The sequence below is a fragment of the Phascolarctos cinereus genome, unplaced genomic scaffold (genome assembly GCF_003287225.1).
Source record: "Phascolarctos cinereus isolate Bilbo 61053 unplaced genomic scaffold, phaCin_HiC Scaffold_726;HRSCAF=1367, whole genome shotgun sequence".
In the NCBI taxonomy this organism is placed as follows: domain Eukaryota; kingdom Metazoa; phylum Chordata; class Mammalia; order Diprotodontia; family Phascolarctidae; genus Phascolarctos; species Phascolarctos cinereus.
Window position 1 is genome coordinate 282653297 of NW_027556098.1, and position 144179 is coordinate 282797475.

The following is a 144179-nucleotide window of genomic DNA, read 5'->3' on the forward strand; positions in this document are numbered from 1 at the left end:
CAGTGCCATGCTGGTATTCTCCAGGAAACATATGTTCACCATCCTTGGATAGCAGTCCAACAAAAATGGACTTTCAGATGAGTGCTGTATAGGTCAGTGACGTGTGTGATCTTGAGGCAAGTCACAACCTCTGTGCGTCGGGACCTCACGTATACAATAAGGACGCTGGATTCTGCCTCTGCCAACTTACCACCTATGTGACCTTGTCACAAGTCACAAGAACCGCCTTGGACTGGCATCAGTTTCATCATATATACATAGATGGGCTCTTGGCTCCCTCTTACACCTCTGAACCTATGACATTATGAACCTTTTCCCATCACTGCTGATCATTAAATGGACAATGTTTCTTTCCTTCCACAGGATGGGCTCTAAGATGCTTCATATCCTTAGTTGTGAATAGCACCATGAATGAATCAGACAGGAAGGGAAATTAGAAGTGCTTCTGTGCACACAAATATCTTTGTAATCAGCAATGACAAGAAAGAAAATACAGAAGCAAGATCCGTTAGTAGGAATTTTTGTTTTTAAAAGGCAGAAAAGAAAGTTTTAAAGGCCTGATAAAGTTGTCAAGCTCCTCTACAAAACCAGGGCCTAAAATGCCATTTCACTGTTTTTTATTTGTTTCTTTTAAGGAACTGACCCAAATGGGTAATTTATATTTCACACCCACCTGGAACCCAAGCTTAATTGTATTTCATGTTTTCACTGAGGAATAGAAAATTCCTGCTTGCCACTTTTGGGCCCACCTTTGTATGGCTGTTTGTAAATGTTTAAACAGGTAAGCCTAATGGATTAGCTAAGAAATTAGCATTCTTGCCTAATGCATGCCAATCATAACTCAATTTTGCTCAAAGAATCCAGCAAAAGGCATTTTTTCTGCACTCATTAAGATACTCTCAATTGGATCTGAAAATGATTCACTTGGGAAACAATCACATAATTGGAAGGGACACCACTTTGTCTATGTGGCCTTCCTAAAACATGGCACCTTGGAATGAATACCACAACTAAGATGCAGTCTGACTGGGGCAGTGTACAACAGGACTATACATCTTGCTGGCAGATTCTATAATAATGATGCAGGAGTATAATTTTAAGGGAGTAAACAGTGGCAGGGAAGAAAAGGAGAGGTACAGAACAGAAGAAAGAAGTAAAGGTTGAAACAGACAGAACAAAGAATACATGTGGAAAAAAAGTCACAGAAGTAAAGGTTGAGACAGACAGAACAAAGAATACATGTGGAAAAAAAGTCACAGAATCTTAGAAATGTTAGAACTAGAAGGAATCTTAGATCATTTAGGCCAACCCCCTAACTTCACAAAAGAGGAAAGTAAAGCCCAAAGAAGGAAAGGGTACCAAAGCTAGTAGGTGGTCAAGCTAAAAGCTGAACCCAGGTTTCCTGACTCCCAGTTCAGCACTTGTTACAACTTTGCACTTCAAGGAAGAACAAGACAATGGTTACAGACTTCCAGAAAAACAAGATAACCATCCCATTTAAGGTTATAATCTCCTTTATTCCAAAAATAAATATTTCACCTTTGAGTTGATATATTTCAAATCACATGAAGCACAGAGACATACAGTCCCTTTGGAAGTGGTGAAGCACATGTATGAAAGTCATAGGAACTATGCTCTAGATGACAGGGAAGAATGGAAAGCTGATTCATACAGATTTATGGCACAGCAGATTTCTCCTTTCTCCAGGTGGAGCTACATATACATCGGTTTTAGAAAGAAACACCCCTTTTTTAAGTCTGAAAGGCACATGAAGTGGACCATAAGGTGTATGGCACATTCACTGATAATACATTTCCTATTACATTCCAAGAGAACTGAGAAACTTTAATCAAGCCCAAGGCCAGAGGAGATAGGGAGCTTCAGGCTCAGTAGCATTAAAGTCTCTGAATTTAGAAGTAATTTTTTTTCCTTTTTGGCTTTTCTTTTCTGCCTCCTTTTTTCTCTCCCAATCTAGTCCCCTCCAGTCCTGAGACGGCATGAGGCATGGCTCACTCAGTGGTGGCGGGGCGTGTGGCAACGTAGACAAACACCACGATCAGGACCACCACCACAGCCAGCGTAGGCAGCACGACGGTGGTGATCTGCTGCCGGGCCTCCTGCATGGCTTGCTTCCGCTCCTTCTTATCTTTCGAGGTTTCCTTCTTGGGTTTCCCTTTGAGCTGCCTCATCCTTATCAGGAAGACCCTGGGAAAGCTTTCCCAGAACTGGGTGTCAAGAATGGTGTCTTCCTCCTGCTTCAGACTTGATGCTTTCTGAGTGAAGACCTACAAGTAAGAAAAAAGGACAAGTCTTTTAAGTGAAGCTGCTGGGGAAGCATCTGGCATTCCAGAAGATGTCTATAGCTTATCCCATGTGAACTGCACCTGATGGCCATGTAGTATAGAGTATTTAATTAAACTGTATTGTTCATTCTGGCAAAAATGCTTCTCAGAGGACATTCTCTATCATCAGATAGATGGCTCCTGACCCAAACTCTTTCCATTTAAGACAGAAGAATGGATCCTGAAAGACACCAAATTTAATGATGACCCAATCATGATTTCAGAGGACTCACAGTGAAATATGCCTCCCTCCTCTCTGGAGAGAGGAGGGGATAAACCAAAAGGGTGGAAGTAGGCCCATGTTGTCAGATATGGCCAATGGGGCAATCTGTTTCACTTAACTGTAGTTCTGTGTTACAAGGAAGGAAGTCAGCACAAAACATCGGCAGTGTTTTAAAAGGAAGACTTAAGTACAGCATGGGAGAAAGAACTAGAAGGGACCACAGAAGTCCCCTAGTCCAAGCCTCCTCTCACTTACAGCTGAGGAAACATTTGGAGGAGGACTAATATGTCCAAAGTCTAAGTGGCAGAGTCTGGATCTGAGCCCACCTTTTCTAACACAAAATCCAGGGTTCCTACTACACCACATGGAGAAGGGTGGTTTGGTTAGAACACAATACATACAGGAGAGAAATGTCCAGTAAGGCTGGTAATAAAGGTTGGGGCTAAGTGGTAAAGGGTTTTAAAAGCTAACCAGGAATTTGTTTGATCTGAAAGGCCATAGGAAGCTACCAGACTTGACTGAGTATGGGAGTCATATGTCAGATGTGCACTTAGGAAAAATTAGAGTAGAGGACGGATTGGAGCGGTGAGAGACCAGTTAGGAAGCCATTACAACAATCTACATGAATGGTGAGGGCCTGAAATGAAGTGTTATCTATGTGAGGGGAGAAAAGGGTTAGATCTAAGGGATGTTTGTTATAGAGATAAAAATGGCAAGATGCGGCAACTGACTGGATATGTGGGATGAAGAGGAGTGGGGGATTGAGGATAATGCCAAGGTTATGAAACTGGGAGACTGGAAGGATGGTGGTGCCCTGGACAATGATAAGTAAGTTTGGATGAGGGGAAGATTTGAGGGAAAAGATAATGAGTTCACATGCCCAAAGGGCAACCAAACTGTACTTACCCTTTGATCCAGCAATACCACCACTTGGTCTGTATCCCAAAGAGATCATAAAAAAGGGAAAGTGACCTATTTGTATAAAAAGTATTTATAACAGCCCTTTTTCATTGTGGCAAAATATTGGAAATTGAAGGGATGCCCATTAATTGGGGAATGGCTGAACAAGTTGTGGTATATGAATGTAACGGGATACTATAGCACAATAAGAAATGATAAGCAGGCAGATTTCAGGAAAACCTGGAAAGACTTGTACAAACTGATGCAAAGAGAAATGAGTAGAACCAGTTGTGTGATGGTCCACTATGAATGACTCAGCTCTTCTCAGCAACAGAATGATCCAAGACAAGTACAAAGGACTCACAAAGGAAAATGCTGCCCATATCCAGTTAAAGAACTAAAGGACTATGAATGCAGATCGAAGCATATTTTTTTCACTTACTTTATTGTTTTTCATGTTGTTTTTCCTTTTGATCTGTTTCTTCTTTCACAGCTGTGACTAATATGGATATATGTTTTACATGATAGCACATGTATAACTTATATCAAATTGCCTACAATTTTTAGAAGAGGGGAGGAGAGAGAGGGAGAAAAATTTGGAACTCAAAATCTTTAAAAAATGAACGATAAAAATTGTCTTGACATGTAATTGGGGAAAAAAATAAAATACTACTAAAAAAAGATAATGAGTTCAATTTTGGATATTTTGAGCTTGAGATGTTACTGGGACATCCAATTTGAAACAACCAATAATCAAAGAGTAATGGGGGATTGAAGCTCTGAGGAGAGACCACGGATGGATATATAGATCCAGGAGACATCTGCATTAGAGATGATAGTTAAATTAATGGAAGCTGATAATACAGAGAGAAAAGTGAAAAAGGACTAGAGCAGAACCTTAGGGAACACCTCCAGTTAGGGGGTAAGATATGAACAATAAACAAGCAAAGGTGATTGAGCAGAAGTCAGAAAAATAGAACCAGGAGAGTTACAAAAACCCAGGGAAGAGAGAGTATCCAAAGGGAGGCAGTGGTCAACAGTGTCAAATGTACAGTGAGACTAAGAATGAGGACTAAGAAAAGACTGTTTGATCTAGTAATTAGGAGATCAATGGTAACTTTGGAGAGAACCATTTCAGTTGAGTGATAAGGGCAGAGCTGAGTTGTGAGTGGGTAAAGGAAGTAGAAGCAGTAAGTACAGACAAATTTTTCATAGAATTTGCCTGGGAAATGGAGGACAGAAATAGGATAACAGATTGAGGGATGGTAGTTCTAGTAAACATCTTTTAAGGATGGAAGAAACAGACTTGAGCATGTTTGAAGACTTGAAGGCAGTAGGAGAGGAACCAGTATAGATAAGGAGAAGCTGAAAATGGGGGGGGGGATGCAATCTACTGGAGAAGACAGGAGTAGACTTGACAAAAACAAAGGCCACCTCTTTGTCAATGACTGGGGGAAAGGAGAGAATAGCAGATGGCATCACTGGGATTTTGAGTTGAAGAGACTGGAAGAAGAGGAAGCTCAAGTTAAATGGCAAGGCTAGGGGTAGGGGTCAGAGGGGTGGTGCAGGAGACTTGAGCAGGGAAGAGAAGGTTTGGAATTAATTTTGTGGGAGATAGGAAATCAATCAGGGAGGAATAAAAGGACTTCCTTGCTATAGTGAGGGCCTGTTGAGGTTGAATAACATCAATGCATAATGTAATTCAAAAGTCAGCACGCATGACTGTGACTTTTTCCAGCTTCATTCAGCAAATGGTGAATTACAGCAGAGGAGGAAGATGACAGGAAAAATCAAGTGTTGAGGTTTGTAAGAAATAAATGACAACAAGACAAGGGGGCAAGGGATTCGGGAACAAAGGACAGTGTAGAGTGGAAATGGCTAATAAGTGGGTGACTGGGGAGTTCATGGAAGGTCTTTGTAAGTGCAAAGAAAAAGTTTAGGATAGGCAAGGCAGAGGGAGAGGCAGAATGATAGCAGGTTATGGCTAGATGGGGGAACGTCAGAGTTTCTAACTAAGGAAGTAAAGACTTGTGAATAATGGTAAGATTCAGTGGAGTAAAGGTCATGAGATTTAAAGAAACTAAGGAATTGGGAAGGTAGGGAATTTTAAGGAACATTTATGTAACTATTCAAGTCCCTTAGAATTAAGGGCAGAAGTTGTTGAGCAGAGAAGAGGGTGAACCAGTGCTTAGCACAATGCCAGGAACATAGTATGTGATTAATAAAGGAATAAATGCTCATTGGCAACTGAACTCCTTGAGAAAGGAGGGACAGTGACTTGGAGGTCAACATACTACAGCCACCACGATATGGAGTGGGTAGAAAATTCTGAATCGGTGGACAATAAAAGGAGGGAAAGCTGTGGAGTGATAGAGATAGAACATCTAGAAGGGACAATGAGGAACGAGGAGTACTCCACCTCCCTCTCCAGCTCCAGTGTGCTGGGTACAGTAAGTCCAGAGAGAACAAGTGGGGATGTAGTGTGGATAACTTCTGCAGTGGGGATAGTCAGGTGGGAGCCAGGTCTCAGTAATAACAGATTGAGAGATGGGAAGTAGATGGAAACAATAAAAGGAAAGAGATCCAAGATGAAAGGGAATTTATTGTCTATAGAACAGGAATTCCAAAGAGCACAGTGAAAGGGGTAGGCAGATTGGAATGGGACACAGTTCAGGTTAGCACTGAGGAGGAATTAGGATGAGAAATGGAAAGGGGCCAGGAATAGTTATCTCCTAAAAAACTAGTGATTGCTTATTACACGGATAGGGAGAGAAACAGGAGGAACCATAGGAGTGTCGTAGAGCATCTGGGTTCACTATAGGTGAAAATGCTCTTGTAGCTGGTAGAGGAGGTGGGAGGTGGGGTTGTGATGCAGCTGCTCCTACCACTATCCAATCCCAGACACAGATGAAGTTACTGGCCCTAACTCTTGCAATCAGTTATACATATGTCCCCTTATTTTAGAACAAAGATGTCTCCTGACTTAACTACCTGCTGGAGCTCTTTTCTAGTGACTGTCCAAGGGAACCCTGATAAGGAAAGAGAGATCAATACCATCATTCTATCTGGTCCTGCCTACTGCCTAGTTCCTGGCCCATATTTGCACCTAGCTTCTGGAATTCCAACTCCTGATTCTACTATGATAAACTCTCTGAACTCCTTGCGACACAAAGGAAGTAGCCATCTTACTGTCTGAAGCTGTGAGCTAAATGAAACTCACTGCTAATAACCACAGTAGAGAACTTCTTCAGGGACTTATTATTGAGTCTGCCACTCCTCAGAAGAAGAAAAGGAAATTCATTCCAAGAGAGTATCCCTCCAGCAAAACAGAGCGTTATGCAAGATATTATATCAGCAAAATGGTGGCCAGGATCCCCTTTTCCCATTCTTCACCAATTCTGTCCCTGAGTAGTGGAGACGATAACCACGGAGAAAGGAATGGAAAGTTCATGCTTGAATGTCACACTGAAAAAATATTGTGGCAATTACTTGCCCCTGGAATCTGTGATTGTGGTTTAAGTTCTTTGTAAAGAGACAATAATTAAACAATATTAATAATGAACATATCTATACCATTCCATACTAATATGGCTTATAATTAGTACCAGTAGTAGTATTCGTACTAGTAGTAGTAATAATAATACTACATAAGGATAACAAATGCTTTATATAGCAGTTTAGAGTTTTTAAGCATCTATGTCCAAACAGCCCTGAGGTGGGAAGTACAGCTGCTCCAGAACCAGAGCATTTCAGAGTCTTAGAGCTGTAAGGGACCTCAGAGGCCTTCTATTCCAACCTATAACTGAAGAAAAGGCCCCCAGCAAGGGAGTTTCATTCAGTCTTCACTCGAAGACCTCCAGTATTAAGGAAACCATGAATTCTTGGAGAACCCACTTGTGACTTTTGGATAGCTCTAACTGTCCAAAAGTTTTCCCTAGGGGCAACAAGGTGCAATGGATAGAGCACTGGGCCTGGAGTTACCAAGACCTGAGTTCCAATCTACTCTCAGACACTTAGTAGCTATGATTCTGTGTAAGTCAAGTAATGTAACCTATGTTACAAACTTTCAGTTTCCTTAACTTACACTGCAGGGTTGGTGTAAGGATCAAATGAAATAATATTTGTAAAGAATTTAGCATGGTGCCTGGCACAGAGTGGGTGTTCCCTTCTTCCTCCTTCCTTCTTATCCTATACTCTCTCCCTCTCTTCCTTCTTTTCCTTTCCTCCCTCCTTCCTTCCATCTTCCTTCCTTTCTCCATTCTTCCTTCCCTTCCTTCCTCCTTCTCTTCCTCTTTCTTCCTTCCCTTCCTTCTTCCTTCTTTCCAGAGATCCCAAATCTGCAACCTCTTACCCACTGCTTCTAAATCTGCCAATGAAGCTATGTAAAACAAATCCTAATACAATCTCCAATTTGTTAACATTACTTCACGTCCATTTAGGGTTTTAAACTTTACAAAGCACTTTCCTTAACAACCACAGAAAGTAGGTATGTGGAAGTATTTTAAGAGATGAAGAGACTGAGACTCAGAGAGCATTAGTGACTTTTCTACGTTAACACATCTAGTAAGTGTTGGAGTCAGAATCTAAACTCAAAAATCCAAATCCAAACTCCAAGCCCAGAGTTTTGTTTTTTTTTCACTCCCACCATACCAGATTGGAAACTGAGACACAGAGAGTTAGCCTGAGTGGATCAAATGAGATAAGACAAAGTGTGCCAAAAGTCTTAGTCCAGTTTTAAGTTATTAAAGCCTGTATATGTAAAGAGGTCTGCTAACCTTAAAGGGCTACGTCAACATTAGCTATTATTACTCCTGTTATTGCTCAAGGACTCAGACAATAGGTGGCAGGCAGGACTCCTGGTTATGTACTGACTGCAAATGATATCAGTTCAGCAAAAACCAGTAGTCTCACTCCCAAGGTCACAACTCAGGGTCCCCAACTCCCACCTAAGAATAAGAATAAGAATAAGCAAGAATGAGCTGTGGAGAAGTGTGTGTGTGTGTGTGTGTGTGTGTGTGTGTGAAAGCAGGTGTTCAAGAAACAAGCCATTTGCTGCTGGTTTTCCCACAGTGGTTAGAGGGTCATCACACTTTAAGAAACAGCTTTTGGACACATTCGCTCATACAATGCATAAGACATCTTGCAGATGCTTCCACAGACACTGCTTGGGGGTGTGGGGGAGAGGGGAGAAACAAGATTATTCAGCTGAGAGGGGGCTCTAAAACATAATAAACAATCTGGATATGATGGGGTGCTTGGGTGCTTGTACTTGGACCCCAATTTCTCCCTAGCCTCAGAAACACTATCCCTGACAGTTTCTCCCCAGCCCAAGGACACTGTGCCTAGCAGTTATTCATGCATGGGCCTCAGCACAAACCCTTATCTCTCTCCCTGGTACAGCTACACAGAGCTGGGCTGCTCAGGCCCCAGGGTCTGAGCATGTGTCTGGAAGCCTCCCAATTCCTTAGTAGTTCCTGTCTTGTAAGAAAGCTTTCCCTTGTTGCAGAGCATTCTCTCATCAAGACAGAGGGAGAGGGGTGCCTTGCCCAGCCCAAGGAGTTTTGTCCTTGGCCAGCCCAAGGACTTTTCCTCCTGCCAGACTCCAAAGAGCCATACCTCTGTCATCTCCCTCCCTGTCCAGTATACTCCCTGTACTTTCCCATCCATAGCCCCCAAAGACACCTGCACCTTTGGATTACCTCATCAGTGTCCCTGGCATTACTTTCCCATGCTCTTTTCCATATAAACCCTAGCTGCATTCTCAGTCTTTTGCAGGATTCTTTAAGAATCCTTGCCCGCTGAACAGCGTAACAATAAACTTTGCCACCTTGGCTTAAAGAATGCTTGAGTCTGTGAATTCATTCCAGATGACCCATCCTGTATTCTGGTCTTTGAGGGGTCACAACCTCTCAACCGCTTACACCACAACAGATATAGGCAGCTATTTCTGTTTTACTTCCTTAGAAGCTGCTGGAACTTTCTCATGCAACTGTATGGGATATTCAAAGGTACCAGCCATGGTGATGATTAGCTCTTGGACATTTGTCAATTCAAGTGACTGGAGCTTAAAAAAATTTTTTTAAAATAAAAACCAGCTGCTCCAGCCCACCTAGAGCTGGTCAGGTTTTCAAGGACAAACAGATTTGCTTGGAGTCTAAGTGGCAAGAGCGTATATCAGCTGGTCTGCTGAGCACCACAGAGCCTCCCATTTCAGGGAGAATGCTCTTTGGATGAGGGAATGAGCCCACTCTGTTTGCCACCCTCCACACCAAGAAGAATCCTCCCAAGCCAAGAGACCCAGCTACACAAAGGACACTGGGCCCAGGGTCAGAGGATGTGTATCAGCCTCCTGCCACTCACTAAGACACTCTCTGGCTGACTTCAGGCAAATCCTGGCCCCTATCTGTAATAAAAGGAGGAGGTTAGACTAATCCTTTTCAGCTCTGGGTTTATGATCCTACGAACCCTTTCAGCATTTCCACCCTTATCGGTCAAAGGGGTAGTCTTGGGGCCTGAGGCTCCAGGATAAAATACAAACACCTCAGGTTGGTATTTCATGCCTTCCATAATCTGGCTCCGCGTGGCCATCTCCAGGAGTCCTGATCTATATCTGGCCACTGGCCCCAGATGGCTTGTGAGGCTGGTGACTTTGCACAGCCCTCCCTCACTTCAATCCAATTCACGGCATCACCGTCCTGAGGTCATGGTCCTCTTCAAGAACGAAGGACAAACAACAACAACAATCTGGCTCCAGTCTATCTTTCCAGGTTTATTGCATATTTTTCCCTTTCATGCACTCTATGTCACAGCCAAACTGGTTGCTGGTCCCTGGATTTAGTACTCCATCTCTCACCTCCACACCTTTGTATAAGATGTTCCTCATGCCTGGAATGCACTCCCTTCCTAGCTTCCAGAATCCTTGACTTCTTTTATGATTTAGCTCAGGTAGAGCCAGGTAATGGTGATGGTGAGGGTGTGGGTGGAAGTGGCAGTGGGGGAGTGGATAGAGTACTGAACCTAGAGTTAGGAAGACCCGAGTTCAAATCCAGCCTCAGAAACTTACTAGCTATGTGACTCTGGGCAAGTCGTTTAACTGCTTTCTGCCTCAGTTTCCCCATCTGTAAAATGGGTGTAATAATAGCCTCTACCTCTCCAGGTTGTTGTATGGATAAAATACTTATAAATCACTTGGCAAACCTGAAAATGTTCTATAAATACTGTTATTATTGTTGTTATTATTACCATCATCATATCACCATCTCTTCCAGAAGCCTTTTTCTACTCCCAATGCTTAGCACTGGAACTGGCTCATAATACGTACTTAATAAATGCTTGGGGGCTTACTGACTGATCCCCTTATCTGGTAATAATCACTCCAACCCCACATATTATCATGAATGAATGTAATCAACAAAAATTAATTAGAAGTGTGCACGGATTGTGCGTGCTAACCGATGGTCATACTACCACAACAGACAAAATAACAAGACTAATACAAAGGGAAGTGTGGCTAGGGCCTGGGAAAGCCCGTTACACAACATGTTCCAGGAAGTCACGGCGAGAGAATACTTTCAGCCGGGGTGTGCGAGTGGGGAGGAAATCAAGGACAGCTTCTAGTAAGAGATGGCACCCGTGCTGAGCCTTAGAGGAAAAGGCGGCGTTCGGCAAGCAAAGACTGAGGCAGTGAGACAGGCCTGTCATCCCTGCTAATGGAGGAGTCGGGACTAGAGAAGTGTTTGAGCGTGGGAATTCTGGGCTGAAATGGGCAAGAGGCGACTGCGTAGTGATGAGGTACCCAGCAAGATGCGGAGGGAGGAGAAGACACCCACCACCAGGCCGCTTGAAGATGGGCTCAGCAGTCCATCACTGGAGGGAACGGGGTGGTCTGCAAGTGGACCCTGCATTCCAGCCTGGTCGGGATGGGGGGGGACCCCGCCTCCAAACCAAAAACAATGGTGACTAGTTCCTCTGATTTTATAGATTTATGTACGAATTCCACTATTTTTATTCCTGTTTATTTATCTGAACGTTGGTTTTTATGACAGTTACTAAGCTTAGAATAAAAATAAACAAAGAAGAGGTTTCACCATCCTTGCTCTCCCCCATTCTCTGACAATCCTGTAACATCACTTTCTACTGATTTTATTCCCCACTCATCTCTGTTTCTCTGTACTCTACCTCCCCATCAGCACCCTTCCCTTTTAAACTCCCTGAAGACAGAGACTGTCTTTTGCCTCTCTTCGTATCCCCATCCCTTAGCCCAGAGCCTGGTATAGCTGTTGAATCCTTTTTCAGTCGTGTCTGAGTCTTCTAACCCCATTTGGAATTTTCTTGCTGAAGACATTGGAATGGTTTGCCATTTCCTTCTCCAGCTCATTTTACAGATGAGGAAACCGAGACAAACAGGGTTAAATGACTTGCCCAGGGTCACACAGCTAGTAAGTGTCTAAGGCCCAGTTTGAACTCAGGAAGATGAATCTTCCTGCCACCTAGTCACTTAATAAATGTTTACTGATTGACTGAAGATCTCTTTATTGGCCAGTACCTAGTCTTAGTCCACTATTTCATTATGGGTCCCAATCATGCTTAACTTCACTTCCGATTTGACTGCTTCCTTCCTTTTCACTCCTCAACAGAAACTTTGTACGCTCAGGTACACCCCCCTCACCACAATCCCTTCCTCTGCGTGTTTTCTTCCCTCCTTAGAACAGAAGTTACTTGAGGGTAGGGGTTGTCTTGTTTGCTTATATTTGTGTCCCCGGAGCTTAGCACAGCACCTGGCAGTAGTGAGCACTTAATAAATGCTTACAGTCCCAATCTTCCCTCTGGGCTGCAGACATATTTCTAATGGCCTACGGTCCGTCTCTACCCAGATACCCCACTGAATCCTCAAGCCCAAAATGTCAAAGACCAAGCTCATTACCTGATCTCACTCTTCCTGCCTTATGGCACCCTTCACTCAACCTCCCATGTTCACAAATTTGAAACTATCTCTGACTCTTCTCTTTCCTTTTACCTCTCACATCTGATTAGTTACCAAGTCCTGCCAATTCCTCTCACATCTGTCACCACCTCTAGTCCCACTGCCACCACACAAGTACAAGCCCTCATTATAACCTGTCTGTCTTCCTGCCTCTTCTCTCTCCTCCCACCAGTCTGCCCTTTGTATCACTATCAGAAAAATCTTTCTAAGGCACAGATCAGGTCATCTCACACCTCCACCACTGCCTGTTAAAGAAAGCTCAAACTTCACTGCCTGGCATTCAGGGCTCTCCACAATCACGTCAACCTACTTTTCTGGCCTAATCTCAAATTATCCCCTTCCATGTGCTTTACACTCCTCCCCAAACAGAAAATTCCTTGCTCCCTGAATACACAGGCTAGTCTCATGCCTGCCTAGCCTGGGTTCAGGCTGTTCTCAATAGTTGGTATATATGCCTTTCTTCTCCCTCTTTGCTTGGAGATTTCCTACAGCCCAATTCAGCCCAATTCAAAGACTGTAAAGCCTTCCCAGCTGGTCCAGGCTTCTCTCATTTGGACCTCACACATCACACTTCCATAAGGGCAGGGGCTACATCTTATTTCTGAACTTCACATCTACTCCTTCCCTAACACAGCAGTCTACACAGCAGATATTTAATAAAATTAGAAAATACAAGTTTTCTTGTTAAGTATATGTTAAATGAAACAAAGGCAAAGAGATGGTAGGTGTTAAATGTCCCATCGATTTGGGGGGTAGATTTCTCATAAGAAGTCATGTGCGGGTGTGTGTAGTACTGAGAAGATACCAGATGCTTTGTATCCTGAGTGGAAACAGGATAGCCACAACCATATGGCCTACTTGTGGTCATTTGGATACGATGACTACATCTATAAATTGTCTTGCCAGATGCTGGAATGGTGTACTTGTTCACGTTCCCTACTGCCCTAAACAGAGCACATCTATTAATTAACAGGACAGTACCCTAACTTCTTATAAACTTCCCATGGTGGTAAAAGAGAGGCCTTCCATTCAATGGAATACAGACCTGACTCCAAATATAACTGACTTTTGACATATTGAGGCTCAAAAGTTCTAGTTACATGGTATATCTAATGTAAGTTACCTGTTAGCACATTTTTGTTTTCTTGGTCTAGACTTCTGATTCCATTGGTTAAAGAGAAGTCGAACTGAAGAAACTCCCTCTCCCCATACAGACTGGCAACTGCACTCTGACTCATAGTCTTTTTAAAGGGTTGCCTTTTTTTTTTTTTATTGCCTAGCGGCAATAAAAAGCTAAGTGATTTGACAAGGGTCATGCAGCCAATGTACATCATGGGAAGGCCTTGAATCCAGGTCTTGGTCCATAATCCTTGCTGGCCCCTGTGGCAAGACTTAGGCAAGGTCATTTAGCAAACTTACTAGGCCCAAGGACCAACCAGTCAAATGAAACGCAGGCAATCACCCATACAAGGAATTTGAGTTTAGGGTGATACTACCATCACCCAAAGTATAAAGTAACAGCAAAAGTATGGCAAAAGTCAAGCTCTTCCCCTGATAAAGCAATTACCCATTCTAAAAATTTTCTCCATGAGGAAGGTTGCTTGAGGCATGGTCCCTCATCAGAGATGGTAGGATAAGATACCCCAATCAGAACACATATACCGTGAAGAGTGATGTAATATGCCTCTGAAGGAGTCCACACATTTACCCTCTCTCCCAACATGAGATGTGAACTACATCCATAAGAAGATTTTAATATGGGACTGTTAACTAACATAGACTCTACTGAAAGTATAAAAGTCCTAACAATTTCATCCTGAGTCCTAATGAATTACATACACAGGATCACCACAGGTCACTATCCCCTGAGAGTAATACCTACAGTCTAGTTTTAGTATTGACCATCCTACAAAGATGGAATCCAATTTTAATCTTGTATTAGGGATAGCAATGAGTATATTTCTGATATACAACAAATGTCAAAATGCAAAAAAAACCCAATAAAACAAGCATGAACGGCTTCTCCATGGAGATTTTCCTTTGGAATAGAAGTGAATAAATTCTGGTCTCTTTCTAATTCCATGCCTACTCTTCTCCAATATACTATAACTACCACTACTGGGAAAAAAGGAGAAAAAAAACCCAAAACAACATCTAAAGGAAAACACCCTTCAACAAAGTCTTTCTGATAATTTTTTTAAGAGGATGGTTAAGAAGATGATTAAAAAGCCTTTATCTTTTTAAAATCGGGAATACAGAGAAACATATGACAAATAAAAGGCAAAAAACCCCCCTAATAAACCAAAACTCCAAATAAAACCTTGCCATCTCTTCTCTTGCTAGTATCATTATCATAACATTAACAGGAGAATGGCTGGAACAGCTCCCGCACTTGATGATACGTCCATAAGGAAGCTGTCCTAGGTAAGAGGAGACGTACATTCAACACTGCAGAGCTGTGAATGCTCTGCTCTTTGGTGCATCACATGTGGTTGCTTCATTTTATGTCCATGGTATTTAGCAATAATGGTTCCGCAATCATTTCATTCCAGCCTGCCAAAAGAGCAGGGGAGAATGGTGGAGGAAAGGGATGCCTCGCCAGGGAAATTCGGAAAGATGTGACTCCTGACGCTGTTTAACACCTGACACTGTTAAACACCTGCCAGTGACATGAATGCCTTCTGCCATAGAAGGAGAGGAATACACAAAGACTAGCAGCCACAGACACACCCCCTCTCCTACCACCTGTGGCTGCACCCATGCAGAGGTTAGTGACGCCCTGATGGGGCTGGAGGCCTCTCAGAATCTGGGCTGGAAAGGTTTTAGAGCTAGTCTAACCTCCCATCCAATCCAGGAATGCCCTTTACTTAGAATACCCTAAAAGGCAAGCCAAGATCACAAGATTTAGAGCTAAATGGCCTCTAATAGCCTACCACTACTACTGCCCTATCTGAATGTGGAGAAGCAAGGAATGAGGGAAAAGGTCTACAGAGGGCTTAATTAACCATACACAGTCCAGCTCTATGTCCTTCTTTTCTGTTGCTGCTGTTCAGTCCTTCAGTCATGTCTGACTCTCTGTGACCCCATGGCCCATACTGTCCATTGGGCTTTCCTGGCAAAGATACTGGAGTGGTTTGCCATTTCCTTCTTCAATGGATCAGGACAAACACAGGTTAAGTAACTTGCCCTGGGTCACATAGCTAGTTAGGTGTCTGGGGCTGGATTTGAACTTGGGTCTTCCTGACTCCAGGTCCAGTGCTGTATCCACTGAGCCACCTAGCTGCTTCTTATGACCTTCTTCACCAATAGGTAAAGGTCAAACTGCTTTGCATTTAACAGCATCAAACCAACATTTCTTTATTCTATGGCAGCTTAAGAGAAAATCAGCTGATCTGAAGTATTTTGGCAATGATAATAACAATCTATCTCACTGACCCCAAGGAGATGCGGAGTACAGGTAGGTGACAAGCCAAAGAAAGGGAAGAAGTAAGAAAAATAAGTATAATTTCCTGTAAAAGGGCTTTGGGTCTTAGATAATCCTTCAACTCAGCTTTTACTGGCTTCCAGCTGACTGCCATCTCTACCACCAGCAAATGAAGACCAACTGCCAATTGATCGGCAGATAAGTTTGAGAACCTTGGTCACAGAACTCCCTCCCCTACTCCCCCCCCCCCACCCAGCACCAGCCTGACCCACAAAGTTACAGTCCATCCCCTTGTGGCAATGTGGCCCTAGAAGCTTCCTTTACTGTGCCCCTGACTCTTTCCCTCTCCTCAGGCCTCCCTATTCCCTGAAATACAACAATATTGAAATCAGGCCAATTAATAATCCTACAATGGACTCTAAGTGTTCAAGTAAAAGGAACAGTCAATTGAGGTGGCAAACTTCATGGCTTTCTTATTTAAAGAAATTGTCAAAGCCAACCTAACCTTCAGCACCCACCACCCTGACAAGCCTGCAGCCGTCAATATGGAGTCAAGACCATCTACTGACAACTCACTGAAGGCTCAGATGATGGTCAGCACTTTTTAGAAATAAAGCATTTTTTAATCAAGGTACGTACATTGTTTTTTTGGACATAATACTATAGCAGAATTAATAGACTACAGCACAGTATAAACAACTTTTATAGACATCACCCTCGTGATGTCATTGGTCCCCTTCGAAAACAAAGGACCTACAACAACAAATTTTATATGTACTAGGAAACCAAAAAATTCATGTGACTCACTTTATTGTGATATTCGCTTTATTGGGGTGGTCTGGAACCAAACCCGCAATATCTCTGAGGTATGTCTACACAGAGAGCTTATCACAGAGCCAAGCAACTCTCCCAATCAGCTAGGAATTTCTGAAAGACAACGGACACAGCTTTTCACGCTCCCTTTCTATGGGTGAATATCATGGTTAAGAGGCTGTGGAGGCTGGAAACCCTGTACCCTACTCCTAGATCTGTCATTTGTTAGCTGCGTGACCTCAGAAAATCCTTTCAATGACTGGGTTTTCTAACTGTTGGAGTTAATACTCTCAGATCCACCTACCTCACAGGCCTGGATTGAGTTATCAAATGAGGCCAGAGCCATGTGGACAGAATTGAGAAAAGTTAAAAGATCTATAAAAAACTATGCTTTATTACTGCTCAGAGACAACTCTCCTCTGTCCAATCCTGCTCATGTTTTCCTCATCTGAATCTGCTATTTGGTTAAAAGAAAAAAAAAGAGCACAAATGCTTGAACTGTTGCAAAGGAGTCTGACAAAATCAAGTGTTGCATATTTATCACTCTGTTATTGACAGCTGAAGGCAAAGCCAAGGCCACTGGGCAAATTTAAAAAAAAAGTTCTCTCAAATATGCTTGTCAGCAAAATTGCTCTTTTAAGGGAAAAAGGAAAACCAACCAGTATAAAAAAAATGTCCCTGGGCCTCTGGATATAGGAACTACAGTGAAGCCAGTCTCTTCCTCAAATACCAAACAATGAGAACAAAGAAATCCTGGCATTTATATAGCGCTTTCCACATACCATCTCATTCGAACCTCACAACAAGCCTGTGAGGTAGGTATTATTGATATTATTAAACCCATTTTACAGGAAACTGAGGCTTGGAGATGTTAAATATCTTGCCCCATGGGTCACACAGCTAGGAAAGGACTTGCCCCCCCAGACTTAATGCTCCCCTTCCACACTGTTTACTATATTGGCCTGCCTCACAGAGGTGGAGGCTTCTTCTTCTTTTTGGAAAATAAAAAAATTTAAAAAAAAAAGAAAAAAAATTTTTTTGACAACACAAACTTCATTAACGACACAGAGATCGCAGGCATCGTTGTTTATGGCATTCCTAAAAAGGAAAATCCATCTCAAAGCTAAATTGCAGTAAGTTAATTACATATTCTGGTTAATGGCAGAAATACTGAGGGAGGGAATGCTTTTATGAGCTGTCAAGTGAAAATCAGAGGAAGCCCTTCTCCCAACTGGCAGAGCCCGGGGATGACATGGAAATGAGTCCAGGAGGTTTATGGTTTCTGGTTTGCAGAGAAAGGCAACTATTGCCTTTACTCATCCACCTACCCGCCTACCCAGGTTTTCTTTGGGGAGTGGTTTCCTCAAACAAGGGACCTGGAAACAACTCTACTTTATGGGCTCAGCTGTATACCAAAGTAGGGGAACTGTCCATCTACAAAAAATGATTTCAGAAGTGCTGAGAAGGTCCCCAATCTCATCCTCCCAAAATGACCCTATATCCTCTGGCATGAAGTGACTAAATTCCATCACTGCAGCTTTGTTACTCAGGTTAAGATTTTGATCCCTGTAAAATACAAATAAACCTAAGGAAAGGTTAACACTTTAAGCAGTCAGGAGTTAATTAACCCTTAGTATGAATGAGTTCCAGGTTCTTCCCTGAATACATTTTTTCAAAGAGAATGAGATTATTAAAAAAAAAAAAAAAGAGGATGAGAACATGAGGGTACTGGGCTCATAGCAACACCACAAAGAGAATGAGGAGTACCAAAGACACACAATTTCCCCTATGACTTCCTAGGATCATCAGGGTAGAGGAGGATCTAGTAACATAGCGTTCATGAAGATTCCTGTGGGCTCAGTGCCAACTGGGTCAGATCTTCTGGGTTTGACCTGATCTAGATAAGGATAGATACTAGTTTTGGCAGGAACAAGATAATAATAATAATTACTACTACTACTCATTTATCTAACAAGTTTGTAATTACCTTGTGACATAGGTAAGACAAGAATATCTTTATTTTACAGAGAAAGAAACTGAGGCTTTGCAAGGTTAAATGAGTTGCCCAAGATTCTACAGAATTTAAAGGCAGGTCTCTTGACTCCAGATTCAGTACCCTAAATGAGCCTCAGACACCAAGTTCTGTGTTTCCAAACCTTGTGGCACCTGAAGGACATCTTGGGGAAATCATGCCAAAGTTGAGTGACACAACAATTGGGACACCAGTGATTTCATGTTCACCTCATTCTTTTCCTGTTCTGTAATACAGCCCAACTCCCACAGTTCTTTGCCTTCCCCTTCCTCCCTCATTTTCAGATGACACTTGCATGCTGTGGTGTCACCTCCCTGATGTCATGGTCCTCTTTGAGAATGAAGGACAAATACCAATAACATTTTCAGATAAAGGTTGCCCCTACTATTTGACAGTGCATAAAATGCCCAACTGATGAGTCTTCCCTTCCAAAAACCTATTTAAGTCTATGGATCAAGCTGTTAACAGTTATTCAACCAGGGCAGTGATTAACTAGTGGGTGTTCTGTTAAGGATTCCAAAGGGAAACAGCCTGAGGAAATAGTCTTAACACACCTCCCACCTTAGGAGAAAAGGTATTGAGGAGAAGTCTCAAGTGAAAACGAATATGCCTCCCTATAAGATACACTCGGGGAGAAAACTGTGAAGTGTCAGAAAGCCATGCCTGGGAACACAAACGGTTGAGGCTGAACAGATCCTGGAATCCACCAAGTTTTTTTTAGTTGTGCTGCGGTCAGTGAATTACAGAAACCTGATGGAGGTCAAGCTCATGGATTACTAAGAGTTGTGATCCAGGGAACCCAAGGTACAAAGGAATCTAACCAAACCCTCTTCCACATGAAGGCATACACTCACCTGAAATAAAGTAATCTAAGCAGTCCTATTTCATTGGCTTGTCAATTACTCTAGTTAGATGCCCACCAGTGTCTCCAAATAGTTGCTTTCCAGAGGTGGGAAGGCAACAAGTCTGAAAGATCTTCTCTGGAGCTACTTTCTTTTCTTTTAAAAACTTTTTTTTTTGGTTAATATTTTCTGTTTTTACATTGCCTACATTTCCCAATAATGGCTCCCTCAGAGCCAGCCCTTATAACAAAGGATAAAAAGAAGCGAGAAAAAGTTCAACAAAATCAACCAAGCACGTTACAAAAAAACCTGAGATTATATATAGTTTTACAATGTTACACGTCCCATAGGCCCTCATCTCTACAAAGGGGAGCGGGGAGGTGCATTCTCACATCTCTTCTTCAGGGGGGCAAGCTTGGCCATTATACTTTCTAATATTCTTTGCATTAACAATGTTATATTCATTCACATGTATATACACATATACATGTATACATATATACATGTATACATATATACATATATATAAATGGATACATGTATGTATATACACATTATATATTATACATACATATGTGATTTTCCTGTTTCTGCTTACTTCACTTTTGCATCAGTTCATGTCTTCCTATGCTTCTCTGTTATTCATCATATTCACAGTTTCTTACAGAACAATAATATTTCATTACATTTATGTACCACAATCTGCTTACCTAATCCTCAAACAATGGGGATCTACTTTATTTCCAGTTCTTTACTACTACAAAGAAGTCCAACTATCAATATTCTGGTATATACAGAGACTTCATTAATGTACAAAGGGAACAGGACTAGCCTTAGAACTGGAATTGGTCATTGGAACATTCCACTGTAGTGGGGAAATCCACTCACAGGAGCAAATTATGCAATCACAGGTAACTTTCTACAAAACCAGAGTGGGGAAAAAGAATTGATTATTATAGGATCATACATAATTGCAGCTAAAAGGGCCTTACATATCCTTCAGAGATATTTCTATTAAGTTAGGGTATATGGATAAAATGTTTTTTTCTACTTTAAGGATATTTCCATACAAAGAATCTATGCTAGACATCTCTAATCTCAGTATCCTTGCCCCTGGAAAACTACAGTGACAACTCTTATTCTTTATTTGCCTTTTCTCTTTATTATAAGGATTAGTCCATTTAAAAAAATTTTTATTTGTGCTTTTTGTATATATATGAGTCATTTCCAGATCTAGCATCTCCTCCATCCCCAGTGAAATTGCCTTTGAGATAAAGAAAAAGAACTCAGCAAATATAACTTTCTGGCAGAGTATACAGCACTCTGCCCCAAGAGTGTCCCAATTTTCTGCCATAAGGAAGGAAATGCATTTCATATGTGGTCTAGGGCCAAGGCTGGTCATTCAAATTTATAAGAGTTCAATTTCATTTTATCATTTCTTTCATTTACATTTTTGTAGGAATTGTGTACATTATTCTCTTGGTTCTGCTTACTTCTGCATCTCCATACATTCACTTTTCCAATTCTGTGCCTTTCATTACACCAGTCTCTATCCCTGAAAAACTTCTGCCTATGAAATCCTGCCCAGCTTTTAAAGTTCAGCTCAAATGCTACAAAATGAAATCTTTCCCCACTTTCCTCAGTTGATTATGATCTTTTTCTCAAGGAACTCCCATGGTCCTTTCATGGTGGTTCTTTCATGCACTTAACATGTAAAATTTCTGCACTACTTTATATTATGGTTATTTATGTATATTTTCCATCCTCTTTACTAGAATCTAACATCCCTGAATGAGCTAAACTTTGCCTCCCATGTCCTACATAAAATAGCCATTTCACAGAATCAGATCATTTCAGAATTTAGGAACCTCATCAGCAATCCATCCCCTCCAACCTGCTCTTGTATTACTAATTATTGAATCAGGATCCAGATTTCCCCCCTTTTCTGCTTCCTCATCCATAAATCAACCAGTGTGGGAAATCTTTCTCAAAGACTTACCCAAACTAAAGATCTAATCGAAGACAGTAAAAGAAATTTTAGGTTTAGGCTAATGGGTAAATTCTTCTCATTGTGTTTACTCAGACAGGTCTGGGAAAATGTGGATTCTCTCTTCTGTCAGACAGGTGATATGGAAATTGATACGTGTCTTTCACCAAAACCAAGACAAGGTGATCCAAGGTACTCTCAAGACCCTCATTGTAATATTCATTTTCTCATTAATTATTAACCAATCAGAACTGACTGCCACTCTCTGGAAAATCTGCCCTTCCTAGGCAGGGCATATAAACTGTGAGCCCACAGCCATGAGGGGTCTTTGGCATTCGAGAGTGCCACTAACCTTTTTTTTTATTAATAACATGCTAGCCTAATGAATAAAATGAATAAATTACCCAGAAACTATGTCTCTCAAACTTTTTAAACACCACAAACCCATAGCTCCCCAAAAAACCTCTACCTCAATCCTGCTTTAAGAACTCCAATTAAAGGGGACCCAGCCCCTCTCCAGGCAGTCCATTCTACTTTTGAATAGTGCTAATTATTGGAAAGTCTTTCCTTGATATCAAACCTAAACTGTCTCTTGGCAACTTCAAACCACCATTCCTAGTTCTATCCTCAGGGATCAAAAACAATAAGTACAAGTCCTCTTACACAAGACCTCCCTCAACCACTTGGAAGACTGTTAGTATGTCCCCTCCCCAAATCTTCTCCATTTCAGTCTTAACTTCTCCCTAGCCCTTCAAACCATCTTCACATTGTATGAATTTAATTTCCCACATCATACTTACATATGCCCTCTTTGGACAATCTTCACTTTATCAATACCCTTTCCAAAATATGGTTCTCAGAAGAGAACACAATAATCCAGATGTGGAGCAGGGCAGAGGACTGTGCAGCTATTAGCTACTTACTCCCAGAAGTAGCCTCTCCGAAATTCAGCCCAAGACCACATTAGCTTCACTGGCTATCTAATCACACTGTTGACTCGTATGGGGGATACAGCCCACTAAAGCCCAAGGTCTGTTTTTAGATAAATTACTGCCTAACCATGCCTCCCTGATTCTGCACTTGTGAAGTTGATTTCTCTAAACTCAAGCACAAGACTTTACATTTATCTCGATTAAATTCCATCTTATTAGATTTGGCCCAGTGTTCTAGCCTGTCCATTTTTCTGCATCCTGATTGTATCCTGACTGTGTGTTAGCATTTAGTGAATCAACAACTCAATTTAACTCCAATTCTCTTGACAAATGCCTTTACTAAGACATTATCATTGGGTCCTATAAACCTGATTCTGAGTAAAAGCTTTTAGCTGAGTACATGGTGTTCATCAATTTATCAGGGTAGCACATGAAATCACAGTATACTGACTTTTTGTTTTCTCCCAAAATCATATGCTCAAAGTAAAAATGATAAATTCTCTCTGTTTCTTTGTCTCTGTCTCCTCTCAACCACCCCACCCTCCTCCCATGTTTTATAGCTATGTGACCTCTGATACTCCACATTTAGAAAATGCAAACCCTCTACAAACAGGTAAGGGTGTCAAAAGTGAGTGAGGTAGAGAGAGGAAGAGAAGAAAACCCTCCACCTCAAGGTGAATTTAAAGAACTATATGGAACAGATCTACTGGATAGCTTCACTAGTGAAAACGAAAATGAGGAACTACTTTCCTATTTGGGCATGCTTCCATGATTTTTCAAATGAAATTCCCCAGCTGACCCTCACTTAAAACCTCTTTTTCTTCAGAGGCAAATTCAACAAACATTTATTTAGCACCTACTATGCACAGAGCCCTTGGAGAGCACTATAGCTTAGTTTTTAGATAAGACATATTCCTTATCTTCAGGCAGTTTGGAATCTAGTTTCTTCATTAGCAGTCAACTCAGTTCAGTTCAATTCAATGAGGTCATGCTATGTACAAGCTTAGGAATACAAGGAAAAGTATGACTCAAGGAAGTGGTGTTAATGTGGTATAGATAATGTGCCTCTTTGTATTATTTCAAGAAGCTTTGCCTGATTCATATGACTGCTATTCCTCATCTTCTTGGTGTTTACATAATTAGTACTATGCCAACTGGCACTTTTTGATACACACTTGGCCCAAATGCAGGCCATACTACCCCACCCCCATTTTCTGGCTTTTATAAAACCTCAGTGTTGCCTTTTACTGCACTCCTAGTTCTACTCATTTTTTATCATAATTGCTCTCTTTGTGACAAATGTGAGGGGAACAGAGATGATAAAAATGAATAAAGCATCACTGAAAGAAATGTAAATAAAAAAACCCTTTCACAGTAAACATTTTCTGATATATGGTAATTTTGTATAATTATTGTTCAGGATAAACTTGTGGGAAGTTTCCTCTCCTCAAAGAGATCTCATCTTTTGTATAAGGCCTCTATCAGGACGACACAGTATACCTCATCTGGTCTTCCTCTGGTGTGCTCCCTCTGACTAGATGATAAGTGACCTGAGGGCGAAGAACCTCTATCATACTTCCTATGCTTATGTTTGTTAACCTGACCTGTACTTCTCCTTTGAGATCACCTCCCATTCACTCTCTATACCTGGTATATACATAGTTGTTTGCATCTTATCTCTGCGCCGACCCCCTCCTCCCAAGAATGGGAGCTGCTAGAAGATAAACATTTTTTTTTCTTTCTTTGTATCCCCAGCACTTAGCACAATAACTGGCACGTTATAAGTTCTTAATAAATATTCATTGACTTACTAAATGTTCTAAAGTCAGCACAGCTAAAGGATGCTTCTTAGGATGAGCCCCTAAAACATTCCTGGGACTCCCTCAGTGGGGAAACAGTAGATTAAGGAACCACTGCAACCTAATGATACCCTGGGAGATCTACTATCTACAAGTACTTTTGTGTACAGACACTCTCCAGTAAGGAAATTTTAGTTTAAATCTCCTCCAGAGGCTCCCTGTCTTAGAGTATAAACTGAGAACACTGTCTGCTAGGACACCAGGGAGTGGGAGTAAGGAAGACAAATGTTTCAAAACTGTTACTGCCTACCCTCTTCTGGAAAAACTCCAGAACCCGAATAGTATTTCTTGATAAACTGACTTCCACGGTTGCTGAGACTCATGATCTCATCTATCCAGTTCTCCTTTCATTCACAACTGCTGTTAAGTATATATAATTCCTTTTGGGTCAGCATAACTCTTATGCCCATCCTTCCATAAATCGACCCATGAGATCCTAGATCATGGATCCCAGGAGCACAGAGCAAAGATTCAGAACTAGAAGGGACCTCAGAGATCCATATAGTCCAACCCTCTCATTTTACAGGTGAGGAAACTGAGGCCCAGTGACTTGCCCAAGGAAGGCTATATGACATGTCAGAACTAGGGTTCCAAACCAAGTCTTATGACTCCAAATCCAGCACTCTTTCCATTATCCTAGATTGGTTGGTGCTCATCAAGACCAGTACTTTCTGACTGTCTTTTGGAAGAAAAAAGTATTTATGATATATAAGGCTTGCTTCTTCTGAGAACTCTACAAGATTTTGGCCTCTTTTCCTTTCTTGGTACTCAACTGCCTTTTTAAACAACAGTTTCACTATCCTCCTCTGTGCCCACCTTCTTTGGAGGATCTTGCTATAAAGTTCCTCTTAGATTGTCTTCTAGTCCTCTTTTTTTGTTGTTGTTCAGTTTTGTCCAATTCTTTGTGACCCCATTTGAGGTTTTCTTGGCAAACATGGATTGGAATGGTTTGCCATTTCCTTCTTCTGATCATTTAATAGACAAGAAACTGAGGAAAACGGGGTTTTTAAGTGACTTGCCCAAGGTCACACAACTAGAGTCTGAGGCTGGATTCGAACTCATGAAGATGAATCTTCCTAATTCCAAGCCCAGTGCACTATCCACTGTGCCACCTAGCTGCACTTTTCTATTTCCTTATGCTCTGCAATTGATGGTAGTGTCTAAGGTTCAATTATTTTCATGCTGGTGTGTTGGCTTACACTAGCCGTATGTACAACAAGAAGAACTAACCAAGTGTGCCTTCCATGTTTTTTCTTGCCCCTGGAAGCATGTTAAAACTACCTAAGATGTGTGTTTCCCTCCTCAAGAAGAACTTGTGAGCTCTCTTTCCTTTTAGCTTTAACTTTTTATATCTTCTGCTTTCATTAGTGCCAAATATGTCACTGTGGATATGGTTTCATTCCTCCATTAGTGTGCCATGCTGTAAGACAAAGATCACACATGAAGAGGGCCAACAACTAATGTTTTCAGTTTCTAAGAATTATGTGATTCTTAGCACCCTTGATTACCTTTTTCATTGATTTGTCACCAATACTACAGAAGCTGCACAAGACCGAGGGTCACTTTACATTTTCATCTGGCCACACAATATTCCTAACTTAGCATTCTAGCTGCTGGTGATAGGCTTTCAAATTTAGCCAGGCTGATCCTATCATGGTATAATCCAGGGGTGGGGAATCTGCGGCCTCAAGGCCACATGTGACCCTCTAGGTCCTCACGTGTGGCCCTTTGACTGAATCCAAACTTCACAAAACAAATCCCTTTAATAAAAGGAACTGTTCTATAAAGCTTGTAACTCAGTCAAAAGGCTGCACCTGAGGATCTAGAGGGCCCCAGGTTCCCCACCCCTGGCTGTAATCTGTCAGACAAGATCTCCCCCATACCACAATGGGGAAATCAGAAAAAAGTCTGAGATAGAGGATGAAGAAAACTTGAGAACTGAGTACCCAGTATTTCCATATCTTATTTATTAAGTTGCATCTGCCAATTCTAGGTTAACTATATATACATATAATGTTAAATGTATATATTATATATATATACTATTGATTGACATTAAATGAAATATAAATATCCAGATATAAATAAAACTAAATTGGCACTTATTTACATACTCTTGTATTGTAGGTATTTTTATACCTAACTTAGCTCCTCTATAGACCATGAACTATGTCCCTGACGACAAGGACAAAAATTTTATCCATACAAATGCCAGTGCCTTTTCTTAGGTGCAGATCTGACCATGCCATTCTCCTACTCAATGAAGTCCATGGTTCCCTATTGCCTGCAGAACAAAAGATAAATGTCTCTGTTTAGATTTTAAAGACCTTTACAACCTGGCCTCAATTTACCTACTGAATCATACTGTATATTACTCTCAATCCCATACTCTGTAATCCAGCCAAACTGGCCTTCTCTCTGTTTCTCAGGCATAGGACCCCATCTCTCGCCTCCATACACCAGTGCTGGCATCCTCCAAGCCTGGAATGACCTCCTTTTCTCACCTCAATCTCTTAAAATCTCTCTCTCTTCCTTCCAGATACAGCTTGAGGGCCACCATCTTCTACATGAAGTCCTTCCTGATCCCCCAACTGCTAATGTCTTCCTCCCCTATCTTTTATTTATATATATTTGCATTTATTCTGTATATATAAATAATGCAGTTATTGTCTCCTCATGAGAACATAAACTGCTTGAGAGGAGTTGCTATTCCATTCTTTATACCTGAATCACAAGTACCTTGCAAAATGGCTAGCATGAAGTAGACACTTAATGAAATGCTTGTGGACTAATTAGTCCTGGTCACATCTCCTGCTATCCTTAGCAGAACACCCTACCCTGCATGATAAATGCCTGTTAAAACAACAAAATAATTAAAATGGAGTACCATGAAAATATAATGGTCAGGTGTGGCCCCAAAGAAGAGATAAGGAATCACCTTCTTTGTAGATTTAGGGGGCTGTGGATGTAGAACAGGGCACATAATGTCAGACATATCTGATGTGTTAGTTCTAAACTGTTTTCTCTTTTCTCTTTTTTGTTACAAAAGATGCCTCTGAGAGGGCAAGCAGGAATGGATATATCAGGAAGTTAAAGTGATACAAAAGCAAAACATCAATAACTTTGAAAAAAATAACAATTCTTTTAATAAAATTAGGATCCAGTTGAAGAAAGAAAAAAATAACTCATGTCCATCTGAGTTCACATGTGTACAATCAAAATTACTAAATTTCAGCAGTCATTTCATCACCTTAATCATGATACAGACCTTGGAACACTTCAATCTCCAGAAAATCCAAGTTGTAAATCCCTCAAATGGCAACAAAGAGAAGCATGGTAGGCACAAGCATAACGTTTCATCCTTCCCAATTGTGGTCTTGTGCTCAAGACGTGGAATAAGGATTGTCAATGAGGAAATGTGCGCTCAGAAAATGAGGCTGACCAGTCAATTAAACAAGAACAGAGGTTCTGCGGGAGAGTTACACTGGTAACCATGAAATGCATGTAACCTCTGTGGAGGATCTATGAAAAAGAATAGATAAGAATCCCAAAGGATTAAGAAGACATGGATGAGTTATAATCTGCACAGATGGATGGAAAGGTAGATAATTCCATGATATCAGCACCAAATCAGGTAGTTCAAAAGTACCTCGGAACCAGGCAGGTTGAAAGAAAGGGGGCAGGGGAAGAGAAAAGAAGGAAGAAAATCAGAGGCATATTCAGGAAAGCTCTGCCTTTCATGATGAGATGAGTGTTTCCCCTATGATTCTGTGTGCTCAGCTATTCTGTCTTAAACTGCCCTTCACTTACGCTGCTGTTGACAAGCTGGCCCCAAAAAGATTTGTCTTGTTGATAGAAACCGGATGTACATGAACAGTTCTTACACAACTACCTTGTAGCAAAAAGGAGTGATGGCTCCACGGCATCACCCCTTCCTCTCTTACTCCTCCTCCTCAATGGCCCCGCACACTCCCCACCCCCAAGCCAGAAGACACTGCTAAGGAGTCAAACCTGTCAGAAATCACATGAAAACAAGAGGCCAGAACTGTAACACAAGGACGCCTCATGCTTTCAAAATTAGCTTACCTCTGCCCTCTGCACAAAAAACAGGCACAGCCGTTATAATTGCGATGGCGAAAAAATGGGAGGGAGGGAAAAAACCTCTGTTTAATAATTGTGGAACAGTTGAATAAATTATAGCATACCGATGTACCTCCAATGAAGAGGTCCCACTTTGGTGCCTCATCATAGCGTGGAGGTAACTGTGGGTTCTCAAAGGCTATGCCAGTAGGGCACCAGTTTGGGCCAATCCTATCAAGCCGGACAGCTCCTGATCGTGGGCCCAGTTAAGGAACATATGTCTGCTGCTAAAAATAAGCATTGCTTATTTTGAAGAGATTCATTACCAGACAGGCCAAAGGGAGATGGACATTTCTGGCCATATCACCTCTGGAAGACAGTGTCTCTTGAAGGCAGTCTAAGATACAGAGGAGTCAAGGAGGATTACAGATCCCTGAAGTACATGGGATGGAATATTATTTTAAGGATTTGTAACTTTCTAAGTATAAGAAATCTCCTCACCAATGCAGGCGACAGGATAGAGTAATAGATAGAGGAATGGGCTTAGAGTCTTGAAGACTTGAGTTCTAATCTCCCTTAGCCACCGGCTAAGGGACTAGGCAAGTCACTTAACCTACTTGGTATACTCTAACTCTAATTTCCCCATCTGTAAAATGAGGGGGGTTGGACTCAATAACCTCTAAGGTCATTTCTATACCTATGACCCTATGAACTTAGTAAATGGTCCTGAAGGAATTGTGCCCCTAAAAAATCATCACTGCAGCTAGTGTGGTGAAAAGCCTCTCCCAACTTAGCTAGAGTGGTCCTCAAACAACAAAAGCCACAAATTCAAAGGCTTTTTTTCAAGCTTGCCAATACCTGCACCTACCTGCCAAAGCTTGTGTCACAAGGTATGACCTTCAAGAACCCAGATTCACCACCATACCACAATGAAAGACTGAAGTGGAACTTCAGTGGAAGTCATAACATTTACTGTGATTTTGGGGTGGGGGTGTGGGGGGTGTCTAGACCTGTGATTTCAGTAGTGATGATAATCAGCAACTCACCTCCAACTTGTTATGGCTGCCTGGGCCACTGAAAGGTTAATTTTCTTGCCCAGTATCAGAGGTAGGTCTTAACCTAGATTTTCACGGCCCTCTCTCACGCTCTTTTACCAGGCCCACTACAGCACACTGTGTCCTTACTGTACCATAAGAATGACAAACGAAATAATGTAAAAAATATGCAAAGACATATGCAATGAAAAGCAAAGAAAACAATGCAAAGATTGTAGAATTTGGGAGTTGGAAAGGACCTTAGAGATCATCCAATCCAATCTCCTTATTTATACATGAAGACATTTAAACTTAGAGGTGAAGTGACTGCCCATAGACAGACCTTCTAACTCTAAATCCAAGGCCCTTCACAGCACACACCCTGGCATTTAAAGCTCGCCACAATCTTGCTTGAACCTGTTTTCCAGACTTCTTATATCATCTCATATTTTATGTTCTAAGGAAACCAGCCTACTTCTTGTTCCCTGAACGTGACAGTCCATCTCCCATTTCTGTACCTTTATAAAATCCATGCCTGGAATGTATCCCTTCCTCAGTTAAGCCTCTTAGAATCCTTGAAGCCTTCAAGGCTCAGCTCCAGTGTTCCTTCCTATAAAGAGCCTTTCTTGGACCTCCCCTCCCTTCCACCTCATGCTTCAGTTGTCAGCATTCTCTCCCTCCTTCAATCCCTTTACTTTTACTTATCTATGTCCATGCGGTCTCCAGGAAGCTGGTTCCCAGTAAGCTCCCTGAAGGCTGGGCCCACTTTTCATTTCTGTTTTTATATACTCAGCACTTAGCTTAATCAATTTGTAGTGAGTTCTGCAAAGGGGAAAGAGAATAAGGGCACTGCCAGTCTCTCCCCCATTTCTCATCCTATCCCCAGACATGAAATTTGTACTTGACCCCTCCTTTACCCTTTCTAAGCCCCTCTACTGAGGGGAAGGTCAAGCCAGAAGCATAACTTGGGGGTGGCCTTTAAAAGACTGGCCTTTAAAGAGCTTAGTGATCCCTTTTTAATAATAAGGAGATAGCCAAAATTCAAGGTGAGTGTGAAAGGTGTAAGAAAAGAAATATATATGAGAAGAAGGAGGGCAGATATAGAAAGAAGGAAACACACAACAAAGAGCAAGAAGGAGAGGCAGGGAGGGAGAACTGAAAGGTTATATTATGCACGGGCACTGTCCTCAAAGGGCTAACCTATCATATAGTTGGGGAAATGTGCAAAACTGGGCTGTAGGCACTAAATAGCAAATGAATGGTGAAGACAAAAAAATACTACAGAAGTTCAGTGAAGGTGGAGATCATGGCAGATAGGAAAAGAACAATTCACAGGAGGTGGAACTTGACCCACTGGGTCCTAAATTATGAGTAGGATTTACATTACAAAAACTATGAAAATATCTGCAGATAGGATTGTTAGATTTGGAAGAGGGTGGGGAGGAGGGAGAAAGGGAGGGAGGAAGGAAGGAAGGAAAGAAGAAAAAAGGAAGGAATGAAGGAATGGAAGAAAGATGAAGAGAGAAAGAGAAAGGAAAAAAGGAAGAAAGAGAGAGAAAGAGAGAAAGAAAGAGGAAGGAGAAGAGAAAGAAAGAAAGGTTTATTATGGACTTAACTATGTGCCAGGCACTATGCTGTGCTAAGGATACAAATAAAAATAAAAAAGCCGATGGTACCTGGCCTTAAAGCGCTTACATTCTTATTGGGGACGGCAACATATGGAACAGAGTGGTGGCCAGGCAAGAGCATTTTGTTCTTCAGAGTTACTAAGATGGTTAGTGGAAACATAAGGCAGTAGAATGATAGATAGACATTTCCTTCCCAAAAGCGATGGCAGTACTGATTTGATTATAGTTGAGAATGAGAGGTGGAAGGGGATGGGGACAAGGGCTTTTTTGTTTTTTTGTTTGTTTGTTTTTTTGTGAGGCAATCAGGGTTAAGTAACTTGCCCAGGATCACATAGCTAGTCTCACATGTCTGAGGCTGGACTTGAACTCAGGTCTTCCTGACTCCAGGGCTAGTGCACTATCCATTGTGCCACCTACCTGCCCCACGGCAAAGGGTTTTGAGGGCAAGGGAACTGAACAAGTCAAAATATGGTCAGAGTGAAAGAGTGTGGTCTGGCCTAAGGCCACTTGATAGAATGAGGTCTCATTGATTAGGAGTTCCAGGGCATGGTCTCTGGAGATTCACAATGGAACCAAAGGATGATAAAAACTGAAGGGGAACCTTAAAAACCATTTAATCCAATTTTCTCATTTTACAGATGAGGAAAGAGGTAAGAGAGGAGGGAAGTTCTTTGTCCAAAGCCACACTACTAATTTTGGCCAAGGTGAAACTAGAACCTAGTTCTCCTGATTTTCGATCCAGTGCTTACTGCAATAGGCCATGTTGTTTCTCGTATCTGAAAATGGATCAGTTCCTTAATGTGGAGAAAGGAACTACAACAACAAATTATGTCCATTCTTCCTATGGAGAGAAGAAACGCAGCCTACTTTTTCAGGACCAACACAAGAGTAGCCAGAACATATTATCTCATATGTAAGCTCAAAGCTGGTGGGAGCAGCATGTAGAGACGTTGAATCCACTGTTGACATCTTAGATACTTTTCAAGGAACAGAACAAAGTCTATGCAACCTAAGTGACCTTTTGGGAATCAGGTATTCTTCAGGAGTACACCAGAACTTAAGGGTAGTACGGTCAGTGGTTAGCAAGCTTGGCTAGTTTCAGATTCGTTAGCTATTAAGACAATGGGCACTCTCAGCCTGTACCCCAGGAACCTGGGTCTGCTTTAGGAATCTCTAAGATTGTCGCAGAGAGAAGGGACGTGATCAGGGCAGGCCCAGGAGATTATAATTCATGGCTTCCAGATTCAATTAAACAAATATAATGTGCATAGTTCCTGCCCTTAAGGAGTTTATAAATTAATGGGGAGAAATGAAACAATATACAAATCATAAGTGTACCAGAAAGGCCCAAACAGAGAAAAACAAGATAAAAGGATCAGATCAAAGTAGAGCCTAGAGAAAGCAGAGTTGGAGGGTGGGAGTAGGGGGACACATAAGAAAGTTTACATAGCCACTGAAAACAAGATTACTTAAGCAACACAGAGCCTGACAGGAGATGCTTCAAGATCATACACTGAATCATCAAATGCCTCGGTCCAGCCACAAACTGTAATTAATGTCCAAAAATGAAACTGTCTATTGAACATGCACTAAATGACATTAAAGACAGAATGAGTGCACATAGTAATTCCCTCCCTGTATTAATCATTACAAAGTATTTTCCCATATATATGCCATCTCCTCCGATCCTCATGACAACCCCATGAAAGCGGCAGATATTCTCATTCTACAGATAAACAAGAGGTGAATTGATTTGCCCAAGATTACACTCCTCTAATAAGAGGCACAGCTGGGGTTCAAACCCAGTCCTGATTCCCAAGCCCAGGGTGCCCTTTTCCCTACCTTGGCTACCCCCTGACTTGAGAAGACTATCATTTCCCTTAGAAACATGGCACTTTGAATTAGGTCTGGTCCATAAAGGCCCTAAGTACCTGCAGGAAGGTAATCTCTGAGCCTCCCAGAAGCTCTGAAATGCTGATGCCAGGGGATGGGGGTGGGAGAGGGAGAGATATAGGGAAAGAAGAAGGGAGCAGGGACAAGTGGCAAGAGGAAACTGAGGCTCTCTCAACCCTTCATCAAAGACTGGGAATCCTCTTAAGGGCCTTGAACCACCTCACTTCTTTCTTGGCCCTGGGTCTATGTCATTCCAGAGCTGAGCTCCTGCATCTATGTGTGTTTTTGAACCCACCTTAACTGTAATCTAAGTCCAGGTGCCCACTGTTGCACCGTGGTCCCAAGATGTTGATAGGAGCCAGAGGGAAGGCCATCACATCCCACCCTGGCAATATTTTCCCAGTTGACACTGAAGGATAGACATCCGAATGCCTGACACCAAGCAGGTGCAATACAACATTTAGGACTGTTTCTATGGTAATCTTCAGTAGCGCAGATACCGGCTTTGGGTTTAAAAAAAAAAAACTTTGCCAATGAGCTGTTGTTTGCACTACATCAAGACCGTGAAAATAAAGTGTGCAAAGGGATCTACCCAAATCAAAAAGTACCATCTGCAGGCTTATTACCTTCTGAATGCTGACATTTTCTAAGATTCCCAGTGGAAATTCCTTGCTTTTTGGACCTGCAGCCTAACCCTTTCTGTTTCTGGTAGGCTGCACTGCTTGGAAGCCAAGAGGATGGACAGAATCTTATAGAGTTGTGGGCTGTTAGGATTAATTTAATCCAACCCCCTCATCTGGCAGATAAGGAAACTGAGGCCCAGAGATTTGCCTAGAGTCAGGTAGTTAATTAAGTAGCTACAGCTGGCGAACCTAAATCTTCTGACCTCCTGTCCTACATCCATTCCTCTCTACCAGTGGTTCTCCAAGGATAAGCCATGACAAGTTTCAGCTAGGCATGTCATAAGCTGATATGGAACCTATATTTGGAATGGCATGGGCCAGTTTACCAACTCTCTCATCACGTGCCATGATTCCTTATAACTAAGAATAATACTGCTCCAGCAGCAAGGAAAAAAAAAAAGTATGAAGAATATCACATTATATCCTGTTGCTCTAGGATGGAATCAGGAAGAGTAGAAATGACCAATGAGGGGGGAGGGGGGTGTTCTAAAATTGTCTCCTCATGCCCTAAGTCAATGCCCCTCCCCCAAAGACTTAAGGGGAATTATGGCTCCTTAGCATTTTCTTATTTCCCAGCAGTGGACAAATCAAAATGTGATTCAACATCTGTTTTCTAATTAAAAGCTGTGCCTCTTTTTATTACTAAATTTTACCAAAGAATTCTGAATAGCAATAAAGCACTAGTATCTTCTGCCTTGATTGATACAACCTATTTGCAATTATTTGGGGGGTGGGGCACCCAGATTTTAGACAGAGCTAGATTAGGCTGACCAAATTCCTGTTGGTTGTCTTTTAGTTTACAGTAAAATAAGGCAGCATGACATAAATGTAAACTAATTAAATTACCTTGCATTTAAATTTAGCCCTAACAAAAATAAAGATTAAGAGAAAAGCTGGAGTGACGAAGATATTTGCTTTCTCAGGAAAGCAAATTAAGGCCAGGGTCAGCCCACTAACCCTAAAGTCACACCTGTGCTTCCTGAGAGGCATGACAAATCATCCTGAGGGACAAGGTGGATATGGGACCCCTCTGTAATTACACAGAGCCCAAACTCTGAGCATGCTTGTGGAATGAGTAATGTTGCTAGTAGCAGACCTCATAATGGCAAGCAAAGAAAGAAATGTGTACTCCTAAAAATTCAATTCAATGAAAAAAACACTTATTAAAAGTGTTTACTAGCTCTGCAGATTCTCGAGCTAGGCACTGGGATGAGAAACAAGGCATAGGTAAAAACAAGGTCCCTGGCCTCAGGACTTCAGGATGAAAGCAGGTCAATTCCCAGAACTTCTCCATTCTGGAAATGATTATGTTGTGATCCTTTTGGTAGGAAAGGGGACAAAAGCAATTAGAAACTCAAGGAAAAGTGGATTCCCTTTAAAAAAAAGTGTTTTGGAAGAGAAAAAACAGAAAGCATGAACAAAATTAACTATGGAGAGCTATATATAGTATGGTATTCAGTAAGTACTCCAAGTATGCTTGCAGTCAGAAAGACCTGGGTCCAAATTCCACCTTAAATTACTTACTGGCTAGCTATGTGACCTTTGGGAAGTCATTTTGCCTCTATCTGCCTCTGTTATATCACCTGTAAAATGAAGGAATTGAACTCATTGACCTCAATAACCTCTGAGGTTCTTTCCAGATCAAAATCTATGAACCTACATACAAATAATTTAGAAGTCATATAATCCTAGGAAAATTAGATCTTGAAGGGACACAAGAAATAATCTAAAGTGTCTTATTATTTAAGAAATGGATACTGAAGCCCAATGTGGTCAAATGACAAAGTTATAAACAGGCTTAGGATCACAGATTTTGAGTTAGAATGAATTCAGGTCATTTAACTGAAACCACTCATTTGAGAGATGAGGCAGATGAGCCTTAGACAGGTTAAGTGACTTGCCTGTAAATACTGGAAGGATTTTAATTCTGCTCTTGGGCCTCCATATCTAGCATTCTTTTCCACCACCTAAAATCTGTCCTCCCACTCCCAGGCTAGTGCCTTTTCCATTACACTAAATGAATCCCTATGTTGGAATGGTCTATGATCACATTTATCATCTATGTTTTCCTTGGGCTGACACTAAAATGAATTTTCGTTTCCTGCCAGATGATAGCTGACTTTGAGAAGAAAAAGTGGCCTAGAAGTGGGCAAGACAATTAAAAAAAAAAAGACTATTTATTTGACATAGCTATAGGAAAAGGGTACTTTTAAGGTCCCATGCTCTTTTAGTAAAACTTGTTCAGTTGTTTTTCAATCATGTCTGACCCTTCATGACCCCATTTGAGGTTTTCTTGGCAAAGATACTGGAGTAGTTTGCCATTTCCTTCTCCGGCTCATTTTACAGATGAGGAACTAAGGCAAACAGGGCTAAGTGACTTGCCCAAGGTCACTCAGCTATTAAGTGTGTAAGGCCAGATTTGAACTCAGAAAGATGAGTCTTCTAGCATTCTACCCACTGTGCCACATAACTGTTCCTTTTATGAAAACTGCAGTATCTTAAAACAAATGTCTCAGCCAGCAATGGAAGGGCTATGTCCCTGACTTGTGAGTCAATCTTCAGAGTAAGTGGGAAGTAAATAATGGTAGTGAGATAGGCAGGACGCTTGTGTGTCCGAATGAGCTAGTAAGATAGTAAGACAATAAGGCGAAAAGACAAATGGGGCATGCCAGTAATCCCGGCTACCAAGGAGGCTGAGGATGGAGGATTTTTTGAGCTCTGGAGTTCTGAATGGGGAGCCACCAGGTTGCCTAGGGCAAAACAAACCAGCACAGGCTGTAAACTGAGCAGGTCAGAGCTCTCATGCTGATAAGTAGTGAGACTGGGCCTGAGAGCAGCCACTGTATTTCCATTCTAGGCAAGACAGAGAATTAGTCTTTAAAAAGTATAAACAAACAAACAACAACAAAAAGCAGAAAGGCAAAAAGTGTCACTTAAAGCAAGGCTTCCAGGCAAAGAAGCAGGTCTCCTGACTTGAAAAGACTCTGAATTTCAGTAAAATAAGGAGAGGCATCACCACTTTAAAAAAAAAGAGGAAGATGTCCATATCTAAGAGAATGTATCCTATTTATATTCCTCCACCCCAATCACAAAGCACCTCTGATCTTCTACTGACAGTAATTCCTCAACCTGAGGTCCACAAACTCCCAAGGACATCTTTGGATAGCTTTCAGGGGTCTGAACATTTGGATAGGAGAAAAAAACAATATCTTTATTTTTCACCAACCTCTAACTAAAACTTAGCATTTCCTACAATTATTTAAAAAAACATTATTCTGAGAAGGGGTCCATAGGTTTCACCAGACCACCATCCAAAGGGATCCATGACAAAAAATTTAAGAACCCTTGCTCTAGGAGAAGGCAGAGGAAGAAAGCCACCCCAATACTCAGATTCCCCACCTTTTTATGCATCAGGGCATGAATTATATAAAGAAAACACAGCTGGATGCACAATACTTAATTTTTTGCAACTGTTTTTGCTCAAAATACAGAACACATCCAGAATAACTGTAACAAAAAAATGATTCTGCTATATCACGGAAGAACAGTGACCACTGAGAGGCACTCAGAGCTGAAAATTCTGAAGCAGGGGCATAACACCTATTTATCATCAAGTTGTGAGCTCCACACCGCTGTAGAGGGGGTCTAGTGAAGAGGGTGGGCCAAGTAATGGGTAAGGACCTGATGAGTTTTTCATTGTACAGGTAGGAAGGAAATATAAAAGAATCCAGATGGAACAAGGCCAGATTTATAAAAAAAAGTTGAAATCATGCTGACCTTAGGGGAAGGGCAAGGCGTGCAACTGGTAATGCAAGGACAAAAGTCCCATGGGGAAATCATTACTATAATCCACTTATTGTCCAATGGAAATGTGCCCTCTCTTATTAGATGGTGAGCTCCTTAAGAACAGGAGCTATTTTCTGCCTTTCTTTGTATCATAGAACAGTATCTGGAATCCAGTAGTAGAGCCTGTTGACTTGACTTTCCAGCCAGATGCATGACACCACCATAAGAATGAGCTGCCTCCCATTAGAAACTGAAAACAAAATATGGCAGTCGCTGCCCTATGTGATTGCAAAGGGCAGAACGAGGACCCAGTGGATGGAGTTATAGCAAGGCAGATTTCAGATCCCTAAGAAAACATCTTCTAACAGCTGTACAAAAATGGAAGGGCTGGCTTGGGAAGTAGGGGACTCCCATCTCACTGGAGAGAGATCTTCAAGCCCGGGCTACTGAGGATGCCATAAAACGGAATTGCTCTTCAAGTACAGCTTAAATTAAATGAGCCCCCTCCTTCTCTTGCGTCTGTATAGCACTCATACTGACAGAGTGGCTTAGGAGTCTGAAATAAATGAGTATAAAGTTCCCTGAGAGACTCCTCCTTCTTATCTATTCCCCAGAAGCCAAGAATGGGCCAACAGGAACGATAAAAGTAGTACCAGACATGAATCCCTAAAAGACCCTCATCAGCTCCCGTGGATTCAAAGATCATCTCACAGGATTAGAGCACCTCTCAGTCAGAAGAGCTCTCTATGTAAATGACTCTCAAATCTATGTAGACAGATACCACAGATAATACTCCCACAAAGATCAGAGGAAGAGCAAAAGGATGCATTAGTACAAAAACATTTATGGCAGCTCTTTGCATGGTGGCAAAGAACTGGAAATTGAGGAGGTATCTAACTGGGGAACAACTGAACAAATTATGGCATATGAATGGAATGAAATACTAAGTGATGTAAAAAATGATGAAGAGGATGGTTTCAAAGAAACCTGGAAAGATTTGTATGAATGGATGCAGAGTGAAGTGAACAGAAGCAGGAGAACAATTTATACAATAACAACACTGTAAAGACAAACAACTTTGAAAGACTTAAGATCTCAGATGCAATGACCAGCTGTGATTCTAGAATACTCATAAGGAAGCATATTATCAATCTCATGGCAGAGAGGTAATGGACTCAAAGTGCAGAATGAGATTCTCAAGACACAGTCAATGAGGGCATTTTTTTTTGTTTGACTTTTGCATATAGTCAAAGGTTTGTTTTCATTTTTTCCTCAATTTTAAGAGCAGAGGAGAAAGTGGGAAAAGGGAGGAACTAGGGATTGGTTGTCAAAAAGAAAGTAAGGAGGGAAACTGAAACATGTTTTTGAAATACACAGAAGAAAATTGAAGGAAGACTAGAAGGGATCACAGACCAAACAGGACAGCTTTGAAAGTTGCACGTTGAATTTATTATATATTTAAAAGGATAATCAATCATACATAATAAAGATTCCCAGTTTTACATACAATCATTTTTCTGTTCTATTGTGTATGTGAAAATGCAAGGGGATGCCTATTAAATTTGGCATAAAAATGCTTCACTAAAAAAAAAATCACCTATTTATATAGACCTAATCTCTCACCTGACTTTCAGTCCCATATTAATTCAATTCAATTTAACTTAATTCGTCAATTATCTATATAGTATATACTACGCAAAGGTCAAATACTGAAGCTGAATCTTAAATGCTCTGACCACATAATGAGAGGACAGGACTCACTGAAAAAGACCCTGATGTTGGGAAAGTCTGAAGGCGAAAGGAAAAGGGGATGGCAGAGGATGAGATGGATAGTGTCATGGAAACAATAAACATTAACTTGGACAGACTTTGAGAGATAGTGGAAGATAAAAGGGCCTGGTGTGCTATGCTCCATGGAGTCACAAAGAGTAGTACAGGACTGAATGACTGAACAACAACTTAGTTTTGTTTTTTTTTAGGCAATTGGGGTTAAGTGACTTGCCCAGGGTCACACAGCTAGTAAGTGTTTGGTTTGAGGCCACATTTGAACTCAGGTCCTCCTGACTTCAGGGCCAGTCCACAACAACTTAGCTTTTCCCAGAACTCTGAAAAGCATTGGGGATGCAAAGACAAAAGTTAAGACAGTCTCTGTCCTCAAGTTTATGTTCTGCTGGAGGGAAACAACATATACACAGATAAATAAATACCAAATTTATACAAAGTAATGGGGGAGGGATAAAGAAAGGTCACTGTTTTCTTTACCTATATGACATTTTAGGCACCTCCCACATGTGTCTAAAATGGAACTCTATCGTTCTCCTGCAAGCTTCCCCATTTCTTTTGATGGCACCACTGTCCTTCCAATCACCCAGGTTTGCAACTGTAAAGTCATCCTCCACTCTCCTCTCTCCCTTAAGCCCTAAATACAATCCTTTGACAAATTCACTTGATCTTACCACTCCACAACCTCTCCCTCATCCACTCCCTCTCCTCCTCTCACATAACTTCTATTCTTACATCACCTCCCACAGGGGACTATTACAGGAGTTCTTATCTCAGGGTCCATGAACTTTAATTAAAAAAAAAGATCTGTTAACTATTTGAACATATTTGGTTTCTTTGAAATGCTATTTTTTAAAAAAAAATTTATGCATTTAAAAATATACTCAGAAGGGGCAAAAAGACTTCACCAGACTGCTAAAAGGGATCCGTTCCATGACCCCCCAAAATTAATAACTAGGCTACTGGAATGATCTTTTAACTGATCTCTGCCTCCAGTTTATTTTTTTCCTAATCCATCTTCCACACAGTTGTTAAACTGATGCTCCCAAAACACAGATCTGACCATGTCACCCCTTCTTCTCTTCCCTCAACTCAAATATCCTCAAAGGTTCTCTACTGCCTTTAGGATAAAATAAAAAGTCCTTAGCCTGGTATTTAAAGCCTTCCATAATCTGGTTTTCATGCATTTTTCCAGTCTTATTTCTTATACTCCTCTTCATACACTCTCCTTTCTAGTCAAACTAACCTGTTAACCTCCCCACCCCCAATACACTATCCATCTGACATTCAACTGTGTTCCATATCTGGAATTCACTTTCTCCTTATCTCAACCTCATTCAATCCCTAGCTTCCTTCCAAAGGACAACTCAGGTGCCCCATCCTACATTAGACCTTCCCTACTCTTCCTAGGTATTAGCATTTTCTCCCTTTTGAAATTGTTTTTAGTTGTGTACATGTTTCCAGCCTTACTGCACATTACTCCCCTTTACACATTCTATATTCCAGTCAAACTGGCCTTCTTTACACACAACACTCCCCTTTCTGTCTCTGTACTTTGTACTGTCTATCTCCTATTCTGGGAAGGTTCTTTCTCAGATCTATCTCTTAAAATTTCTAGTTGCCTTCACGACTCAGCCCAAGAGCCATCTCCAACATAAATCCTTTCCTGACTCCCCCCCTCCAGGTAATAGTGCCCTCTCCCACAAAATACCTTTGTATTTATGTTTGTATATACCATACATGTATTAATTACAACTGCCCCCCCAATAGAATGAAAGTTGCTTGAGGGCAGGGGATATTTTGTGTGCCAGGTACTACCCTTTGTAACCCCAGTGTCCAGCACAGATGTTTAACAAATGTTTGATTCCATGACTATCTTTCTTTCTTTCTTTCTTTCTTTCTTTTTCTTTCTTTCTTTCTTTCTTTCTTTCTTTCTTTCTTTCTTTCTTTCTCTCTTTCTCTCTTTCTCTCTTTCTTTCTCTCTCTCTCTCTCTCTCTCTCTCTCTCTCTCTCTCTCTCTTCTTTCTTTCTTTCCTTCTCTCCTTTTTTCTTTTTTTGTTGCTTTTTTGGTGAGGCAATTGGGGTTAAGTGACTTGCCCAGGGTCATACTACTAGTGAGTGTCAAATGTCTGAGGCCCGATTTGAACTCAGGTCCTTCTCACTCCAGGCTCTGCACTCTATTTGCTGAGCCACCTAGCTGCACATAACATAGTTTAACAAGCATTTATTTAAATGAATTGTTGGGTGGTCTTCATCTAGAGATTAAGGCCACAAAGGGTCCAACAGAAGCAAAGGAAGCAGTGTGGGTAGGGTAGGGTATGATTTAAAAACTAAAGATAACTTGAAAAATGTAGGTATACACAGATGACTCCTTTAGTAACACTATCATACAGAAGACAGGGAAGGCTAAAATCTCCTTGCAAAGGAAATGTGAAACACATGCCAAAAATTAAGTATTCAGTCAGGAAGTAAGTTAAGGGCAATCAATACAAGGCCCTCCACTTTTAAAGGTTAACTATCTTATGATATTTGTTCAGTAGCTTCTGGCATTGATGTCTGGTTTCTGGACTGCTGTCAGATTTCTATTGGCTACTAGCCATTTTAGACTGGCTATAAGATTGAAGTTATGCAGGGCTCACATAGCCCTAGCTATGGAGAAAAAGGTAGAGTCAGATCCATGAAACTTAAATTCGCTTCTTGTTATCTGACAGGCAACATGGCATGGTGCTTAGAAGACTAGCCTTGGAATCTGGAAGGCCTTGGTTCAAGCGTTGCCTTTGCCACCTGCCACTATGTAGTCATAGTCAAATCACTTTCTAAGGCTAGATGAGTTATATGTTATATAATTGCTCTATCCGCTTGGTGAAAGGAGTTTTCACATCCCGGAACTCATTACTATGAGGACCAAACCAAAAAACAAAACCAAAGAAACAAGTCAACTTATTATGTGGGAGCACACAATTTAGAAGTAGATCATCAAATATAACCATGTCATTTTATAAAAGATGGAATTTTGCTGCTGAGTTATTTTTTAGTTGTGTCCAATTCTTCATGACCCCATTTGGGGTTTTCTTGGCAGAGATACTAGAGTGCTTTGCCATTTCCTTCTCCAGCTTATTTTTTTTACAGATAAGGTACCAAGGCAAACAGAGTTGAGTGACTTCCCAGTCACACAGCTAGTAAATGTCTAAGGTCAGATTTGAACTCAGGAAGATGAGTTTTCCTGACTGCTGGCCTGGTATTCTACCCACTGTGCCACCTAGCCACCCCTTATAAAAGACAGAAACCAAGACACCCAAATGTGATTTGCCCTAGGTGTGACCTACCTCCTCCTGGCCAACAAACCAGGGCTCAAGGCAGTGCACTACCTCCCACACACTCTCAGAGCAGGCTCCAGCTTCATGATGGGTGAACTGCTGGAGGATTTCTGTTGTTTGAAATCCCTGCCCTCAGTTCCCAACCAAGCTTATCAGCTCAGAGGAACCAATCCGCTCCCATTGCTTTCAGCCCAGAAGGTAGGGCTCAGCTTACAGGCCCTGACAGAGGGAAGACTGGGAATGGGGGGTGAGAGGGCAACAGCAAAAAAGGAGGTGCCAGATACTAATCTCTATCCCTTTCCCGGGCCAAGCTCCATGGCTCTTAGCAATGACTGAACTACAAAGCACCCCCACTTCCCAGCCCTCTCTTCTCCATCCCCCACAAGAAGATTTTGGCTTTAATTTGACTGAATTATCTTTTAATTTGTGGTCTCCTCAATTCTGTAGCTCTCCTCAGCTCGTTCTCTGTCTCAGCTGTTTTGTGTTCAAATCTAAAAGTAAGTCTAATACTCCTTCTGTGAAAACGCTGTGAGGTCAGCACTGTTTCTGCTATACTAAAATAGTCACTCCTCCAATTCTTTAATACCACCAATCCAAAAAAAGCACCTAGCAGTTATGCCAGCTTTTTTGTCCATCCAGAGCAGCAATAAGAGTTCTTGAGGCCTCAAAAAGTGATGATTACCTTTCCAAAACCAGTTTTCTGGCTCTGCAAAGGTGTTGGAACCTCCTCAAGGCACTTACTGGTACAGGTATGGAAGTATGGTGGGAAGTCGCAAGCCTGAGCATCCTAGGGCTCTGCCACTAACTACCATATGACCACAGCCATCTCTCTTCACCTTTCATCCTTTGTTTCCCTGTCTGTAAAATGAGGGAGTCAGACTGAGTAACCTTTAGAGTCCCTTCCCAGCTCTAATGTTCCAAGACTGAAAGTTTAAGGCCAAAGGTGATGGCATTTTCCATGGCCTATTTCAACTTTTCAATTCAATTCCACAAGCATTTACTAAATTCCTACTCTGTGTATATGCCAGGTACCACACTAGGTCCTGGGGATAGGATAAGGGACAAAAGCTGTGACTTCATAGTATGGGAAAATCAGCAGTAAAGAAACTCCCTCTACCAATACAGGTCAGCACCTTCTCTTACAAAGTTTCCTAGAGCGATGAGATGGCTAAGTGACCTGTCCAAGGTCTCACTGCCAGTACACTGGAGGCAGGATTTGAGCCCTGGCCATGAGGTCGGCTATATCCAATACAGCAAACCACTGTCTCTCTTGGTACTGGGGATAAAAGACAAAAAAAAAATTGCCCTCAAGGAGCTTCCATTCTACTAAGAATACTCTGAAACTGGCAGAAAAACAACATGAATTCAAAATCAAGGGAATCAAGACTCCCTATAAGGATTTTTCTTAATTAAATCTCATCACAATACCTGAAAAATCAGTAATCCACCATAAGCATTTTTTTTCCATTCAATCCTGTTTCTCTAAAATCTATTAGGTCTCAGATCCTGGCAGGGACAAAAGCACTGAAGAATTCTTAGTCTTTGAGGTGACAGGACAACTTGAAATGACAAACATTTTTCTGTCTATCCATCCATAAATTAGGACAGACAATGGGAGATGATTACTCATTCAGTATGCCTGTTTGGCCCAGAGATGTGTGGCTCTACGCCAGGAACCAGCAAATGCTGATTAATAAACATGTAAGTGTTTTATTTCTCTGTAGGTGATTTCACAAAATGAAACATCAAATTAAACACCAGGCTAATCTTTCTGCTAACATCTCGACTCCCCAGCCATCTGGCCGCAAGCCTTTCTGGTTTCATTTACCCACTGCCTTCAACCAGCACAGGCACACATGGACAGACATATATACGCTCCGTCCTCAAACACTCCATTTCTTCTGAAGGCAAACCAATTTTACTGCATCAACATCAAGGCTTTTGATGAAATATTAAATACACATAAATACTGCATTAGCATTTCCACTAACATGTAAGCAATTCCAAGTCCAATTAGAAACTAGGTTAGGAGGTTTTTTTGGTTTGAAAGAGCTAGCTGACCACCACAAATAGATGCTGCTAAAAACATTGTATCAAAATACCAATTTCCTCCCCAAATGGGGTGGAGGAAGGGGAAAAAACCTGCAACAGAGAAGTGTGAAAAAGCAGATTAAGTGACTTCAGTCTATGAGGAAAATAACTCAGTTGGAAGAGGACAGTAAGGCCAATTATGGGATGAATGCCCATGTGGGCTATTCCATTTTGGTACCCTCAGCTGCCATAATCAATCATCTCACAAATTCACAGAATCTCCTACTTGGAAGGGACACTGATAGGCAACTGAGGCCAAAAGTTGGTATACCATGAAGAAAGTCTAGAGGTTCTGGTCCTGGTGAACACTGAAATATACCGCACACATACACACATGTCCATGTACACTTCAGGGACCAGAGTTGTTAGTGGGATCAGTGTGGAGGGTTCAGGGAGAAGTGGAATGGGCTTGGAATTAGGGGTCTGAGTTTAATCCTCACTCTGACACTCACTGCCACATACCTTTAAACAAGTCCTTTTATCTCTCTAGGTCTCAGCTTTTTAATCTGTAATGAGGGATGAGGGACAACGGGCGCTAGAAGGTCCCTTCTAGCTGTAAGGATCTATGACTAGATAAAATTCTATCTCCCTGTAACATCCAGCCTTTCCAAGGCTACTCACATGGGCTGGCATGGTGAGCCATGGTTCAAGTCCCATCTTTGACACATACTGGCCGTGTGACCTTAGGTAAGCCAATTTACTTCTTAGCTCTCTAGGCCACTCAATAAGACTCCTAAGTTTATAACTTAGGTTACAGGTATAGAACTGAATTGGCAGACACAATTTCTTTACCCAGGAGGTTCCCTCCAGCAGTAAAATCACAATTAATACCCTTATGCTTGTGTCCTCCCTGTGTTTATTCATGCTGTTAATATCATTATTAAATTTATTTTCAAATATCTCCAGTTCCTTCATTCCATCCAATCATTCCAAACAATTCTCACATGGCATGACTTCAAAGTATCTTACCATTCTGATCAACTGCCTTCGAATATACTCCAGCCTGTTAAATATTTCTTCTGAAATGTGCTGTGCACCACTGAACACACTACTCTCAATATGCTCTGCCCATGGAAGAAGACAATAGGACTACCATTTATCCTTTTTTCTTGATGTTGTACATTCTAACCAACTAAGAGAAAGTTAGTTCTTTTGGCTGCCTCATCACACTTATGACTCAAAATGAACTTGAAGTACATTAAAAACCCATTTCAAATAGTTCCTAGTCACATTCCCTAACAGATAAGATATACACATACGTACACACATATATGCACATATATATATATTTATGTATGTATGTATGTGTGTATATGTACATATGTATGTATATGCAATTGACTTTGTGAACTCCAGGACTTCCTACTTCATTTCACCTTATTAGTTTCAGTCCTCTGTTTCATTCTGTCAAAATGTCTTTTAATCTTTATTCTGTCAACCAAGCTGTTAGCTTCCATTTCCCATATTCAAGTCTTCTGCAAATTTTACAAGCCAGTCTCTGCCAAAGACCTCTAGTTTAACTTCAGCCATCCCCTATTTGAAGATGTTCTTGGAGGGAGAACAAACTCTCAATTGACTTAATTATACTACTGTGCAGTCTTGCATCTTTCCAATTAGTCACTAAGGCATGATTAAAGACTGTCAAACATCTTGCTGGAATCCAGACAGTCTATGTCTAAAGGATTTCCCTGATCCAGCAGCCTAATAATGCTGTCCAATTTACAGGATGCCTTTCCCAGCTCTTCTTAATTCTAGGGCCTTCTCTCTGTTAATTATTTCCTACTAATCCTCTTTATAGCTTGCTTTGTATGTATTTGTTTGCATGTTGTCTCTCCTATTAGATTGTAAGCTGCTTGAGCATAGGGACTGTCTTTCACTTCTTTTTATATCACCAGTGCTTAGTATAGTTCCTGGCACATAGCAGGTGCTTAACAAATGTTTATTGATCAATTGATTCAATAAACAGGTATTAAGAACCCACTCAAAGAAAATAAGGTTAGTGTGACATGACTTGTTTTTAAGGAACCCATGCTGGCTCCCTGTAATTATCACCTCCTTTTCTAAGGTCTCACAAAACATCCCTTCAATAATCTCTTCTAGATTTCTTCCAAGAATTAACAACATCGAGCTCACCAGCCTACAGGATGAGACAACTGTCTTCTTCCCTCCTTATGAAAATCATGACATCTGCTATTGCTAATCCTTCCATTCTCTAAAATTCATTGAATCAGATCTTGACAGAGACTTAACAACAATTACATCTCAAAGTTCTTTAAGTAGTTCATTGGGATCAGGTGATGTAAATTCATTGAGGGAAGCTAGGCATTTTGTTTTGTTTTTTACTGGTTCCATGCTTTCCAATCTGCATTCCCCCCCCCTTTTTTTTTGGTTACACTCTCTCCTGTGTGGAATTCATTCCCCTTATTAGGGAGAGAAATAAAGCAAAAGAGGAGTTGAATGGAATGGTTCTGCTCTACTTCCAATAACTATTGCCATTTCCCCCCCTACCCTGAACAGTTCAATACCTTCCTTTGTCTTCCTCTGGCCACTAACAGGCTTTTCAAAAGCCCTTTGTTCTTGTTCTTAGCACCTGTTTCAAGCTCAAACTCCTTTTGGTCTTCAGCCAGGACGGTATTCTGCAAGGACTAGATGGCTCTTTGGTTACCTGTCCTCAGTAACCCACACTGAGCTCCTCTACTGTACATTATATCTTTTTAAAACTGAAGCTCATCAATGAGTTCCTTATGTAGCCATATTCATTCCTTTAGATTTTACTAACCCTCCCTCTGTACTTTTCCCTGCCTTCCTACTGAATCAGATGTGATCACAGTATTAGAATTTTATTTTCCCATCCTCTTTTAAGCCAACTTGGCTTTTAAAATTTCAGTATATTGAGATCCTGTATCTATTCTGACTCTGGATTCAGTGAAGTTCACTTTCCTAAAGTTTAGGACCACATTAAAACATTTCTCCCAGAATTTAAATTCTCAAACATTGGATCTAAATAAAAATGTTCATCACCTTGACAGACTACATGTCTGATCACCTGAAACACAAGGGCATTGTGTTTGGGGGGGAGGTAGGAGAGGGCTGGGAGGACAGGAGACACCAAGTATTTGGCAGAAGTCTCTGAAACCAAGCAACCCAGCAGCAATAAAGTCCCCTGGTCTGATGAAAAGTCAAATTATAGCGCACCAAGGATTCCATTACCACAGCAGAGGTTCTAAAATACTCATGGATCTCTGTAGAACTTAGAAGAGAAAAACACTAGGGCTTTAGATAAAAAGATTTCAAAGAAGAGTTCTGGTCAGCTAGAATCTAAGGAAAATAAATGGTGAGGAAGTAAAAGGTTTTAAACAACAGAAGAGGCTAAAAACCAAAATTAGTCTTTTGGAGAAAGACAAAATAAGCTACCAAGAAAAAGACAAACCAATGTAGTAAAGCAGAAGAATGAAATACAAATAATTCTTAAAAATCATGAAGTATTACAAAGAAATGACTTAAGGGAAAAATAATATAGAAGGAAATATTTATATAGCACCTACTTCTGGGACAAAGGAGATAAAGTGCCAGGCCTAGAGTCAACAAGACTCATCTTCCTAAGTACAAATTCAACATCAGACACTTACTAGCTGTGTGACCCTGGGCAAGTCACTTAACCCTGTCTGCCTCAGTTCCTCAAAAAGCCCCAAATGGGGCCATGAGGAATGACAACTCAATAACAACATGGACCACACACAGTGGTAGGTACTTTACATATTATCTCATTCAATCCTCACAATCACCCTGGAAGGAAGGTACTATTACTGTATTTAAAGGAAACTAAGCAAACAGAAGTTAATTAACTTACCCAGGATCCTATGAATAGTAAGTGTTTTGAAGCCACACTGAACTTGGACTCCAGGTCCAACTCTCACTACACCACCTACCTGCCACTTTCTAAAAAATTATCATTTACTCAACACCGTACCATGCATAGGGATAGAGTGTGATCCTGGAAGGGTAGAAGCAATGGAAAAAATCCTAAATTCAAGACAACACAATAGGCTTAAGAGCATATAACTATGTCAGCATATAGCTGATGTCCCTAATACACATGTGGCATTGAGAGACTAAATAGGCTTCTCTCTGACCTCAGTTATCTCTATTCTAAGCAATCTGATCCCTTTCCTTGATCTTCCTCTGGCAACTCACAGTTCTAAAAACCACTTTTTGTTAATTGTTCTCAACATTTATTACAAGCCTATGCTCCTTTTGATCTTGAACCTTTCAGATGACATTTTTACAGCAGTTGTTTCAGGATGGGGTTGGGAGTTGGAAAGGTGGGAACATGGAGACCCCTGTGATTTCATCACATCTCGGACAGGCAATCTGTCTACAGCCATAGCCGCCCAGAGCACTAAGAAGTTAAGTGCCTGGCGTTCAGCCACATAGCTAAGATGCATCAGATGCAAGATGTGAAAAGCCAGGTCCTCCTGACTCTAACCCTCAATTTGGCACAATGCTCTGCCTTTCTGTCTTGTAGGTTAAGGAAACAACCAATAATAATAAGCCTCAGACTATAGGGAAAAGTCCAAAGTCAAGTTCCTGCCTCAAAAAATTTTAGAAAACTGGCTTTGGAGTCAAGAGAACTTAAGTTCAAATCTTACTACGTGCAGGTGTGACCTTGGCCAAGTCATTTAACATTTCTGATCTCCCCATTTTAAATGACAAGGTTGATTTAGACAGCTTCTGAGGTCTCCTCCAGATCTAGATCTTTGAGTCTTTGATTCTACATGAAACAGCTGAGAAGTTGGCAAACTAGTAAATGAGGTTAGTGTGAGTCAAGAAGGAATGGTGTTTAAAGTAAGGGCTAGTAGGGGCAGCTAGGCGGCACAGTGGATGGAGCATTAGCCCTGGTGTCAGGAGGACCTGAGTTCAAATCTGGCCTCAGACACTTACCAGCTGTGTGACCCTGGGGGCAAGTCACTTAACCCCAACTGCCTCTAAAAAAATAAATAAATAAAAATGAGCCCTCGATTTTAGGAGAAAAACAGTGAGGAAAAAGGGTTAGGCCTTGATTTGCTAATGCTAGCAAGGTCTGGAAAGAACTTAAAAATCAAAACCTGAGAAAGAAAAAGAAACAAAACAATAGAAGACCTGAGTTCAAATCCTGCCTCAGTCACCTAACACTCACTAGCTGTGTGACCATGGGCAAGTCACTTAACCCCATTGCCTCATCAAAAAAAAAAACAAAACAACAACAACAACAATAGATGATTAAAGCATGTTAGTTCACTGGCTTTTAGTCTGTGGCTATGTTCCCTCCACTGGTTCCTAGTACAGGGAACAAGAATAAACACTTCAGAGTTATTTCTTCTAATACATTACTGGCTTCCTTGACATTGGAGCTAAAGCCACACCTCCTGCAAGAGTATCTTCCTAGTCCCCTCAAAGCTAGTATCTTTTTTCTCTGTTGTCTTCAATTCCCACTGAATAGCAGGGCTTATGGAATAATCTCAAAATATGACAAGCAGAACAACATTAATGGGATTAAAGCAGGAAAAAAAAACACTCAGATTCACACAGATTTTTGTTGTTCACTCATGTCCGACTCTTCATGACCCCATTTTTGGGGTTTTCTTAGCAAAGATACTAGAATGGTTTTCCATTGCCTTCTCCAGCTCACTTTGTAGATGAAGTTAAATGACTTGCCCAGGGTCTCACAGCCAGTAAGTGTCTGAAGCTGGATTTGAACTCATGAAGATGAGTCTTCCAGATGTCAAGTCCAGTGATCTATCCACTGCACCAACTAGGTGCCGTAATCTATAGTGATAAAGAAGGCTAAATTAAGGAAACTCCCAGAAGTAGATAGGCAGTTAATTAGCATGATGATAATACTTAAAATGCAATTTCCAAATGCAGACAACACCACCAAGGCAGATGAAAAACAAAAGGGAAAGGGCAGGAGTTTTCCAAGCTGATTCTGATCACTTAAGTGACTAGGCCAACAGATGGCAAGAGTTCAGTGAAAATAATTAGTCTGCAAGCAAAAACCAAACCTACAGCATATGTAACAGGTAAGAGTTTTTTGTTTGTTTGGTTTTGTTTCCTGGTTATTCAGCTCAGCAAAGTGGTCAGGAAAGCAAACCGGGGTTCTGTCACAAAGAAATGGGTGGAGGAAATCAGAGAGGGTAAGAAAAAAGAAAATTAGAAAATGAGACATATTCTTTATGCTTTGGCTAGCCTAAATTTCACAGCTAAATTCCTTTGATTCATTCTTCTTGTAATTCACATATCACAAGAAAATAGACTGCGTCCTCTGTGAGCATAAATCAGCCATGTTGAAAGGACCTATCTGTAAAACGTAAGCACCTTGAGGGCAGGTTAGAATGCCAGCACTTAACACAATGCCTGGCACACAGTCGACACTTCATAAATGCTTGCTGATTGACAGGCTCCCTCAACTCATCACCTGGGACTTCTGACAGGCCAATGTCAAACCCCTTGGTTTGATCTTTCCTTTCAGTTGTTGGGTTGAGAGGCTGGAGTAACCACACAGACAATGAACTCACTTTCATGTGACCCATTCTGTAGATGAGCTGGTCCTTCATTCTTGGTAATGGGTTCTCCATCACCGGAAATCTTCCAGCAGACTCTAAAGGATGACTCGTCAGGGACGCTTCAAAAGGGGGGGATTCTTTTTTAGATATGGCTTGGACCTAATCCTAATCCTCTAAAGTTCTTCCAATTACATAATCACTCTGCCTCCTTTGCAGATTATCCTAAATGTGGAGGTTATCTCCACTTTAATGCTCAACTCACTGCTTTTCTATATATACTTTATGGAAATCACATCTATTTTTTGTTGATGACTCCCAAATTTATATCTCTTGTTTTTCTCTTGTAAACTCTATTCTCACATTTCCAACTGCCTACTGGACATCTCTACTAGGAACATTCTACCATCACCCCAAACCCTCTCCCTGAAATAGCTCCTGCTCCTGACTTAACTATTTTTGTGACTCATACATTCATTATCACGTCATCCAAGTTGAAAGCCTCAGGCAAATTTAATTTCTCTGATAGTTATGTGTCCTGATGAGTCTTCTCCTTATCTCTCTCTTGTATCTATCCATTCCCACTACCATTACTCTAGAATTTAGATTATTATTATCACCTTATACCTGAGCTAGGTGGCACAGTGGATGGAGTAGAGTCAGGAGGACCTGAGTTCAAATATGGCCTCAAGACACTTACTAGCTGTGTGACTCTGGGCAAGTCACTTAACCCTGTTTGGCTCAGTTCCTTCATCTATAAAATGAGCTGGTGAAGGAAATGGCAAACCACTCCAGTATCTTTGCCGAGAAAACCCCCAAAAGGGTCACAGAGTCAGACAACTGAAATAACTGAATGACCACAAATCTGAGTTACTGCAAAAGCTTCCTAAGTGGCCTCCCTGTCACCAGTCTTACCAAACTTTATTCCATACACTACCAACAATCTAATCACCCACTGCTTTGATTGTAGCTCTTTGCCAATGTAAAAAACTCCCCTACATAATAAATATCATGGTGGCACTTCAGTGACTGAAAAGGCTTTAGTAACTGCCCTTGAGTATACCCTGCCTAGATAGTCCTCCTACACTGCTACTTTTTCTCACACTGACTCACTTCCTCCTGACATCACAAGTGCAGCACTGGGGGCCGGCCTACTTATCGGCACTACAGGTTACACAAAAAATAGAAAGGAAACTCGGTCCATTCCTACCAACCACCCCACACCCCAACTTGCAGATTCACTGGCAAGTAATGTGAAACAATCAAGGCACTTCAATCCAATTTAAACATTTATGAAGTACCTACCATATGTGAAGCACTGTTAGGCAATGTAGAGACAGTGATGAAAAATGACAGTCTTTCTCTTCAATTTAGAGATATTTCAGGCACAAAAATAAATATAATACCAACTAGAATTATGGATGAGATGAAATCTGAGTTAAGCCTTGAAGGGGTGGCCTTGAACAAACGAAGATTTGGAGAATGCAAAAGTATGAGGCTTGAGAGGTCAGAATGAAAAAAGAGGATGCCAAGTTCACCTGGAACCAATTTTTTTTTTTGGGGGGGGTTCAATATGAATTACAGCTGGATGGCCTTGAATGCCAAAGTCATTTGTTTTGTCGTCTAGGTAACAGCAAGTCACTATAGGTTTTTGAGTAGGGGAGTGATATATCCAGGCCTGTACATCAGGAAGATTCCTTTGACAACAAGTTAAAGAATAGAGGAGGAACAGAAAGTATTAGCAGTGAAGCCAGTTAAAAGGGTAGAGAGTTGTTGTTGTTCAGTCATTGCAGTCATGTCGAACTCTTTGTGTAACCTCACTTTTGGGGTTTTCTTGGCAAAGATCCAGAATGATTTCCCATTTCCTTCTCCAGCTCATTTGATGATGAGGGAACTGAGGCAAACAGAGTTAAGTGACTTGCCCAGGGTCCCACAGCTACTAAGTGTCTGAAGTCAGATTTGAACTCATAAAGACAAATCTTCCCAATTCCAAGACCTGTGCTCTATCCATTGCACCACCTACCTGTCCCCTGTCTAAAAAAGATGTTGATTTACTAAACAGATCACCCTTTATTGGCCACCATTCCTTTATATGTATTGTTTTACTAGAATGTAAGCTCATTGAGGACAAGACTGTCGTGGTTTCAGTACTAGTAGCCCCAAGAATGTAGCAGTAATAAGTGCTTAATAAAGGCTATTCATTTATTTACTTAACTATCTTCCCTGAGGAATGAGAAAAAGAATAAAAAGCCATTTATTTCAGTAAGAGAAATTTGGATGAGACTTGAAAGTGGACTAACTTTTCTTGTTTTTCTGAGTATTCATTCTTCCCTCCTGCCCCCACTCCTCTCTAATAGAATACAAGCTCTTTGAGAGCAGAGACTATTTTATCTTTTTCTTCATGTCGCTAGCACATAGTAAGTGCTTGATGAATTCTTGTTGAATGAATGAATGGATCCCCTGACAATTATGGTGTATAAACCAATACTGTGAGGACTCTTAGGGAGATCTCCGAATTTCCATTTCTGGAGACCTCTGAGATGGATAAACTGACCTCTTATAGATGGTTTAGGGTCAGTGTTACTTAAAGGATTTCACAAAGTCCCTGGTGAAGCTGATTCCGTTTGTCTCAGAACACCTTATTCCTGGGCCTGAGATCCAAGAGAGTAGAAAGTTGGAAGAAAATATCAGGACTAATTTGAAATCAAAGGAGAAAAGAGTATTCCAAAAGATGGAATCAAAAGCGTCAAATGCTGCCAACAGATCAAGGAGGACAAGGACCAAGAAACAACTGGCATTGCTTAGTGAAGTAATAAAGGGATGAACTGTTTAGTATAGATAATAAGTTCTAATCAACAAGTGTTAGACACTTACGATGCACTAGATACTGGTGCTAGAGAAGTTGTAAAAGGAGGATATTGAATTCAGTCAGTCAATAAGCATTTACTAAGCACCTACAATGTGCCAAGCACTGTGCTAAGTGCTAGGGAAACAAAAAAAAGAGAGATCCTGCCTTTTGGGGCTAAAATATACCTTTTGTATACAAATAATGTACTGATTAAAAAAGTATGTCCATCAGGCCACAACTGGGTAGGCTAGTACCTACATAAGACCACACTTCTTTATTGGTCTGTAAGTCATTATATTACTTGAACCCTATTAACTTCTTTGTAAACTCATTCAGAACAGAGACTTCACCATTTTCATCATTTCCCCAACACTTAGCATAGTTCATTAATAAATGTTTGTTACATTAAATCAAGGCAGGGAAGCCAAGAGGCAGAGATGAGGATAGAGTGAATTCCAGGCATGAGGGACAGCCAGGGAAAATGCCCACCATCTGGAGCTGGAACGTCTCGCGTGAGGAAGGAGGTGGGCATAAAAGGCTTTATCTGAAACCTAGGTAAATTAGAACTACAGCATTCCCCTAATGTACGAGGCTAGCATTGCTGTAAATATTACAATACCTTTAGGATAGGGCTCAATAGACCTGCTCAATTTCCTATGGTATTTTTAAAGCTCTTCAACCACAGGGAAACAGTCGAAGTGTCTGAGCAGGCAATCTCTGGGTTTTCAGCCATGCCTTACCTGATGTAATTGCTAGAGCCAGCCTTAGCTTCAAGAAGATCTAAGCAGGAGTCCAGTCTCTGATACGTGCTGGTTGTGTGGCCACAGGCAAGTCACCAAACTTTTCCCTCTCAGTGACCAGGCCAACCTTCTAAGGCTCTAACTTGCAGAACAGCTTCTCATCCATGCGGAGAGTTACCCAAACCAATGAAATCACAGGTCTGGACCAAAAAAGATTGGAAACTGTCTAATGGAAGGGGCTGTGTTCTATTCCTATCCAAGCACTACCACAGTCCACTTACACGGTAGGTAATGGATAAAAGGTCCAGGGACGGCAAAGACACAGAATGAGTTTCCCACCAGTGATCTCTTGCTCTTCTGAAGGAATTAACTCACCTAATGTTAACAACTTCTAAAGAGCTCTTGAGCTGGTATCCCAAAGAGATTTTTAAAAAGCAAAAAGTAAGGGGCAGTTAGGTGGTGCAGCATATAGAGCACTGGTCCTTGAGTTTAAATCCAGCCTCAGACACTTGCCACTTACTAGCTGTGTGACCCTGGGCAAGTCACTTAACCCCACTGTCTGGCCCCCCCAAAAAAGTACCAACTTGTACAAAAATATTTACAGGAGCTCTTTTTGTGGGGCAAAGAATTGGAAATTGAGGGAATGCCCATTAATTGAGAAATGGCTGAACAAGCTGTGGTATATGATTGCAAACGAATGCTACTGTGCTCTAAGAAATGATGAACAGGCTGACTTCCCAAAAACCTGAAAAGCCTTACATGAACAGATGCAAAGTGAAGTGAGCAGAACCAGAACACTGTACACAGTACCAGCAACACTGTTGTTGCACATCAATTATAAATGACTTAGCTATTCTCAGCCACACAACAAACCAAGACAATTCCAAAGAACTCATGAGGAAAAATGCTCATTCACATCCAGAGAAAGAACTGATGGCATCTGAATACAGATCAAAGCATATTCATTTCACTTCATTTTTTCATGGTTTTTTCCCCCCTTTTGGTATGTTTCTTCTTTCACAACATGAATAATATGGAAATACGTTTTACATGATTGTACATATATAACCTATATCAAATTGCTCACCATCTTAGGGAGAGGAGAAATTGAGGAACTGAGGGAGAAAATTTGGAACTCAAAAAAATTTTTTTTAATGAATTTTAAAATTTGTCTTTACATGTACTTGGAAGAAATAAAATACTATTAAAACAAACACAAAGAGCTCATGAGCTAGAAATTCACTGCATACTTGGGCAAATTCAAGGATACTCCTGTTTCTCACTTAACTGTATTTGTATCCTGTGCAACTGCAACATTCTCCTAAACACTCAACACCATCTATCCTTTAAAGCCCAATATTTCTGGGCTGTAAAAGAGTCTAAATCAAATCTCCTGTGGACTCAAATACCACATTTTCCATGAAACTTCCAGACTTCCCAGTCAGGACGACCTTTCCCCCTCAGAATTCCTAGAGCACTCTGTTTACCCTTCTGTAGTGTACTTATGAGGTATTGTTTATATTATAATTACAAGCATCCTTCATTTTGTTCCCTATTAAACTTGAGCTCCATGCAGGCAGATTATTTTACCCAAGGATCTCTCTTCCCTGGAGCTTAGCACAGTGTTCTGGGCACATAAGGCTCTGAGTAAATGTGAGGTGACTTGAAATGATGCAATTTCCTTTACGGGACCCATCAGTCACCACTAAAGTTTCTAAAAATTTTCCACTAAAGAAGTGGAAAGGAAATTCAAAGGTTAAAAGTGAGCGATGGCAATACTGTGATATTTTTTTAAGTGACTGACTCAACAACACAAATCCAACACAAACAATCAATTCAACTTTCCAGTTATCAGTGAGACACAAACATGACTCAGTGACAAAGGCAACCTTCACATCAGGTAATAAAAAAATACAAAAACCACGTGGGTTGGCAGGGTTTGTCAGGCCAGCGTTTAATTAGGTGGAAAATGGGCTGCAGACAACTCAATTAATTCCATTCTCTGGAAGAAACCAAAAGCCAAGATAAGGTTGACCGAAGACAGACGCAAAGCATAACGGGGACACAACAAAGGGACTCTACAGTCTCAGAGGTGACGTGGGCCACTCCACACCTGCCTCCCACTGCGTGACTCTTCCTGGAGGCCCGCACAAAACAAGAGCTGCCAAGGCCATACCAAACCGGAAAGGTCAGAGTGTGAAGGAAGCTTATTACTGATCAAGAGCTAATTTTTATTCAAAAGAAAGTCTCACCGGTTGGTCCTCTCCAGCCCACCAAGAAGACAGTGGTCCTCACCCTTAGGATGGCTATGACAGCATTCAAGGTGGGAGCGCTATTAAAACTTCACCTGCATAAACTGGGTTCAATCAAATCTTGAATTCAACTCATTCCAGCCCGCCAGCCTTGTTGGTGTTTTTGTTGCCCAGTCGTTTTTCAGTCACGTCTGACTCTTTGTGACCCCATTTGGAGTTTTCTTGCCAAAAATACTGAGGTAGTTTGCCATTTCCTTCTCCAGCTCATGGATGAGGAAACTGAGGCAAACAGGGCTAAGTGACTTGCCCAAGGTCACACAGCTAGTAAGTGTCTGAGGCTAGATTTGAACTCTTGAAAATGAGTATTCCTAACTCCAGGATCAGCACTCTAGACACTTCACCACCCAGCTGCCCCCATGTCTGTATTACTGTCAGAACACACTACTCTGTACCACTAAGGAGAACTATTTAAATAAGATTTAGTGGGCAGGAGAGAAAGTATCGTATAGTGCTTGGGGACTGGACTTAAAATACCTACCTGTGTTCAAATCCCTCCTATGACATTTATTAACTGTATTATGACCCTGTGAAGTCACAATTCCTCGGAGCTTGAAATAACTCTTTAACAGACTATAAATTACGAATGGGTTGCAGATCAGTTGGAGGGAGTCCTCACATGAACAAAATCATAGATCCCTGACATACAAAGGCAGAGGACAATTTAGGAACAGTAGGAAATAGAAGGCAAAAAGAAAAAGAAAAACAGACGGCCAATGGGATCATATATGTCCCTTTCCAGAAAGTGTGATATGATCTGAGCTGCCTAAAACCTATTGCTCAGGCCCCTGGAAAGGAAATAAGATATTCCACCACCAGATTACCCCCTAGACAGGGGGTTCTTAGCCACTTTTTGTGTCAGAGAACCCTCTGGCAATCTGGTGAAGCCTATAGACCCCTTCTCAGAATAATATTCTTAAATGCATTAAAATTAAAGACAGAATTACAAAGGAGACCAATTATACTGAAACACATTTATCAAAATATTTTTTAAAAACCAATTTATGGACCTCAAGTTAAGAATCCCTGCCCTAGAATAATATCACACCAGGACACAGCTGGAAGGGCCCCTCAATTATGATAACAATGACAATGACAATTAGCAATTATACATCTATGTGCCAGGTACTATGCTATGTGCTTTATAAAAATGATCTCATTTAGTCCTCACAAGAACCTTAGTAGGTAGGTACTATTATTATTCCTATTTTACAGATAAGGAAACTAAGGCAGGCAAAAATCTTGCCCAAGGTCATAGAGCTAGTGTCAGAGGTGCCATTTAAACTCAAATCTTCCTGACTCCAGGCCCAGTGCTCTATCCACCACACCTCCTAGCTGCCTTAGAGATCAATCTAAACTCATTTTACAGATACAAAAACGGAGGTCTAGGAAAGTTGACTTGTCCAAAGTTATCTAACTAGTTGGGAGGCAGAGCAAGAACAGAATCCCAGGCCTATTAGCGTTTTTACTCACTACACTGTACTGACTACATAGGGGTGGAAGTGGGATGAAAGAATGAAATCTATGAAAAATAATCATCTTAGAAAGATATTACTTTCAATATACCTGTCACCTTAGGCATGGTACAGGATTCAAAGGACCTGGTTCTAATCCCACTTTAACTATTTATGACCAGGGTATCCCTGAGCAAGTAATCTGTCTGGGCCTTAGTTTCTTTTCTTTTCCTGTTTTTTTTTGGGGGGGTAGAGATTGGGGGGAGTAGTATCAAGAGCATTGGATTTGCATTTTTTTTTTAATTTATGGAATAAGACAAGCATTTCCATAACATAGTATAATTTTAAAAATGACTGCACATGAAACTGCAAATCTATTACGTACAACTTGCCTTAGTTTCTTCATCTGTAAAATGAGGGACTGGGATTAGATGGCTCCTCCCCACTCTGAGGATAGGATCGCATGGTCCTTTTTCTCCCAAGTCTTATTGAACAGAAGAGAAAACATCTCAGTATATACAGAACAGAGGATCTGAACTTTTCAAAAGGAAAACAAGACTCTGGCCCAGGTAGACAGAAGAACAGACACCTGCTTGAAGAATCAAAGGCCAAGTAAAACCAGGCACCTTGGGAACACTATCCACTCTCTTGGACCTTTAACATTTCAAATGTTTATTTTCATGTAGTTAGTTCTGAGCATGGAGTCATATGGGGGACTTTGGCCAATGACTTTAGCATGCAGTATTTATCAGCTCTACTGATGGCAGGGCTATCTTTTCTTTTCTTTTTGTTAGGCTCTAACAAAATCATCCCATAATGAGACCAGATGGCATATTCTCTGTTTTAATAGTTGATGCTGTTATTTCAGTTTCAGGAGAGAAATGTCACCTTTTGATTCTAGAAAGCCCTTTGTTTTCTTCTGAGACACCATTTTGTTTTCTGCAGATCCCATTACTGATAGCACTGTTTCTGATCCTTCTCAATGAAAGCTATATTTCCCAACCCAATCCCCAACCCCACCCCACCCCCCCATATAAACACCAGAAACTTCCATCCTCTTCTCATTCCCCATGAATGAAACAGAGCCTTACCTACCATCCTACCCACCCACATCCACTCTTTACCCCCCCAACCCCCCAAAAATGTTGCCATCAAGTTACAGCCCAGTGTCCTCAGGTAAGGATAAGGAATGGACTGGTGATTTCACTGATATAAGAAATTCTTAGATGAGGAATTCCCCCTACTGTTGTAGGTCAATGCCTTTTCTGTAATTTAATAGTTTTAGAGAGTTGACTAGTCACATAGACCGTTAAGTGACAGGGGCAAGACTTGAATTGGGTCCAAGTCTTCCTGGCTCTGAGGCCAATACTCTATCCACCATCTTACTCTCTGTTCTCAGTTGACAAATATTTATTTATTGGGTAAAGAGCACTGTGCTATTACAGCCTAGTAGGACAATGCAGTAAGAACATAGGTAACTATAGTGCACAGTCTTACATGAATGCATTAGAAAGGATACGCTAGAAAGTACTATAGAGATCAAATGCAGATTGTGACCAATCAGAGGACAAGGGCAACTAGGTGGTGTTTCAGATACAGCAATGGATTTGGAGTTAGGAAAAGCTAAGTCTGAATCTTGTCTAAATTAGCTTAAAACTACACCAAAACTTTTGGGACACTCTGTATATGTAAAAAACGTTTTGCAAACCCCATAGGGCTATATAAATGCCAGCTGGGATAATTACTAAGCAGAGGGCAGAAATCAGAGATGGCCTTATGGAGAAGGCAGCATCTAAACTGGTCTTTAAGAGATGGGTCAGAACTACAAAGGTAAGGAGAAGAGGGAAGGACAGGTCATACGTGGAGAATAGCTTGAGCAAAGGAGGTGGGAAGATGCAGCATATCTTTAGGGAGACACAGAATAGTTCACACAGCTATTAAGTGGAAGAAGTGGATAACTCAGTTCCCTGCCCCTACCAAAAATCAAGTGCTTTTTCCAATACCAGACTGTCTTTTTATCATTTTTCCTAACTGACATTGCCCTAAAAGTTCCTGTTTTCTTCTGGCTCCATCAACTGGGGGCTTCACAAACTCTGAGAAGTTCAGAAAGTGGTGATTTTCTCAAAATCAAAGTTTGTAAAGTTTCAAAATATCACCTTTTACCTGTAGTTCCCTCTAAAAACACAGCATGATATAAGTGAAAGCTCATTGGCTTCTAGAGTAAGGAGACCTGGGTTCACTTCTCACATTTAGTAACTGTGTGACCTTGGACAAGTCCCCTAATCACTCTGAGCCTATTTCCTCCTCTGTCAAATAAGAGGGTTGGCTTAGATGGCTTTTAAGGTCCCTTCTAATGGGCAGTTTATTCATCTATACAAACTACAAAGAAAGTCATAAGGGTATTTTTAATTCAATGGTCAAAAATGCAGAAAATGTCGAGTTCTAGACTTTAGAGGTCTCTGAGTTCAGCACTAACTTAGCCTAGAAACACGAAGTGGATATGAATTGCAGATAAAGTCTAAAGCTTTATGAGTCTTTTGTGATCTAAAACACACCTACTTCCTTTCATAATTCCCCTAAATTTTGGAGAAAACGTGTTAATGATTAACTGGAGGATGGGGGAGGAGAGGAAGAGAAAATATGAGTTACACTTAGGCGGTGATCCTGTTTTGTTTTTTTTTTGTTTTGGCTTTGGCCAGGGAAAAAAAGCAATTCCTCCCCTCTTGCTGCTCTGGCTGGATTCCCTTTTGGAACACAATGATTGAAAGTTTAATAAGAACAGTTGAAAAACAGTGAACAGCGGTTTCACAGTCTTCCTTTTACTTTCAGAAAACAGATTTTAATTAAACACCTCTGGTTGCTCTTACCAAGCCTTCAGAGGTTCTGGATTGCTGTAGCTGAGGGCAACAGCAACAGGAAGGGGACCTGGAGGCGCTGGGAGAGAGAAAGACAGGGGTTATAAAAAGAAAAAAAGCACCCTGTGTTTCTCCTCAAAAATGGGGGGGAGCAGATTCTTCACATAAATATGGCAACTTACCAGGTGCAAATTTTTCAGACTTCATTTAAATATCTTTATCTGGGGAAAGAGCTTAAGTACATGACCAGAGGTGCACTTGAGTGAAAAATAACAAAGAGTTTCAAAAGCCTAATTCAGAGGCAGGGAACCTGAAGCCTCGAGGCCATATGTGGCCCTCTAAGTCCTCAAGCTCGGCCCTTTGACTGAATCCAAAATGTAGGGCCAGAGAGGTCGGCAGTCAGGAAACTGGAGCAAACGCACTGAACTACTGCAAATTCTGGGTCCCATTAGACCATGCCAAGCGAGAAGCCAATGCGATGCTCAGAAGTTCCTTGAACAGTCTAATAATCCAAGCTCCCCTATATACCAATAACTTAATACTTGAACACTGAGGTATATGCAAGCCTCAGAGCTCTAGAGTGACTTTGATTTGTAGGGCTCATCAACTCTTTAGAAAGATTTTCATTTACATAGTTAAAATATGAGATGACTGTGTAAAAGAAAGAAAAAAAGCAGATTCATCCAAAATTAAAACTGGAGCAGTCACGAAGGGCCAGTGATTTTCAGAATACGACACAGAACAGGTTAGGAGAAAAAAAAAAGATGCAGTACTTTTCCTGAGGGTTTTTAAAAAGCCTCTACACTGCTCCTAGAAAACAGAACTCAAGTGCTTCATTACCCTCAGACTCTTAAGACTTCATAAATACCCACATGACCAACCTGGGAGCACTTGCTGCCTGCTTCCCTAGTAAACCAGTCCAACAGGATTTGATCTGGAAATTAAAGATTCGTGTAGCTGTGGCCATATTCCCTTCAAAATAGATATCAATGACCTAGTTAGTCTGGGAACACAGTTCCCTCATACCAACAGAAAGGCAAACTCACCTGCCTAGCCAACAGTCCCCCTCTCAAACATGCAACCCATGTGTGGCACTGCATATCAAAAGAAAACAAGACCCAAATGTTCATTTTCCAAATAAGAACTGACAGTAATCCCTCAAGATTTCCTTTAAGCATAAACTATTCTTGAAAATAAACAGGTATACAGATAACTTGAAATGGTAATTCAAATGGTTCTCAAGGAGGTACCTACCATCTACCACCAAACTGTGCCAACCTACCAAAAGAGGCATTTATTACTTAGTCACTAGTTGTGAATCACAGCCAAAGAACAAGAGAGTTGAAAAGGACCTCGGAGATCATCTGGTCTGTCCATTTACCTCAGTGAAAATCGATTCTCTAGAACCCTAGAGGTCATCCAACCTTCGCCTGACGACCTCCAGTGATGGGGCACTAAAAATGTCAGGGTCCAGTTCATCTGTGAAATGAGGCACATGGAAAAGAGGTTCATTACCTACTTATCTATCCCCAGCCTCCCAACCCAACAACTAAATCAGAGTCAAACCAAGGGGTAGCTTGCCAGAGGTTCTAGCTAATGAGTACAGGAAAAGTGAAGGAGGTATTTTAACCATCCCACAGCTAGTTTGTGTTCACAGCATGTACAATCTGTTTTACCAGTGACATGGATCCTGGTGAATATAAAAAATGGGGAATTTGTTCAGGAACTCCAGGCTAAATGGAATGTGCCAGCCAAGGCTCGGCACATGACATCCTACTGACAAGTACCAAACATAACTAGCAATGTTGGTCACATTGGAAGCATCAGGAAAACGGTCCTCAAATCAAATATTTAATTCATGATGTGAAAATAATACTAGTGATTGATACAAAATCAGTTGTGTCAGAGAGAAGACCCCAGAAAACCAGGAGAGGAATGCTTCAAAGGTTAGTGCTGGATGAGGCAGGCTGGGGAAGACCTCCCCTTGGGTGCTGCCACTGGGGCTGGGGGAAAAGGGTAGACAACTTGTTGGTATACAGCAACAGCAATACTGTTTTTAAGAACAACTTTGAGCAACTGAGTCATTTTGACTATTATAAATATCCAAATTAACTACAAAGGACATATGAAGGAAGATGCTATCTGCATCCAGAGAAAACGGATAGATATATAGAATGATTTTACATACATATACATTTATATTTGTGTCTAATGGTAGTCATGGGGGAGAAAAAAGGAAATAAAAATAAATTTAGATAACCTTATTATATATTTAAAAGGAATAGCAAGTTGTATATAACAGATTTGCAGTTTCATGTACAATCATCTTTTTTTTTACTGTTATAGAAATGCTTCTTTTATTTCATAAATTAAAAATTAAATAAAATTTTTTTAAAGTTCCACCATTAGTATGTAGACATTGCAATACATGTCACGTAATGTTTGACAAAACAAGCCTACTTCATGTCTATTCCAGTCTTTCCCAAAAGTCCAAAGTCTCCTCTGTGCCAACACAAAAGAGTCCAAGGTAGACATGATGGATGGGGCTCATCTTTGTGTACTTTCAGAATGGGAAAGTGTTTATGTGGGGGGAGATAGGAACAATATAACTGGCTTCTATTTTCTTTGTTTTTTGGTGTTTTGTTTTGTTTTTTTTCCACTGAAGAGAAAAAAAAGAGTTGGATAATTTGATGGGAATAGGAATGTGGGAGGAACATTACAGAACTGAGAGAAATTATTATTTTCTATTGTATTAATAACCAATTATTAAACCAGGATTTTTTTAATCCTTTATTTCCTCATTTAGGGCCTAGCCCCTGTAGGTTAGCCAGTCAATGTAGTTCATAGCTGATAGATGAGATGGCCTAATCCTCTAGACTCCAGTTCCTCAATCTGGGGCAGGATCCCACCCAACTAGGAGACCTTACTTTTGTTTACAGGGTAAACAGAATCTAATCCACGTAAATTCCTGCCACAAAGCAATAAGCCCATGCCCTTGCACCCCTCCACTAGAGTTTAGGGTGACCCAGCTCACAAAGGAGAAAACCAGTCTGTTCTAGGTGGAGACAGATTTCTCTGTCCAAACTGCCAGATGACTTTGAGTCTCATGAGCAAGCCACCTCAGGAGGAGGAGCTGAAGACTTTTTAGCCCACCTCCTCATTTAAATGTCCACCAATCAGGGTTGATTTCTCCTGTCAAGGGCCTTCCCTTTCAAAACAATATTTAAGGCATTCAGTGCCTCCATTAGGTGTCTTTGGTTACCAAGAGAAACCACTGACCATTAATTTATTATTACCTAGACTAATGAGTAAACTGATTATTAATTATCCAGAAATTCTGTCTGTAGGGCTTTTCATTCATCACAGAACTCACCACACAATTTGGGTGCTTCTTGATTGGTTGAAAGTGAGCTTGAGTGCCCATATAGGTAAATTCTAAACCAGCATGGGAGGGTTCTTGAATGGTGGAAACCATTCTTTTATGAATCCATAAGGGAGCCATACATTTCCAATCCAGAAAGGTTCATTAAAGAAAATCCCCAAAAAAAGGTCAAGCTCTGAAAAATTTTAGAGAGTATATTAGAAAGCTATGACGCCACCCTGGCAAAAAGGACTAGCTGGTTTTCTTTTATATAAACTACAAATTATCTTTCCATAATATATGTGTGTGTGTATGTGTGTACATATATATATTAAGAATTTGTATATTCTCTTTTCCTTTATAATAAATCCTAGAAATGTAGTGTGACAGTGTGGGATAACAATGATATCACCAATGACACCACATTTTGAAAAATTTTGTACTGAAAAACAAGTCTTCCCTTCACATGAATGATTTTATCTTTATGAAGCTTTATTAAAATTATAACACATTTTATCAACAATATCAGTGTATGCTATGTAAATTTATTGTATGTTTAAAATTTTTGGTTATAAAAATTGTAATAAATTCTTAATTTTAATACTTGCAAGATCTTGGGCTAGTCACTTGAATGTTTGTGGTCTCACTCTCCACATCTATAAAAGGAGTGGGCTGGATTAAATGATCTGTAAGATTCAAGAGCCTTTATGATGATGTGTCAGCAAGGAGTAGATGGAAAGAGGAACCAGTTATAGTGGCAGTGAAAAAAGAGAAGTATAATGAGTAATCATGTATGGTAAATTACAATGCTCAGGGACCAGATATTTCAAGACACTCAATGGCTTGAATTAGGATTCACTGGTCAGGGAAGGTTTAAAAAACAGTGAAAAGTGAAAATCCAAGGGCCAAAGATAATGGTTCCCAAAACTGGCTCAAAGAGAAGCCAGTGGCCCCAGAAAGCCAAGAGAGGTGGTATAATGGACAGAACCCTGGAACTCGAGTCAGGAAGGCCTGAGTTTGAATCTTGCCTCAGACACTTAATAGCTCTCTGCCCCTGGGCAAGTCAATGAACTTCTCTGTCTCACTTTCTTCATCCTAGAAAATGGATAATAGCACCAACCTCCTAAGGTTGTTGTAGTGAGATTGAAATGAGCTATTACATGTAAGTGCTTTGCAGAATGTAAAGTGCTACCTATTATTATTATTCTCATTCTCAGTAATACATTTGAAAATCCAAATCAGAAAACCCAAAGATGTATGTATTTGGCTTGCACTATATGGCAATCTTTCACAAAAATATTAATGGAGAAGCACTGTAACTGACTAACAAAGGGGACTTACCTGAGCCTAAAGAAAAAACCCTAAACAAGGGTGAACTTTTAAAATATTTGGAGAATTGTATTTCAACATAATTGCTATGCATTTAAAAACATTAACCTTTGAAAAAGGATCTACTATGGAAGACCCAGAAAACAAAGTTCTTGCCTCCAGAGTCCCTGGCATTGTCCAAAGGAAACAGTATCATTTTATCAGTGGAAATGGCGTTAAGAAGAGGCTGCACCCTGAGGACCATGAAACTTTTCCACTGGATTTGAAAGCTGAGTCCTTCCATATATGTGGTTCTCCCTCCATTATAAGGTAAGCTCCTTAAAGGCAGAGACTATTTTACTTTTCTAGATTTACTTCCCCATGCTTTGTACAATAGCTCAGCATACAGGAAACACTTAATAAATGCTTTATTCATTCATTCAGAGGGGGTCCATCACACACAAAAGAATAAGAATCCTTGCTCCAGGACTCAGGACTGTCTAGTAACCTCTTTATAGCAATTTAAAATTAGATGACTTTAAACTTTCTCAAAACCTTATCCTAGCTGGCTATCCATCTGAAAACAATCCTGTATACAGTACAGGATGAGCTGAAGAGATATAAACTTAATACTCACTGGCCTGAAAACCCAGGAGATTCCAGGCAGACCAGAGTTCTTCTCTGACCCACTAACCTGCAACACAAAAATACCACACACTGCTTAAAAAGTTACCCTCTTTCAGGACTTCAAGAAATGGAGACTTGGTTCAAAGCAAGCATGAAAGGTTACATGAAATTTAAGAAGGAAAGAACTACATGATCTTCACCAACTGGACACCTGCCACTAGCCGGGCCCCAAACAAAGATTTTAAAACCTTGACATGAAAATTATCACCACAGCCACCTTCTTTCTCAGGTTACTAGAGTTTACTAAGAAAAATGTTAATCCTGGGAGGAAATTGAGCAGTAGGAAAGTGTTCTGGGTAAGGAACAGGACTGGAAAAGAATTGGCCCCCACAAGGACAAGACCCATCTCTTAGCAATAGGAGAATTTGATGCTAGAGATGTGGGTTCCTGTAGGTTTAGGAAATTTAGGTCACAGAATCAGAGATCTCCAGCTGGAAGCCAGAGGTCCCCCTTACTTTACAGATAATGAAGCTAAGACCCAGGGAGGTTAGGTGATATACCTGAGGCCACAAAGATAGCAAATCTGAGGATCCATGTGAACCCAGGTCCTCTGACTGTACCAGTTACAGATCCAGACCTGCTCTGTCCTTCAGTTTCTCTGTCTATAAATTGAAGAAAAGACTAACTGGGGGATGTGCCAGGGTTCAGATCACGTCAGCAAAGCTTTTGAACTCCTCTGAAGCTATGAATTGCCATTCTATTATTTAAAAGGCAGCTCTTTCTTAAAGCACTATATGGTGACAGAAAGCTCTCCACAAATAACTCAGAAAATGGATTAGGTATCTAGCAAAACATATTTGTAACACACGCTCATTTTTCATCCAAGAATATTCTCCACAACTCCCCAGGTGTGCTGTCCTAAGGGAGGAAGATATAAGTGAGTGTGCCTCTAGAAGCAGAACCGTTTCAATTCCATAGAACAGCAAAGAAAAAAATGGCAGCTTCCAACAAAGGGACATTCTATTTTCATATTCACTTATTCATAACTCTCTTCTAAATCTGTGCTCCCTAGAGAAGTCACTGTCTGGAGCACACAAAATCCCACAATGTCAGAACTGATAGGATACTTCTGTGAGTCTATGAAATGCAGTCACTGGCCCTCAAAGATACAATTAATCCCCCTTGCCTCCCCCTCTAAAAAAGACTGTACTAACAGTAGCATCACCTTGTAACCTCCGATAAGCCTGCACCGCTGCTGTATAATCCTCTGACCACAAACTCTTACTCCCTATCTCATATCCCACAGCGGTTATTGTTGTTTCGTTTCAGTCATGTCTGATGCTCCATGACCCTATTTAGGGTTTTCTTGGCAAAGATACCGGAATAGTTTGCCATTTCCTTCTGCAGCTCATTTTTTAAATGAGAAACTGAGGTAAACAGGGTCAAGTGATTTGCCCAGGGTCACACAGCTAGTGTCTGAGGCCAGACTTGAACTCAGAAAGATCAGTCTTCCTGACTCCAGGCACAACACTCTATCCACTGTGCCACCTCAACACACTGACTATTACAAACCTTTTATACTCTTTATTCATCCAACTACATTCCCTACTCCTCATCAATTATGACTGTGTCTCCTACTCTACTGGGAAGAATAAAGACTACAGAAGAGGTTTTCCCTCAATTCCCTTATTCAAAATTTTCCAGTACCACCACCTCTTTGTTATTTTAAAGAAAATATATCTGTAATTCTTACCTGATCCCCAATACCTTAAAGTATGGCTCCTGCCTGCCTTTCTAGACTTACTTCATAAACCTCCCTAAATGCAGTCCCTACAAACACCCTACAAACTGTCCCCTTAATTCATCAATCTCTCTACCACCTCCAGGTCTTTGCACTGCAAAGTACTTTACATATAATTCCTCATCTGATTCTCACAGCAACTTTGGGAGTCTGGGACTATCATCCCCATTTTCCAATCTGAAGAAAGTGAGACAATTTCAATGATTTGCCCAGGATCAGATAGTTCTTAAGTGTCTGAGACAGGATTCAAATTCAGGCCTTTCTGACTCCCTGAGTCCCAAGGTCCTGTCCACTACACCACTAGTCTTGGCTTTCTGGGGCCACTGACTTCTCTTTGAGCCAGTTTTTAGGATCATTATCTTTGGCCCTTAGATTTTCACTTTTCACTACTAAGCTTTCCCTAACCACTAAATCCTATTCCCCCTCTCCCCCCCCCATGCCTGGCATACTCTCCTTCTTCTGCTGGGACTACTGACCTCTCTGGCTTCCTTTAAGTCCCAACTAAAATCCACCTTCTACAGGAAGGCTTCCCTAACCTCTCTTAATTATTTCCTATTTATCTTGTCAATAGCTTACTTTGTACATATCTATTTGCATTTTGTCTCTCCCATTAGATTATAAACTTCGGTCAGCGGCTGTTTTTTGCCTCTTTCTGTATCCCCAGCACTTAGCACAGGTGCTTCATAAATGTTTACTGAATAAATGAATGAAAAGTCTTATCCAGTCTACCTCCACCATCTGTCACAACTATCCTCTTTTCTATTTCCACTGCCATGAAACAAGGTCAGGGCCTCTTCACTACCACCTATCAGGCCTATTGCTATAGCCTCATAATAGATCTTTCTACCTATACTGTTTATCACTCCTCTAAACCAACCGTTCATCAGCCTGCAAAGACAAGCTTTACACATGGGTTTCAGTAAAACTTAAGTTCCTTGAGGGTACGAACTATTTTTTGTCTTTTTATGTCCAGTGCCTAACACATAGCAAAAGGTAAATAAGTGCTAACTGAACTGAATCGAATCTAGCTACATCATTCCTGTTCAGAACTCCTAAACAGCCCCCGATTACTTACCAGGTAAACTGAAACTTCTTTGCCTGGCATCAAAACCTTCCATACCTGGGGCCAAACTACCTTTTCAAAATGCCTCTCACACTGCTCTCCTCTACATACTCCACATCACAGCCACACTATACTCTGCACCCCCTGCACATACTTTTGGGCCTTTGCTCATGCTATTATTCCTCAGGCCTAGAATATCTTCTCTTCTTCTTCCCTCCTATTTAATTCCCACCTACCTTTTACATCTATTCCAAGTTTAAATACAACCTCCTCCAGAAAGTCAGATTTCTCCAGTAGATAATGAACTCATATAAACACACATACCCATACACACCCCTTTAACCTCACTTACAATTTTACTTATACCTCTTATGCAATTTACCATTAAATTACTCCTATGAGGTAGTCTTATCCAAACTTTATAGATAACCCCATCCCCACCCTACCCTCACCCTCCTCACTCCCAGGAAAGTACATAGTAACAAAATACAAAGTAGATGCTTAATAAACACTCATTAAATGAACCTGAAATCTGGCCCTGCTTTATTTTTAAAGGGAGATTTAGAGATAGCCTGAAATCTGACCCATCAACAGGCAGTTCATGCTAAACATACAAATTCAACTTCTTCCCTTTAAGCCCTGAAGAAGAAATTAAATGTCAGGTTGAGAAAGAGATTTTTCCTTGAGAAGCACAGAAAAAAAATACAAAATTAAGGTTTCCACAGCCATTACTTACAGCAAAGGTCTCAAAGAAAACAGGTTGGACATTCTGAGGGCAGGAGACTTTCAGACTCTATTTTTAAAATTTTGGTTGCTCACACTATTGGTTGTCATCTCTGTCACACATACAAATGAGGCTGCATTGTCAGGAAGAGCTGGCTATAAATCCTAGCTAGGTGACTATGGGCCTAGAGTCAGCCTTGCTGAGCCTTAATTTCATCTGTAAAATGGGGATAATACCCATAGTACTCTCAAGCAAATGAATGGTAGCTTGAGAGTTTTCTAATGGCTTTCTCCATTCCCCTGGAGCCTGGTCCTGTTTACTTTCTCTTTGCTATAAACTCGTGGTGTAGTTATGTTTCAATAAGAGTGGGTGGGTGAGAAGGCACTGAGAAGCAAAAAAATAATTCAAGGAACAGTTAAGTTTCTGTATGGCAACATTTTAACTTAAAAAAAAATGTGCCTGAAGGTACACAGCATAAATTATCCAGGCCTCTATTCAAATCCCCAGCCCTCAAAGATGGCTAAGAAAGCTGGTGAGCTTCCAGTATGATCCCTGTGATGGACTGACTGTTTGTCATCCAAGGACCAGTCTCAATAAGCTCAAGTTGGTTCATCAACAGAGGGCTGGCCACCTTGGAGATGAATCTTTTCAGACACAGTAAGCTATAAAGATAGTCACTTAGTAAGATGTACATGGAGCAGTGCCTGCATAGGTGGAATATTTGTTGTTGTTGTTCAGTCATTCAGCCATGGTCCACTCTTTGTGACCCCATGGACCATGGCATACCAGGCCCTTCTATCCTCCACTATCTCTCGAAGTCTGTCCAAGTTCATGCTCATTGTTTCCATGACACCATCTATCCATCTCATCATCTGCTGTCCCCTTTTCCTTTTGCATTCAATCTTTTCCAATGAACCCTGCCTTCTCCTTATGTGACCAAGTATTTAAGCTTCAGCTTCAGTATTTGACCTTCCAGTGAACAGCCTGTATTAATTTCTTTAAAAGGTGGAAAAAAATACCCTTAATGAAATCACAGCTCCTTGAAGTATTGAAATGATCATTCAACAACACTAATCACTGTTACTATTATTGTTATCATTATTTCCTTCTCATCTTTTTTTTTCAATGGGGTTCAGATTGGTCCAAGGGCAAGGCACTACTTACATCTATTATTACTGTCTGTTTAACGATGGGCTATTGCACACGTGGATAAAGTGTCTACTTTTCGTAATGAACAGAAGTGTTGTCATGTAAGCTCACATTCAGTAAACTCCCTGAAGGCACCTTCAGGACAACTCTAAAGCAGAATACCCAGAGATGACCTATATGGAACAAGCTCTGCCAGGTTTGGTTCAAAGTTCTTCCTAGGGGCTGTATGTGGAAGCTCTTTACTCCATCTAGTCAGTTATGAATACCTGGTAATTGCAAAATCTACTAAAAATTGGTTTTTTTACTTTTATGTTTTTGGGGGTTTTTTATGGATGGATGTCATGTCCAGGGGGTTGTGTTTATTCTGTAACAGTTCTCTGATTCCAGTTCAGTTTATTTGCTGAATTGACAAAGATCTGTTAGGGGCCTTATATGTGTGGTTGTGGGGCTTTGTCACCATTCAATTTAGAAAGGCTCATTTATTCCTGCTGTGATCTTGTTTTTGTCACCACCACTATTATTATGTCACAAAGACATACTTAAATGAGTGGATTAAATTTCCAGAAAATGAAAGGCTCTCCCTGATTGTCATCTGGTGCAATGTTGTTGGGAAGGGAACTCTTCCCAGCCATGTAAGACCTAGAATGAGGAGGAGGAAGGGGGCACCTCATTTGGAAGCTATTACATCATATCTTCCCATGACTTCACTGTGAACTTCACACTGTAGCTGCTGGCCAACGCATCAAAACTTCACAAAACTTTCTAAAGCAGCTCCTAGTTCTCCTACTTGGAACTCAAGTGGCAGGATCCTTGATCCTCCTAACCACAAGCTGAACTGTGAAAACTACAACAAAGACCCCCAAAAGTGCTATTTTGGCCTCAAAGTGATGTTTAATTTCAACTAATTAGAAGGTAGGTGGTGTAGTAGGAACAGACAGATGACTGGATTTGGAAGACCTGAGTTAAAATCTTGTCTCAGACACTAACAAGCTAGCTATGTGACCCTGGGCAACTCAATTAACCTCTCAGCCTCCTTTCCATATCTGTAAAAGGGGTACAATAACAGCACCCACCTTTCAGGATGGTTGTGAGGATCATATATATCATAACATAAAGAGGTATATAAATGCTAGCTATTATTCCAATTTAATTAAGTACCTATTATGTCAAAGGCGCTTGTGGTAGCACCATCCCCTTAAAGAAAGGAAATGGCCAGGGCAGCTAGGTGGTGCAGTGGATAGAGCTCAGGCCCTGGAGTCAGGAGAACCTGAGCTCAAATCTGGTCTCAGACCAGACACTTGACACCTACTAGCTGTGTAACCCTGGGCAAGTCACTTAACCCCAATTGCTTTGAAAAGGGGGGGGGGGAATGGCCTAACATGTAACCAAACCTGGCTAGAAGATAAGGGAAAATCACTATCACATGGCTGAGAAATATTGTCAGCACATTAAGAGAAGCTCACTTAGTGAGAAGTGTCTGTGAATAACATATCGTGTATTATAAACACATGTATGAAAACGTTTTCACAGTTTATATCCCATAGACTAAAATACACATATTAGGATCAATAGAAAGACAGATTGGTCTGAATGTGGCACTTGTGACTTCAGTTTCAAGTTTTCATAAACACTGTAGTAAGCAAGTCATCCCCAAAATAATGCTTTTATCACATAATCTCCTGGGATTCAGGACACATTGATCCTATTTGACCTCAAACAAGTCACAATGTCTATAAACCTCAGCTCCCTCACCTTTGAAATGCGGAGGTGGGGGGTGGGATTAATCTAGAATGATTTCTAAGTCCTCTTCCCAGATGTAAAGGTTCATAATGCTAGGTTCTTTCTATTTTCAATTCTGACAAAAAATTAATATATTTCTCTGAGCAAGCTTCTTCATGCTTTCCATGGCTGAATTTCCTTCAAAAGTACAAATTTTGGGGAAGAACATTGTCACACTCCTTTCCCACTCCTCTCCCACTTCAAAGACAAGTCATATTTACAAACTACTCCACTAGGAATGAACTAGAGAAATGGTTCTCAAAGTGTGGTCTGGAGCCTCCTACAGATTCCAAAGACCCTTTTAGGAGCTCAGAAAGGATAAAACTATTTTTATGACAAAACTAACGTATTTTAATTTTTAAAACAGTAGATATTGATAAGTAAAATCTACATATACAAAAGCTCTTAGGGGTCCAAGATAATTTTTTAGGTTCATAAAGGAGTCCTGAGACCAGAAAGTTTCAGAATCAATGGACTGGAAGAAGCCAAGCAACTTAACAAGAAATCCCAAAGCTCCTAAATTCTCCCCTCCTTGTACTCACCAGCTAGGCCATCTTTTCTCCTAGCCTCCATATTCCTGAATATACCTTGCCCCCTTCTCTCCAATCACATTGGCACCACCTTTGTGGACTAGGTGGTCACACCTAGACCCTCATCAACTTGAACCTGGACTATGGTAGTAGACTCCTAATTGGGATCTTGGCTTAAAGTCTCTTGAAGTCTCTCCTCTCTCCAATAAAAGAGGGATTAAACCTGTTTTGTTTCACCTTAGAGGGCAAAACCAGGAGTAATGACAGCTAGGTCCAAGTGAATTAAACCACTTGCCATTCTCTTCTGATTCTGATCTATCTAAGCTTCCGGCTTTGGCCTTTGTCTATAAATCCACTTGTTCAAAGCCTCCCACACATCAGCACTGGGTGTGGAGTCAGGAAGCCCTTGATATTCAATATCTTAACTTTGGGCCTTAGCAAAAGCTATCTACATAATTAGAATATATTGCCACCACTTCCCGGAATCCCCTGGCTTCTTTCAAGACTCAATTCATGTGTCACTTCACAGGATTATAGATTAAAAGACCTGAGAGTCCATCTAGTACAATCTCAAACACTTAGTAACTGTGCAACCCTGAGCAATCTGGTTAACTTCTTTCAAGCCCAAGTCAACAAGAAGCTTCTAATACCTTCTCTCTGAGACAATCTCCAGTCTATTTTGTATGTTATCTTCTCTGGACATGGTTGTTTGACTGCTGTCTTTCCCCATTAGATGGTAATCCCCTTGAGGGCAGGGATCTTTTTTGCCTTTCTCTCTGCCAGCACTTAGCACAGTGCCTGGCCCATCATGAGTGCTTAATAAATGCTTGATGAGAGATCTGTTGACTTTTGTTTCTTCATCTAGGTGGTACAGTGGATAGAGCACTAAGCCTGGAATCAGAAGACTGGAGTTCAAATCCAGCCTCAGACACTTACCAGCTGTGTGACACTTAACTAGTTTGCCTCAGCTTCCTCATCTGTAAAATGGGGATAATAATAGCACTTCTTTGCCAAGGCTATTGTGAAGATCAAACGAAATAATATTGTTTAACCTGCTTACCACAGTGCCTTCCACACCGTGGGCACTATATAAATGCTAGTTATCATTGTAGTTGTTCTTCTTTTCAACAACCATTCTAAGCATCTACTACATGCCAGGCACCTAGACAGGTGCTGGGGAAACAAGGCAAAAAAGGGAAAGAGTTCCTGCCCTAAAGGAGTTTATGAGGGGAGGGGGGCACCTCCCAGCACCAGAGAAGGGAAGAGATTCAATCTTAGCAGAGTAAGCAAAATACAAAATAAATTTAAATATTATTTGAAGAGGGAGAGAGTGGTAACCCCTAGGGGAGAGGAGTAGGGGAGGGAGGAAACAGGAAAGGTATTGATCCTATTTATATGTAAACAATGGAAAGTAAATTTGGACAGGGGCAATTTTTACCTTTGATTAGATTGGTTAGCTCCTACCCCCACAAAGGGGAGAAGAAAAGGACAGAAAAAAATTTTAAAAGACATCTTCCATGTGATAATAAAGGCAATCCTTGAAGAAGTGGGGGGTGGGGGGGCGGTGAAGAGGAAAGGATGAGGGGAAGGAACCGGAGCAGGTTCAAGGGAAGCCTGGCAGCCCTGAAGCTAACTTCTCAAAGAACCTGAACCTGGGCAAGCAGCCCAGAATCTTTTCACACACAGAAAAGTGAATCCAAATTTAACCAAGATCTTGCAATGGATTTTCCTAAGGAGCTATGATGAGGAAAGGAAGCAATGTGATACAATGGCAGGAATCAAAAGACCTGGGTTTAAATCTTGTATTGGATGCTTACTACCTGTGTGACCTGGGGAAAGTTTTACTTAAACCTCATGGGTTTAAAATGAGTGGGGAGGGGGGGGAACCTGAGCAAAATGGCCTCTCTCAAGTCCCTTCTATGACATTTAAAAAGTTTGAGGGACATTGTTTCTGGTAGTTAATCACTTTATCAATAATGCTAGCATGTTATTAATAAAAGAGGTCAGTGGCATTCTCGAATGCCAAGGATCCCTCATGGAACCCACTCAATGCTTATAAGCCCTTGGAAGGGTAGGTGTTTCTGAGGGTGACAATTAACTCTGATAGGCTAATAACTAATGACAGAATGAATATTACAAGGGGAGGGCTATACTACAATGAGGGTCTCAAGTTACATGACACAGAGCACCCATATCTTGGTCAAAGAGACTTATCAATTTCCATATCACCTGTCTGACAATGGGAAAATCCACATTTTCCCAGACCTGTGGGAGTAAACATAAAGAGAAGGAATCCATTCATTTGCCTAGACTTAGAATTTCTTTTACTGTCTGATAATATTTTAGCCATCCTGGCTGGATAAGTCTTTGAGAAAGATTTCCCATACTGGTTGATTTCCATATAAGGAAGTAGAAAAGGGGGAAACCGTTGGTCCTGACAGAAATAATCATTTCTCTCACTGCCACCTGTAGATCTATGACCTCATAAAAAATAGAGAAGTGCTCTTTTAGTTTTACATGTATATATTTATATGCAAGCACAAATAGTGGCTTGGCAATAAACAGGTTTTTAAAACGTGATAAACATCTATTCTCTGCCCTAGTGATAAGAAAAAATATACACAATGAAAAGCATAAAAGTAACCAATTGGCCTTCATTTAGGAACAAATCTAAGAAGAGTTAGGAACCTCAGCTACCATCCATGAGCAAAAAGATTCTCCCTGATCCCTTGGAAGCAGGGATATATCTAGTAAAGACATAAACTGCTCAGCTTTTATTACACTTTACAAAACCCAGAAAAGCTTGAGTAGGGCAATGACCTTGAACGCAAAAGGTAACCAAAAATTAAAGCCTGGGGCTACCCAGAGAGAACTGGGTGGGGAAAGAATGGTAGGGGCCAAGGGGCAAAGGACAACCTTTTTTTTTTTTAACCTTAGGTCAAAAAAATCAAAGGATATTCAAGATTACCCTGTCTCCAAAGGAAATCTATAGTCTCCAAGAACCAGGTCAAGACAGAAATAACAAGTAAAAGTTGATTCAACTTCAGGCAAACAGGAAGTTAAATCAAAGAGGCATGCAAATAGAGAAATAAATTGAGAATTTAAAGTCATTAAAAATGTTAGGGGAGGGGGAAAGGAGAAAATTAAGGAAAGGCAGAGTCAGAAGACCAGGGTTCACATTCTAGGGCTCTGCCACTTACTCCACTGTGTTACCTTGGGCAGTCAAACAATCAGCCAGCTTTTTTTTATTAAGTACCTAGTATATGACAGGCAAGACAGTTTTTTTTTTTCAATTAAGCACCTACTCTATGCCAGGCAAGGCAGCTAGATGGCTCAGTGAATGGAGAACTGGGGCCTAGAGTCAGGAAGACCTGAGATCAAATTTGGCCTCAAGCACTTACTAGCTATGTGACCCTGAGCAAGTCACTTAATCTCTATTTGCCTTAATTCACTAGAGAAGAAAATGGCAAGCCACTCCAGCATCTTTGCCAAGAAAACCCCACAGACAATTTGGTCCACGTGGTCACAAAGAATCGGACCTGACTGAACAACTGAACATGTTCCAGGCACTGGGCTTGGCACTTAGGGTACAAATAATCCCTCCTCTCAAGGAGAGATGCAGGAGATAACAAATATATACAAAATAAACATAAAGAGTATAAATACAAAGTAGACAAGCCTAAATTGTTTGGAAAGTAAGATATTAGTAGTTGAGAGACCTTGGAAAGGATTCCTGTAGAAGATAGTGTATAAATTCTCTCCTGAAGGAAGAAAGGGAGGGAGTCTGTGAGACAGAGCTGAGGAGGAGGGGCACACTACCGTCAGAGAACTTGACCAATGCAAAGGTACAGAGACTGAAGGGAGATAGGAGAGAGACGGAGAATAATGTGTGAGCAACAGAGAAAAAGTCAGTTTGATTGGACTGCATGAAAGAGGGAATAATCGGCAATGAGGGGCCTGGAAAAACAATCTGGGACCAACATACAAAGCCTTTCAGAGCTAAACAGAAGAATTTACATATGATTTTAGAGGCAAAAGGTAGCCACTGCAGTTTACTGAGTGGGAGTGATATAGTCAGATTGGCATTTAAGGAAAATCCTGTTGACAATCATCAATGTAGAAGGTGAACAGAGAGACCCAATTCATTAGTCAAGTTGCTTAACTTCTTTAGGAGGAAACCTCAGTTTCTTCCTCTGTAAAATGAAGGCCTTGGGCTAAATTATTTCTGACTCTATAAAACTGACTACGTAAATGTAAATCATATCTGAATTACATCCAGTCGTGAAGGTTCAAGATTAAATTAACAAACCCTCATCTCAAAACAGAGACATTTCTTATTTTTAACTATTTCCTAATTAATATCCAAAGAAGTAAGAAGAACTTTTCACAGACTCAGTGAATCTTAATAAAATTTTCAGCAAAATTCTGGCATCAGTCACAACAAACACTGTAGTGGAATTTAATTTCCTTCTCAGCATGCATACTTATTGTGGAAACTCATTTATGATGCTCCTACAAGTAGTCAAAATCTGCCTCTAACATGAGAACTTCAAAGCCCTGTGAAAAAGCCTATAGGGCTGGATGGAAATTATACCAATATTTAACAAAATCCTCTAATATGCATGTCAGCCATGGAATATCTTCCATATTGCGCTGACTGTCCATTCAACTCTTCCTCCTCACCTCCTCCCCACTCCTCTCAGCCCTGTAAATGATGAGGATGGGAGCTAGACCCCAAAAAGGAAAAACCCTGGACATTTCCACATGGCCTAATCTCTGGTGTTCCCCCCCCCCCCCGGCTATAATCCTATCAACTGGCCTTTCTTTATAGCTACATCCAATCTCCCAATTCTCTGTACCCTTAACCTAGCCTAGACCTCCCTATGTCCCTTGGCCACTTCCCATCCTTAATCCTATCTAGGCTCCATTCTCCCTTAGCCACCCCTGTAGCTGTATTACCTCATAGACTACTTGGCCACTCCTAGATCCCTCCCATAGTCTTTCTGTATATAAGGTCCATCTTGTCTCCATTAAGATGCTCTGATTCTTATAATCTAGCCACTGCTCAGATTTGCACAATCTAGCCAATAGCTCACAGATGCCCAGATTCCTTAAAAGTTTAGCTAATATGGCAAATCTGCAATAAACCTTGTTTTTGGCGGAAAGAAGGCTTGGGTTGAATCTTTTGGGCAGAACCCTCATGTCGTGATTTTGGGATTCCAGGACGCCTAACCTCTAGACCTCATCATAACCTCCTATCCTGGGTCCTGGATCACAGGACTTCAAGCTAGAAGTGATGTCAGAGATTCTCTAGTTGAAGGGTTCTAAACCTGATGTCTATGAATTTGGATGTAGGGGAAAAAAGCATCTTTATTTTCACTAATCTCTAACTGAAATTTAGCATTTCCTTCAAATATTTAAAAATACGATTCTGAGGTCTGTAGGCTTTACCAGACTGCCAAAGGGTGGTAGCTGTAGTTCAGCAGTATTAGACTTTGTGACCCCATGATGATATGGGGTTTTCTTGGCAAAGAAACCAGAGTGATCTGCCATTTCCTTCTTCAGCTCATTTTACAGATGGGGAAGCTGAGGCAAACAGAGCTGAATGACTTGCCCAGGGTCACACAGCTAGTGTCTGAGGCCGCATTTGAACTCATGTTCCTGACAACAGGCCCAATATTCTATCCACTGCGCCACCTAGCCGCCAAAGGGATCAATGACCAAAAACGGTTAAGAACCCCTGGAATAGACCATCCCCCTTGTTTTACAAACAAGGAAATGTTACTCCATAGCTTTCTAAAGGTCCCAATTTCTCTCCTGGGGTCTAGTGAAACTTACTAAATGTTCCCTACCTACCAAAGATCTGAAGGAGGAAGGCACTGTCAAGTTAATACAAGGCAGGGCTAACAACCCACCCTACTTTTCCTACCTGTCCGACTGCCTTCCCTCTCCTCTAGCATAGACAGAACAGCTGCCCAATCTTCTTCTCCTAATGGGAGTGTTATAAGCCTCAAATAAGATGTGTATGTTTCAGCATTTTGAAAACCACAGACTGCTGTTCAGACGGGTTTGACTATATAGCTTAAGATCTTATTATCACAGATATGGAGCTAGCAGCCACTCATTTTACAGATAAGGAAACTGAAACACAAAAAGAAAGATTAAGTGACTGGCCTAGTATCATGCAGCATACCCCCAAAAGAATCTAAGTTCCTTGAGGACTATTTATTCCTTTTGCTTTTGTATTCCCAGCGCTTAGCACTGGGTCTAACACACAGTAGCTATTTAATAAATGCTTGTGGATTGATTGGAATATTCACTCCTCCCCTTCGTATCTGCTCCCTACTCAGTAGAACAGGGAGAGTTTCCGAATAGAAAAGCCAGAAAATGAAGAGACCAAAGATCAAGTTTAAGAAATATTCAACTTTTCAATGAGAGGAAGAGACACAGAACAGTTCATGCATGGCAGAAATTCATTTCGCCTTCTTTTCCCAATCCCCCTACTAAGACCATGACAAAGTGTTTATTTTCCATGCCTTGCACACTGTGTCCAAATATTAATATTTATATTTATATTTATCTGGAAGATGGAGGCCTCTCTTCAACTATGTGTCTACTCAGCATCAGCTCAATGCCTCCTGAATTTGTTGGGTCAAATTTAACCCTTTCTCCCTGCCCTCCACCCTCCTCTCCCCGCCCCCAGCAGATGGAGTGTTGAGTCAGAGGGAAAATGTAAATTACCTGTCTGTAACTACTTCCAAAAGTATTCATCAGTGATATGCTACGTAAGGGAATTGGGGTGAGGGGCACAGCATGGGAATTCACGCTACCTTTGACTTTGTATTCTTAGCATCCAGCAGGGTGCCTCACATACAGCTGGAGCTATTAAAAACGACACTTGATTGACTGGACATCAAACTATAAAAACTAAGCCCAAAGGCAGAAGGACTGAACCACAATCTTTGCTCATTCCCATAAGGAGGGGCTGAGGTTTGTCCCGAATGGGAGTATAGAAGGGGGACACAAGGAAGGGGGTTCATAGAGTAAAACATTGTTTCTACCATTGTAAGCTCTTCTATTTATTCTGTGTGTCTTCCCACAAACAGTAGCACCAAGACTACTAATTTTTTTCTATTAGATGAAATTGTTAGTTGTTGTTCTGTAATGTTTTACTTATTATAATTAATGTATCAGCTTTCTGTACTTGTGCCCTGGAGCACTGCTGTAAAAGATGAGATTTTAAAAGCTGAATAAACAGATATTGACAAAATAAAAAATTTACGTTTGTGTGCTTAAGACAATAATTGGGTTCATTTACCAGGGCAACAGGATTTGCTACCGTATGTCCCAAAGTCCCATTACATCCCCCTCTGGAAACAGTAGAATAATACTGCCCTAATGACTATTATAACTTGAAGCTCTTCTGGGAATCTTAGAGCTCAAAAAGAAAGACCTCGAGGTCATCTAATCCAACCTCTTCAATTTCTAGATAAGGAGTCAAGACGAGAGAAAGGATTTTCCCATGGTCACATGGGATAGTCAGAAGTGGTATCAGAACCCAAGCCTTCCTGACCCCTATCAAGTTCAACCCTAACTTCTACATCTTAGCTACCCCTTAAATTTGAACTCACACACACACACACACACACACACACACACACACACACACACATTCATTCACTTCTATTTGATTAATCTTCTAGCACTAAGGATCGAAGTAAATTTTATAAATTAAACATTTTAAAACTTAGGCTAACAAGTCAAATATTTACTAAAACAGATGGGTAGAGGCTATAATTCTACCACTACCTTTGAAAACACAGACTAAAGCATGACTAACTGCAATTTCCAAGAGCCAGCAAAAAATGGATTATTGAAATGGATTTGGTTAAACAGAGTATTCATTTAAAAAGTGACTTAGGACAACCACCATCAAAAGCACTTGGTTTGGGGAAACTAACCTGAACCTCAGCTCTTCCTTCCACTCAAGAGGAACAGAGAATAATGCTGCCTCATGCTCTTTTTTAATTATTTGTTTGCTTGCTTTTCACTATACTGGTTTTCCACCAGTGTATATTTACCAGAAAAGGATGATCTGAAGTTGAGAGATGTCAGATGGACCAGGAGCCACCAATAAATGTCCAAGTGAGGGTGAAAAATGGGCACGAGAGTGAAAAAAGGTACATGGGTCCTACCTCTTCATGGGATCACAGAATTACTCAACTCGAAAAGAACCTACAAGTGGTGGGGCTCACATGGACATCCTTCAGCGAAGATCACAAAACCAAGGTCAACCAACAGGTCATTTAGTCCAGCCTTTAGTCCAGATGTTTCCTCCTCCCACCCAAAATCTTTAGGCTGCCAGAACACATACTATGTACATGTTCCGTATCTATGGGTTAGGCTGTCTTTTCCATTCTTTTTGTCAATTTTTTTTTTGGTGAGACAATCAGGGTTAAGTGACTTGTCCAGGGTCACACAGCTAGTGTAAAGTGTCTGAGGCCGCATTTGAACTCAGGTCCTGCTGACTCCAAGGCCAGAGCTGTATCCACTGAACCACCTAGCTGCCCCTGTGTCCTTTCCATTCTTAATAAATGTTTAGCCATTCTCATAACAGCTAACCTTTATCTATACACAAATATATGTCAACAAATCAAGCAATAAATATTTATTAAGTAATTATTATGTACCAGACACTATGCTAAGCCCTGGGGATGCAAAAAGAGGCAAAAGATATTCCTGTCTTCAAGGAGCTTATAATCTAATGGATATATATATATATACACATACACATATAGACATATGTGTATGTGTATATATATGTATATATGCACATACATGTATGCCTTTATGTATATGTGTATATCCACATATAGGGATATATCTCTTTGCATGTATATATACATGTATAAGACACATGCATTTATATATGTGTGTATATCTATATCTATGTCTTTGAGGTTTACAAAGCACTTTACATATATTTTCTCATTTTATGCTCCTAACAACCCTGGGAAGTAAATGCTAAAAGTATAAAGAGAAACTAGAGTAGGAGTTAGAAGATTTAGGCTCAAATCCCGGAGCCACTGGTTGTGTAACTCTGGGCAAGTCACAACTTCTAGGACGCTTAAGAGGCACTGGTAAAATGGAAATAAGACTATTTGCCCTGCCTATGTTGCAGGGCTTTAAAAAAATCATACAGCTGAAAAGGGCCCTAGGGATCATCAAATCCAAGCCCATTACATTTTACTAAGAGGGAAACTGAGGCCTACTAAGGTGACAAAATTTGATAGATGTGCCACTGCTCGTAAATAGCCTACGCAGGCCTTGAATCTAACCTCCTGGATTCCAATGTGTCTTCCTTCCACGGCCCCATGTTATTGTTGTGAAAATCAAACAAGATATGTAAAAAAACACATAGTATTGAGGTCACTGGGACCACCATACTTAAGAACCCAAAGACATAAGTTACAATTGTGGCCTTGCCACACTAACTCATTAACAGTGGGCAAGTCCCTCTGGAAACCCTGGAGATCCTATAGGCTGAATTTTCTACCCCTTTGATGTATTTTTTCTTGCCTCCAGACTTTCCTTCTAAGCCTATCCACATTTCTTTGCAGTAGTGGGCCAGGATTTTAATTTGCACGATTGATCTAGTCTCATTTTTAAAAGTTCTCCAAGGAAGGAGATTGCAGAGCTTCTCTTAGGAACCCATTCCAGCCCTCAGCAGGATGACATGATTTTGAAGCTGGAAGAGACCCCAGAGATTTTCTGTCATTTTATAGATGAGGAAACTAAGTAGTCAGTTAATAACCATTTATGAAGCGCCATTAGGCGCTTGCATACCAGGCATTGTGCTAAGTGCTGGGGATACAAAAAGAGGTTTAAAAAAAAGGTCCTTTCACTCAAAGAGCTCACCATCTAATGGGGGAGACAACTAAGTGCCTCGTCCAGGGAAACACAGATGATGACAGAACCCAGAATTAAAGTTGAATCTAAGTCTCCATTACTCTACCCAGCACACTGAAAAAAGCCAGCACCTTTCACCTCAACTGTCATAAGGTATGAAATAAGTTGATGGAATCCAAATCCTCAGAACCACTTGTTGCTGAAATAACCTGATAAAAGATAATGAGATAAAAGAATAGAGCTGCAACTTACTCCCAAGATGACCCTCATACCAGAATGGAACTCTGGGGCTAGAGAAGTTGCCAATGTGTAAAGGGGAAATTTCATTAAAATAATATCTTAACGCTAGATGTCCAGGTTACCCATAGCATGGAAAAGATAAGAGGGTGAAGGGATGAGGCAGAAAAAGTGAAAGATGAGTAGATTTTCAAGCAATCTAATCCCATTAAACTCAGCCTTCCTGAAAGTCTTACCCATTCAAATCGGTTCAAACTTCCCCAAGGATCAAGTACTGTAGGCTAGGAGGATTAAGCACCACAGGAGGCTTTGCTGCGAGGTTAACAGTGAAGAAAAGAGGTAGCCCAAACGGTTAACGTCCCCCCCCCCTTAGTTTGCTTAGAGGCCCGCTCCCATCTACTAACGCAGCTTCCTCCCTTTCCAGGTATCCTGACCCTTCTCGGCCCGGGCACTTTTTCGGGGAGATTGCCTGGGGTCTGCAGACATCCCCAACCCCAGCACTGACACCCACTCAGAGACTGGGACTGAACTTGCCACCAGACAGCAGCAGAGAGGCTCGTGGGGAGGGAGAAAGTGGAGGCTAAGGTCCGTTCTCCCTCCCACCTACCTGCCCTTCACAGATCTCTCAGCCCCCAGCCCGGCCAGAGGTCACTTCCTGGAGTAAGCCTGAACCGGCGTGGGCCTCGAGGGGCTGACCCTCCCACACGTCCCCAGGACCCAAACTTGCAGCCTGACTCCCCTCCTTCACTGGCCGGACCCCGCGGACGCTCCCAAAGGCTCCCGGCTCCTGACCTCCGCTACCGCCCCTCCCCAGCCCAGCCCAAAGGTGACCCCTCCCCAAACTCCGGCGATGCACAGTCCAGCCCACCTCCAGTCCTACCTTCGCCCTCCCCGAGCCCGAGCTCCTGCCTCCCCAGCCCCGGCCCGCTCGGAGCTCCCATTGCTCCCCAACTTTCCCCGCCTCCCCACGCGGCGCTCCGGCTCCGGCGCCAGCTCCGGCTCCCCTGCCCGCTTCCCGCTTGTGTCGGGCGGCCCCGGCCGCACTTCCTGAGCCGGGACGGGCGGGGACGCGTCCTTCCTTCCTTCCTTCCCGGGGCTCGGAGTTCAGCCCGCTAGACAGCCCTGCCGGCGGCGGGTCAGGAACTGCCCGGGGGTGGCAAGCCCGGTTCTGGGAGGGCAGGGAAGGGGGCCGGGGAGCAGGAGGTCCCGGGCCAGCCCCACGCCGCGCGCCCCTGGCCCGCGGCTCCAGCTCCGCCGAAGGGTCGGTCCTGGGCGCCGCCGCCGGCAGCACCACGCTCACCTCGGCTTCCTGCCTCGCCGCCGCGGCCGGGAGGAATACGTGGCAGGAGCCGCCGGTGCTTTCGCTCCCTCTCCTCTCCCCAGACCCGGCAGGCTGGACACGGGAGCGAGAGGCGCCCTCTGCTGCCGGGAAGCGGGATCCTCCGCCCCCTAACCCTAACCTGGCTCCCGGCCCCTCAGGCTGCCGGCGCTCCTCCCCTCCTCCTCCTTCCCCTCCTCCTCGTCCGCGTCCGCAGCTAATTCCTTCGCCGCCGCTACAGGCGCGTCTGCCTTCTCCCCTTCTGTCTGTCTGTCTGTCTGTCTGTCTGTCCGTCCCTCTCCCCCAGCAGGAACATCCAGCAGTCACTTTAAAAAAAAATTAAATGTCGTACTAGAAATCTAGCAGTAACCTTCAGTGCAAACGACCATTCATTCATTCATTTAATGAGCACCTACTACGTGTGACGCAGGAGGTAGAGACAAAAATGAAACAATTCTGTTCATAGGGGAAATAACATATTTGTAGAGAATCAGTCTTAAAATGTATGGAAACTAAGAAAGTAATCTGGGGGGACGGGCATAGGCTTCCTGTAAAAGGAGGCTCTAGAGCTGAGCTTTGAAGGAAGCCGGGGATTCACAAGGCTGAGGTGAGTGAATTCCAGGCACGAGGGACGGCTTGTGCAAAACCTGAGGCAGGAGGTAGATTGGCATGTAAGAGTAACAAGCAAGGGGCCGGTCAACTAGCCTTTTAAGGGCCTGCTGCGTACCACACACTGCGAAGCCCCGCGGATAAAAAGAAACCAAAAACCAAACAATGCCTGCCCTCGGGGAGCTCACAGTCTAATGAGGAAGACCACGTGCAAACAGTTATGTACATGCAAGATATATACAGAATGAATTCGTCTCAGAGGAAAGGCACTAAGATTCAGGAGGATTGAGAAAGAAGAACTTGTTTTGTTGTTCGGTCATTTTGTGACCCCATTTAGGGTTTGCATGGCAAAGATACTGGAGTAATTTGCCATTTCCTTCTCCAGCTCATTTTACAGTGAGAAGCCTGAGGCAAACAGGGTTAAATGATAAAGTGTTTTGAGTGGGGATTTGAACTCAGATATTCTGACTCCAGGCTCAGCACTCTACTCTCCTAGCTGCCCGTGATAGAACTTTAGCTGAGATTTAAAGGAAGTTAGGGAAGACCGGAGTGGTGATGAGAAAGGTCACTCAGTCAACTAGCATTTATTAAATGCCTCATTCCTAAGAGGCACTGTGCTAAGTCTGCAAAGAGAGTGTAAATAGTAGTATGTAAAATAAGTCTGCAAAGGTAGGAGGGAACTAAAGTGTGAAGAACTTTAAAGGCCATAGGATTTTGTATTTGATCCAGGAGCAATAGAAAGCCACTGGAGCTTTTTAAGCAGGGAATGTTTAGTGAATATCACTTTGGAAGCTGTGAGAAGGACGGATTGGAGAGGGCAGAGATTTGGATGGGGACCATGTGCCAGGGCAGTGTCTATGTGAGTAAGAGAAGCGGAGAGATGTTGTCCAAGTACAATTGACAAGAACTGGCCACAGATTGGATGGGGGTGAGGAAATGAGAATAAGAGAGGACAAGTCAAGGAAGACTGACTCCAAGGTTGTAAACCTGGGTTATTGGAAGGATGCTGGTAACCTCAACAGAAATAGGGAATATAAGAGGAATGGGTTTAGGGGGAAAGACAAGTTCTGCTAAGGATATGTTGGGTTTGAAATGCCTACAGGACAGTTGGAAACGTCCAGTTGGCAGTTGGTGATGTAGGATTAGAATCTGGGTAAGACATTAGGACCAGATCTGTTGATTTGGAAATCATCTGGCTGAAGAGGATAAGTGAACCCAAGAGAGTTGATGAGATTATTGAAAAACCATGTAGAGAAGCAACAGAGCCTAGGAGTGAGAATTGGACTGCATTCGTAGTTTAGGGGTGGGACATAGATGATGATCCAGCAAAAGAGACTGGAGGGAGCAGTCAAACAGGTATAGGTTGGAAAAAACAGAGAAAGAAATTCAGGAAAATAGAGAGGAAAGAGTATTAAGAAAAGAAGGTGGTCAGTATAGAGTCAGATGTCTCAGAAACGTCAAGAAGGATGAGGACTGGGAAAAAGCCATTGAGCCTGGCAATTCAGAGATTACTGACAACTTTTAGAGAAAGCAGTTTTCTGTGGGTCTTAAGAGCCAAAATCCAGATTACAAAGGGTTGAGAAATGAATGGAAGAAGAGGAAATGGAGGTAAGGTATATAGACAACTTTTTTTTTCCAGGAGTTTGGCTATGAAAGGGAAGAAAGATATAAAACAATAGTTTGGGAGTATAATCTAGTTAATGAAGGGTTTTTTGTTTTATTTTTTTTTTAATGATGGGGAAGACCTGACCATGTTTGCAGGCAGTAGGAAAGGAGCCAGTAAATAGGGGAAAATTAAAAATTATAGAAAGGGGGAAAATGATTTGGGGAGCAGTCTTCCAGAGGGAACAGAAGAGGACTGGAATCAAGGGTATAAATAAAGGAATTGGCAACCTCTTCATCAGAGACTAGAGTAAAGGAAAGATTGGAGGATAGTGTCAAGGGTTATTGAGTAGAGAAGAGAAGATAGCACTATCCAAATACCTTCTCTTTTTTCAGGAAGATATGAGTCAATAACCTCTGCTGAGGATAAGGGAGTTAGTTTGGGTGAGGCTTCAAGAGAGAAGAGATTTGAATTAGCTTCAGAGGAGAATGTGGTAGAAGCCAATTAAGGAAGAATAATGAGGACTACCTTGAGGCAGTAAGGACCCAGTAAACATTAGATAACATAAATTTGTAGTGGACCCAGTCAGCATATTTGCAGGAGTTCCTGCATCTCTATTCAGTAGCATGTGAATTAGAGCACAGAAAGTAAATGGCAGAGGGAATGCAAAGCAGGGTTTTTGACAGGGCACGAGCAATGATAGGACAAGGAGACAAGGAATTTGACAATGTAAAGTTATCCTGGTTAGCTATAGAATAATGTTTGGAAAGGTAGAAAAGTGAAGCCAAGTCGGGAGTGATGGCCTTCGAGACCACTGAGGAATGAAGGGAGTGGAATGTATGGTGAGGACAAAGAATAGACATAGGGAAAGTGAGTCACCGGAAGGAGTAGAAAGCTAGAAAGGTCTCTAAGGTCTCTTCCAGCTCTGAATCTATGTCCTATGAGTTTGTGATCAGTTAGAGGAACTTGACCATGGAACTGGGTGTGGGAAAGATCAAGGGTGTGACCATCCCTGGGTGTAGTTGAAGTAAAGGTGAGGTGAGAGTTATGGAAGTTGAGCAAACTGATGAAGTGGGAGCTAGGGTCTTTGAGAGGATATTGACATATGTCTCAAAGTCCTCAAGTATAGGGGCATTGTTTGGGATGGAGAGGAAGACTGTAAGAAATAGGTGTTTCCTGTCTGCCAAAATATAGTCAATTTCATTTAGCTATGTATTTGCTGCTGTTTATCATTTCCAAAGCCTCTGACTCTTAAAAAAAAAAGTATATATACTTTTATATACATGACATACATGTGGAAGTTTTCTGAGTAGCTTTATAATAGAGGAGTTCTCCTCCTCTATTAGAATATAAGCTCTTTTGAGGACAAAGACTATCTTGCTTGCTTGCATTTGTATTACCAGCAGTAGTGTCTGGTGCATAAAAATGCTTACAAATGCTTTACCAATCTAATCTACAACCCTTGGCTTATTTCATTTCTTAATGTGAAACTATATTTTCCAACAAATTATTTACCATGTCCTCAAGTCATCAAGAATCTATATATGTTGATTTGAATTAGAGAATCTTGTCCCATTCTTCATATAATTTCTCTATCTCATCTTCCTCTGTAACAGAAGTTTGTTTTGCCCTTGTATCCCCAACACCTAGTGCACCTACTGTGCAGAAAGCACATTCTTAATTAATGTTTGTTAATTGATTGATAGATTGACATCACTTTAAGGTTTGCAGAGCACTTTACAAATGTCAGCTTATTTGGTCCTCACAACAACCTTAACAGATATTATTATTCCCATTTCACAGATGATGAAACTAAGGCAAAGAAAGGTTAGGTGATTTGCCCAGGGTCACACAATTAGTTTGAGGTCAGATTTGAGCTTAGTAGTAACTGACCTGTCTACTGTAGCACCTCATGGCCTCTGAAGGCAAAATTCTAAGTTGTAAGTCTTGGTGACTGTGGTGCCCACTGACAACAGTAAGAATACTGGAAAGAGGGGAAGGTTTGAAAAGAATGAATAGAGCGATGTTCTGAACATGTTGAATTTGAGATGCCTACAGGACATATTATTGGAGATACTCTGTATTTAAACACGTCTGCCAAATCATTTGTTCATTCAGTTTGGAGTTTGGCATCACATTCATTTATATAAATTGCCTGGTAAAATTGTTGAATATATTGAATTCTGTAGGTAGGGAATTGTTACAAACTCAAAAACAAGAACCACTTCCCATAGGTTACTGGTCAAAGGATAGAACAAGTAGTTGTCAAAGAAGAAATACAAACTATCAAAACCATATGAAAGAGTACTCCAATTCAATGAAAATAAAAGAAGTATAAATTAAATAGGGAGGGTAGGTAATTCAGTGGACAGAGTGCCAGGCCAGGAGTCAGGAAGATCTGAGTTCAAATCCAGTGTTAGACACTTACTAGCTGTGTGACCCTAGGCAAGTCACTTATCCCTGTTTGCCTCAGTTTCCTTATTTGTAAAATGAGCTAGAGAAGGAAATGGCAAACCATTCAGTATCTTTGCCAAGAAAATCCCAGAGTAACAAAGAGTCAGAAATGAATGAAACAACTGAACAACAACAAATAAATTAAATGAGCCCTGAGGTTTCAACTTACACCCGTCAGTTTGATAAAAATGACAAAAGACAAAAATGACAAATGTTGGGAGGGCTGTGGAAAGGCAAGCATTCTGACATCCTACTGGTGGAACTGTGATTTCATCTAACCATTCTGGAAAACAATTTGAAGTTATAGTTTAAAAGGCACTAAGCAAAGGTACGTACCCTTTGACCAAGTGATACCACTATTAATCATATACTCCAAGGAGGCCAAAGTGAAGGAAAGGCAGGTAGGTTGTATAGTGGATAGAATGCTGACAATGAGATACTTTAAAACTCTGATCAGTTGGAAAAAGGGAAAAGGCCTTATTTGTACAAAAATATTTATGGCAGCTCTTTTTTTAGCAGCAAAGAGTTGGATTTTTAAGGGATGCTCATCAGTTGGGGAATAGCTGAACAAGTTGTGGTATACAATTCTAAGGGAATACTGTTGTGCTATAAGAAATGAGGAACAGATTGATTTCAGAAAAACCTGGAAAGATTTATCTGAACTGATGCAAAGTGAAGTGAGCAAAACCAGGCGAACATTGTACACATTAACAGCAGTATTGTACAATGGTCAACTGCAAGTGACCTAGCTATTCTCAGCAATGCAGTGATCCAAGATAATTCTAAAGGACTTATGATGAAAAAGTGCTATCCACCTCCAGAGAAAGTACTGATGGAGTCTGAATGCAGATCAAAGCATTTATGTAGTTTTTTGCGTGTTTTTTCCTTTGGGTCTATGTCTACTTCACAACATAACTAATATGGAATGTGTTTTGCGTGGTTGCACATGTACAATCTATATCAGATTGCTTACCATCTCAGCAAGGGAGGAGGTAAAGGAGGAAGGAAGAAAATTTGGAGCTCAATTTTTTAAAAAATGAACATTAAATTGTCTGAAAATGTAATTGGGAAAAATAAAACATTATTTAACAAAATAAAAAAACATACAATGACTAAGTGAGATTTAAGAATCCTCAGTACTGGTAAAGTATGATTCCTGCCTATCAATAAAGAGGTATCTGATCTCAAGTGTGGAATGAGCCATATATTTTCAGACATGGCCAATGTGTTGATTGGTTTTGCTTGTCTGCATGTATTTGTTACAAAAGAGGTTTCTATTAGGAGGAAAAGGAGTCATGGATAGTGATAATGATATTTAAAAAATAAAAGCACATCAACTAATTAATAAATAAACATTTATTAAGAGCTTACTATGTGCCAGTCACTGTGCTAAGCACTGGATCAACAAAACAAGAAATAATAGCAATGCACACATTTCAAAAAATATATACATAATACTGTATTCTCTTTTTCACACTGTTTTTCCTCATGTATGCAAAGCCTTTGTTTTCCTTTTTTTGCTCATCCTATCTGCCTCAATATCTCAGTTTTTCAGGGAATGATGCTGATGAGATCAAGGCCATGCATTCACTATCTGTGTAGACCAGTTAGCTTCACAATGTTTCCCACCCACTGCATACTAAACCTAGCCAATTCTCTGCCTATTGGTCATAAAGGAGACTGGACTAATTAATGATTGTGGAGTGCTCCTGGTCCTAGGAAACAAATCTCTCCCTATTTTGTGATGTTAGAAATGTGGAAAAAATAGCAGAGGGCCTGGGCTTGGGGCTGAGGATGTTTTGCCTACCCTCTGAGCTTAGAGAAGAGAATCTGGCTCATTGGGTTTGAGAAGCAATATAACATTGTCTTGTACATCTTTATTTCCACTAGAAATTTGCCTGCCTATTCCACTTTGATTTAAATTTCTTGAGAAAATGTGCTACATAAATATAAAGCACTGTAATTTTTAAAATGCATTCTTTCTTCAGTGGTGTTAATACACATATAAACACATATGTGTGCGTATGTATATATGTATAAAGCTGAACATGGTATGTGACATATAATAATTATTCTGTTGACAATGGCAATGACATGAAACATTTTCCTAAATATACGTAAATCCAGATATGACAAAGACTTAATATCACTGCCTTAATTTAAGAAAGGACTCCAGAATATTAATCAAAAGTTCAACCAACTTCTCATGCTCACTGCTTCCAATTTTCCAAAATTTAGGCTACCACTGAAGGAAGATCTCTCCCACCAACAACTCAAACACTAATCCTTGCCAAGAATACTAATGTGTTCTTTTCAATTGAATTTTTTAGCAATTTTTTTTGAACACAGGCAATGTTAAGTTCCTATTTCAGGAGAAATATGAGCTTCATGAACTAATCTTTCTTTGATCCAGTCTAACTTCTTTCAACATTTTGTTTTTCTACTGAAAAGCAAGACCACACTAAAATCGTAATCCCCAGGGTCCCCATTAAAGGCAGGACCTTCCTCTGTATCAGCACAAGGAGAATGAATATACTTTGATTCCTCAGAATGTAAATAGTCTACTACATTTTAGGATTTCAATCTGGAAGTGTAGATCTAATTACCTTACCTCTCCTACTGATAACCCTAGGGTACCTAATCAGTGGCTTATGTACCAACTGCCTCATTTGGTCAAATACATTTTTATGATCAAAAGGCATTTCCTCTCAACTTGTCCTTGTCTCTGACTAGACATTATCAGTTGCTGACTGCCCTTGCCTCTGACTGGACTTCATCATTATTAAAATGTATTTTTAGGGTTTTTATATATATTCAATGGCATATACAATACCTAGCCCAAATGGACCTTGGACAAATCACATGTCTTCAGTTGCCTCATCTATAAAATTAAAAATTTGAACTTCCCAAATCTAAAGTTAGATAATTCTAAGATCTACTCATCAACAGTTACAGTATAACAGCAACAGTGCCTCTGACTTTTTGTCCCTCTCAGTATAAAATTACTAGTAGAAAAGGAAGGCAAAAAAGAGAATCCTTTTTTTTTTTTCAGGTAAATGGGATACCAGAGGATCCCAACCCCTATTTTTCCACAGAGACAGCCCAAAGTCTTATTGAGTTAAGCTGGATTGAGATATGTTGAATTAAATTTCATCACAACATTGCTAGCATCCAATTGGGAGTAGAAGGCTAAATCAGAATACATTTTAGAAGGCCAAAGGCCGGCAGAGCTAAGATGGCAAATTAGGGGCAACCACCCAGTTGAACTCTCCTGACATTCCCCTCCCAACAACTTTAAAATAACATCTCATATAAAATTTTAGAGTAGCAGGGCCAACAAAAGGTCAGGGTGAGACATTTTTCTGGCCTAAGGAAACTTAAGAGGTCAGAAGGAGAAATCTGTGGACACTAGGATGGAGACCTCTCCAGAGCCCACACACTTGGAAGCAGGACCACGGCTTCAAGAGCTCCACAGCTACAAGAGAGGCTACAAGAGGCACACGTGAAACAGAAAGACACACACACACAGTTTAAAGGACTGGAGCAGAATCTAGTATGTTTCACCTAAAGTAAAAGTGGCAGGGGTAGCAATCCTGATCTCAGACAAAGCAAAAGCAAAAATAGACCTAATTAAAAGAGATACTCCAGGAAACTTCATTATCATAAAAGGACCATAGATAATGGTTTCAGAAAAACATAGCAAGATCTATGTGAGCTGATGCAAAGTGAAGTGAGAAGAACTAGGACATCATTGTACACAATAACAGCAATGTTGAAATGATGATCAACTGTAAAAAACTTAACTACTATAATCAATACAATGATCTGAGACAATTGGGGGTAGAGGGAGAAATGGGCAGCTAGGTGGCACAGTGGATAGAGCACTGCTCCTGGAGTCAGAAGGACTCATCTTTCTGAGTTCAAATCTGGCCTCAGACATTTACTAGTTGTGTGATCCTCAGCAAGTCATTTAACCCTGTTTGCCTCAGTTTCCTCATCTGTAAAATGAGCTGGAGAAGGAAAAGGCAAACCACTCCAGTATCTTTGACAAGAAAACCTCAAATGGAGTCACAAAGAATTAGAGACAACTGAAAAATGACTGAACAACAATTGACCCTTGACAGAAATAAGGAAGTTTGGAAGAGAGTTGGGTTAAAGAGAGGATGAGGAGGGAGATGAATAACTATAAGGACAAAGGTGCCTGAAACAAAAGTAGAAAAGATGGAGGTGTGAGTTTGGGATAGAAAGATAATGAGTTCCATTTTCACAGCTGAGTTTGAAATGTCTACTGGGCATCCAATTGGAAATGTTGAAAAGGCAGTTGGTAATTTGAGACCAGAACTCAGAAAAGAAACTAGGGTTGCCTTATAGACATGAGAGTCATCTGCATCAAGATGAACTTAGGAGAACTGATGAAGTCTCCACAGAGTATAGAAAAAGAAGAGAAGAAGACCTCAGATGGAGTTTTGGGGAGCACCCACGGTTAACAGGAGGAACATAGTTAATGATCAAGGCAGATATAGTTTGTTGTTGTTGTTCAGTCATGCAGCTGTGTCCAGTTCTTCATGACCCTGTAGACCACTGCATGGCAGACCACTGTCTGTCAGTGGTGTTTTCTTAGCGAAGGTACTGGAGTGGTTTGCCATTTCCTTCTCCAGTGGGTTAAGGCAAACAGAGGTTAAATGACTTTCCCAGGGACGCACAGCTAGTAAGTGCCTGAGGCTGGATTTGAACTCATATCTTCCTGATTGCAGGCCCAGTGCTCTACTCATTGAGCTGCTCCAGACATAACTTTGATTAATTTTTTATGGATTTCAATGAAATATTCTATGTTGTGGGGGGAGTGGTCATGGAGATTTTCAGTGAAATTAAGTCCATGATTTTCAAAACCATGGTTTAGCTGAGTACAGAAACTTCAGTGAATCTTCAGGTCTGACAGATAGATACATCTATACTTCAATGGATCACTGAACTCATAGATGTAAATAATCCCTTCAGAGATGTAGATTACAAGTCACCCAAGCCCTCTCCTCCTGAGTTACTCTTGTCCGTGTCCTCCACAAGGATGCACCTAATGCACTGAAAGGCTTCCTCAAGTTCTCTTGATGTTTTCTGAATATGCCAATGGTGCATTCAAGCTGTCCATCAATCATATCCCTTGCTCTCACCACATGACTCACTCACTATCTTTTCCCATCATAAATCTTACTGACAACTTCTTTGTACTGCTTCTCTTGGTCACCCCTGGGTTGGTAATATTGGGTAGTCTGTTCATACCTATCATGTGCCTCTCAATTACTATTTTGGTGATTCTCTACTTTAATTCTTCTCATGGTTCACAGCCATGCATCATCGATATAAGAATAATGGACAGATTCTGACCCACTGTTAAACTAAACTCTTATGATGAGAGGCAAGATAGCTTCTTCAATGTCAATTTACTATAACAATTAAATCACAAATCTGAGGGGTTGGGGGTAGGGCAGGAAATGTTATAATGCTGTACTAATGCCCTGGGTCCAGGATGACTAAGGATTCCCTCTTCCACTAAGCAGAACCACCTCTGGACTCGTGAAATTATTGAGTTCCAGGATGAAATTATTTTGCTTATACTCGCTAGGTTTTGTGACCCCTTCCTAGAGTCTCAGACAAAATCTCTTGAGCTTAGTTTTACCTCAAGCCTTAAATCTCTCCCAAAAGTGATGAGAAGGTTACTCAGTAAACAATATAGATCAGGTTTAAGGCAGCTATTTATTTTCCCCACTTAAAAAATACTTGAAACAAACAAAATACTAATAAGCAGGCACTGACAAAGAATAAAAAAGATGAAACAATAACCCATAATTCCTATTATATTACCCCCTCCCAAGGAGGTTGATACATATAATGTCAAAACTTGGAACATTTAGTGGAATAGCTAAACAGTTATTTCAGCTTTATTTAATCTGTACACTGTTCAATAAAGACGAAAACAGCATCAAGGTCAGCTACCTTACTGATGGTAAATTATTTAACTTGAAAAGGCAACAAGCCAAGACTAAAATGGAGGGAAAGTTGGTGAGTGACTTTTTGTTTGCAGATGATTGTGCATTCAATACAGCCTCTGAGGCTGACATGCAACAAAGTATGCATCAATTCTCTTCTGCTTGTGCTAATTTTGGCCTAACAATTAACACCAAGAAAACAGGTGCTTCACCAGCAGCACCACATCATCCGTACATGGAACCATCAGTTATAGCAAATGGAGAAATTGTGAATGCTGTGGGTAAGTTCACTTACCTTGGCCCCATACTTTCCAGGGATGTCCACATAGATGATGAGGTTGATTCGTGCATTGCCAGAGCTAGCTCAATGTTTGGGAGGCTCTGAAGGAAAGTGTGGGAGAGAATAGGTATTAGGCTGCCTCCCAAACTGAAGGTCTACAGAGCCATTGAGCTGACCTCATTCTTCTATAGCTGTGAAACCTGGACAGTATACCGGTGCCATGCCAAGAAAGTGAATAACTTCCATTTGAATTGTCTTGGGAGGATTCTGAAGATCATCTGGCAAGATAAGGTACCAGGCACCAGGGTTCTTTCTCAAACTCAACTGTCAAGCATTCAAACTCTGCTTCAGAGAGTGCAACTCAAATAGAGGGGCTGTGTTGTTCAAATGCCAAAAATGCCCCAAAGACTATCTTATGGAGAACTCACACAAGGCAAGCGTTCACATGGTGATCAGAAGAAGTGATACAAGGACACTCTCAAGCTTTCTCTGAAGAACTTTGGACTTGATTGTGGGACCTGGGAGACACTGATAAAGGACTGCCCAGCATGGTGTGCTCCATCAAAGAAGGTACTGTGCTCTATGAGCAAAGCAGAATTGTAGCTGCCCAAAAGAAATGTGAAATGCACAAATTTAGAGACATCTCTAGTCCAAATGTTCATATGGACTATTTGTGCCCAATCTGTGGTAGAGCTTTCCAAGTTCATATTGATCTGATCGGCCACAATTGGACATACTGTACCTTGACTCCAATATAATGATGTCATTTTGATCCTCTTTGATAATGAAGGACAGCAACTAACCAATACTGTCCTAACAACTTCCTTAAGGTGGAAAAATCTGCTGGAAAATCAGGGCATAACTTAGGCTTAACCTTCTATTAATGGTTATCATCGCCAAAAAGAATACAGGTGCCGAGAGCTTCTCCCACTGCCAGACAGCTCTAAATGAGAGACCCAGGAGCTTCCAACCTCTTAAATTCAAGAGGGTTCTTCCAAGGGAGGAAATGTCCATCTCAAGATTTTGTTTGGTCACCTGTGTTCAAAGACAGGAACACAAAGCTTTAGAAGCAGCCCAGGGTCAGACTTAACCAAGGCAGCACATGTACATGTTGCTACATTAGAGCAGCCACCATCGTTGGAGGGGTTGAGAGGAACACCTTATGGCAAGTCCAAAAGAGAGTCTCAAGCCATTCCTCCGATGGAAAGAAGGGAAAGGAAGGAGAGGAAGGAAATAAGCATTCATATAGTACCTATTATATGTGAGGCATTGTGCTAAGTGCTTTTTAATAAATATTTCATTTAATTTTCACAACGCTATGAAGCAGGTGTTATAATCATCCCCGTTTTACAGATGAGAAAACTGAGCCAGACAGAGGTTAGGTGACTTTCCCAGAGTTACACGGCTAGTGAGTGTCTGAGGCCAAATTTGAACCCATCTTCCTGACTCATGGCCCAATGCTCTATCCACTGCATCACCACCTGCCTCTAAGAATCAGGGAAATATGGGGTGGAGACATTCCTTTTAAGATCCACTGAGTGGTCCACTCTTCCTGGATCAGTGGTCAATCCTTTTATATGAAGTACCCCATTATGGGACAGGGGGAGCTATATGGAGTTGAGCATGTTCTTTAGCAAGAAACCAAAACCCTTACTACCATCATGAGAACCAAGAGATTGCTGCATTACCGCAAAGAACCTCAGTGTTGAGCAAATGCATCCTTGAAATGACCAGAGGGAGCTTACTTCAGACCCATCATGTTCATCGCGGTATGTTTTGCCCTCATATGTATTGCTTTAGCTGTATGTGTAGCAGCACCTCTACTTTGTCTGCTATCTTTGGCTCTCAGTATATCCAAAGTAACTCAATAGAGCTCAGTCACCAAAGCAAGCATCCTTCTCCACTTTGGGTGTTGATGCCAAACCAAATCCCCTTTCTGAAGTCTGCTGCAAAGCTGAATTTCCATCTGGTAGCTTTGCTCTTGTTTGCCCAATGACTTTGAACAACCTGGCCTTCCATCTCCCGCACTGCAGCATCAGAATTCTTCCAGAGCAGCAGGCATCTCCTGTGCCCCAGCAGAGCATGCAGGTGTCAAGAGATCCACCCAGGTGTATGAAATAAAATAAAGAAAGCACCACTGTGAGCCTGAAAACCTAATGTTTTCTATTTGAGCATAGAAAGGAGGATGTTCTGAAGATTTATGGCATTTTTGGTTCCCTCTTGTTTAAACCTTCCAAAAAGTTCCTCCTGTATCCTTCAATTTCAGATCACTTATGAAATTGCTAATGTGTATTTTAGCCTACACACTAAATTTTTGTTTGCACTTATGCATATTAAAGCACACTACTAAATACTCTGCTGACAAGCTGTATTTTAGACTTCAAACTGCACTTTATTGTGCTTGGCTGCATTTTAATATGTCTACTAAATTTCATTCTAAGTGAAGAACGGGGAGCGCCAATGATTGATCAGATGTGGTAGAGCTTCCCACTTCCAGAATCCACACATACCACTGCTGCCTCAGTGATTGACAGTTGCTGTTGCCTGACGACTCTGGAGAGCTTTCAGGAAATGATCTACAACACAAATTACCTACACAACACCATTGACTGTTTACTGGCAAGATGAAAAGGATCACTAAGTTACAGGGCAAATATCATAGAACCCTCACTTTCCACTAATCACCTGGCTTTTCTTGGTTCCTACAGCTTTCTTTCTCTTAATCCAAGGGCAGAAGAGTTATTTCATCAGGGTTTTCAGGCGATTTAGTTTCCCCAAGACAAAGGTTGGAATAACCACCATCAAGTTTAGGAGATTTTATTGCTTTCACACATCTTTGGAGGCTGGGGAGACAGGAGAGATTTGGGCTGTCCTTCTCTGCAAAAACTTTAGCTCTGTCTTACATAGATAAATAGATACATAGGTACATAGATAGATATAGATATATACATATACATAATTTCATAGTCTGGGAATCAATGACCTATTAGGTGGAGAGCACCTGCCTCTTCAATATGATTTGAGAGAGACTGAGAAACCTCACTTGTCTATAAACCAGGGGTGGGGAACCTGCAGCCTTAAGGCCTACTAGGTGCTGAAGTGCAGCCTTTTGACTGAATCCAAATTTTACAGAAAAATCTGGCCTTAAGGCCATATCCTTAATGCCACAGGTTGCCCCCACTCCACTCTCCCCCCCCCGCGCCCCACCCTAAACCATTCCCCTGCCAACTTTCCATGTTACTTCATCTAAAATTCCCAATATAGAACCATATAACTGGAAGGGATTTTTACTTTTCTAAACTCCCACATTTTACAGGTGACAAAACTTTGGCCCAGAAAGATGAAGTGACTTATCTAATTCAGCTCAAATCAGCAAACATTTTTCTAGCTCCTACTCTGTACAAGTTTTGCATTAAGCACAGGGGATACAGGAACAAAAACAAAACTAGGCCTGCCCTCAAGTAATTAATATTCTATTCTAAGCCATTAGCCAAGGTAAAGGCCAGACTCAGGATTAGAACTCCCATTTCCTCATTCTCAATCAATGCTTTTTCCCACAGCTGCCTCCAGATTACAAAAGTAGAAGGACTGGCCATCAAACATTTATTAAGCACCTCCTACATGTAGGGTAGACAGCTAGGTGGTGCAATGGATCAAGCACTGAGCCTGAGTTCAAATCTGGCCTTAGACACTAACTGTGTGACTCTGGGCAAATCACTTAACCCTATTTTGCCTCAGTTCCTCAACTGTGAAATGAGCTAGAGAAGGAAATGGCAAACCACTCCAGTATCTTAGCCAAGAAAACCTCCGGTGGGGTCATGAAGAGTCATATGTGGCTGAAAAACAACTGATGACATGTGCAAAGTATTGTTTTTATGTCATATGTTGCCTCATAATATTATTTAAGTTTTCATATAGATATGTTTTAGAGGAAAAAGGGCTGAACTTGGAGTTTTAATCCTGAGTATGTCACCAAAAAGACCTGAGACTTTGAACAAGTGCCTTAATCATTCTAAGCCTCAGTTCCCTCATCTATAAAATTAATACCAAAACCCCTGTAACTAACTCATGAGTTTATTTTAAGAATCAATTGGGATAATTTTGTGTAGTATCTATTCATTGCTCAAACTAAAATTTAGTAGGTATATTAGGGTGTAGTCAGGCCCAGTGAATTGTGTGAGACATGGAAATGAAAGGTTCCTTTTATCAAACATTCTTCACTTAGAGGGACATTGTATAAGTCTTACAATGCAGCCTGGGCCTTGAGGCAGCGCTAGAAATATAGAGACCCAACAACCCCACTCACCACGGGAAGATGACAGTCTAATGATGGGGGTTTTATGTAAGGGAACAAGATTTGGGGTCAGAGAACTAGGATGTGAATACAGACCTTGCAACTAGCTGTAAAACTTTGGGTAAGCCACATCTTCTCTAGATCTCTCATCTATAGAGTGAGTACATCAGACTAGAAGCTCAAGAACACTGGATGTGGAGTCAGAAGATCTTTACTCAAATCTCAGCTCTGCCACTTTATAGCTGCGTGACCTTCTTTCTCCAGGCCTCAGTTTCCTCATGTTGGTCTTGATGACTGGACCTCTCAGCTCTAAATCCTGTAATCCTGTGATCTAAAACATTATCTCCTTCTACTACTGGTAAAATACCCATATGTTACCTAGAAGTAGAAGAACATGAGATAGGAGGAACAATCTTCTCTTAACTCCTCCCATTAGAATGGGTACATTTATCAAATTAGCTAGAGAGACCCTTAGGAAGCTTTGTTGTTCTTGAGTCATTTTCAATTGTGTCCAACTCTCTGTGATTCCATTTGGGGTTTTCTTGGCAGAGATACTAGAGTGGTTTGTCATTTCTTTCTCCAGATCATTTTACAGATGAAGAAACTGAGGCAAACAGGGTAAAGTGATTTGTCCAGAGTCAAACAGCTGGTAAGTCTCTTAAGCCTGGATTTGAATTTAAGAAGATGAGGCCTGCCGCTCTATCCCCTGTGCTACCTACCTGCCCCCTTAGGGAGCTAGGAATAGGCTGAAAAGAAAAAAGAAGTTTTAATGACACAGGACCTAACTAGCAGAGTAGAAGGACAAACAAGGTATTTAAAAGGAAATTGTAGGAAAGGGAAAGGAAGATGGAGTCAACATTTTGTCCTAGGGCCAGCCCTATTGCTCTCTTCCTTCCCTCTGCCTATCCCCTATACTTCCAGTAAAGTCAAGGTGAGCAGAGTCAATCTCATTTAGAAAGCAAAGGATTATACCTAGGTCTTAGGAAACACAACTATGGCTCTGTTGCACCATCTCATTTTGACAGATAAATATTGTGAGAAAATGTCTCTTCTTTAAACAGTGACAAATGTCACACATTTTTGCAAATATTGTAAAGATAGCACATAAGCTGGCTTCGTGCCATGTCTTAAAATAAGCACTCTTCAGGCTTATTTACAATTTTTTTTCACATTACTCTATATCATGTCACTCATACTACATAAAAAAAAATGTGAAAATAACACCTATCTTTCCCTAAAACACAGTAATTTCAAGTTTTACACTGACATTTACTTTTATGTTCAGTAACCGTTAATGTCCCTTTCACAGATAACATAAAAGATGGCTCAAAAGTTCAGCTAAAATGAGAGTAGTTTCCTCTTTTAACCTTATGTAATAATAAAAATAATTCACATTTACATAGTACTCTAAAGTTTATAATAACCCGGAGAGGCAGGCAGTAAAAGTACAATTTTCCCATTTTACAGATGAAAAGACTGAAGAGGGATTAAATCACTTCTCTAAGGTCTCACTGCTAATAAATGTTCTCTCAAATATTAAATATTCATTTATTAACCTCCTACTATATGTACTAGACCCTATACTAGTCACTAAGGATATAAAGACAAAAACAAAACGTCCCCCTCCCTCAGCTTACATTCTATTTAATGTTGGAATTAGATTCAGTAGTAGTAGTAGTAGTAATGGTAGTAATAGTAGTGATGGTGGTGATAGTGGTGGTGGTGGTAGTAATAGTAGCCAGTCAAAAAACATTTATTAAGCAACTACTATGTGCCAGGCACTGTGCTGAGTGCTAGGTTTACAAAGAAAGGTAAAAGATAGGGGCAGCTAGGTGGTGCAGTGGATAGAGCACCGGCCCTGGATTCAGGAGGAGCTGAGTTTAAATCCAGCCTCAGACACATAATAACACTTAATAGCTGTGTGAGCCTCGGCAAGTCACTTAACCCTATTGCCTAGCCAAAAAAAAAAAAAAGAAGAAGCAAGGTAAAAGACAGTCCCTGTTCTCAAGGAACTTACCGTCTAATGGGAGAAACAACATGTAAACAACTACTTATAAACAAGCTATACATACGTACATATATGTTAAATTAGAAATAATCAACAGAGGGAAGGCACTCAAATTAAAGGGAATTAGAAGTTGCTTTCTGTAGAAGGTAGGATTTTAGCTGGGATCTGAAGGAAGCCAGGATGGGAAAGGACAAGGAAGAACATTCTGTGTATGAGAGATAGCTGGTGAGAATATCTGGAGTCCAAAGACAGAGCGTCTTTTTTTGTGGAACAGTAAGGAGACCAGTGTCACTGGAACACAGAGTACAAAGGAGAGAGGAGAGGAGGCATAAGGTATGAAGTATAAGAAGACTGAAAAGATTAGGAGAGGGGAGTTTAAGTTACAAAAAGCTTTGAGAGGCAGAGGATTTTATACTTTGTCCCAGAGATTGGTGGTAGCCACTGGAATTTACTGAGAAGGACAGGTGATATGGTCAGATCTAAGCTTTAGGTAAATCGCTTTGGCAGCTGAGTAGAGGCTGGACCAGAGTGGAGAGATTTGTGGCAAGCAGACCCACCATCAACCTATTGCAATAGTCCAGGTGTGAGGAGATGAGGGCTTGTACCAGAATGGTGGCAGTGTCAGAGGAAAGAAGGGAAGACTGTTCAAGAGATGTTGCCAAGGTAAAGTCAACAGGCCTTGGCAGTAGATTGGATATAAGGGGTGAGAGATAACACCTCAGTGGTGATCCTGGGGGACTAGGAGGATGGTGGTATCCTCAACAGTAATAGGGACATGTGGAAGAGGTGGAGTCTTTAGGAGGAAAGATAATGAGTTCAGTTTTGGACACTGAGTTTCTGATGTCTATGAGACACCCAATCCAAGATGTCTAATAGGCAGTTAGAGGGTAATAATGAGATGAGTGAAAATTTTTGTAATTTGGCTCTTGCTCTGAAATAACTTAATAGGCTTATTCCCATTGCCAGCAAATACATGCATCATTCCCAGTACCTCCACAGGAAGCATCTGCTGGCACAGGGAAATGAGTGTAGTAATTGGAGTCAAAGGACATGGGTTCAAATTATCCCTTTGCTACCTGGATCACCATGGGCAAATCACTTCACTTTTCTGGGCCTAGGTTTTCCTCTCTATGAAATGAGGTCTCTTTTAGCTCTCAGACTTCAATCCAAACAAAAAACTCTGAAACCTTGACTGAGCTTAGGCCTTTCCTAAGTGAGTGGTTGCTCTGGATGTTGTCTGAGGCCCATCCGTGCCTGAGTTGCTATGGAGAAGCCCTGTTTCTTCTGCTTTTTGGCTGGACAGATGATTTAGAATGCCAAATGTCCATTTATACTGTTTCTTGGCAGTGAATAGGGAGGAAAGCAACCCCCTTCACTATGCTATATCCTCCCCATGAACAATTATGAGACCTGGATCTTTTGCCTCTGTGTCACTAGAACTACTTCAGAGCTCCTTCTGTATGGAGATTACTTCATTAGCCTAAGTTCCACTCAGATGATTTCAATTACCAACTGTATGCAGAGAGCTCTCAAGTCTGTGTCTCCAGAGTTGGCCTCTCTCACCTTTTCTGCTGTTCTGAATTCCTGGGCACATACAAGTCATTTCTGCATAGATGTACTATCAGCAACTCATACTTAACCGAGCTCATATTATAAAGACCTAAATCTTCACCACTCTCAAATGCTATCCAATCCAATTCAATTCATTCTAAAAACATTTATTAAAGTCCTACTGAAGAGTACTGTTTTAGGTTCGGGGGTAGATTCAAAATAGATCTTACAGTATAACCCCAGTGTGACTCCACCCTATCCCCACCCACTCATCCAACCTACCCCTTTAACTTGGGGAATCAGCCCTAGGTAATTTAAATAACTCTGCCCAGTTGGCCCCCAAAGTACTCACAGGTCCTGAAGGGACAACTGGGGGTGGGGGTGGGGTAGAATATTAGCTCCTTGAGGGAAGAAGTGTTTTCTTTTCCTCATTGTATTCCTAGCCACTAGCATAGTACCTAGTACATTTGGGGTGTTTAATAAATGCTTAATTAATTATTCAATTGAATTGAACCAAATTGAATCAGAAGGCTCTACTGAACCACTAGACCTCCGGAAGGTGTTGATGCAAACACCACTCAGTGTTTAGGACCTAGAACTGGGTCCTCATCTAAGCTGAAAGGGGAAAGAAGAAAGATGTAGGAGTCCACAGCACTGTTAATATAAGGGAGAATTCCAAGTCAGGAGTCTCTGTTTGACAGAGTAAAAGAAGAGGCCATGGAGAAAGGAGTAATGTAAGATAAGATTTGAAAGCTAGATTGGCACCAGATCGTAGGTCATTGATGCCAAGCTAGAGTTCAAACACTAATTGGTAGGGAATGTCCAAGGGCAGGTTCTGAAGAGGAGTGCATGACCGAATCTACTGTGCCCTCCCTTCTACAGACTATATTTAGACTATTGTGTTCATTTCTTGGCCAGCACAATTTAAGAGGGATGTCGACAATTAGGATATGTCTAGAAGGCAGCAACGAGAATGAAGAGGGGAAAGGAAACTATGCCAAATGAAGATCATTTGAAGGGGAAAAGACATTTAACCTGGAGAAGCGAAAATTCAGGGAGGACCCAGTAAGTGTCTTTAAACATATAAAGACATACACTTAAACAACAACCACAAATTTATATTTTAGTAGTTTATAAAGTGTTGTCTCAAAGCAGCTCTTGCTGATAGATGTTGCAAGGATTATCATCCTAGTTTTATAGATGAGAAGACTAAGCCTCCCTGAGGCTAAGGGACATCTAAAGTCACAGGACTTTAACTCTACTCAAAAGATTTCAAAGCCAATAGTTAGACTTATCTTGGATGGCTCTATAGGAGAGAACTAGGACCAACGGGTGAAAATTTAAAGGAGGAATATTTCATTTCAATATAAAGAAGAACTTGCCAACAACTAGGGCCATCCCAGATTGGAATGAGTTATCCCATTAGATAGTGGCTTCTTTATAAATGTATGTGTTTGTTGTAAGACTGAATAAGCCTTTGTTCAGGATATCATATGAACATTTCAGGCTTCAGAAAGATGTTGGACTGGATGACTCCTGAAGTTCTTTCCAACTATGAGATTCAGTCAGTTTCAATTAAAAAAAGAAAATAAGCAGAGGCTGCATTAAATTCAATGATCCCAACGTGGCTCCAAAATCACAAACTTTGGCATTCTGCCTTAACAGTGGAATAAAAATTTGAAAGAAAGTTTGCTAAAACAGTAATGACTGGTCTCCCCCATGTTCACATCTTTAATTCATAATTCATGAATAATACAAAAGGAGAGAATAAAAATGAAATAGCAGATGAAGATTCGATTACATGAGGATGAGGACGTACAAAGGTAGAAACTTCCCCCAGAATTATACTTTAAGGCTGAAAAACAGGTAAGAAATGGCTTCAGGCAAAATTCTCCCTTCCAAATTTCAATATGGAGCTTGATTCAGACATCCTATTCTTCTTGAGTGCCTGGAACTCCCACTGACGTAAGGGCACACTGGGACAGCAACTATTAGAGCAGAAATCAACCATGCATTGCTGACAGCAAAGTTTTGCTTCTAGCCTTTCCCTTTGAGGGTGACTATGTCACAGCATACTAAGCACCAGCAGCTTATTGGAGTACAGCCTGAGATAGCAGGAACTGCCAAGTCCTAATCCACTTGGAATGCTAAATTTCCTGGGCAGGGACTAGGCCTTATATGTTCAGTAGAACTCCAATTACACTGTTCAACCAGGAGAAAATGTTGACAATAATACTGTGATCCAGAGGTTGGTGACTAGGTTTTCAGAAACCTATGGTATAACATTTTATGCTCCTTGCACTGGTGACTAAGTGAAGCCATCCCATTGGGTCCAATGGGATGGCTTCTGTCCCTTGTTAGAAGGAATGAGGTAGGCCCTGGAGTCCCCTGGGTCTGGGGTCAGTTCCTGAGGTGAGCAGGGCACCTTCTTTTAAAGATTGCCAACAAGCTACCACATGCCAAGATGTAAGAGCCTGATTGAGCTAAGGTCTTGGAGAGACTCAGGAGGACTGAGGACAACTGGTGAGCTTTGGGCGTTCTGTTGGAAATAGGCGTATATGTGTATACATATACATATACACACACACACATACATATACACATATGTGTATATCTATGTGTATATATACATACATACATGCATACATATACCTATACATACATATATATGTATACACACACATATATATTTTTCCCAGCAAAAGCATAGATGATATATAGACATACCCTACTGTGTAGTCTACAACAATGGTGTTAAACTCAAATGGAAATGAAGCCACTAATTTGTAACTCAAAATCTTGTAAAAATGAATGCTAAAAATTTTCTTGATTTGTAATTATAGGAAAAAGCAAAATACTATTTAAAGCAAAAAAAGAAAGAAAGAAATGAAGCCACTAAAACATATGTAAGGATCCCTGTGGGTTTCATATTGAGTAAGAAAACCACGTATTAACATTATCTAAGCTCTACTCTATTTTTACTTACTTTGTTAAATATTTCCCAGTTACATTTTAATTTGGTTCCTGCCACGCTCAGGAGCGTTGCTGGGTGCAGTGGGGTGGCATGTTTGACACCTCTGGCAAGTCTTTGGTCTCTCTCATTCCTTATTCCTGATCCATGTTTTCCAACATATTTTCCAGAATCTTCACCTATTCCTACTTTTGCAAGGAAGTCACCAAATATCAAAGTATACCCTGATTGAATTGGAGGTTCTTGCCAAGTTTTTTGTAGATTTTTCTACCTCTTCATCCTCTGCAACAGGATCCTAAGGGATTAGTGAGGAACAGGAACTGGACATGGCAAAGACTCAAAAATATTACCCCAAAAAATGAAGTTGTTTTTATTTTTAACAAACAGATGATGACTCATTATTGATGCGGGAATTGTTCCTGAAACAGCTGTCTGTGTATAGTCAGACCAGCAACTTGTTAGAGTAAAGATCAAAATTAGTACAAAGTTAAAAAATAAAAATAAAACTCAGAAGGGTACAGAATACAATTAAAATGCCTCCATCCTGACCTATCTAAACAAGTTACTGATGATGAAAAATGAGATAGGAGGGAAGAAAGGATATAGATGAAAATTATAGTAATGGCATATGGAAGCTTAACCAATGTAAATCAATTGGCATAAGTAGGAAAATAAAAAAGATTTCAAAGCATCTTAGCCAGGAAACACTCGACTTACTTGCCAAGAAGGATATGGCAACCAAGGGCAGCATCAGTTTAAAGTATAAACTCATTTGTAAAATCTTATGGAGATAGATGATGGAAGATGATGAACAGTATTCCCTCAAAATAAACAAGCAGCAGAGGGCAAAACCAGTTCAAAGACAGCTTAGGAAGAGTCTCAACTAAGCAATGTCACCCCAAGAGCATTGAAAACTGACAATGGAAGGAGGACGGCTATGAGAAGAAAAATGGAAAATATCTGCAAAGATTTTTGTAACAAACTTTGTCCATTATCAAGGCCAGAGGTACCACCATACATGGATCCTAATTGCACTTTATTGGATATTCTTATAGAGCAAGTAGAGAATAAAGACAGGAAAAACAGCTGGATTAGACTAGACATACATGGAGGAGATCCATAATGGAGGTGATACAATTGTGCAAATTTTGAAATATTGGTTCATAGTTTATCTGAAGGAGGACAATATGTAAAAGGTATTGAAAAAAATCGTGGACCTCATTAACATTGAAAAAAGACATCAACAACTTTACTGCCAACCTTTCCCATCCATCTAAAATCTCTATGAGACTTACCTGCATATGTAATGAGGGTGCCTCACTCAGACCAGTACCCTATTAATTTAGGCTTGGTGTTGGAACAAAATGAAACACAGGTCATTCGACAGTAATAACAGGAGTTTTACTTAGCCTGAAAGGTTATTCAACAAGAATACTGTAGCATTTAGCTTGGGTAGATGTCACCCCCTTCAACTCCATATGAAATATACCTTGTCAACAAAACAGGATTTTGTGACTAATGTGGTCTTGAAACATCCAAGTCTGAAGGGCCCCAACTCTTGGAGGTGGGTCTTTTTATGTCCTTAGCCAACCAGAAAACCACATCAATAGGGACTAAGGCCACCAGGAAGCTGTGTCAAGAGGCCACAGCTTGAGTCTTAGCATCCTTCAACAATCAAATCCCAGGGACAGCTTCATTGCTTTTTAGGGAAAAACTAGCCTTACCCAAGTAGTGGTGAGAGGGGAAATGCTGCTAAATAATTGTCCTATCATGCAATACACGTCAAGGGCATACTCAATGAGGGTATCAGTAGTGAAGTGGCAAGCTGTCACTCGCAGTCGTTATAAGGACAACTTACATAGCTCATTCACCAGTATGTATTCATCTTGGACAGAGAATATAAATGAATAATAATTTGGATCCAAAATAAACAGAAGGAGAATTGGCTAGATTTCCTTCAGGAAATTGCAACACTCTTTTAATGACCCCAAATGTCTTCCAGAAATAAAGGTCTGTGTTTGTAATAATACTCTTCTACTGATATTATTTTGTGGCTGCAGGTCCTAGAATACTATAGTCTCCAAGGAATTAGGAATTAGTATCATTAAGAGGACAACAGAGAGGTAACTGGTGGGTGTGAACAAACTGTGCCATATAACAAATAAGGAACTTAGGAGAAGAACCAGAGTCAAAGATGCCATCTGGGAAATGTATAATTGAAAAGAAGATGGGCTGGTCATGTGGTGAGGGGAAAGGCTAATTGGTGGGTAGCTTATGTTCTCTGTCCTCATAGGGTCTAGAAAAACTGAGGAAGGCCCCCAGCACATTGGGTATGCCTGCTGTGGGCATAAACAAAAGTGAAACAGATACGTAGATGAGTAGGATGGATTCTGCCTAGCTGGCAGAGATGCCCACCTTAATGAGACTGCAGATTTGCTGGAGTATCTGAGTACTGAGCCAAGCATTTTAAGAATGCTTTTTATTACCTGTATGATTTTCATCTCAATAATTCATGAATCTATGACTTAGTCTATGGATGGGGGTGATCTCTACTGCTGTAGATCCAAACCTCTCTTGTGATACTACAGTCTTCAAAGAATCAAAATTTCAGATGATCTAAATGGCAATAGAAAGACATGCAAAGCATATGTAGACCATAGTTTATTAACAATTATTTTTGTGCCAGAAATGGTAGAATAGAAGTAGCATATCACAGCAGAAAGAACTCTGGGTTTAGACTTAGAGGCCCTGGGTTTAAAACCTAGCTCTGCCATTCACCAGTTGTGTGACCTTAGGCAAGTCAATGAACGTTCCTGGGTTTGACTTTCCTCATTCGTAAAATGAAGGTGTTGGACCAACTGGCCTCCAGGGTCCTGTTCGGTTCTAACTCTGTGATCCTGCTGGTGGATCTGCCTCCTTACTCCAGACCATAACTCCAATCAGCTACCAAAGTGATTTTCCTAAAGTGCAGGTAAAACAAAGTCATTCCCCCACTCCATAAAATCCGGTGGCATCCGATTACCTCCAGAATTAAATGCAAAATTCTCTTTCATTTAAGGGCCTCAATAATTTATCCCCCTCTTACCTTTCCAGTTTTTTGTTTTGTTTTGATTTGGTTTTTTTGGCAATTGGGGTTAAATGACTTACCCAGAGTCAAGCAGCTAGTAAGTGTTAAGTATCTGAGGCTGGATTTGAACTCAGGTTCTCCTGACTCCAGGGCTGGTGCTCTATCCACTGCACCACCTAGCTGTTCCTCCAGTTTTCTTTTACCTTACTCCCCAACATGCAGTCTTTAATCCAGTAACACTGGCCTCCTGGTTCTTCCACTCTTCATCCCTCCACTTAAGGTATTTTCTCTGGCTATCACCCATGCCTGGGATGCTCTCTCCCTCTCCTCATCTCCACCTTCTGGCTTCTCTGACTTCTTATGAGTCCCAACTAAAATCCCACCTTCTACAGAAGCCGTTCTAAATCCCTTTTAATTCTAGTGCCTCCCCTGCCTTAATTATTTCCTATTTATCCTGTATAGGGCTTGTTTGTACATATTTGTTTGCTTCTTCTCTCCCCCATTAGATTGTGAGCCCTTGACTGTCTTTTGCATTTCTTTGTATGTCCAGCACTTAATACATGTTTATTAACTGACTGACTGATAGATCAAACATACAAATTACCATAAAAGGAGGTGATCTAGTCATGTAGCAAGAGTGAAATAGAATGGATAAATGGCCCACAGGTTGCACTAGCATCCATAAAATAAAAAAAGAAAGCTTCCAGTGTGTTGGATAGATCCTCTATGAAGAAATTATTTGAGAACACGGAAAAGAATCACAAAGGATAAGAAAGCAAGAATGACTTTTGATCTATATTGGTAGGAGAGGTAACCATGTCAATGAGATCTCTGGAAGAAATATTTTGAATGTGAAAAATGCTATTTGTATTCATAATTAGCATGAAGACTAATTATGCACATATTTGAGTTAAGGAACAGTATAGACGATCTGGAAAGATAATTCTTCTTACCTTGTTTGATGGAATTCAGATACAAATGGTTCAGGCACAAGTCACTATGCTGCTAGTATTCTGTTACATTTAATATCCTGTGGACTGTTGTGGAACTGCTTTTGGTAATTAAAAGTTCTGTTTCAGTGCATTATGGGCACATCTTTTTCTATAGATTTACTTTATTTATATTTAGTATAGGCTGACATGGAAATTAATTTTGTGTGGATCTGTTATTTTGACAGTGTAGAGTCATTCCCAACAGTGAAAGAACACTGCCTTACATCATGAATTGTCTATAAATAATCCACAAAACAGTTGAGAGCTGACTGCATGACTTAATTCAATTCAGCAAATATTTATTAAACTTTCATCATGTGCAAAGCATTGTGCTGCATCCTGGGGTTATCAAAATAAAGAAGAAAAAGAAGGCACAGTCTGTGTCCTCTAGGAGCTTATAATTCGGTAGGAAATGATGATGGTAGTGCAGCAGCAGTGAAATGGAAATGGTGCTCCATTGAGAGACAGAGGACATAAGTTTGAATCCCAGCTCTGTTATTTACTTTCTGTATGACCTTGGGCACATGACTGCTCCCTCTGGGCCTCAGTTTCCTCATAGATAAAATTAGGGAGTTAGACTAGATAACATCTAAGCTCCCTTCCATCTCTATGATCATGTTTTATTTTTAGTTCTCAGTTAATTGTGACAATACAAAAGCTAATAAAGTCTTCTGTTGTTGAGACTTAAAGTCCCTGGTTAGAGAACAAATTTTTAGAACTATGTCTTCTTAATCTTTAATGTGTTAAGTGTATTGAAGAGCCAATCCAGACTCTCAATTTTAATTTGCTTCATTCTGATTTGCTTGGCCCTTCATTTGTGTTCCAGCTACGCCTGGCAGTGTTTCTACTGCTGAATTTATTATTGTTGTTCATCTCATTCTTCTCATCTTTTTTTAATTGAGTTCAGATACAAATGATTGTGGGACAAGTCATTATCCTGCCCTTATTCTTTTATATTTAATGTTCTGTGAACTATTGAGGAAGGAAATAAAATAGATGATTTTTATAATGAAACAGAAGTATTGGGATATGAGCTCATCTTCTGTAGGCTCACTGAAAGCATCTTTGAGTCAATTCTGATAGCAGATAGGAGGGATGAATATATGTACTTTGTCCTGTTCCAACATTATTTTGATTTCTTCTTCTGTATATTTATTTGGACAGTTGTTTTTTTGGGTTTTTTTGTTTGTCTGTTTTTTTGTTCCATACCTCTTGGAGATTTGTGAATATTTGGTATGGTGACATCTATTAAAATCATTGTTCAGAGGCAGCTAGGTAGCACAATAAATAGAGGGCTGGGCCTGAATTCAGGGAGACCTAAGTTCAAATGTGGCTTCAGATACGTACTAGTTGTATGACCAGGGGCAAATGACTAAAATTTTTATCTGCTTCAGTTTCCTCAGTTGTAAAATGGGGATCATAATAGCACCTTACTACACAGGGTTATTGTGAGGATCAAACGACATAATATGTGTAGAACTTTAAGCACAGTGTCTGGAACATAAGAGGTATTTAATAAATCCTTACGCCCCACCCCCTCCTTAAATCTTTGTGGATTAATGTGATATCCAGAAAATTGTGGGCAATTATTCTGTCTTTGATAATGGTCCAGTTCAAGTACAGTTTATTTGATGAATCCTCAAGGATAATTTGAAGTTTATATTTGTATTACAGAGATTTGTCTTCTGCTGTTTTATTTTTAAAACTGAACTTCTGGGGTATAATTATAGCAACCAGGTGGTATAGTGCTAGGTATTCAGCAGGGGCTACATTGTTACATCTTTCAGGACTGTTGTAATTGCAACTGTTTCCTTGCATAATATGCACTGATCCGAAAGTCTGGGATTCTTATGGATATACATCTGAAATTTCAGGTGATGATGAGCTAGTCCAAAGTTGCCATCATAAGACTTTCTGTTTCCGTCAACAAATTCTCATGACTTAAATTTTTTTAATGCTTCTTTGTCAAAATATCATTGGTTGAATTTATGTGGATATTTCCCAGTGAGGACCTTTTGGTTCCATTTTTTATAGGCTTTCTAAGAAGGAACAGCTATTATGAGGAAGAAATTTAGGTGTAGAGGGTACTTCCACTATGAGTGGTCCAGGGGTGGAGTGAGTTTCCAGAATGAAGAGCACCAGAATGAAGGGCACCTAGATGGTGCAGTAGATAGAGTGCCCGGCCTGGAGTCTGGAAGACTCATCTTCCTCAGTTCAAATCTGTCCTCAGATACTTATTGGTTGTATGTCCCCAGGCAAGTCACTTAACCCTGCTTGCCTCAGTTTCCTCATCTGTAAAATGAGCTGGAGAAGGAAATGACGAACCACTCCAGTATCTTTGCCAAGAGCTCCAAATGGGGTCACAAAGAGTCAGACACGATTGAACAACAACAGCAAGCCTTAAGGGGAATCAGGAAAGGCTGGTGGGATTTAGCTGGCACTTGAAGCAAGGCAGAGAAGCCAGGAAGTGGAGGTGAAGTAGGAGAGTATTCCAGGCAGGGGGAAGTCCCAGTGCAAATGCCTAGGGTTGGGAGGTGAATTTCCTTGTGTGAAGAGCAACAAGGAAGTCAGTCTCACTAGATTGTAAGAAGACTGGAAAGATAGGAGGGGGCCAGGTTATAAAGTGCTTTGAATGCCAAACAGAGGATTTTATGTTTGATCCTAGAGGTGATAGGGGGCCATGCAGCTTATTGAGTAGGGGAATAACACAGAGAAATCTAGGTGATAAGGGCCTACAATAAGATGGTGGCAACATCAGAGGAAAGAAGTGGGCATATACAAGAGACATTATGAAGCTAAAATTGACAGGACTTGGCAGTAGATTGAATATGGGAGGTAAGAGAGAGTAAAGAGTCAAGGATGTCTCCTAGGTCGCAAGTCTGGGTAGCTAGGAGGATGGTGGTACCCTGGACAGTTATGGGAAAGTGTAGAATTGGGGAGAGTTTGGAGAAAAGATAATTAGTTCAGTTTTGGATGAATTGAGTCTAAGATATCTATGGGACATCCCTTTTGAGGTGTTTAATAGGCAGTTGGAGATCCAAGTCTGGAGGTTAAGGCTGGAGAAGTAGATTTGAGAATCATCAGCATAGAGATGATAATTGAATCCATGAGAACTGATGAGATCCTCAAGTAAAACAGTATAGAGGGAGAAGAGCAGAGGTTTAGGATGGAACCCTGGGCAATACTCATATTGACATGGAGGAAGAACTCAGATAAGTAGGAGGAGAATTAGTATAGGGCAGTGTTGCAGAACCCTATAGAGAAGAGGGTAACAAGGAGAAAAGACATTGATCAACAGAGTCAAAGGCTACAGAGAAGTGAAGAAGGATAAGGGTTGAGAAAAGACCATTAAATATGGCATTTAAGAGATTATTGGCAATCTTGGAGAGAGAAATTTTGGTTGAAGATGTGATCAGAAGCCAGAGAGTAGAAAGCTAAAGAGAGGAAAAGGAGTGATGGAATCAGCTATAGCCGGCCTTCTCAAGAAGTTTAGCTACAAAAGGGAGAAAACCATAGCTAAGGTGGATGGATGGATCAAAGGAGGGTTTTTTGAAGATCAAAGCAGTCGTCTTGAGTTTTGTCTTGCCACTAGACTTTGATGACTCTGGAAGAGAGAGTGAGGCTGAATGACAACTTTCCACAACTCTGCCTTATCCAGTTTCTGTGTGAGTTAAAAGACATCACCCATACTATCTTACCATTTTTGACTACCTCAAAGTCCTTTGGTGACAGGCAAGTGACAAAGCATTGAGTGAAGATACACTAGGAGCTGTAGTCACAACCCTACACATAGGAGGCTCAGGCCATAAGATTGTCTTCTCAATGGACTGAAGCAGCCCCCTGGGCGTCTGAACAGCCTTTTTGAATGACCACACTACTCACCTCCTGGTGTGAGAAAGGGGCTAAAAACACATACACAAAAAAGTGCAAAAACTTTTGTGAAGATCATTGCACTTGCCATCAGTACATGGAATGTGCCCATGCTTATGGAAATATGAAATCAAATAGACCTGAAAGATGAACAACTCTTGTTGCAAGAGAACTCAGAAGCTATCACATCCAAATAGCAGCCTGGAGTGAAACAAGGCTGGCAAATGAAGGCAAGCTTACTGAAGTTGAGGCTGGATACACATTTTTCTGGAGTGCCCACCATTATGGGGAGTGCCATGAAGCTGGCATAAGTTTTGCAATCAAAACTAATCTAGTCGATAAGTTTGTATACATCCCAAAAGGAGAGAATGTCAGGCTCATGACAATGCAATTGCCCCTTGCAGAAAAGTGCCACAGCACCACCATCACTGTAGATGCTCCAATAATGATGAACCTTAATGAGGTCAAAGAAAAATTTAGTGAAGACCTAGAGCAGCTCATCATCAATGTGCCAAAAGAGGACAAGCTAATAATTCTGGGTCACTTTAACACCAGAGTAGGCACAGACTATCATATATGACAGGGAGTCATTGGGAGGAATAGTCAGAAACAGCGATAGAAACAGTCAATTACTACTGAAGACTCGTGCGCCTTCTCTTAATCAACACCGTCTTCTGTTTACCTAAATGCAATAAAACTTTGTGGATGCACCTTCACTGCAGATATTGGCATTTAATAAACTATGTCATTGTAAGAAGTGAGAGACAGGACAGGACGTGAGAGTGATGAAGGTGATGTGTGGTGCAGAGGGCTGTACTGATCATAGACTTATCTGTTCTAATCTAAACATTCACATTCAACATAAGTGGTGGCCCCAAGGCAAGATGGCTACCGGAAGACTTTATGTCAACTTATCAGAGCTCTTCTCCCATTGTGAACAGTTTGTTGCTAACTTACAGGGAAAACTGAGCCAACGCACAGTTGGCAACAGTGGAATAGAAAAGGAGTGGGAAGCTTTCAGAGATTCAGAGACTCTATTCCAGCTAAGATTTATAAGGCAAGAAATCCACTGCTCATACAAAAGTTAACTGAAATCTGCATTATATGGCAAGAGGACCTTATCTCACAGGAGTTCAAGCATGCCTCCATTGTACATCTCCATAAAGGAAAAAGAAATAGGTTGTCCTGTGACGATCACAAGGGTGGGAGAAGGGGTGTCTCTCTCTTAGTCATTGCTGGCAAGATCCTTGCCAGAGTCCTCCTTAATAGGCTGATCCTTCACCTGGAAGATGGTCATCTACCCAATAGCCAGCATGGCTTCAGAAAGGGCCAAGGTATGGTTGATATGTTGTTTGCTGCCTGACGACTCCTGAACAAATGGTAAGAGCAGAACAGAAGTCTGTACACAACAGAGTTTCATCAGTATCATACATCAGTTTCATGCTGGCATGCTTGGACAGATTCTGGATAATGGACAATGCTCTTGCACCTTTCCAGTCACCAGTGAAGTGTGTGTGCTTGCTCCCATGCTTTTTAGCATGATGTTTTCAGCAATGTTGTCAGATGTTAGGTCAGCTACTGCACTGACAGTAAATTATTTAACTTGAAAAGGCTACATGCATGAAGTTATTAAGCAGTACATGCACTTTGACTCTATTATATCTACACCCCCAGAGAGACCAAAGAAAAACAAAGTGGTCTTATACGTGTAAAAAATATTTATAGCAACTCTTTTTTTAATGGCAAAAAATAAATAAGAAACACTCATCAACCAGGGGATGGCTAAACAAATTGTGGTAAATAAATGTAATAGAATACTATTGTGACATAAGGAATAATGAAGGGAATGTCTTCAAAAAGACATGAAAAAACTTGCATGAACTGATAAAGAGTGAAATGAGCAGAATCTAGAAAATAATTTATACACTAATATCCACATTATTAAAACAAACAATTTTTTAAACAAATTTATTATTTATTTATTTTTAACATTCCTTTAAAAATGTTTGAGTTCTGAATTCTGTCCTTCCTACCCACCCCTTGCCCAATAATTAAGAAGGCAAGAAATATGATCTCAATTATACATGTGAAATCATGAAAAACATATTTTCATATTAGCCATATTGCAAAAAAAAAAGTTTTAAGTAAAAAAATTATGCTTCAAGCTGTACTCAGACTTCATCAGTTTTTCTCTGGAGGTGAATAGTATTTTTCCTCAAAGTCCTTTGGAATTGTCTTGGATCATTGTATTGACTAGAATAACTAAGTCTTTCACAATTGGTCATTGTACAACATTGCTGTTACTGTGTACAATGTTCTCCTGGTTCTACTCACTTCATTTTGTATCAGTTCATATAAGTCTTCCCAGGTTTTTCTGAAATCTGCCTTCATGTCATTTCTTATAGCACAATAGTATTCTATCAAAACCATATACCACAACTTGTTTGGTCATTCCCCAATTGATGAGCATCCCCTCAATTTCCAATTCTTTGCCACCAGAAAAGAGCTGTTATAAATATTTTTGTCCTTTTCTTTGATGTCTTTGGGCTACAGACATAGTAGTGGTATTGCTGGGTCAAATGGTATGCACAGTTTTCTAGCCCTTTGGGCATAGTTACAAATTGTTTCCCAGAATAGTTGGACCATTTCACAACTCCAGCAATAGTGCTTTAGTGTCTCAATCTTTCCAATCCCCTCCAACATTTGTCATTTTCCTTTTCTGTCACATTAGCCAATTTGATAGGTGTGAGGCGGTATCTCAGAGTTGTTTTAATTTTTATTTCTCTAATCATAGTGATTTAAAGAAAATGAGCATTTTATTAAAAGACTTAAGAACTCTAATCAACTAAATTATCAACCACAATTCCAGAAGACTGACAAAGTACCTTGTCCACCTCCTGAAAGAGAGAGATGATGGACTAGTCTGAAGAATAAGATTCATTTTTGTTTGTGACCAATTTGGGAATATATTTTTGCTAGACTATGTTTGTGTGATATAGGGATTCCATATTTACTTCTTTCCTCCTTTCTTTTTCCTCCAGTGGGCGTTAGATAGGAAGGAGAAAAAGAAATCAGTCAATTAATAAGCATTTAACATACCAGGCACTGTGCTAAGTGCTTGAGATTAAAAAAAAAAAAGAGAGAGAGAGAGAGAGGCAAAAGACAGTGCCTACCCTCAAGGAACTCACAATCTAATGGGGGAGAGCACAAGCAAACACAAATGTATAAATGAACCATATACAGGATACATAGAAAATAATTAAAATAGGGAAAGCACTGAGATTAAGAGTAGTTAGGAAAGTCTTCCTATACAAAATGGATTTTAGTGGGCCATTAAAGGAAATCAGAGAAGGCAGTAGGTGTCGATAAGGAGGAAAAACATTCTAGCCTGAGAAAATGCCAGGAGGCAAGAGATGGAGTATTTTGTTTAAGAAACAGCCTAGAAGCCAGTGTCATTGAACTAAAGAGTACCTTTTGGGCGTGTAAGAAGACTGGAAAGGTCGGATGGGGCTAAATTATGAAGGGCTTTGAATGCCAAACAGAGGATTTCCTATTTGATCCTAGAGATGATAAAGACCATTAGAATGTATTGGGGGGGGAAGCTGGGGGCAGGGAAGTGGCAGGGTGTGTGACATGGTTGGACCACACTTTAGGAAAATGACTTTGGTGGCTAAATGGAGGATGTATTGGAGTGGGGAGAGACTTGAGGCAGGTGGACCCACCAGCAGACTGTTGTAGTAATCAAGGCATGAGGGGTTGAAAGTCTGCACTAGAGAGGTGGCAGGCAATAGGCTTTAGCAAAAGTTTTGAAATGGAAGTTGAGAAATAATGAGAACTCAAAGATGATATCTAGGTTGTGAGCCTGAGAGATGGGGAAGATGGTATTGTCCTCTACAGTAATAACGAAGTTAGGGGAGGAGAGATTGTTTAGTGGGAAAGATAATGAGTTCTGTTTTGGACATGTTTAGTTTAAGATGTCTGGACATCCAACTTGAGATTTCTGAAAGGCACTTGTAGATGCAAGATTGGAGGTCAGCAAGATCCAAGGGATTTGATCTATACTTGATTATTGAAAAAAATAAAATATTTTTGCATGACTGCACATGTATAACCTTTATCAAATTGCTTGCCTTCTCAATGATGGGGTAGAGGAGGAGGTATGGGAGAGAATTTGGAACTCAAAATTGTGGGGGAAAAAAGGGTTTAAAATTATTTTACATGTAATTAGGAAAAATAAAATGTTAACATTCAAAAAAGAAAAGAAAAAACAAAATAATGTTTTTTTTAAAATTACCAAAACACTAACTTATCGAGAGCTGTGTGACATTTTTGCTGTGTCAAAGCCTCAGTTCAATACTACAAGAGATCCCTGGTTGTTAATCCCTCAACAGATGCCTCCACGGCTTTGCAGGCCGTCTTCATGTGTTGCCATGGCCAACCTAGTGCCCAGCTTTCTGGCAATGAAGCTCACTGCATTTATCCAGGCTCTGACAACAGGCAGACACACACAGTGCATTCCCACACCTATGCGCAGCCATTTCCGTTTGGAAAGGCCTGCCAAGAGCTTGCGTTTCATAGACATTGCCTTAAGAGCCCAGGGTTATGTCCACACTTTGAGGCATAGAAGGGCTTTAGAGTATTTGTTCCTCTAGAACTTAATCACCAGTAACCCCAAACTTGTCATTTGAAGGCCATTCGAGAGTTTGAGTCCCTGTTCATTCTTTTTTTCTTAATTTTTTGCTTTTTACTTTTGGTATGTGTGCTTAGTATGCTTTACCAAAAACAATTTTTCCCCCAGAATGAGTTGTGGCCATGGAAAATCTTAATTCCCTTGTTAACTCAAATCTAAGTAATAACAGCATTGCTTACAAAAAGTCAGTGCAAGATCTGCCATGTGTATTAATAGATCCCAAGGACATTAAAGCAGCTATAGAAATAAGCAAGGGCCTAGATGTGATTAGGTTGAGCCTAAGGGAAATCCATCTGTGAGAAAGTTAGATTCTTTAATAACCTATTGCATGCGTCTGCAGAGCAAAGGAAACAGAAAGTTCAGTTCAATTGAGTGAGTATTCATTGATCTCTCATAATGGTCTGGGCACCATGGAGCATACAAAAGAATTATAAGACTAGGTGTGAGCTCTCGGGAAGCTTATTCTTATAGGGGAGACCATATTAGCACTCCTTAAAAGTTACCTAGCAATGTAAGGCCAAGTATAATAAATAGACAAATATCTAATGAATGGAGAGGTGGGGATGGGGTGGATTTCTACACCAGGAGTCCTATCACAATCAAAGAAATTACAGCGCTAGATCCAAGCCAAAAAAGCAGAGAGCACCAAACTAAAGCATATAGGAAGCTTTTAGTTGGAATTACATTGTGGGCAATTTTGCTTCAGATTCTTTGGTTATCCTAGGTTTCTACCCTGACCTCCGCTTCAGGGTTACCCTTCACTTCAAACCTTTGAGGTTCAGAACTCTGGATCTTCAGGGCCCTCTCTGTCATCTCAGGATAGAATGTTAGGAACATCAGAATCCCTGGGCCCAAGTTGTCCCCATCTGGTTGCTGCCCACTTCCTATTGCTACTCCCCAGGGCTTCCAAGGTCTCTGCCTTAGAGCTTTCTCACCACTCTGGGGCTTTCTCAGTAGAATCTCCCATTCTTGCTGCTGGCAGACACAGACTCACATGCCGGACAAGTCTTGTCTCTGGTTATACTGGGAGGCTACGCTTTTCCCCAAGTTGGCTTTGCCAGAGGTGACTGAGGAGGGGATGTTGGTACTTGTGGGACTTTGGCAGACATTTCGTGAATATCTAGGGTGGAAAAAGTCGTTTACTATAGTTTCTCACTTGACTTTTTAAAAAAATTAGTCTGTCTGGAGTGAACTTGAGGGTTTTGCTAGAGTAGGTATACGGGAGCTGGGCAGACTGACCCCAAATCCAATAGTCTTTTTGCATTACAATAGGCTGCTCATTGATTTATTCAGTTTAACAACTCTCCATTAAAGCCTAGACATAATGGCCTAGCTCTGGGAGAAGTGTGGGGAAAGGCAATACAAGGAAGGAAGGAAGGAGGGAAGGAGGAAAAGGAAGAAGAAAGGAGAGAGAGAGAGAGAGAGAGAGAGAGAGAGAGAGAGAGAGAGAGAGAGAGAGAGAGAGGGAGGGAAGGAAGGAAAGAAAAAGAAAAAAAGGAAAGGAAAGGAAAGGAAACAAGCATTTATTGACTGCCCACTATATACCAGGAACTGTGCTAAGTGCTTTACAAATATCTCATTTGATGCCCACAATAACCCTGAGAGGTTGATGCCATGATCATACTTAGTTTATGACCGAGGAAAGTAAAGCCAACAGAGGTTAAGTGACTTGCCCAGCATCACACATCGAGTAAGCATCTTAGGATAGATTTGAACTCAGGTCTTCATGACTCCTGGTCCAGCTCTCTATCCACTGTACTACCTAGCTGTACATATCAATCAATCAACAAGCATTTATTAGCATCTCCTAAGAACAGGACACTGTGCTAGATTTCAGGAACGCGAAGATGAAAATGAAATTGTCCCTGGAGCTTACATTCTATTGGAGGATACGAAGGTAATTAATCTTTTTTCCTAATAATACTTCTTTCCAATTTTACATGAAAACACACTTTGACATTCATTTTTAAAAATTTTGAGCTCCAAATTCTCTTCCTCCCACCTCACTGAGAAGGCAAGCAATTTGATATAGGTTACACACGTACAGTCATGCAAAACCTATTTCCATATCAGTCACGTTGTGAAAGAAAGCAAAGACACCTCTCCTTAATAAAAACACCAAGAAAAATAAAGTAAAAAAGAAAGCGCGCTTTAATCTGCATTCAGACTCCATCCGTTCTTTCTTTGGAAGTGTATAGCAATTTTCACTATGAATCTTTTGGAACTGTCGTGGATATTGTGTTGCTGAGAATAGCTAAATCAATCACAGTTTATCATCATACAGTATCGCTGTTACTGTGTACAATGTTCTTCTGGTTCTGCTCGCTTCACTCAGCATCAATTCGTATAAGTCTTCCCAGATATTTCTGAAAGCATCCTACTTATCATTTCTTATAGCACAATAGTATTCCATCACAATCATGCCACAACTTGTTCAGCCATTCCCCAATTGCTGGTCATCCGCTCAATGTCCAACTCTTTGCCACCACAAAAAGAGCTACTAGAAATATTTTTCTATGTAGAGGTCCTTTCACTTTTTTTTAATCTCTTTGGGATATAGACCTAATGATAGTATTGTTGAGTCAAAGGGTATGCACAGTTTTATAGCCTTTGATATAAAGTTAATTAAGACAGTCTCTCACTCAAGGAACTTAGTCTTATAGGAAAGACTGACAATCCACAATAACAAATTAGACAAGCTGACAGAGAGGTTAGCCTTGGGAGTAGGGGTGGGAGATTTTTAAGAGAATAGCACTATTGAAGATTTGAACAGTCCCATTGATTAGAAGTGAATTTGTGGGCTTGGATTCTGTAGGAAGATTTACCCTTTTTGGTGGCCTATGAAAAAGTGAGTCTTTTCTGAGGAATTAGGCTTTTGGCCTTTTGGGGTATGTGTGTGTGTGTGTGTGTGTGTGTGTGTGTGTGTGGGAGGGGTTTCCCACCAAGAGATCGTGAAAGATTAGCAAAGTATATACCGGACCTTGGTCCTGGTTCTGGGACAAGGTTCGACCAGGAGCTGGTAAAGTATTCTTATGTTCTTTCTCATACAACCCAAAAGGAAAATTCTTGGACTCCAAATTCCTGGTTGCAGTCTTGGAGAGGCCATGGTAACGTGGGAGATGGCAGTTGTAAAGGTCATTAGAGTCGAAGATCCTGATCCTCATTTTTCTGGAGAATTATTGCAAGTTTCTGAACCCCAGGCTCTTAGATGATGGAAAGGGAAGTTTCTAGGCGGTATGAGCCCAGAATCCTTCCTTCTATTAAGAAATGGTAAATCTCTAGTCTCTTGAGGAAAAGAGATTCTCACATTTTGGCCACAAATCTAGAGGTAATGCAAAGGATTAAAGCTATCACATGGTTGAACAATGGACCTAGACTTTACCCTCCACTATAGCCATGAGTTACTCAGACAGTATGCATATGATGGAAAGTAGATTGCCTCTCCATAAACTCCAAGATCTGTTTCCTTCTAAAGGTATGTATACCCTCAGATAAGTACCCCAAGGCTAGATGCCTGTACGTATCTTGGGGATGAAAGAGAGACAAACAAATATCAGAAGATTGCCCTTATCACAAACCTAAATTAGAGGCCCTTCCGAGAAGAATAAAAATCACAGGGTAGGACTGTTAGTCGGGAGGAAACTTATATATCCCTGGGGGACAGTGGGACTCACCAGGAAAGGAGATTTGTATTTAGTATTGATATTTTCTACCTTTTCTTTGGCTCCTGTGAGTACTCTGCATTTTCTGTGAGAAGGAATAAAGGCTGTCTTTTACCAACTATGTGCATTACTTTGAGTGCATGTGTGGGAGCTAAGGATTCTTTTACCTGCATCTGTGGAAACCTAGACATGAACTACGTTTGAATTGTATTCTGAGATATACCAGAGGCAACTCTGAGTGGGAACAGTATAAGCCAAAAAGATAATGATTTGGGGACACCTACCACCAAGATTAGACCCAGTCTGTGTAATCCCAGATTTTGGGACACAGATTACAGCTACAGAGATACAAAGGTATAGAACATGTGACTAGAACATATATAATTCCCTTTCCTCCAGCTCAGTGGATGTAATCATATCATGTAGAAACACACAATGTAAGGTATTGACAAGATGTAATTTCCTGTGATCCCTTTATAAAGTGTGTATACCTCTCTGATCTGGAGCAATGCAATTAACTAAGCAAATAAATTAGCTCCCTCTCTGGGGCTTTAAACTAGCTAAACCTTGAACAAATTTCAGCAGTTCAAGAGTGGGACAGATTGCAAGCCAGGAGCTGCCTGTGGAGAAGATGGGGGAAGGGAAGGTACAGAAAGAGAAAGGAAAGTAGCTCCTCTCCCTCTTCTCCCCTCTCCCCCTGCCCTACCCCCAACCCTGTCCCCTTTACCTTATAGCTTTGAAGAGGAGTTACTGGATCAGTCACAGACATTCACATTCCAAACAGACATGGATACAGAGAAAGTCACTGAAGGAAAAAAAAAAAACAGCTTCAAGTTGTGTGACCCCTTGACAGCAGAGAATAGAGTTGGATTATGAAGATAAGACACTGAGAGCCCAGCTGGGTAAGCCATCTAGCAGAGACACTGTGCCCAAGGTGAACTCTGTCAGTGCTATGCAAATTGGGAAGACAGTACTCTAGAGAGGGTGTTATCCATGTGATTTAATATAGGGTGAAATAACAGTATAGACATGAGCTGTAGTCAGATTGGGAAGAGCCTAGAACACTAGGCAATAAAGACCTTAGTCTTTTTTCTATAGGCAAAGGCTTATGCCCTTTTGTCTCTCTATTTAATTCCTCTGTGACTCTTTCAAATTTTCTCTTCTCTTATCTTGCTTCCAACTAGATTGCCCCACTCCTATACCTATAACAAATAATTTGTCCTCCTGCTCAACTAAGGAGAATGAGAGCATCCAGTGTGAGTTACTCAGCTTCCCACTTCTATTCATCAAAGCTTCTCCGCATCATTCTCCCATTCTCTTCTTGTATCTGGTCTCAGAAAAAGAGGCCTTCCTACCTCTCTCAAAGCTTCATTACTATTTGCCATTTATTATTATTATTATTATTACATTGTTGTTTAATAAAAATACTATATGGTTCTTAGAAAATTAAATATAAGTAATATATGTATGTATATATATATATATATATATATATATATTATATATATATATATATATATATATATATATATATATATATATATATATATATATCCCCTTTGCTAGATCGTCATCCATCTCCTGTCCCATTACTGAGAGGGTCCCTAAAGGCTGCTTTTGGGTCCTCTTCCCTTTTCTTGTTATACTGTCTTTCGGTAATCTCATCACCAGGATTTAAAGCCAAGAAGACCTGGGTTCAAATCCTGACACTTCATCTTTGTACGCCTCTATTTCTTTATCTATGGAAGGAGTTTGGACTCTAAGGTCCCATCCAGACTTAAATCTATGATGCTATGACTGCACACAAAGTCAATGATCATCTCTAAGCAGGTGACTCCCAGATTTGTACATCTAGCTCTAATTTTTTCCTGAGTTCTAACCTCTCACAGTCATTCGCCTGTTGGATAGCTCCTGCATGTGTAATTGGCAGAACCATAATGGAGAACATTTTCACCCCACTGAAGTATACGGTGGGAATGTAGTTGCAGTGCAGAGAACAGTATGACTGCCAACATAGTCATTCTGGGAGAGGGGGTAGTCTGTATCTTCTCTCCAGGTTGAGAAGGAAAGTAGGGACCCCCCCCATCCGAGGGTATCATAGTGACAGAACTCTGCAGTTGTATACCGTAGCCCAGAGTAGGTGCCTGACAGATGCCTCTATAGTGAAGCTTAAGGGGAGCAGCAGGAAGTCAACACCCTAGGGCAAAGTCCATTTGCCTAGGACTAGTGATAACCCTCTCGAGTGAGCAGCGAAGTGACAGTAGGTACAATGCTAGGCCTGGAGTCAAGAATACCTGAGTTTGAATCTGACCTCAAACACTAGCTGTGTGACCATGGACAAGTCACTGAACCCTTTTGCCTCAGTTTCCTTATTTATAAAAGTGAGCTGGAGAAGGAAATGGCAAATCACTCCAGTGTCTTTGCCAAGAAAACCCCAAAAGGGATCATGAAGAGTTGGACAAGACTGAAATAACTGAACAACAACAAAAAGTAATGGCCCTATCCATTTGTACCTCAAATTCAAAATGTCCAAAATAAAATTCTTTATCCTCCTCTCCCCAAACTTCCCTTTCTTCCAAGCGTCTCTGTTTACGTGGAAAGAATTATCATCCAGTAACCCAAGCTGATAACTTCAAAGTCATCCTCCACTCTTCCTTCTCCCTCACTTCTCATACTTAATAGCTGCCAATTTTTTATCCCACTCTAAAACATTTCTCACATCTGTCCCCCTTTTTCACTCACAGGGCCTCTACCTTAGTTCAGCCTCTTTATCACTTCTCCCTCGGCTATTACAATAGCCTTCTAATTGTTCCTTTTCCCTCTAGTCTCTTCTTATTCTAATCAATCTTCCAAATAGCTAAAATAATAATCCCAAAGCCAGAACTAACCATACCACACCCAAGTTCAAATATGCCCACATGGTTTCCTATTACTTTTAGAATAAAATATGAACTCCTCAGTCTAGCATTAAAAATTTCTCTCGGGGCAGCTAGGTGGCACAGTGGATAGAGCTCCACCCTTGGAGTCAGGAGGACTTGAGTTCAAATCTGGCCTCAGACACTACTAGCAGTGTGACCTTGGGCAAGTCACTTAACCCCAATTGCCTCAGCAAAATAAAATAAAACTTAAAAAAATAAAATAAAAACTTCTCCCAATCTGCCTTCTGCCTACTTTTTCATATTTATTTAATATTACTCACCTTCACACACTAAATTCCAGTCACATTGGTCTATCAATGTTTCCTGCTTAGAATTCTATCTCCCACCTCAATGCTTTTGCCCAGGTTGTCTCCTATGCCTGGGATATCCTGCCTTCTCACTTCTGACTCTTAAGAGTCCTTAGCTTCCATTAAGGATCGTTCAAGTAGTCTCTAGTATATGAAGCCTTTCATTATCACTCTAGTTATCATTCTCTGTCTCCTGAAAATATCTCACATTTATTTATTTATTTACAGGTTATATTCACCAAGAGTATCTAAAATTCCTGGGGGCAGCAACTTCTTTGTTTTTGTTTTTTATCTTTGTATCTCCAATGCTTAATATGGTGCTTTGCACACAGCAGGTGCTTAATGGATGCTTGTTGAATTGGATTAGATTAAATTGAACTGGAGTTATCTTTGGTCCTCAGTCTATCTATATGGAACAGCACTCACACCCATCATTTCCACCATTCTGGTACAAGCCCTCATTTCCATTAGTTTAGAGACTGCAAATAGCCCCCTGACAGGTCCTCCACATTCCTCCTTCATATAGCTGACAGAATTGATATGATTATACACATCCAATCATGTCAACTCTTCTGCTTAGAAATCTTCAGTGGCTCACTATTGCTTGCCATGTAAAGTTTAAACTCCTTTGCCTGGAATTTAAGACCCTCTATAACTTGGCATTCCAATCTTTCCAGACATTCCATACTACTCCTTTCTTCTCTAAAAAACTTTGGAATTGATTGTGTGACGTGGGAGTCACCGGCAAAGGATAGCCCAGCACGGAGTACGCATCAAAGAAGGCGCTGGGCTCCATGGGCAAAGCAGAATTGAAATAGTTCAAAAGAAATATGAGATATGCAAATTTAGAGACTCCACCCCAAATGTTCACATAGACTATTTGTGCCTCCCCTGTGGTAGAGCATTCCAAACTTGTTTTGGTCTGAACAGCCACAGTCGGACACACCGTAACTTGGCTCTAACATAGTGGTGTTATTTTGGTCCTCTTTGAGAATGACAGGCAATAACCAACTCAGAATTCTGCTCCCAAACATACCCGGCATACCATACCTCCAAGCCTTTGCTCACACTAGTACCTATACCTAGAACGTCTTCTTTTCCCCTCTTCATCGGTTGAATTTCTTACCCATCCTTTAAAACTCAATTCAAATGCTGCCTCCACTATGAAGCTTTCTCCATGGTCTCTCAGACTTCATATAACACTTTGTTTTGTAATCCTCTAATGAACTAGTCGTGTCGTGTGTATATAATTATTTGCATTTGTGTCTTATCTACCAACTATAAACTATATTAGGACAGGGCATCTTTACCTAAACTTTTTATCTCCTTAATGCTTAGCATAGGGCTCTATATTCAATAGGCAATTAGTCTGTCAATAGGCAAAATGCTTGTTAGGTAGGTGAATGAATAAATTGTCCTACATAGACCTAGTAATGGTTTTTCTTCAGGCAACTGGTGCTTAGTATCACTGGAATCAATACTGGGATGTCTGTGGTATATAAGAAAGGTCAGAGGAAATTATAAGTAGTCATTTTCTCAGGTATTTTATAATTGAATCTCAGTATTTGGGAAGTCTGTATGTAATATCAGCCATGTAAAACAGGGCAAGATGGTCACTTGCTTAGAGCCAAAAAAAGGAAAATCAGACAGTAGTCTTAAATAGGAACTCAATAAACCTTTTCTGTATGGGGGTCATTTGTATTTAATTTGGAAACAAAACCTGGCATTTAAACATCACTTTTAAGATTTGTAAAGTACTTTGCACACATTACATCATTAGGTCTTCATTCACCACAGATGTATAGAAGAAGGGGAGGTGGGTGCTGGTATGCTTGGCATTCCTCTCCACTACCCCAGTGCTGCTTCTTTGGGAATGCTACTTAAACTCAGCTGTTCTGAGCCATTGAATCAAATACCTCTGTTAAAAAAACTTTTTCATATGCTTATCTCCATGACAGCAACTGACACATTTTTAGTGACAATTAATGGTTTTGTAGGCTACATTTTTCAAATGATTTGTTGATGATGCTTTTTTTTTTTAACATCACTGTCATTTCCCAACCCTCCCATCCCACCCCTAGGAGAATACTCCCTTGTAACAGGGAAGTACAATTAAGCAAACAAGACACATCAAACGTGTCTGACAACGTCTGCCTCATTCTACTCCTTTCTCCTGAAAGGAGGGTTGTACATTTCATCATCAGGCTTCTGGAATCAAGATGGATTATTGCTTGGTTCTTCTATCTTCCAATGTCATTTTCTTTCACAATGTTGGGGTCACTGTATATATTGTTGTCATGGTTCTGTTTACTTTCCTTTGCCCCAGTTCACACACACTTTCCCAAGATCCTCTGAATCCTTCATATTTGTCTTTTCTTACAGCACCATTACATTGATATACCAGTTTGTTGAGCTATCTCCCATTTGAATTTTTTTTTTTGCTTTTTTCAAGGTACGGATGAAAATATTCGGTGTATTAGGCCCGCTTCGTCTCTGAGTCAGTTACAGAGCCTGGGCATGCATACATTTATATATTTAGTCCTTAAAAGCAATAAACACAGTAATTAGTATAATCAGCCAAGTGAACATGAACTAAGCATGGCCCTAAATTCTATTTACAAAGAGCTCTCCCTATGAGGGTGATATTCTCTGTGGCACCTGTCAATCAGGTTCCAGCCACCAACCATGCCTCATTCTTCTCTCAGCTTCCTCAACCATGCCTCAGCTCTTCATTTGAAGCCTCACTCCAGCCCTGGAATCCACCCACACACTCAAGCTACCTTCTGCAGCCTCTTCCCCTATTTGGATGACTTCTCCCAGAACCTCCATTTAAGGAGGGTGCCCAGGCCAGCCATCTCTTTCTTCTTCACGTTGTACTCAAGACTTCCTTTACCTTCCCCACACATATCTCTTATCTCCCTTCCACCCCAGCTTCTTTTTATGTATTGTCTTTCTCCATTAGAATAAAAGCTCTTTGAGTCCAGGAGATGTTTATTAACATACAAGCTAGAAATTACGAAGGATTTTGTTGGAACACATTGGGAAAATAAAGTAGCTTTAATTTTAATAACTTGCACTGAAGAGAACACTAAAGGAATTCATATCAAAGTGCAAGTATTAGTTCAATGCGAATAGTAAGAGGAGATGCCCCACTGGGGACCCAAATGGAGCATGCCATTTGGGCAACACAGCTCCTTTCTTTTCTCTTCTCCATCCATATAGGGTACTATACCCTTACCTGCAGGTGCTCTGCCCAAATGAGTGTAAATTTTGATCTCTGAAACTTTTTTTTTTGCGAGGCAATAAGGGTTAAGTGACTTGCCTAGGGTTATACAGCTAGTGAGTATCATGTATCTGAGGTCTGATTTGAACTCAGGTCCTCTTGATTCCAGAGCCCCTGCTCTATCCACTGCAGCCCCTAGCTGCCCCATGAAACTTATTTTTTCTTAAGGAACAGTCTTAAGCCACTCTGGCTGTTATTGATTGGCCAACAATAGGTCCCAGGCCAAGCCCCACTTGGTCATTGTTTGGGCCCCAGATTGAGTCTAAGTAAATGTAAATAACAATTGTTTCTGTTTTGACCAGAAACCCTGAGAGTCTTTCACTCCCAGACTGATTTTTTTTTTAAAGGTAAAGAGGCCATTCTCTGCCTCATTTCTTAACCAGCCTAAATCACTGAATGGCTGCTACCTCAGTCAAACTAAGACCTGTTAAAGATCTTAGCTTAAAAAGGCCAAGGTCTCCCACTGCCTCCTGGGCCATCTCTAGTCAGCCTATCTATATCTCACCACTGGACCTAGATGGCTCTGGAGGAGAAAGTGAGGCTGGTGATTTTGCACAGCCTTCCCTCACTTGCATGTCATGGTATTCTTTTCCTGACATCACGGTCCTCTTCAAGAACGAAGGATAAGCAATAACAACAACAACAGGTCATAGATGATAGAATGATAGAGTTATGAAATCTTAGCTTTGGAAAGAGGCCTTTAAGTTTATCTAGTCTAACACCTTGCCCAAGGCAGGATTTTATTTTTGTTTTTTAAACAACATCACTAATAGGTGGTCAATACCTGAATGCTTTTAGTAATAGAAACTCAGGAGTTACTGGCAACTCATGCCATTTTTGGGTAGCTCAAAGTATAGGGGAGTTCTTACTTATGCTGAGTTGAAATTTGCACCCACTAAGAAAAGCAACTCTTGGAAATCAGAACGTGGGAAAGTTAATCTGCTCATTTGAGGTACTCTGCCTTCAGATCCATCTATCTTGATGGGTGTATGAGTCACCACCGGGCCTGAACTGCCTCCCTCCCAAACACACACACACACACACACACACACAACACACACACACACACACACACACACACACACACACACACACACTTTCCACACTTTCTCTCTCTCTCTCTCTCTCTCTCTCTCTCTCTCTCTCTCTCTCTCTCTCTCTCTCTCTCTCTCTCTCTCTCTCTCTCTCTCTCTCTCTCTTCTTGCTCTTCTGGGTACAACAATCAAATCAATGCTACCACTGCTACCAGAAAAGGATTAATAATCTACTGCTGTCTTCCCTGGCTATTACTTCCTTATGTGTATTGTCCAGGGATGTGTTGGTAAATGCTTAGCAACTGGCTCTCTGGAGGAAAAAATTTAAGTCTGACATACTTTTAAGTTTAATCTGCTTTCTTAACATTTTCTCCATTGCTTTATTAAGTCTAATCAGCCAATAAAACAATAAATCAAGCCTTGATTTGTAGCATTTTCTGATTTCCAAAGTGTAAACTTTCATACTAAAAATTTAACGATTGGTGGGTCAGCTGACTCCAACACACCCATGGTTGTATCCCCATATTAGAATGTAAGCTGCTTGAAGGCAAAGACTCTCTCATTTTTGGCTCTGTTCTTTAGCATAGAGCACAGTAATTGGAATTTTTTTAGATGTTTAATTAGTGTTAGTTGATTAATATATGCAACCTAAGTTTATGTCAGCCACATCATATGTTTGATTCATACTGCAAGTCAGCATGTAGTAGAAAAAGTATTGGATTTGGAGTGAAGAGAAGCTTGGCTTCACAGTCCTAGCTCAGACATTTACTAGCTGTGTGACCCTGGACAAGCCACTTAACTTTCCTGAGACTCAGTTTCCTCAGCTGTAAAATGAAGATAATAATACTTGCACAAAGCTGGAAAAAGTCATGAAATCATGCTGACTGGATCCACTACAAATTTATGTTATATAGTCTCAACTGGGCCCTTACTCTTAGTCAGGGAATCCTTTCTCATATACTTAATTGAGTCTCCCACTCACATAGAAGCTATTCCAAACCAAGGATACCTGAGCTCAAATCCAACCTCGGCCATTTACTAGCAGTGTATGACCTTGGGAAAATCACTTAACCTTTGTCTGCCTCAGTTTCCTCATCTATAAATTGAAGATAATAATAGCACCTGCCTCCTAAGGTTGTTGTGAGGATAAAATGAGATATTTGCAAAGCATTTTGCAAACCTGGAAGCATTATACAAATGCTAGTTATTATTATTATTCAATCCTATGGTATGCCCTCTTCTCTATCCTCTCTATTAAGAATCTTGCCTCACTGAAAAAATTGAGGCCATTTGAGGAAAGCTCCCTCTTTTCTCACCTTCTTTACTTGAAGATTGCTTAGACGTGTTTCCTCACTATCTGCTTCTTAACCTGTTTTTTAAAAGCATTTTGTAGTATTTACAATGTACCAGACATTGTGCTAAGTGCGTTACAATTATTATTTCATTTGATAATGATATCTTCATGTTTCCCATGAAGAGGTAGCCCTTCTCTTTGCCAAAAAGGACTCTTTTTTTTTTTTGCTAGGCAGTGGGGTTAAATGACTTGTCCAGGGTTACACAACTAGTAAATGTTATGTATCTGAGGTTGGATTTGAAGTCAAGTCCTCCTGAATTCAGGGCCAGTGCTCTATCTACTGAGCCACCTAGCTGCCCCTAAAAAGGACTCTTATACATGCACCCCTAATCCCAAACTTCTATCTTCTCCAGAAGATTGATGCCTCTACCATCCTCACTCTCTGTCTCTTTAAGATAATGGATTCCTCTTCCTAGATGGTCTTCATGCAAGAGTTGGATGAAGGAATTTTGTAGAAGAGATTCTTGTTCAGGTAGGGTTTGGACTAGACAGCCTCTGAGGGCTCTCTCAATCTCTGTAGTTCTGTGATGTGTAGGCCAATTAATACTGAGTTTGCTGGAAGCTAAAACCTCTTAAGTCTTCCAACCTAATCTTTGGACATGTAGCTCAGCTCCTTATTTTAGTACAACTAAAATGGTTTATTTTGTCCTGATCTGACAAGTGGCTGAGTAAGTACTCATATTGATCTGTGGGGGTGTCTGGAACTCTTTGTTACCAATTAGTTCCATGATTTATTATTTTTTTTATTCTTTTGAAGCTACAGCTACTTCTCAGAGTTTTCAGTGTTGGCAAGATCAGTACTGATGGCAAGAAGCATTCCATAATTACGTTTTTCTCAAAGGAATTGATGTTGACCTATATAGCCTTGGTCTAGTAACTTTGTATTCTCACAAATTCTATGGTTCTTTCTTCCTCTTTCTTATTAGTATGGAAAGATTTTCCTGGGTGGGAATTCCAGAGAGCCTGAAAAAGCCTGGAAAGATGAGGGAAAAGGAAAACTGAGGGGAGACAGCATTGTTACTTTCAAGTATTTGGTGGCATGTTACAGACAAGGCATTGGACTTGAATTGTTCTGGTTTGAGCAAATAACTCCCAGATCCATATCTTCCCCTCTCTTCTCCCCAGTACCACCCCTTTCCTCAACCTCTCTTCAAAATTCATTCCCATATTTTAATTTGCCTACTGGATAGCTTATTCTTGCTATCCCATCAGCACCCCAAGTGCAACACATTCAAACCAGAACTCTACTTTTCCTCCAAAACTTGTCCCTACCCCAATGACTCTTCCTTTCCAATGATGGCACCACTACCTTTGCAATCACCCAGGCTTGTAAGCTTAGAGTCATCTTTGAATTTTCTTTCTCCCTCACCACAATTGTAATGTTGATTTTTTTTCTTTCTGTTTCATTTTTTATTGGACCTATGATTTCCTAGGTGTAGGGAACAACTGGGAATAATTTCCTCCAATCTCTGGGCATGTAGTTTAGTTCTTTATTTTAATATAACTGAAAAGGCTTATTTTTGTCCTGGGTAAATGGCTGGGTAAAGTACTCACGTTATAATCTCAGAGAGCTCACTATAGTCACTGAGAAGTTAAGTGATTTTCCCAGGACCATACAGGAAGTTCATGTCAGAGACAATATTTGAACCCATGTCTTCCTGATTTTGGATGGTGTAGGATTGAAAAAAGGGGGGAGGGGCGGGGAATAGGGTGGGAAGGACAGATAATAGCTCATCACCTCCATTTAAGGAGAGCACCCAGGCCAGACATCTCTTTATTTCTCGCTAGGTTATGATCCAGACTCCACCATGCCCCAGAAAACTCTTAATCACTTCAGCCCCAGAACTCATCTCAGAAGTCAAGTCAGCCCCTGTGGTCCCTCCCTCTGATTGGATGGCTTCTCCCAGAACCTCCATTCAAGGAGAACACTCAGGCTGCCGTCTCTTTATTTCTCATCTGGCTGCAATCCCAGCTTCTCCCTTACCCTCACTCCTCCCCCCATCCAGATACCTTCCTTATCCTCCCCTTTTCAGGGTCCGTTTATGTGTTCTCTTCCCCCTCCTCCCCATTAGAATGTAAGCTCCTTGAGGGCAGTGACCCGCTTTCTTTTGGCTTGAGTTTGTATTTCTAGCACTTAGCACAGTGCCTTTCATGTGGTAAAGGCTTAATAAATGCTTGTTGACTGACTGGCTTTTACATCCTTATTCCATGATCATAATAATAGCTAGCATTTATATAGCATTCTAAGGTTTGAAAACTTGTTTACAAATATCTAATTTGATTCTTACAATCCTATGAAGGAGTTGCTATTATTCTTCCCATTTTACAGATAAAGAAACTGAGACTGACAAAGGCTAAGTAAGTTGCCCATAGTAATAGCCCAGGTTCACATATTTAGTAAGGCTGGATTTGAACTTGGGTCTTCTTGACTTCTGGTTCAGTGCTCTAACCAGTGCACCACTTAGCTGCCTATCCATATAATCATCACCACCATCATCATAACAACAACTAAAATTCACATAGCTCTTACTTACTATGTGTCAGGCATGGAGCTAAATGCTTTACAAAAATTATCTCATTTGACCTTCACAACAACCCTGGAAGGCAGGTGCTATTATTATCCTTATTAAAGAAGCTGAGGCAAGCAGAGCTTAAATGACTTGCCCAAGGATGCATAGCTAGTGAATGTCTGAGGCAAGATTTTAACTCAGGTCTTCTTTTTTTTTTCTTTCTCTTTTTCCTTTTTATTATTAATTTATTTTTAGTTTTCAACAATGATTTCCATATGCTTTTGAGTCTTCTTGATGCCATACCCAGTGCTCTAAACACTTCACCACCTCACTGCCTATCTATATTGGAAGAGTAACCACATAAGCAAAATTGTAAGAGAAAATTTTCAAATCACATGCTGCTCTTCAGATCTTCAGAAGTGTCAACGCACACAATCAATGAGTAAGCTAACATATAAATTACACATTGGCATTTGATTCTATTACACAAATACCCAAATGCCTACCCTGTTTGTGGTACTGTGCTAATACTGAAGTAGGTCTTTGTCAATATTTTATAAGTTTCAAATATGTATATGTGTGTGTGTGTATATATATATATATATATATATATATATATATTGCTGTTGTTCAATCATTTTAGTCATGTCTCTTTGTGACCCCATTTGGGGTTTTCTTGGCACAGATACTAGAATGGTTTGCTATTTCTTGCTCCAGGTCATTTTGAGGAAACTAAAGCAAACAGGGTTAAGCGACTTGTTTGTGGTTACATAGCTAGAAAGTATCTGAGGCTAGATTTGAACTTGAGAAGGTGAGTCTTCCTGACTTGAAGCCCAGCACTCTATTCACTACACCACATACTAGATAGATATACATATAGATACACACACATGTATTGTGCATATGTATACATGTATGTTTATTACATACATGCATGTACACACATGCATGTGTGCAGTGCATATATAACATATGCACACATTATGTGTATATTCATACATATATGTATACATGTGTGTGCAATATCTATATATACACATATATGAATGAGTGCATGAAACGAGTGAGTATGCACTTCTTTTAAAATATTTTGTTATACAGATTTTGTTTCTTCCTCTTTTTTCCTTTATGGCAACCACAACACAATAACATACATTTGCATCTTTTGATTTGCCTAAAGCTGTTTTGCCAGTAAATGCAAGTGTATTTTTAGTTAGTACCATAGACTCGTAGTATGTCCACTAGATTGTATATAGCTCCTTGAGAGCAGGGATTGTTTTGTTTTGCAGTGAACAGAGTGCCTTCATCGTAGCTTACTTAACAAAGGTCTGTTCAAATGAATTCAATAATGCCTTGAAGAGATCTTTTATCTAGTCCAATGCCCTCATTTTATATGGTAGCATATTTTTAAGTACAATTTCTTACACTGATGCTGAGCCCTGACATTGGACTTCACTTGTAAGAATCAGTAGACCCCCTTATTCCTGAACAAGGTATCCTCTGGTCACTTGCTCATTACTAGCCTTGCCTTGATCAGGTAGGCTTGGCTTTACATTATTTAGTTCAATCAGTATAATGGATGTCCTACAGCAGGCATGCATTTTAAAGTATTATTACCAAGAGAGCATTGCTCCAAGAGCTAAGTCATAAGTACCAAGACAGCAATTTTGCAAGTGAAGCACAGACTTTCTCTTTGCATTTCATAAGGTAGCTTGTACTGCATGAATTTCAATACAACCCAGATATTCATTCCACTGTCCTGCCATTACCCAACAAGATGCTTACTATAAAAAAGAAAGAAATATGCATTACTGCTGAGGATCCTGGGTTATTAATGGCTGCACTCGAGACTCAGTAAAATTCTTCATTGGGATGTTGTCACTGGCACTGAGAGATATGCACATACTTCTTTCTCTAAATTACCTTGTCTAAAACACAAAGAACACAAGAACTTCACAAATCCCCCAATAAAAAGGCAGTTTAACAAGCCCCAGAGTCCTTACAGTTTAATGTAGAAATAAAAAACCAAGACCCTGAGCCTGAGAGCTACGAAAGATCTTTCTCCCTGAGAGCATGAACTGAGCTTCCTTTATTTAATTGCAGCATTGCAGTGTGGAAATTTAATAAGTGAAAGCTGTGTTAAAAGCCCAGTGGCTTATGTTTTTATCTAAGGAGATCAAATTGGCTTATCAAGTACTGTTATTAAGAATATATATGTGTATGTATATATGTGTACACACACACAAACACACATATATGTATTTATGTATATGCATATATATGATGAATGAGCCTAATGACAGCGGAGCGAGACCTCTGCAGGCAGACAACAGGATCAGCTAGGTTTTCCTCTGACAGAATCAGAGGTTTTCAGAGCTGAAAGAAAGGGACCCAGCGACCATCTGGTCTAACCAGTCCTTGAACAAGAATCTCTATTATACTATATACCTGGTAAGTATTCAAACCTCTTTTGCCCAAAGACCTCCAACAAAAGGGAACTCACTAACTCCTAAGTCAGCCCATTTCACTTTTTGGATACTCGGGTTTCCAAATGTCAGTTCTAAATTCAGTTTTTCCAAGTTCTATGCTTGTCTCCTACTTCTGCCTTCTGGGGTCAAAAAGAACAGGGCTAATCCTCTTTCACCCAACAACCCTCCAAATAGTCAGAGGCAATAATCCCCCTACCACTTTTCTCTTCTCCAGAGTGAGACCTCTGTTCATTCATTCAATAATCAGGGGCAGTATAGTATGTTGGAAACAGCAGCAGATTTGGAGTAAGAAGAAATAATACCACCTCAGTCACTTCCTCTGTGGCCTTAAGTATATCCCTTAACTTCTCTAAACCTTTCTGTAAAATGAGAGGTTTGGATTGAGTTTGGCCCTGGAGTCCCTTCCAGGTATATATTTGTAATCCTATGAATCTCCAGTATTTCTGGTTCTTTGCCACCACAAGGAGAGCTGCTATAAATATTATATAAATATACTATATACTTAAATTATACATAATTATATAAATATAAATGCCCATCAATTGGGGAATGGCTAAACAAGGTGTCGTGTATGATTGTGATGGAATACTACTGTGCTGTAAAAAACGATGAGCTCGATGATCTTACAAAACCATGGATAGACTTGCACAAAATAATGAAGTGCAAAATGAGCAGAACCAAGAGAACAGTATATAGTAACAGCAATATTGTTTTAAGAACAATTTTGAGTGAATAAGTCATTTTGATTATTATAAATACCCAAATTAACTACAAAGGATATATGAAGGAATATGCTATCTGCATCGAGAGAAAGAACTGATAAATAGAAGTATGTATAGAAAGATCTCACATACATCTATACATATTTGTGTCTTATGGTAGCCATCCCTATGGCAGGGAGGAGGGATGTAAAAAAGGGGGGAAAAAAGAAATTGACACGATAACTTTATTATATATTTAAAAGGGATAGCAAGTTGTACATAATAGATATGCAGTTTTATGTGCAGTCATCTTTTTTATCCTATGTTATGGAAATGCTTGTTTTATTCCATAAACTAAAAATTAAATAAATAAAATTTTAAAAAAAATAATCCCATGAATCTCATATGGCATGAACTGAAGGCCTTTCACCATGCTGGTTGACCTCTGAGCATTCTCCATCTTACCAACAACCTTCTTAAACTGTGACACCCAGATCCTAACACAATACTCTAGTGGTTTAAATAGGGCAGAGTGTAGAGACATCACTTTTTCACTCCTGGAAGTTATATGTCTTCCCCTAAAGGAGTAGGGAGACCTGGAGCAAAGGGTGTGTCTCCTCTCCTTTCCAAATCCAATCCCAACTATATTTTTATTTCATCTCTTCCCAATTTCTCCAGGACTCAGCTTTCTCAGTTTTCATGCCTCTTTTTAATGTCTTCAATCCTTTTCTTGTCCATCACCTCCTTCATCTCTGCCTAAAAATATGCTCAGGTCTCTCCTATTCTTAAAAAAAAGAAAAACAAATTATTTCTTTAAATCCTGTTATCTCTTTGAGCCACCATTTTATTTCTTTCATTCTTTACACTGTCAGACTTCTCAAACATGTGATCTCCATGCCCTGCCTATAGTTCCTCCTTTCCCACTCCTTAACCTTTGGCAATCTTAGATCTTATTATTTAGAGCTATAAGGAAACTTAGAGATCATCTAACAAATACTCTCCTTATACAGATGGGGAAAATGATTTCAGCCTGGGTCTTCTGACTCCTAATCTTTCCACTACACTACATTGCCAACTATACCCTCTTCTATACCCTCTCCCCTGGCTGAGCCCATTTATACCTAGAAACCAAATGATGCTGGCTACCTCCCCTCAATTGGGCACTGACTCCTTATCTCTATCTTCTGGTCAAAAACCCAGAGTCCCCACACTAATTCTGGGGCCCACTCCCTATTTTGCAACATTTTTAGGCTGGGTCTCCATTACCTATTCTCCACCACTCTTGTGAACAAACATAGCTGCTCACACCACATAGAGAAGTGTGGAGTTACCAACCACAATCATTCTGATGATATAGTAGACCACCAAGCCTTACCATAGTTTTCACCACTGCTGGTTAAGGTCCACTGGGCCTTTCAATTTGCCCTGTTGCCATGCCTTCAAGACCCCTACTCATTGTCACCTGCCTTGCTGATGCATACTTACCATTCACCCTGCAGCTTCCATCATTCAAATGCTTCTGCTTGCCTCTGTCCTCCCTAAAGTGTTGTACCTAGAACTGCATGCTGCCCAGGCAGGGGAGAATTAGACTATCACCTATCTCTTCTCTTGGCCTGGATTCTATAACTGCAAGCTAAGATCATATTAGCTTTTGTTTTTCTTGGCTACCATATCATGCAGTTGACTTATATCGAGCTTGTGGTCCCCTAAAATCCAGACATCCTTTTTGAACATACTGCTCTTGAGCCATTCCTCTCCACTTTTTACTTATAAAAGTGATTTTTGAAACCAATTTTAAGACTTCACATTTATCCCTATTCAACTTCATTTTATTAGATTTTGCCCAATGTTCTAGGCTATTGATGTTGAATCCAACAAGCATTAAGTACCTACTATGTGATAAGCATGGGACAAGTCATCAGGGGCACAAAGACAAAAATGAAAACAACCCTTGCCCTTATAGAACTTATAGTCTAGGGGGAGAAATAACACGAAGACAAGGGAATACAAATAATGCAAAGTAAATTCAAAGTAATATGGAAGTATACAAAGCATGAAACTGGAGGATCAGGAGAGGCCTCATTTGGGAAGTAGCATTTAAGGGCAGCCTAAGGATTCCAAGAGGTAGAAACGAGAAGCGAGAGTATTCAAGCATGAGGGACAGCCAGTGTAGAGGGATGGGTATAGCAAATTGGATGCTGTGTGTGGAGGTGAAGAAAAACGAGCAATCAATCTAGAAAGATAGCTTGTTGTCAGAGAGTAAAAAGTTTTAAATGCCAAACAAAGGTGTTTATGTCTTATTCTAGTAGTAAGAGACAGACAGTGAAGCTTCATGGACAATGGAATGACATGGTTATATCTAGAGGAATGACATAGGTCACTCCTATGATATGGTTATGCCTAAAATCCAAATATCTTTTTTGGACATACTGCTGTTGAGCCATGCATTTCCATCTTTTACTTATAAAGATGATTTTTGAAACCAATTTTAAGACTACATTTATTCCCATTTGACTTCATTTTATTAGATTTTGTCCAGTATTCTAGTCTATTGATATTAAGTCCTTCTGTGTGCTGAGCATGGTACAAAGATGAAAATGAACATAATCTCTTTCTTTATAGAGCTTATCATCTATAGGGAAACTATAGTCCATTCCTTCCCAAAGAACGAATATCAATATATCAGCTTTGTGGAGGATGGAGTGGAGAGAAGAAAAATTGGAGGCGGGCAAGGGGCAATTAGAAAGCTGCTGAAATAGTTCAAGCAAGTGGTACAAAGGGCTTAAACTATGGTGGTGGTTGCGAGATATGTCTTTGAAGTAGAATTGACTAAACTTACCAAGTGTTTGGCTATGGGAGGGTGAATAATATTGGAGCTGAGGATGGGGCTCCAAGGTAGTGAACCTGATTGAATGTAAAAAATAGTACAGAACTAGGGAAGTTAGGAAGAGGTGAGTTTTTAGGTGGAGATAAGTTCCATTTTGCACATGTTGAGTTTGAGATCCCTTTGGGACATTTGGTTAGAAGGAACATCCAAATTTATAAGATCACAAATCCATTCGAGAATTTATTCAAATTAAGGGCAGCTAGGTGGTAGTAGACAGAGCAAAACCTACCAACTGTATGACTGGGCAAGCCATTTAACTGCTGCTTACCTCAGTTTCCTCATCTGCAAAATGGGTATAATGATAGCACCTAACTTATAGGGTTGTTGTGAGGATTAAATAAGACATATGTAAATCATTTTGCAAGCCTTGAAGTGCTAAAAATGGTAGCTATCATCATAACTGACAAAAAATTTGACACTGCACAGGGCCAAGTCAGTCAGTCAATAAGCAATCATTAAGTGCCTACTATGTGCCATGTATTATGGTAAGAGCCAAGGATATAAAGAAAGAAAAAACACAGCCAGTCCTTGTCCTCAAGAAGTTCACATTCTAATGGGGGAGACAATATGCAAATAACTATATACATAAAAGGAATATGCAATATAATGAAAGTAACCTGGGAGGGAAGGTGTACTCACCTGGGGAAATTGGGGAAGTTCTCCTGCATCAAGTTGGATTGGAGCTGAGTCTTGAAGGAAGCCAGAGAAGCCAGGAAGCAGAGGTGAGGAGACAGAGTAATCTAGGCACAGAGTGGGGATAGCAAGTGAAAGTCACAGTCCAAAGATAAAGTGTTATGTGTGAGGACTAGCAGGTAGGCTAGTACATCAGCTTGCAGAACGTGTTTGGGGAGTAAAATGTAAGAAGACTAGAAAGGTAGGAAGAAGTCAGATTGTGAAGGGCTTTAAATGCCAAACAGAGAGCGTTACATTTGATCCTGGAGCCATTTTCGATAGGGAGACCCTGTAGTATGTTGAGGTAGGGGCATGATACGTGGTCAAATCTGTACTTTAGAAAGCTCATTTGGGCAATTGAGTAAAGGATAGACTGTGGTAGGGAGAGACTTAAGGCAGGGAGACCAACCTGAGGCTATTGAAATGGTCTAAGCATACCAGGAAGGCATCTTCCTGAAGGAGAGTGGTATGTATAAAGGAGATGACAAGATGTTAAGATGCAAATGGTAGGACAGGACAACAGATTGAATCTGTGGGGTGAGTATAAGCAACGAGTTGAGGATGATACCAAGGTCAAATACAAATCCCTAAGATATTCCACTGAAGATCTTTTTCCAAGTTGACATTAGCCATAATGATTAATCACTGAGTAACAAGAAAAAAAAAAGGCAGGTTGACTTAGGTAGCATTATTAATGCCCTCTGAAGATGGACATAGCAGAATCTTCTAAAATGTCAGACCATGAGCATTAGGTAAATTTGAACAGCAAGGAAAAAACATTATTAAATTTCATCACTTCCTATATAACTTGCTTTGTTACTGGGGAGACGTGAGAGCTACAGGCTAATTTTCTCCTTCTTGATGGAAAATCTGAAGCAAAATTGTTATGTGGACAATATCTCTAATGAGCTCATAGGAACAACCATAGCCATAATTTGTATTAATACCAGCATGAGACTTAGAAGTACTTTCATCACACTGGTAGTGAGTAATCTATGCTGTCCGATCAACCAAACAACAAAGTAACTAGACTGTGTAAGTTCCTGGGCTGGGATAAAACAAAACATATGAGATGATCCATGCCCTCAAGGGGCTTTTAGTCTAGGGGGGAAGCTAAGAAATACATGCATGAAAAGACCACGAAGGTTAAGTGTAAAAAGAGTGGTACCATTAAATGCTGTAGATTTTAGCAAAGCATATGGCAAAGAGTTTCTCATGCTAGATAGACCATATGGAGAGATGGAGGCTAGATGATGATACAATTAGGTGAATTCAGAACAGGTAGAATGACTGGACTCAGTGCCACATTCTCCCACAAATACTCACAGAGCTAACAAAGCTGATGTGGTAAAAAGATAACTCAGGGTTACTAGAAGACTTTTTTTTTTCTCCAAGGCATTCTTCCCACCTCATCTGGTCCCTATGAAGATTCCCTTAGGTATAGTGTAGCTTTCTGCTAGGCTCCTATCCTACAATGTGTTTTTCTAATCTACCTTTCCTAAGATCTAGTTTGGCTTCCAGTGCAGGCACTCTTGTCAGCTGTTCTGGGGATGTTGCTTGGACCCCATGAGCAGTCCAAATTCTCCAGCCCTCCAAGGTTCACAAGGTCATCCCTTGGTCAGGTATGGTGAAGGGCACAGAAGCAGCTCTCCTTCACCAAGCTACTTCCTTTCAGAGTGTTGGCTAGAACTGTTGACCCGACACATTTGGAATACCAGGTGTTGAATGACTTGCTCTATTACCCAAAATCCACAGGACATGCCCAAGTTTCTTCAGATAATCCCACTTCATTTCCTCTGTAGCTTCCAGGATCACATAACCAGTATGTGTCAGAGGTGAGACTAGAGACTAAGATCTTCTCGGAGTCAAGGCTGATTCTCTACCTACCATACTACACTGCCACTTATCTAATTAGTTAAAACATGAAAAGCTGTTTTATCTGCATCTTGAATGTGTATGCCTTGAAAAAAATCTTTCCTAGATCAAAACTGGTCTTCTGTGTCACCTTTGTGTAGCTCGTTATGTTTAGCAACCATTTAACATGACTAATAATTGTGTCTTGCCAATCACGGCTTTGGTGAGCTCTGTTTTGTTCCCAGTGAGGATGCCGGTCTTTAATTACTGTCACTTTGTTTCTAGCTCCACCCCACTAAATAAGCTCTCATTTGGAGCTCAGAGATGGAAAAGATTCTCATATTTCACATTTTATACTCACCAGCAGAAGCTATACAGGAGACCACAGTAATCAAACTATATTGTTTCAATCGGAGGCAAAGCTGAGGAGGGGAGCCCGGGTGGGCTCCTAATGGAAGGGATTAATAATAGACTTCTTGATATTCATGGGAAGTGAGGAAAAAATCTTGATGAAGAGCGGCGCACTTATGTGAAGGGGGGCTCAATTTCTGGCTGTGAAGCCCATTCCCACACTACCATTTCATTCTTACAATCAAGGAAGTAGCTTTAATCTTTAAACATGAAGCATTCTGCTTTCATATCAAAGGGAGCCAAGTCCTCTGCCTGAGGTTCAAAGAAAGATAATAACAGGAGCACTCTTGCTAATGTCAGTCTGATGCTCCCCCTGAAATCACTTTTCCTTCGAATGAGCCCATCTTGTCCTCAGAATCACTTTGTTCTATTCAGCCAAATTTCCTCCGGCCCTTCCTGGTAAAAAGAATACCTGAAATTTCCCCTGCAGTGTCTTGTCACAAGTTGGAAATTATCACAATGGTAATGTTATTTGATTTCCTAAGGCTCCTGTCACCCAAGGATAGCCGAGCAACTTCTTCTCCATGTCTCTAATCTAACT

The 144179-nt window shown here is 40.6% G+C and overlaps 1 protein-coding gene across 4 annotated transcripts; it reads right to left on the reverse strand.

The window, feature by feature from the left end:
- Window positions 1–1496: 1496 nt before the first annotated feature.
- SMCO4 (single-pass membrane protein with coiled-coil domains 4) lies at window positions 1497–85191 on the reverse strand. 4 transcript variants are annotated; one of them, XR_002327213.2, is made up of 4 exons: window positions 85165–85191; window positions 66683–66739; window positions 62758–62855; window positions 2199–2285 (listed from the first exon to the last, which is right to left on the reverse strand). XR_002327213.2 is itself a non-coding variant. In XM_021000714.2 (2 exons), exons 1-2 carry the CDS (start codon window positions 3920–3922, stop codon window positions 2010–2012), a joined length of 291 nt encoding a protein of 96 aa, XP_020856373.1. In that variant the 5' UTR covers window positions 3923–3995; the 3' UTR covers window positions 1497–2009. The 4 variants fall into 4 exon arrangements, 2 of the variants coding, with proteins under 2 accessions (XP_020856373.1, XP_020856371.1); XM_021000714.2 differs by lacking the exons at window positions 62758–62855; window positions 66683–66739; window positions 85165–85191 and adding an exon at window positions 3908–3995 and having other exon boundaries at window positions 1497–2285; XM_021000712.2 differs by lacking the exons at window positions 62758–62855; window positions 66683–66739; window positions 85165–85191 and adding an exon at window positions 2385–3852 and having other exon boundaries at window positions 1497–2285.
- Window positions 85192–144179: the final 58988 nt, after the last annotated feature.

What these genes read in the sequence shown, in the direction of transcription:
- SMCO4 (XM_021000712.2), bottom strand. Translation starts at nt 2,459, where the DNA reads ATGTCCTCTGAGAAGCATTTTTGCCAGAATGAACAATACAGTTTAATT. An exon ending in CTATACTACATGGCCATCAG is followed by an intron (nt 2,286 to 2,384) that starts GTGCAGTTCACA and finishes TCTTACTTGTAG; the next exon opens with GTCTTCACTCAGAAAGCATC.